The 144,179-nt window shown below is 43.6% G+C and overlaps 1 long non-coding RNA gene across 1 annotated transcript; it reads right to left on the bottom strand.

The window, feature by feature from the left end:
• Positions 1 to 32,944: 32,944 nt before the first annotated feature.
• LOC115084670 lies at positions 32,945 to 137,215 on the bottom strand. The gene is made up of 4 exons (XR_003854625.1): positions 137,119 to 137,215; positions 127,320 to 127,471; positions 126,497 to 126,627; positions 32,945 to 35,230 (listed from the first exon to the last, which is right to left on the bottom strand). It is a non-coding gene; the product is annotated as an uncharacterized LOC115084670 (long non-coding RNA).
• Positions 137,216 to 144,179: the final 6,964 nt, after the last annotated feature.

The following is a 144,179-nucleotide window of genomic DNA, read 5'->3' as shown; positions in this document are numbered from 1 at the left end:
AATGCTTTTCATATCTCCCTTCTGAAGCCACTTGTCCTGTCAAAGTTCTCCAGGAAGACTCCGGAGCCCCAACCTCTCTCTGCTGAAGAGGACATCACATATCAAGTAGAAGACATCCTTGATGTAAGAAAATACGGCAGACGATGGGAATATCATATTTCCTGGGAAGGTTTCAGTCCAGAGGAAAATAGTTGGGAGCCTGCATGTAACATCCTGGACAAGGAATTGATCCAACAGTTCAACAGGACACATCCTCGGAAGCTGAAACCCCTGGGGAGGGGCCCTAAGAAGGGGGATACAGTTTTGCCTGTTGGTCGCAGATGGCTGAAACCTCTCATACTCACCTCTTTTTTCCCTGCTCCATCAAGTCTAGGAAGAATGGCGGTGTCTGCCAGCTCACACCGACCTCTCTGGCGTTCCCGGGACAGCGTGGGCCCTGCCGGTCACCATCTTGGACCTGGAGTTACCTAAGGCACGCACGCATGCGCAAGGGCCTTATTTGAATACATCATGGTGGGAACCTCAGGGACATCCCCACCCGATGACGTCAACCCACTAGCGTATTTAATCGAACCAGCTCTTGCCATCATCGAGTTAGCAAGGAGTTCCGTCTTGCTGTGCTCTTCTCATTCAAGGACTTCCTGTTCCTGATTCAGCTTTGGCATTTGGACACTTGGAGTACCCACTCCTCGGGGGCTCCCAGGCATTCCCAGATATCTGCTCCTCGGACGGCCTTCCTGCCTGTCTGCCACTGGATCTGCTTCTCAGATCTACCCTGCTCCAGGAACCACCAGTTATGAGTACTTCTACAGACATCTTCATTTTTGCAATACACTGAGAAGCCTACACGGCGTACCCCAATCCTTGGGCCATTACCGCGTATCTTCAGTTAGAGCCTTCATCCATCCTGCTCTACAGTATTCCTGCTCACCATCTTCACAGAATCACTTCTGGGTTTGGCATTGCTACGTATAACAACTGTACAGAATTCCTTGGCAAACCCTGCTATGCGGGCCACTACCAGCTCCGTATCCTGAGGTGCCTACTCTCGCTAGAGGGTATCCACGGTGTACCCCTTCCCACGGGCCACTACCGGATCTTCTCCACTGTGTCTCATTCTTGGTAATACCCATTGCCCAGGACTGTACTTCCATATTGCTAATACTGTGGACATTGCTTTCCTTCCCATATAATATAGTCTCCTTCTTTAGCTGTGTGCCATGCCACTAAGACCACGCCTGCTGATGGTGAGGCTCACAGGGCTCCTCCCTGTGGGTGGAGTCATCACTCATCTCAGACCAGGGGTTCACCTTCTCCCTTAAACATAACTATTTCCTAGCAGGGATTTCATATAGATCCTGAGAAACTTAAGTGTATAGAAGAGTGACCATAGCCTAGTGGGTTACAAGCCCTACATTGGTTCACATCTTCATTAAGAACTACTCCAAGCTGGCAGCTGCGATTACGGCTCTGACTCGAAAAGGGCCCATTCCATGTAAACTCTGTAACAAAGTGTTAAGCTGGTCTCACGATTCCCGCGTTGCAGGCCACCCTGAATGAGCCAGGACCCTTGCATTCAGGGCCGCCATCAGGGCAGTATTCTTGGGCCTGCAGTATGGGGCCCCAGGATCTACTGCCACATATGGGGGCCCGCAGCCGCCAGGCGGCAGGTGCGCTTGGGGGATGTATTAGTTCATGGCAAAGAGGCCCACTGAGGCTCTCTCCGACAGTCTGTCGCCCAGGGGCCTACTGAAACCTGGAGCCGGCCCTGGGTGCGGGCCCCAGAGAAGGGAGAGAATCAATGCTATGCGTGTCTTTTAGACACACATAGCATTGATTTACAGAGCACCGCAGACAGAGACTCGTCCGCGCGCTCTGTCCTGCCAGCGTTCACTGTCTGACGTGGCTGTGACGTCACCGCCGCGTCAGACAGTATGGGGCCTCAAAATTCCTGATGGCGGCCCTGCTTGCATTGCTTCAGCAATTCTACTGGTGGCCTGATATGCAGAAGGATATTCTGGTTTATGTGGACTCATGTCCCATCTGTGAGCAGCAGAAACCTCTAGTGGGATAACTTGGGGGCTGTTATAGCCATTGCCAGCCCCCAAGGAACCTTGGACTCACATCTCCACCAATTTTATCATGGACCTAGCTCTTTCAAAATGAAGGGAGGAGGTAAAGAGGTTGATATACTTGCAGAGATAGTTGCCCTCTTTAGGGATTTTTATGAAAATGTTATCCCAGGTAATACCTGAAGGGTGCTAATTTGGTGCTAATTTGGTGGGATTAGACAATGAATAAGGTGGGAGATTAGATGCTCCTATTACTGATTTTCAATGCTAGAGGTTATTAAAAGCATGAAGGCAGGTAAAGAAAGCAGGCTTGATGGATTTGGCATAGGGTTTTATAAGGAATGTGGTGGGGCTTATGGCTCCTGTATTGGCTAGGGATTTCAGGTGGTTTTACATTTGGGAAATCTACTAGATTTGATGTCTGAGCCCTGCATTACTGTAATACCATATCATTATTGAATATACACAATTTGGCTTCAGAAAAAATTACAGTAAAGAAACTTTACTACTAGTACTAACAAACATAATTTTACATGGGTTTGATGCAGGTAAATCATATCTACTTATCCTGTTAGATCTGTCCACCGCATTTGATAAGGTTGACCCAGTAATTATGGCGCAGAGACTCTCAGAAATTGGCATGGATGGGCTAATATTGAAATGGTTTTCCTCCATTTTAACAAATCACCCTTTTCAGATGAGAATTGTCAATACCGCCTCAAATATAGTAAAATTGGAAACAGGAGTCCCACAGGGATCTGCACTCAGCTACGCTTTTTAATATTTACATGTTTCCTTTATGCAGACTGCTTTCTGGGCTTGGTTTAATTGACTTTATTTATGCTGATGATGTACAGTTTTTGGTAACCATTGAAATATCAATCAATCATTCGCTAAAGCTATTGATGCTTAATAAACAAAAAATGGAAATAATATTGTTAAATAGGAAAATACCTATTAATATTTCAAACTGTTTCACAATAGACTTCACACAAATAGAGTTAACCGATCAAGCATGTGACTTAGGAGTGATAACTGACACTAACCTTACTATGAAGAAGCACATTAGTAAAATATTGAAGGATGGATACATTAAACAACATATGCTACGGCGCTTAAAACAATTGTTATACCATGACAACTTTCGTACAGTATTTCAGCCCTTAATATTTGCCAATGTAGGCTATTTGTAACACTCTGTTACAAATAGATAACACATTGGACCACTACAACTATTACAAAACACAACTGCTCAAGTTGTAACAGGTAACAAAAAATATGATCATATTACTCCAATACTGATTTCCCTACATTGGTTATCCACTAAATTCAGAATACAATATAATGTATTATGTACAATATTCAAAATTATTAAGTCAAATATCTCAGACTGGTTAGGTGCATCCTCACACTTGTACATCCCACAAAGAGATCTGAGCTCATCAAACAAAGGTGTTTTAACTGTTCCATCAATTCGCACTGCGCATTTGAGCAAAATACATGAGAGAGCTAATTCCATTGTAGGGCCCAAATTGTGGAACTTGATATCCACAGAATTAAGATTAGCCAAAAATCTGAAACTATTTAAAAAGAGATCTTAAGATCTTTAACCAATTTAAACTACCCTTTGATAGCAGCAATAAAGGAGAAAAAGAAATTGAATAAGTGAGTTAAGAGAGTACAATCAGCAATGAGCTGTGTAACACCGAAGAGATTGATGACAATAATTTATAGGTAATTTTTATTTTATAGTATGTAATTGTTGTGTAATATAATTATGTTTTAACTTTGCTGTGAAATGCCACGATTGTATACAGAGTGACGATATATAAATAAATTTAAAATAAATAAAATAAATGTGCCTTTGGAGACAGCATCAGAGGTGAGTTCTATCCCACCCAGGGGTTATAGTGATATACTATCTGAGCTTTTTAGGTTGGAAAATGGTACTAGGCAGGGATGCCCGTTTTCACATTTACTATTTGTCTTAATGATTCAGCCTTTAGCCACTTATATTAGGAGGGATGCTCAGATTCAGGGAATTAAAGTAGGAGGTCTGTTTTATTGATTTTTTTTTGTTTGTTTTATTGATTTTTATATTCTGCTTTTCGGCTCTTCAAAGCAGATTACATTCAGGTACTCTAGGTATTTCCCTATCCCCAGAGGGCTTACAATCTAATTTTGTACCTGAGGCAACAGAGGGTAAACTGACTTACCCAAGGTCACAAGGAGCAACAGGAGGGATAGAGCAATGAATTGCGCTCTATGAAGATGGGCCAGTACTAGCTTTTTTGCTGCCCTGTGAGTACAATTATTGTGCTGCCTACTCCCCCCTTTCATCCAGTTTCTGTCTCAGGCCCTCCAAAAAAAGCCCAGCTCCGTCCAGTGACCTAAACTTGTCAGCACAACCCCCCCCCCCCCCCCCCCCAGCTCCTCTCCCAGAGCCCATACTTGGTGCAAGAATATTAGGTACCCTAGGCGAATGTTATACTCTTGCACTCCCCCTCCTCCTGCCCTCTCCATACACACAATTAAGAATTATGCATTTATAATAGATTTTACATGACAAAATATTCAAAGTACAGTGTTTTGAGGTAAAAAAAATCACATTGTATATATTATATTTGGATGCACTGCTGAGGTGCAACCAGAAAATCCTGTAATAAAAGACACTTGGACTCAGATGGCATTAGGGCTACTGTTATACAAATCACAACACAGAAGTCAAACCTCCTCTCCCAATATATAAATAATATAATATGGAGAGGGAAATTATATTCCCAAAAATATTAAAACAATCAATATATGTAAATAAGGAGAAAGGTATCATAAGTAAAGTGCCTACTAGTGTCAATCCACCATCTCCCACCCACATAGGGCCACAAACAGTATCAGCTCTTATGGCACCATTAGTTGTAATCACGTACCCACTCTCTTATACATATATATATTTTTTATTTTTATTTTTAATCTTTTATATTATTTTATTTATCTATGAAAGCTCTAAAATTGCTCAAATATAAAGATATTTTTCTTCCACAATTTTCCGCTACTGTATCATAAATCATAGGTTGTTCCCAATACGACCATCATGACCATCTTGCTGTCTCCAGGCTTGTTGCAATTTTACTGGTTAAATTTTCTTCCTCTGATATCACTATTTAAGGAGGATGCTTGGAGATGGGGGAAACCTGTTTGTCAGTTGATTGGGAAAGATAAATGCAATTCTTATAAACTGGTTCCCCTGAGTAGTATTTGCCTGCTTGTCCACAGAGAAAAAAATAAGTGGCTTACTTGTAACAGACATTCTCCATATAGGCAGCAGGGCAAAACAACCATACAGTCCCAACCTCCTCCCTAAAGACTTGACTATCAGCTAGTAAAGAAACTAAGGAAGCTCATGCAGGACCTGTGTGCAGGAAATCCCACCTGTCTGGATCAGTGCCATCAGTGACACCACCCACTTGTGTGGCTGTTTTGCTCTACTTTGATGGAGAACGCTTACTACAGATAAACAACTGTCTTATTTTATAAAGCGTGTGCATAAATTATTTTATCAAAACTACACACACCAAATATCAGCTGTTATTTAATGAGAACAGTTTTGACAGGATAATTTTCAAAGTTAAGGTGTGTGTGTGTGTAATTTCCATATGAAAAACAAAGTCTGCACAGACTTTACTCTGCCTGAAAACTCTCCCCTGAAAGCACTTTTTCATTTATATCAAAGCAGCATATAGTTCAGAAATAAAACTATTACATACAATATATGATGTTTAAGCTCTTTAGGGATTGTTTTGTGATTGCTGATGTTTTTAGTTGTTGTTTTATCAAGTTTTGTTTTAATTGGCATTGTTAGTCATGTATTTGGATTATTCTTTTATGGTAATTTTATTTATGATTTTATTGTTTATGTATTTTTTGTAAGTCGCCTAGAGTTCTTCTCCAGGCAACTAATAAATAAATAAATAAATAAATAAGAGAGAGATTGTAAAAGCCTTGTACGTGCAAAAATCGCCACATAGGCACATAAAGTGGGCCACATGAATTCTAAATAGCCAGGAAGGACGCATGCACAGAAAATGAGGCAGGGCATTCCAGAGGCACATAACCACTAATTTTCTTCAGCTAGCATACATAACTTTGCTACAGCTCCTCAGTAGGAGAGAGAGAGACAGAGTCAAAGTCAGAGACAGAGAGACTCTTTATAAGAGTCAGTTTGACACTCAATATATGGACTATTGTAAGGGGGATATTTTGATTCGGAATGAGTTTTCATGAGTTGCATTGGGGTTTGGTGGTAGTGTTACAGAAAGATTCAGAGGTATTCCTTGTAAAATTGACATCATTAAAGAATTTTAGACCTTATAAGTGATGAAAATTCTAACAAGAGGAGTTGATTTGTACACTGCAGTCTCTGCTAACTGCATTGTACAAATCAACTCCTTTCATCTTTTATAAGGTCTAAAATTCTTTCATGATGTCAATTTTACAAGAAATCCTTCTGATTGTTTCTGTAACACCACCACCCCCGAACTCCAACCCATCTCACAAAAACTCACCCCGAATCAAAGTGCACCCCTTACAATATATTGAGTCAGGCTCTCTCTTTCTCTCCCTCCCTCCCTCCCTCTCCCACCCTTTTCCACCCATGCATGGTCCTTTTAAAATCTATCCATTAATAAATAAATAAAATAAAATTATAATTTTAAATCAATCAGTTAATAAAATAAAGATCTTTATACTGCACTATAAAGAACACATGAGATCTGCTTGAGAGGAATGTGAGTGTGAAAGAAGAGAAGGACAGGAGAGGAAAGAAGAAGAGAATGTAGATCCAAAGCCACATTAACTGCCTTAAGTATAAGTAGACCTGCCAATGTGGGATATGGATCTATACCCAATTAGGATGGGCATTGAGGAGCTGCTGTGGGAGTTCAACAACAAGGGTCTAGAAATGTTTGCAGGACAGAACAATTGATTATCAAAATCTCCATTTAGCAACCTCTGTATGAAAAAAAAAACCAGTATACAGAGATAAAGGTGCTTTATAAATGAAGTGTATTCACCTAGCAGCCATGTATCATCATATCTGTCCTCCTTAAATTGTTGGAAGAGGATAGTGATAGAAAAAATAAAACTCATAGTAGAAACTAGGGTATCTGGCCACCAGGTTCAGAGAATTCTCAAGAGTTCATCACAAACCACATGCATATTCAGGGAATGGAATTGCTTATGACTGAGAAACATTGTTTTTCTTTCACTAAATGGTACCAGCACAATATGCAATCAATTTATTTATTTTTATTTATTTATTTTATTTAAACATTTTTGTATAACGCTTATACATGGGTAATGGTCTAGATGGTTTACATATAAAAACATACATAAATAAATCATAGCAAATAAATGATAAAACAGGCTTTAAATATAAATTATAATGACATTAAATTAAATAATATGAGGTAGAAAAAAAACTATTGTCAGAAAGTAAAACTGAAACTTAAAACATAGATTAGGAATTTTAAAATGAACATCATATGAACAGAATGGATAGTAAAAGGGAAGATGGGGCGCAATTGATAACACCTATGTAGCTTGGTCATGACCTAAAAGTCCCTTTTAATAGCCAGCAATTTTGTCCACACACAAAGAACATAAGAACATAAGAAAATGCAATACTGGATGAGACCAAGGGTCCATCAAGCCCAGCATCCTGTCTCCAACAGTGGCCAATCCAGGCCACAAGAACCTGGCAAGTACCCAAAAACTAAGTCTATTCCATGTTACCATTGCTAATGGCAGTGGCTATTCTCTAAGTGAACTTAATAGCAGGTAATGGACTTCTCTTCCAAGAACGTATCCAATCCTTTTTTAAATACCGCTATACTAACTGCACTAACCACATCCTCTAGCAACAAATTCCAGAGTTTAATTGTGCATTGAGTAAAAAAGAACTTTCTCCGATTAGTTTTAAATGTGCCCCATGCTAACTTCATGGAGTGCCCCCTAGTCTTTCTATTATCTGAAAGAGTAAATAAACAATTCACATCTACCCGTTCTAGACCTCTCATGATTTTAAACACCTCTATCATATCCCCCCTCAGCCGTCTCTTCTCCAAGCTGAAAAGTCCTAACCTCTTTAGTCTTTCCTTATAGGGGAGCTGTTCCATTCCCGTTATCATTTTGTTAGCCCTTCTCTGTACCTTCTCCATCGCAATTATATCTTTTTTGAGATGCGGCGACCAGAATTGTACACAGTATTCAAGGTGCGGTCTCAACATGGAACGATACAGAGGCATTATGACATTTTCCGTTTTATCACCATTCCCTTTCTAATAATTCCCAACGTTCTGTTTGCTTTTTTGACTGCCGCAGCACACTGAACCGACGATTTCAATGTGTTATCCACTATGACACCAAGATCTCTTTCTTGGGTTGTAGCACCTAATATGGAACCCAACATTGTGTAACTATAGCATAGGTTATTTTTCCCTATATGCATCACCTTGCACTTATCCACATTAAATTGCATCTGCCATTTGGATGCCCAATTTTCCAGTCTCACAAGGTCTTCCTGCAATTTATCACAATCTACTTGTGATTTAACTACTCTGAACAATTTTGTGTCATCTGCAAATTTGATTATCTCACTCGTTGTATTTCTTTCCAGATCATTTATAAATATATTGAAAAGTAAGGGTCCCAATACAGATCCCTGAGGCACTCCACTGTCCACTCCCTTCCACTGAGAAAATTGTCCATTTAATCCTACTCTCTGTTTCCTGTCTTTTAGCCAGTTTGCAATCCACCTATCCCACGACTTTTTACTTTTCCTAGAAGCCTCTCATGAGGAACTTTGCCAAACGCCTTCTGAAAATCCAAGTATACTACATCTACCGGTTCACCTTTATCCACATGTTTATTAACTCCTTCAAAAAAGTGAAGCAGATTTGTGAGGCAAGACTTGCCCCGGGTAAAGTCATGCTGACTTTGTTCCATTAAACCATAGAACACTTTCCACTATTTTTCCTGGCACTGAAGTCAGGCTAACCAGTCTGTAGTTTCCTGGATCGCCCTTGGAGCCCTTTTTAAATATTGGGGTTACATTTTCTATCCTCCAGTCTTCTGGTACAATGGATGATTTTAATGATAAGTTACAAATTTTTACTAATAGGTCTGAAATTTCATTTTTTAGTTCCTTCAGAACTCTGGGGTGTATACCATCCGGTTCAGGTGATTTACTACTCTTCAGTTTGTCAATCAGGCCTACCACATCTTCTAGGTTCACCGTGATTTGATTCAGTCCATCTGAATCATTACCCATGAAAACCTTCTCCATTAAGGGTACCTCCCCAATATCCTCTTCAGTAAACGCTGAAGCAAAGAAATAATTTAATCTTTCCGCGATGGCCTTATCTTCTCTAAGTGCCCCTTTAACCCCTCGATCATCTAATGGTCCAACTGACTCCCTCACAGGCTTTCTGCTTCGGATATATTTAAAAATGTTTTTACTGTGAGTTTTTGCCTCTACAGCCAACTTCTTTTCAAATTCTCTCTTAGCCTGTCTTATCAATGTCTTACATTTAACTTGCCAATGTTTATGCTTTATCCTATTTTCTTCTGTTGGATCCTTCTTCCAATTTTTGAATGAAGATCTTTTGGCTAAAAAGCTTCTTTCACCTCCCCTTTTAACCGTGCCGGTAATCGTTTTGCCTTCTTTCCACCTTTCTTAATGTGTGGAATACATCTAGACTGTGCTTCTAGAATGGTATTTTTTAACAATGACCACGCCTCTTGGACTTTTTTACTGTTGTAGCTACTCCTTTCAGTTTTTTTCTAACAATTTTTCTCATTTTATCAAAGTTTCCCTTTTGAAAGTTTAGCATGAGAGCCTTGGATTTGCACACTGTTCCTCTTCCAGTCATTAAATCAAATTTGATCATATTATGATCACTATTGCCAAGCGGCCCCACCACCGTTACCTCTCTCACCAAGTCCTGTGCTCCACTGAGAATTAGATCTAAAATTGCTCCCTCTCTCATCGGTTCCTGAACCAATTGCTCCATAAAGCTATCTTGTATTCCATCCAGGAACGTTATCTCTCTAGCGTGTCCAGATGATACATTTACCCAGACAATATTGGGGTAATTGAAGTCTAGAAATATACAGAAGCAACCCTGCACATCAGCAAGTCCAGAAAGTCAGTGGTGCAAGTAGAAGGATAAAGTCCCATTCATTAATATGAGAATTTTATTGAACAGAAGTTCATAAATCATTCATTCAATACGGCAACTCCATACGGATCGGGAGGGACCATCTGGTCCCTCCCGATGCAGCCACCGCGAAACACGGGACCGTGTCGGGGGACCCTAACCTCTTTGTTGCTATCCGTATGGAGTTGCCGTATTGAATGAATGATTTATGAACTTCTGTTCAATAAAATTCTCATATTAATGAATGGGACTTTATCCTTCTACTTGCACCACTGACTTTCTGGTAATTGAAGTCTCCCATTATTATTGCACTACCAATTTGGTTAGCTTCCCTAATTTCTCTTAACATTTCACTGTACGTCTCACCATCTTGACCAGGTGGACGGTAGTATACCTCTATCACTATAGTCTTCCCCGACACACAAGGGATTTCTACCCATAAAGATTCAATTTTGTATTTAGTCTCATGCAGGATATTTATCCTGTTGGACTCTATGCCATCCCGGACATAAAGCGCCATACCTCCTCCTGGGTGTTCCTCTCTATCATTGCGATATAATTTGTACCCCAGTATAGCACTGTCCCATTGGTTATCCTCTTTCCACCATGTCTCTGAGGTGCCAATTAAGTCTATGTCATCATTCACTGCTATACATTCTAATTCTCCCATCTTACTTCTTAGACTTCAGGCATTAGCATACAAACATTTCAAAGTTTGTTTTTTGTTTGTATTTTCATTCTGCTTTTTAATTGATAGGGATAAGTTAGAATTGTTTTAGCTCAGGTGAGTTTTTAGTTACAGGCACTTGGACTATTTTTCTAATTATTGGAACCTCACTGTCGGGATGCCCTAATTCTAATGCATCATTAGTATCCTTTGAAGATACCTCTCTCCGAACCATGCGCTGCTGAGTGACTGTCGGCTTTCCCCTTTGTTCTGGTTTAAAAGCTGCTCTATCTCCTTTTTAAAGGTTAGCGCCAGCAGTCTGGTTCCATCCTGGTTAAGGTGGAGCCCATCCCTTCGGAAGATACTCCCCCTTCCCCAAAAGGTTCCCCAGTTCCTAACAAAACTGAATCCCTCTTCCTTGCACCATCGTCTCATCCACGCATTGAGACTCCGGAGCTCTGCCTGCCTCTGGTGATCTGCGCGTGGAACAGGTAGCATTTCAGAGAATGCTACCCTGGAGGTTCTGGATTTAAGCTTTCTACCTAAGAGCCTAAATTTGGCTTCCAGAACCTCCCTCCCACATTTTCCTATGTCGTTGGTGCCCACATGTACCACGACAGCCAGCTCCTCCCCAGCACTGTCTAAAATCCTATCTAGGTGACACGTGAGGTCCGCCACCTTCGCACCAGGTAGGCATGTTACCAGGCGATCATCACGCCCACCAGCCACCCAGCTATCTACATTCCTAATAATCGAATCACCAACTATGGAAGGTCCACAAAGAAATATGGAATTCCTAGTGTATCTTTGCAAGGTGTGAGGGTGACCGAGCAAATCACCTAGGTTGGAGTAGAAAACCACACTGATTCCAGCCTCTCTCTCTAATACAAGTTCAGCTTTATTAGCATTCACAGCACTCTAACACCATAGTAGACTGCCTTAAATCTGGACAGTGTACATAACACAATAGTGGACTGCCTACCTTTGCAGCACACTTCCCAATCCTTCTGGTATGGGTCATAATAGATTTACAGGAGCTGCTTCTGCTGGAAATACGGGGGCCTCCTGAACCCAGCTGGGCTTACACACTTATCCTGCCCCAGCTGGTCCCACTCTCAAGACTCCCCTGCCCCACAGGGTTCCACCCACAGAGCTTTCTTCCCCTATGAGATTTAAGGTGGACCAGGCATTTAGCCTGGTCCTGAGTACACAAAAAGGGGGAAATAGGGTCACTCTTTCACATACCCTAACTCCTCAGCTTGATCCCATTAGTCCAAGTATTACTACTTCCCCCTGGATCCCTTTGAGGGAGGTGTCTCACACCCCACTCCCCTTCATTTGGCCTCCCACCAGCTAGACTTGGGGTCATGAATCTAGGATCAGACTTGCCCCCACATATATTAGAGTTACTCTAGACAACATTATTAGTATTCCCTTGTAGCCCTCACACAGGATGCACCCCCAGTCCTTTAATTGAGTCCACTTCTGGCACTGGGTTCCAATTCTACCCTAGTGGGACTCTTTGGACTGGTTGTGGGACTTGTAGTGAGTACTTTTCACTCTTCATTCTGATGACTTGTGCCTCTTCTGCACCGTTACGATCAGTACCCTCTGCCAATTCCACAGCACCTCTCACTGACTCCTCAGCAGCACCACGCCTTGGCTCCTCTGTGGTGCCTACTGCTGGGTTCTCTACTCTCCCTTTATCAGGAATCTCTGTAGCCCCTCCTTCTGGGCACTCCATAGCTGCTGCCTCCATCTGGCTTCTCAATAGTCGCTCTTGCTGGGGACTCCATGGTCTTTGTGGACCTTCCATCTGGCCCCTTGTTAGCACCTCTCTCAGGCTCCATCATACTGCCTTCCTCTGGCCATTCGATAATGTGTCTCACAGGCCACTCAATACTGTCCTCTTCTGGAGTCTGTTTTGCCCTCTTCAGGGATCTCTTCTGGACTTTCTGTAGTGCTGACCTCAGACCTCCCTGCAACACTCCCCTCAGACCTCTTCCTGCTGCATTTCTGGCTCTCTGTGAGACCTCTCTCAGAAGTCTCCACAGGTTCTCTCTCTTTAGGCCATTCTCTTAAGCTCCTCCATAAGCTTTTGGGTAATATAGTCTTTTGCACTGCCCTCTGCTATACCTTCTCTGTATTTCTCTCAGCATGTTGCCACAGCTCAGTCACCCCACAAAACATCTCTGCCAGTGACTCATCTCGCTCCTCTTGGAACTGGTGGTACTCCTTGTCCAGCCAATCTAGGCATTCACTCTCTTGCCTGGCCTGGACTCTTGGGAGTGGGTACTATAGCTCCATTAATGTGGTTGGTCTCTCCAGCTTCCAAACCTCAAGCCTCAGGTTCTCCCTCTTACCTGGCTCTTGAGACTGTGGAACTCCCACTACACAGAAATACATGGCTATGCATTCCTTTTAAGCCCTGTGGTTTCTCTTTCTTCTTTCATCTGCACTGCAGTAACCCATTGGATCCAGACCAAGTTTTCAATAGTACAGCACAGGCTTCTGGCAGCTGCACTTCTTGCTATAGAGTAACTTGCTTACTTCTGAAGAGATACACCCCACTTCTACACACAACACTCACAGTCAATTCTGACAGGTTTTTTTCCAGGGCCAAACCCTGTTCCAGCCACAGTGCACAACTGCTTTTCTCTCTGTTTTATTTTCTTTTTAAAGGAAAAAAAAGTTAAAAACAAGCCCTGCCTCACCAGTACTAACTACACTGTGTAGCTGTCCTAACTTCAGAGGAAGCTTTTCTTCTTAATCTGTAAAGAAAAAAGCTAATCCTGTCTCCAGGCACCATAGACCACTCTCTGGTTTAAAGGCAATATTCAGGGTTTATTCTTTTGTGCTTTTCTATAAGCCAACAAGCTTCTAACTTTTCCAGTGCTCTGCAATGCTAGCAGTACTGCCTTCTTGTCCCAGTCCCTTCTCTAGACAGGGTTAAACAAACGTTTCCTCTACTTTATTTCTGTGTGCTCCCTGAGCTATGCAAACTTTGAATACCTACTTCTTAAGCAGCGCTTTGCCTCCAACCTCTTGGCAGGCCACACAACAAACTTCATATCATGGTCTTCCCTTAGAGTCTTGGGATTTTTTCTGTGCCAAGTTTTAGAGAAAAAATCCCCGACCTGACACCATATGTGAGGATGATCGAGTAAATCACCTAGGTTGGAACAGAAAACCACACTGGCTCCAGTCTTCTCTAATACAATTTTACCTTTATTAGCATTCACAGTACTTTAACACCACAATAGACTGCCTTAAATCTGGACAGTGTACATAACACAATAGTAGACTGCCTACTTTGCAGTACACTTCCCAGTCTTTCTTGTTTGGGTCAGAATAGATTTACAGGAGTTGCCTCTCCTGGAGATGTGGAGGCATCCTGAACCCAGCTGGGCTTACATTCTTATTCTGCCCCAGCGTGTCCCACTCTAAGGACTCTCCCCTGCCCCACAGAGTCCCGCCCACAGAGTTATTTCCCTCTGTGGGATTTAAGTTGGACCAGGCTGGTCCTATATACACAAAAAAGGGGCAAATAGGATCAATCCATCACACAGGGCTTGTAGTCAGTCTGAAACACATGGGGGCTGATACAATATTTATGCGCAGAAAGCGAGCACTGAACAGTCAGTGCTTGCTCTCCTAACACACCCCCAGACGCTCTTCGAGGGTGCCATGCAATATTTAAATTAGGGGTCACATTATCAAGGAGGCACTAGGGTAGCTTGCGTACCCCTAGCACCTCCTTGATAACGGAAGCCCGAGAGCGTCGGCCATTTGCCAGTTAGGAAAACTGAAACCAAATTTATCGGCATTGGTTTTCCTAAATGGCGCACAGCTAGGGGTTAAGGAAACAGATGCTTGCCAATTGAGTGTCCGTTTCCTGCACCCGACTGCTGGTGCTTTTTTTTAAACTTTTTTTTAAATAGTATATGAAAGAGTTTTTCCTCCTACTTAATATTGCAATGATATTAAGAAGGAGGCAGTACAGAAAAGCAATTTTTTCTGCTTTTCTGTACTAGTTTCAGGAGTGCTCAGCAACTAATGCCTGCTCCGGGCACATGTTAATTTATGATCACAAAAATGTGCGTCTTAGATGCACATTTTTTTTTTTTTTTTGCATTGGGAGCGAATAGCTAATAGCCTCATTTTCATGCATTTGTATGTGATGAGTGCTATTAGTTTCACTCTGCATTGGAGTTGCAGAGGCACTAATCCCTTTATTGCAGAAACTATAAAATGTAGTGAGCTCAAAAACTTGACAAGACTAGGTGTGAGACCTAGTTATTAGAGAAATTAAGTTGTTCCTGATCTCTTCATATAAATCCATGGCATTGGACTTCAACCTGTACTTGTGGGTTGCATCATCCACAGGAAGTTCCAGAAGAGTGGTTAATAAATATTTGGTCTGTACTGTCTGCTTCCCCTCCTGTGCCCTCTCATTTCTGGCTTGATGTTCCTGGCCCTGTCTCTTTCTTTGACTTTGCCCAGTCTTTCCTCTTTTTTTCTCTGTGTCTTCCTTTCTTCTCACTTCCCTCTGTTATTACTGTCAGAACTATGGCTGTTTTCACTTTAGTGAAAAAATCCGCCTGTCAGAGGTGGCTTTTATAACTGATGCAATCTGCACTTAACTCCAGCTTCCAGATGGCACACTTTTTTCTGACATAAATCTTGTGCTATATTTATTGTACTCTTATCACAGTTTAGTAAACTCCATATGAATACATAATGAAGTCATAATTTTGCATTTGTATGGACATTTACTAAATGTTATGATATGCAAGATATCATTTACCAAGCACCACAAATGTCAATTTATCATGCACAAATAAGCATTAAACGTTAGTACAGACCATGATATTGAAACTGAAAGGTCAGTTTTCTCCACGATAAATATATTAAGCTTAGGAAGAAAGCTAAGTTCTGGTTTTTCAGCCAGGCCTTCCTCTAAGATCCACATCATCAACCCAACTTCCTAAACCTTCTATGATGGACTGTGTTATACACAACAGGGACACAACTGGGTCTTGCACCTATTCACAAATGGGATTTCCTCTATTGGATCCCATCATTAATTGCAAATTCTGATTTGATTGTAAGCTAATCTATTCCTCAGTTCATTTAAACTTACTTTAATCAACCTTGAGAGCAATTTTGGGAAAAGGTAGAATATCAAATGTTTATAAGCAAATACAATTCTTGTGGGATCATACATATATTCCATAGAGTCACTGAAAGAGCCTTAGCAAATACTTTTAGATAAATCAGAGCCATTAATGACCCAACATGAATAATTCTGGACTGTTTGACATGACTGGAATCTCCATGTTCTCCTGTTTTGGACCTTTTTGATCCAATTAGATGTAAATACTCATAGAACTGTATTTATAGTCAAAGTACTCAAAGACTTAATCTTCAAATACTTTGAATATTAGTATCTTAGAATACTTTGAACCTATGAATATTCATATAAATCCAATCCAATCCAAGTACATTTGCATTGTTTAAAACAAATTGAAATTATGTTTGAACCAGAGAAAAACTGATTCTAATTATTCAGGTAAATTCAGGTTAAAGTTTAAGATTTATACCTGGTCAGATAAGTTTGCCCTTCCCTACTAGAAATCCCTTCCCTAGTGAATGCTGGGATCTAGCTAGAATTAAATGTGGGTTATATGTGTGGCTACATTTGGCTAATGAAGCATTCAGCCATTTATGCTATATGCATATTTGAATAATGGAATTGTTGATATTCTTGGTGCTTTTGAGAATAGAAACTGGTATTCTACAAAATTCTTTCTCATAGTTCTGATAAAAAAAAAAAAAAAAAAATAGGAGCATTAGTGAACTCCAACAGTGATGGATACTAGGGATGTGAATCGTTTTTCAACGATTAAAATTATTGTCCGATAATGTTTATATCGTCTTAAATCGTTATAGAACACGATACAATAGAAATTCTAACGATTTATCGTTAAAAATCGTTAAATCGTGTTAGTGCGCACTAACTCGATTTAGTGTGCACTAACTGAAAATGATACAAATAAACACTTTCCAGGTCACTGAAGGTCAGTTAGGAATGAATATGTGTTCCTATTGGCTGGCTGCCCTCTTATCTATTGATGTTACCAAGGTTACCACTGAGGTGATGGTTGGGGGGATGGGAAATGGAACTGGAAACTAACGAACACCAACAGAAAATGAAACAAAGTGTTCACACTTCCCAGGTCAGTAAAGGTCACTTAGGAATGAATATGTATTCCTATTGGCTGGCTGTGCTCTTATCTATTGATGTTACCAAGGCTAATACTGAGGTAATGGTTGGGGGGATGTGAAATGGAAACAGTTGGAAGCTTGACAAAAAAAGTAATGTAATGATCAGCACTCACGTGACTAGAACTTGTTTGTTTATTATTTTTGTTAGCAGGCACCTGAAATGCTAGTGCATGTTGAATTTGCCAATCACTGTGCATTTTAGAAAGGTGGTCCTGGCTGGAACTGTACACAGTTCAAATATATGTAATTGATTGTTGGTAAGTGTATTTTTTAAGTAGCCACACTGGCACCAGTATGTTTACTTTTCCTCCTACTTAACTCACTAGCTCAGCTTTGTAAGAAGGGCTTCTCTGCTTGTATGTTTTTGTTTGGTGTGAGGAGAGCAGAAACATCAGATCTTTATTCAATCTACTACAGTCATCTCTTACAGTGCCCTATCCCTATTAATACCAGGAGTGTTGTGATCTTCCTGCACACAGTGCCCTAACCCTGATACCAGTCTGAGACAGCTCCCTCCCTGCATTACTAGTGAGAGGCTGGCTTCACAGACAGGGGGGAGCTGCCTGACCCTCACTCCTGACTTCCCCCATGTCCCAGCTAGTGAATGGTGTGTGGGTGAGGGGGGGGGAGGATGGTGAAGTCTGAGACAGCTCCCTCCCTGCATTACTAGTGAGAGGCTGGCTTCACAGACAGGGGGGAGCTGCCTGACCCTCACTCCTCCGGGGTATTGTGATCTTCCTGCACACAGTGCCCTATCCCTGATACCAGGGGTGTTGTGATCTTCCTGCATGCAGTGCCCTATCCCTATTAATACCAGGAGTGTTGTGATCTTCCTGCATGCAGTGCCCTATCCCTATTAATACCAGGAGTGTTGTGATCTTCCTGCATGCAGTGCCCTATCCCTGATACCGGGATGTGTGCAAGAAGATCACAACACCCCCGGTATCAGGAATAGGGCACTGTGTGCAGGAAGATCACAACACCCCTGGTATTAGGGATAGGGCACTGTGTGCAGGAAGATCACAACACTCCTGGTATTAATAGGGATAGGGCACTGTGTGCAGGAAGATCACAATACCCCTGGTATCAGGGTTAGGGCACAAGTTCTAGTCACATTGACTGATCACATTACTTGTTTTGTCAAGCTACCAACTGTTTCCATTTCCCATCCCCCATATACTGTCAGTAGGAAACTTGGTAACATGAATAAATAAGAGGGCAGCCAATAGGAATACATATTCATTCCTAAACTGACCTTAACTGACCTGAAAAGTGTCAAATTGTATCATTTTCAGTTAGTGCGCACTAACTCCCAGTTAGTGCGCACTAATCGGAAAAAACGATTTTTAACGATTTTTTAACTAAAAAATCGTGCCTAAGACGATTTTCTTGCCCTGCCACACGATTTCTATCGTTAAGACGATATGGAAAACGATTCACATCCCTAATGGATACTCATTGCTGAGATCTCTTTTTCTCCCAAATCTGGAAATGATCCTTCCTTAAAGGTCTTGAAACTAATGGCTTTAATATTAGAAAGACTGCAGTCAATGACAGATCATGATTGCAAATACTTATGCTTGTCATATATGTGATGAAAATGTCTTTGAATAATCTATTGGGAATCAGGCCTTGATATTTGAAGGGGTTCTTTTGGTAGCAGGGGACTTTAACACTTTGCTTCAAAATCATATAAATAAAAATGGCAGGAACCTGTGGCAAGATTCTGTCCTGTCTGCTAGAGCTCTTCACAGTAGTTATGAAAGACCTAGCTCTGTCAGGCACTTTAAAGGTAAGCATCTTAATGAAAGAGATTTTATTCTGCACCTCACAGCTCTTATTCTTTCATTAATTGCTGTTTTATTATAGCCAGTGATTTATATAAGATACCATAAAATTGTAGATATCTTCATCTCGGACTATATATATTTTTTTATTTGCATTTCAAATTTCACATACAAGTATAACAAAATCAAGTACCTCCTTTTTTAGAGGAAATAGGGGAGAGAACAAAAAAATATGGAGTGATTAACAACAAACAAACTTCTAGAGGAAAGTAGATTCTAGGTTCCCCTACAATAACTTCTCTATTCCCCCATATGCCCCTCAGAACAAATTTTAGGAGTGTGAATCTACAAATGCACATAATTGAGCTGTTGCAAAAAAACACCTAATTTGAATTTTGATAATTTAATAAACATTTACACGGATATTTCAGTGTAAACCTAGCACCTAGTGCTTGGAATTCAGCTCTCATTAACTTCTTGCATCTCTCTTGTGTAGTTTTCGCTATATCTGGTTACATCCAAATCTTGTGATCATGGAACAAGCAGGCCTGGTTTCGAAGAAAAATTCTTAATATCGAATTTCTTTCAGATGGAAACGCAAACATTACAAGCAGAGTCCCTCTAGTCTGAATATCCATCTCACAACATAGTTCCAAGATATCTGAAATATTTGGAGTGTTTTCTTGAACTTGATCCACTGGTACCTCTTTCAAGAAAGATGGTAAATAGAAGATCTGTTGCACTTGGAGGTAGACCCTTGTCCTTGAGCAGTAGAGAACAGCTCCTTGGTAGGGATCAGGAAGCACCTGCCCCCAGGGGGCGGAGCACAGGAGGAGACAGAGGCTAGGATGAGCTTCACCACTGGACTTAGGTTGCTTGGACTTAGGTGGGCCTTGCAGGATTTCCTGGAGAGGTAGTAGAGAGGCGTGCCCATGATCAGCAATGGAGCGCAGTCGAACTTCACACTGCTGGCCTGGAGAGGCAAGGAAGGTCCAAACAGCGTAGGTGATGACAAGGCAAGGGACAGAGCCAGAATCAGGAGACGTAATCAATGGCAGCCGAGGTCAGTCCAAGGAGTAGTCAACGAGGCAGAGATCAGGTTCTGGAGGTCAGACGAGGTCACAAGGCAGGCAGGCAGAGGTCAGGATGCAGGCAGCAGAAAGGAAGGTCAAGGAACAGGGCGAGGTCAGTACCAGAGAGACAGTCCGAGGGTACTACCTGGGAAGATGAACAGACAGATGCAGGTTCAGGAGGACGCTGGAACAGTAGGACACTGGAACAAGGTTGGAACAGTAAGATACTGGAACAAGGCTGGAACAAGATTGAAACAAGACTAGAACAAGACTGGAACAAGACTGTGAACGCGGAGGCAAACTAGCACACAATACAATGCCGACCCGATTGCCAAGGCAAGGAAGTGCAGGCAGGAACTTGCTTATATCGTTCCATCAATCAGGGCGCACCGCAGAGCTAGGACCCGCCCCTGGCCCTACAAGAGGCCGGGCGGTCCACGTGCACGCACGCATAGGGGTATGGCCAACGCCACTGGAGATGCCGTTCTCCGGTGTGAGGCCTGGTGCACAGTGGAAGGCCCGGCGACCACCGCCGCAGGACGCCGAGGCCTAGTGGAGCTCGTGGCTGCTGCTGGGGAGGCCGACACATGACCTGCAGAGAAGCTAGGAAGGTGAGCAGACTTGTGTGCGTGCCAGACGCGGACGGGGCGAGCAACAAGATTTTTGTAATTGCAGGAATTGCTTCTTTAGATAGCTTAAGGATCCTCTTAAGATAGTTGCTGATGATACCATGAGGAGGTATTAATTTCAAATAAGGAAAGTTCAGGTTCCTTAAGTTTAAACCTCTCAGTATATTTTCTAGATTTTCCAATTTCTTTAGGTGACCGGTATCGGATTATATTAGCTTCATTTGTACAGCTTCTACGGATGTAATTCTAGTGTTCAACTCTTTTATTCTTAAATCTGCCAACATTATTTGAGTTTCCACTTTCTCAGTATTCGTAGCCTTCTCCGAGGCCGCTCCGAAATTAGAGCGGCCTCGGAGGGAACTTTCCTTCTAACCCCCACACCTTCCCCTACCTAACCCATGCCCCCCCCCCCGGCCCTATCTAAACCTTCCCCCTACTTTTGTTGCTAAAGTTACGCCTGCCAGAGGCAGGTGTAACTCTGCGTGCGCCAGCGGGCTGCTGGCACGCCATCACCTGACCTGGGGGCTGGTCCGGAGGCCTCGACCACGCCCCAGGGCCAGCACCATGCCCCCAACATGCCTCCCGGAACACTCCAAAATTTGCGATGCCCACCCGACACGCCCCCCTTGCGAAGCCCCGGGACTTACGCGCATCCCGGGGCTTGCGCGCACTGCCGAGCCTATGCAAAATAGGCTTGGCGCGTGCAGGTTTTTTTTTTTAAAGGGTTACGCGCGTACCTTATGCGCGTAACCCTTTTAAAATCTGGCCCATATTGCTTTTTCCAAGGAAGTTAATGCATTCCATATCTCCTCTAAAGTGATCACTGAAGGTCAAGACAATGAGGCATGAATAATTAAACATATCTTTGGATCACCTTCTCCTCCTTCTGAGGGGCTCCCCATAGCCTTCTCTCCGCTAACCGACGAAAGCTTTTCCAAAAAGCCCTTGGAATCTCCTTACAGAGGTTCTCCGAAGTGTGTGCCAAAATGGCATCACTTCTCGGTGCTGGCACAGTTCCTTGAATTGACTCAACTTTCGTTGATAAAGGTTAACATTTCCTTGAGAATATCAGCAAAAACAGTGGAGGGGGAGGTGGGATCGCTGGGGCTCCAGGGCTTAAAGATGTTTCCTCGGCCATGAGGCCTGGCATTCACTCCCCGCCAGACACATCCGTGACCCTTCCATCCGGTAGTTGCAGAGGAGTCGCAAAAAACGCCTCAATCCATGGTTGAGAGGATACAGTTGCAGGCAACGGAGAGGAAGCTGTAGCTTCTCTTATTTTTCACTTTTCTCTTAGTATACGGCATCATTAGTATTAGGGGAAAAATAAATTGAATTCCAACAGGAATCGGAGAGAGTGTTCCTGTGTCCACCCTAGAGCGTGGCCATCTTGTATATACTCCTGACACTAGGACATAAAGACCGAATAATGCTGTTCTTATAGATATCTATATCCAAGATACATACTTGCAAACCTACTTCATTTTTTAGGTCATTATGTACTTGCAATCTATCTCATTTTTACATACATTTTGCAATGCATTACCTACATGTTCATGTTCTTTATCATTCCACCTTACAAGTAACCTATATTTTTTTAAATTTAATTTTTATTGAACTTTTCCATATTTTACAGGATAAAGTATACAGAGAAGAACATTGCATTCATACAATTCAAATTCACAAGAATAAACAATATTGTACTTCTCTTACATATCCTCTATTCATATTGCAAGGAAATTAGAGGCTTTGCAGGTCTCATTAAACAGAGCAGTTGAACAAGACATTTACATTAACACAAGAAAATAATGAATGTTAATGCTTCATCTAACTACTAATTTATCCCAATTACTGTAGAGACTTTTAAGAGTGGGAATCCAGGTATGCTTTCAGTTGTTCTGGAAAATTAAAAACATATCTAGAATTCTGATAGGTAATAAAACATCGACAGGGATATCTAAGTATAAACTTTGCTCCTCTTTCCACCACTTCTATTCTCATAGAGATAAATTTCCTCCTATGTAGTTGCATGGAGCAGGCTATGTCTGGAAAGATCTTAATAGCATGACCGTAGAAATTCTGATTTTAATTTCTAAAGAACAATTTTAATACCGAGTCCCTTTCCATCAAAAATGCAAAATGGACAATCAGAGTAGCCCTAAATGTTATATTTACCTCAAAGGATTTCTCTAAAATATCTGTTAGATTTAAATCTACATCTAGTTCTTCCTCTGGAGGTGTTTTTTTCTCTTCCTCTATTTTCTGTGGAACATAGTATATTCTAGATATAGCTGGTAAGGCTGATTCCGAGTATTTCAGAATATTCATTAAATAACTACGTAACAAATCCATCAGAGTAATTAAATGGATCCTTGGAAAATTTAAAATTCTCAGATTTTGATTTCTAACTTGATTTTCCAAGGATTCAAGTCTATCTACACACATCTTTTCTGATCTAATCAAGTTTATTTGAACTTTCTCATTTCCTCCTGTCTTCTCTTCAACCTTTCTTACTGATGATGCTAATATCTCTATTTTTTTTTCCAGACTCCAAATTCTGCTGTAAAACATCTTGTAATATTTTTAAGTTGTTAATTGATTTTTGCATCCCTATTATCATGTTACCTATTTCTTCTAGAGAGAAATTCTTTGAATTAAAAGGTGTTAACAACTTAGGAGTTATTACCTGGATTTCCCTTTCTCTTGACAGTAGCCATCCCATCTTCCTTTACTACTCCTACAATTCCTGACTCCCTGGGACTCCCTTCATGGGAGTTTTCCAGAGATACAGGAAGTATATCCATTCTACCTGATGGTGGCATAGGTCTCTCTGGGGCCCCGGGGCTCAGTGATGTCTCTAATGGCCTGGGGCTCAGCTCCTGCTCCTGAGCAATTTCCCCAGCAGCCACTCCTGGAACTAAGGGTGAAGCTCTACTGAAACACTCCTCAATTCGTGGTTGAATCATATCTGTACTTGGTGTAGAAGCAAACTTTTTAACTCGAGCCTTCCGCTTGGTATGCGGCATTGGAGAATAAATGAAACCGTTACCAACAAAAAGAGGATGTCTCAGTCAATAATCAAATACATTATTGTCTACAAATTCTCTCGGTCGCTGATATTAATATTTAGGAATTAAACTTCTTAATTGATCTGTAAATATTCAGTATTCTATGGCTTCTCTGCGCTTCTCCAGGCTAAGCCGGGCAAAGCTGCATGCCCCTTCGGAGCGTGCGGCTTAGGCGTCATGCCGGCGGCAGCGTTGCGCCACGGTCGCAGTTTTTTTATATCAACCAGACTCCTCCCACTGACCGGCAGGCCAGGAGTTGAGAATGAAATGAGAATTCAAGCAAGGCTCACCAAGGCAGCAAGTAAGGAAATTCAGCGGCACCCTCACGCTGTGGTCGCTGTTCTTTTATATCAACCAGATTCCTCCAACTGACCGGCAGGCCAGGAGTTGAGAAGGAAATGAGAATTCAAGCAAGGCTCACCAAGGCAGCAAGTAAGGAAATTCAGTGGCCACAAGTAACCTATATTTTTACATTACCTTTGTGTTCATGTTCTCATTTGACTGTAATTGGCTTTGTGATTATCTTATATTCAATTCTACCTATGGGCTCCTGTCTATCTCGAATGTTATCTGCCTTGTGATTAGTTTATATTCTACAGTACTTACATGCTCATGTCTCTATCTTGAATGTAATCTACCTTGAGCTAACTAATGTAAGGAAAGAATAACAAATGTTTATAAATAAATAAATAAATAAATAGATAAAATATTGAAGTAAGTCTCCTTACGAATAAGAAGTGAGAAACATATCTTGGAATTATGATAACAGGGAGAATAGTTATAATACTTTATGGGAGGCAGGCAAGATCCTGATGAGGGACATCCTGCTTAACTTTCCAGCAAGAAAAGCAGAAGGTCAAATCAAAGAGCTTCATAAGATTAGCTGGTTAGAATGTGCTCACAAACAAAATCCAGATAAATGATACTGAAGGACAGATCCAAGATGGCGATTTGGTGAGATGGCTGTGAACATCTCTCTTACCTGTTTTCTTCAATCCCTGAAAATGCCGCATTTAGCCCTCAAACGAAGGGCTTGGGAGCGTTTGGCTTCGGAGCCTCCCTTGTCCTTCCTGTGGTGGGTCCTATGGACACTCATGTCCACCGGGATGCAGGAACTCTGGTAGTGAGTTTGCTGGCTGCGTCTTGGGGGGAAGAGGAGCCTGAGCAAGGCTTTGAACTTTTAACATCTTTGTCACCGGAAGAGAGGTTTCCTCCTGTAAACCCAGCTGAAAGATGGGCCTACCAGCCATGAGGAGAAATGGAGGTGCTGGAGACTAGCGCCTCTGAGGAATCTCAGCCAGAGCCCGCATTGCTGGAGGAAGGAGCCTCAGCACCTCAACAGATCTGTGGGGGAATGGGAGAAGTTCCAGCTGGAGTGGACCGGCAGCAGACGGAGGAGAGCTCGGTTAAACATTTACCTATTTGATATCAAGAACTGGTAAGACCTCAAGCATTTACCCTTGAATCGATCTGGGAGGCAATTCAAATGTTAAATTCAAATATTACTATTCAAGTAACTAATATAACAAGCACAGTGAAAGATTTGGATATCTGCTTAAAGGTAGCTGAAGAGGAATTAGGCGAATGTAAACAGCAACTTCAAACTTTTAAAATTAAAGTGGAGAGTTCTATCAATATCCAACAGGCATTGATAAAAGAAAATCAATCACTTCAATCTAAAGTGGAGTATATAGAGAATCAAATGCGAGCAAAACATTTAAGGTGTATTAATTTTCTGAAACTTCCTTACGTCTCACCTAAAGACATTTGGAGAAGGTATATGATTGAAGTGTTAAAAATTACAGAGACTATTCTCCCAATAATATCAAAGGCATATTATATTCCTCCTTTGAAGAAAAGCCAAGTGGATATCAGTAATTTTTAAGTATTAACATCAAGAGACTTTCCTAAATTGGATATTTCTGCAGTCCTGGAACAGCCTGATGAGAATTCAGCAATATCTTCAGTGTTGGTGGTTACTTTTTTACTAGAGACTGATAGAGAATTGGTTTTCAAATGGTACTTTGCACATCATACAGAGTTGTTCTTGAACCATAAGATACAAATTTTTCCTGATTTATCTAGACAAATGCAGAGAAGAAGACAACAGTTTCTTCTGTTGAAGCCTAAAATAATTGAACTAGTTTCATTATTTTTACTAAAATTCCCTTGTAAATGTCTGATTAAACATCAGGGGGTTTCCTATTTGTTTTATCAACCCTCCCAATTAACATAATTTCTTTTGAACAAAATGGGAGCTCCGTTTAGCTCTTCCCCATCTGCTGGTTTGGAAGCTCCTCAAGCTGTAACTGAAAGACTTCTCACTGAATTATGTTGTATCCCATTAAAGCTATCCGCCTTTGATACTGTTACCACTCCATGCTCTTAAACCAACTATTGAACATTGGCATAACAGGCTCTGCACTGTCCTGGTTCCACTCATTCTTAAAAAATAGAGGCTTCAAGGTAAAAATACACAGCAAAGAATCTAAACGCTACCCTTCATCTCAAGGAGTTCCCCAAGGTTCATCCCTCTCACCTACCCTCTTTAACATCTACCTCCTCCCTCTCTGCCAGCTTTTAACCAATTTGAACCTTAAACACTACCTGTATGCCGACGATATCCAAATTGTAATACCAATCAAAGAATCCATTAAAAAAAACCCTCGAGCTTTGGGATTATTGTCTACAAGAAATCAACTCCCTCCTTTCCAGTATGAATTTAATCCTAAATTCCTCAAAAACGGAACTCCTTCTCATATCCTCTGAGATCTGCCACACACCCACAATTCCTCAAACTAATTTACAAACAACAAAAGTAAGAGATTTGGGCGCAATCATCGATAATAGACTTAATTTAAAAGCTTTCATAAACCAAACTACTAAAGACTGCTTTCATAAACTGCATGTTCTAAAAAGAATAAGACCACTGTTCCACAACCATGACTACAGGACTATCCTACAAGCAATAATCTTCTCCAAGTTAGACTATTGCAATTCTTTATTATTAGGTACCCCATCAGCACACACCAAACCGCTACAAATGGTTCAAAATACTGCAGCCAGAATCCTAACTAATACAAAGAGAAGAGAGCACATTTCCCCAATCCTTAAAGAATTACACTGGCTACCAATTCATTTCAGAATTCTTTATAAGTCAATCACCATAATCTACAAATCCATCCAACAAATCGCTCCTCTCAACCTACAAATCCCTTTCATAAAGCATACTTCCTCCAGACCCATAAGAGAATACTACAAAGAGTCGCTGCAAGTACCGCCTTCCAAAACTTCCCTCCACATAACTTACAGAGATAGGGCTTTCTCCACAGCAGGACCCACGCTTTGGAACTCCATACCAATGGAACTTAGACAGGAACCCTGCTTACTGACATTCAGAAAAAGACTTAAAACATGGCTTTTCAAACAAGCCTTCCCAGACGCAGATTAAAAACTATTCTATCCGATATTCAACCTCCAATCAACATCTTTTATTATTATAACCATCCTGGTATCCTACCCCTAAGCATTATTATCATCCAGAATCTTCATTACTTATGATTTCGCCTTTATTGTTAAACTACATACTTGTACTGAACAATTCATTGTAAATCTCAAACATCCATTTTTGGAAATTCCTCCATTCTACAGGTTTATACACTTTGTTAAAGTTTCTATCTTGTCTTCTTCTTGCTCCTAGTTGTATGTCTCCTTGTTTATTGTAACTGCATCTATATTATTTATAGTTCATATTATTTCGTTCTCTGTTCCGGTTATCACCCATTGTTTATTGTAAACCGGCTTGATGTGATATTATCACGAATGCCGGTATAGAAAAAATTAAAATAAATAAATAAATAAAGCCAATTTTTTCTTCTAAGAAAAATTTCCTAGGGTTGTGTATATCTTGGAACCCATATTGTGGACTACTTATATGTTTTGTAACATTGTGTTTTCACCACCTGGGATTACCAGGTGCTGTAGGCCGTTCTTGCCTTTTTTTTTTTTGGTTGTAATTATTCCTAATTATACAGATGTGTAAGATTTTCTTTATTCATTGAAAAGTGTTGCAAAATGCAAGTTTGTAAAATGAATAAATAGAAAATTTTAAAAAATGATACAGAAGAAAAGTGATTGACGCTAAGGGACAATCATGCATTATCCTTTTTGAGACTGAATTTGCTTTGAATGATTTTTCTTTTAGACAGATCAAATCAGAAGGAGCTCACCTCCTACCTGCAAATTTATCTTATGCATATTCATTGTGGATATCCTGAAAACTGGGCCTGTTTGGTTCTCTTGAGGACCAGAGTTGGCCATCCCTGTTATAGAGAATGATAATGAAGTTTATTATATCATCAATAGTATCAGTTATGAGAAATGGAATGAAATGATCAAACCATATAAAGTCATCTATTATGCTATCTTTGTGGTCACATGTGGAGTACTCAAGTTGCTGCTCTAATTTGATTTTTCTCATTGCCTGATGGAGTTCTGATGTGGAAGCAGCTGGATTGTAGGAACATTTTATCCAGGACAAACCTGCTCAGATTTCTCCTACTGCACCTTTGGCCTAAATATTAAGGAATGAAGAAGGAACCCAGTGGGTTGTCATCCTCACTCTGGTACATATTTTTACTTTAACTAAGATTTAGAAATTAGATATTCTTCCCTAGATTCATCAAAAAGTCTTAATAACGCAGTGATAATGCCCATTAGAGATGTGAATCGTGTGATCGATCGTCTTAACGATCGATTTCGGCTGGGAGGGGGAGGGAATCGGATCGTCGCCGTTTGGGTTTTTTAAATATCGTGAAAATCATGAAAATCGTGTAAATCGAAAACCGGCACACTAAAACATCCCTAAAACCCACCCCGACCCTTTAAAATAAATCCCCCACCCTCCCGAACCCCCCCCCCCAAATGCCTTAAATTACCTGGGGTCCAGAGGAAGGGTCCCGGTGTGATCTTTTACTCTCGGACCTCCGGTGCTTGTAGAAATGGCGCCGGCGCTACCTTTGCCTTGTCATATGACAGGTCAAAGGTAGCGCCAGCGCCATTTTGTTTTTTGTCCCCCGAGGTCAGGAGCGTAGGAGATCGCTCCCGGACCCCCGCTGGACCCCCAGGAACTTTTGGCCAGCTTGGGGGGGGCCTCCTGACCCCCACAAGACTTGCCAAAAGTCCAGCGGGGGTCCGGGAGCGACTTCCTGCATGCGAATCGTTTTTCCGTACGGTCATTGGTCAATGGGATCCAGGCTCCCTGACGGCCACACTGCTAAATGTTGTAAAAAGGGATATGTATATAGATTCCATGCATATCTGGGAACTCTCCAGATTTGGCACGGAGACTCCAGAACTATGAAGGAATTGCCAGGTATCCAAGCCAACACCCAAATGCTCCAATAGCCCCTCCTCTTTCCTGCCCACACAGCCCTGGAAGAAAAAGGTGCCAGAGATGCATGGGGAGGAAAGGGGAGGAACATCAGCCTATGTGAAGAAGAGAAGCAGTGTCTGTCCCTGTGGTAGGGCTGCCATGGATTCTATCTTGCAGTGGTCTGAGAAGATCAGGACTGCCGCAGAGCCCATCCTATGTGACCTGAGAAAAGGAGGTCTGGCAACAGGACTACCACAGGCCTCATCCTGCAGCGGCCTGAGAAGAGGAAGCCCAGCAGCAGAGCCTCCATGAACCTCCTTCTGCAGTGGACCATGAAGAGGAAGCCTAGAGAAGGGGGAGGCTGAGGCCCTGATAATGTATGTGTGTATGTGTGTGTGTGAGAGAGAGAATAAGGGCCTAATTTGTGAGGGAACAGCCAGCAAGACTTCCTTTTAAGCTTAAGAGATAGAGCAACAAGGGTGTTCTACAGTCCTGTCGTCCCCCCGTCCCCGTCTCCCCCCCCCCCCAAGATAGCTCAGAGGGAAGAGGAGAGGGTGAGCCTGGAGCACAGAGAAGAGAGCATTGACTCTACTTTCTAGTCCACTCCACCCTCTTGTTCTCTCTTTCCTCCACCTCTCCTCCTATACTGCAGGGAACAGAAGGGGATAGATGAAAGTGAAGTAGACACTGCAGAGTAAAGAACAGATATAAAAAGGCTTTGAATTAGCTCAGGTTTGAAACTTATAAGCAGCACTGCCAATTGTCAAGGTTTCAACTCTGGCCTATGATTAACCCTACTGCTCACAACTTTCAAACTTAAACTAATTCAACCCCTTTTTCTGTCCATTTCCAAAGGCTCAATTTCTGTCAGAACAACCCAGAAGAGCAGAGCTGGCTGGGGTAGATTTTATAATTTTGTGCGAGCGCGTACTTTTGTTCGCGCACCAGGCGTGAACAAGAGTATGCGGGATTTCAATAGACACGCGCGTAGCCGCGCATATCCATTAAAATCCGGGATCGGCGCACGCAAGGCTGCCAATTTTGGGCAGCCTGCGTGCGCCGAGCCGCACAGCCTGCCTCCGTTCCCTCCGAGGCCGCTCCGAAATCGGAGCGGCCTCGAAGGGAACTTTCTTTCGCCCTCACCTCACCTTCCCCTCCCTTCCCCTCCCTAACCCACCCCCCCCGGCCCTATCTAAAACCCCCTCCTACCTTTATTGCTGGATTTACGCCTGCCGGAGGCAGACGTAAATCTGCACGCGCCAGCAGGCTGCTGGTGCGCCATTACCCGACACGGGGGCTGTTCCGGAGGGCGCGGCCACGCCCCCGGGCTGAAACCACGCCCGCGGCGCCACCCCCGAAACATCACACCGCCCGCGCCACGCCCCCAAAATGCCGCGTCACGAACGCCATGCCCCCAACACGCCCCCCGGCACGCCTCTCCATGCAAGTCCCGGGACTTACGCGCGTCCCGGGGCTTGTGCGCGCCGCCGAGCCTATGCAAAATAGGCTCGGCGCGAGCAGGGGGGGTTTGGGGTAGGTTTTCGGGGGGTACGCGCGTATCCTACGCGCATACCCCTTTGAAAATCTACCCCATAGTGTATATCAATTTTGACTCCCCTGAGGAATCAGAGCAGAATCAGTAGCTGCATGGATTATTTATGGCCCTCCAGTCCTTGGAGTAAGCAGAGAACTGAGAGCTGCTTACCCTGAGACAAGGGCAGTCATATGGCTTTAACTTTTGTTCAATCTCCCAGCACAACTTAGGAAGCTGTGAGGAACAACAGCCAAGGTAAAAGAAAAACAAAAGATGTGGGGTGAATGCATATCAGCCTCTCTGCTACTACCACTCCTTGTTGTCTTTCTGCTCATACCACTATCATCCCAGGCCCTGCTGCCTCTGCAGCTGGTGACCACACTGGTGAGAGTGAAAAGAGATGAGAGTGAATGAGGGCAGGGGCGGCTCAAGGCAATGTGCCACCTGAGGTGGGGACCACCTCAGGTGGCTCCCTCACCCCCTGTGCCACCCCACCCCCCCAAATTTAAATAAAATCTCTCCCCCCTCCCAAGTCTCACAAAAACCCCTGGTGGTCCAGCAGGGGGCTCGGGAGCAATCTACTGCTCTCGGGCCATCGGCTGCCACTAACCAAAATGGCGCTGGTCATCCATTGCCCCTACCATGTGACAGGGGCTGGCCAATGGTGCCGGTAGTCCTTGTCACATGGTAAGGGCTAAAGGTCTCCGGCACCATTTTGGTTAGTGGCAGCCGATGGCCTGGTAGTGGCAGATCACTCCCGGTCCCCCTGCTGGACCACCAGAGGTTTTCATGAGTCTTGGGGGGGGGGGGGTTGGGAGGGTGACATGATGGGGAGGAAGGCAGGGTGAGGCAGGGTAGGGCAGAATTTTGAAGGGGCACTTTTTGCCACTACAAAATTCTGCCACCTGAAGCGACTGCCTCACCCTGCCTCATTATAGAACTGTCCCTGAATGAGAGGATGTGCGTGTGCGTGGAGTGATTAAGTGATTAGAGAGAGGAGAAGGTAAGTGATATGATGTAGGAGGGTAAAAGAGTGCATGAAGTGATGAAAGAGGGTTGTGTGAGAGGGGAAAGAGCAAGTCCAGGATCAAAGATGCTGCAGGGTGTGAGTGACGGAATCGGAAGGACTATGACATGAGTGAGATGATCGGAGTGGGGGACAGTCTATGAGTGAGATGATCGGAGGGGGTGGAGTGGTGGGGCGAGGGGAGATGGGGCAGAGAGAGTGAGAGCATGTGGCATTGCTCCCTTCCGTTCATCCTCAAGGAGGCAAAGAGCAGGTCATGCTTTTGAATTCCAGGCTTTACACCCCTGCCCAAGGAAACTGAAGTCAGCAGACAGTGCACACCAGTCTGCTCCCAAGGCACAAGTAAGCCAGCTGATTCTGGCTTGAAGAGAAAGCCCCTCTATTTTATTGTCTGAGGAGTGAGAGGAGGGTGAGAGAGTGCCGAGGAGTGAGAGGAGAGTGCAGAGGGTGATTTTCCAGGGAGAGGAAGGACTTGAGCATCACCAGGGATAGAGGGTTATATTTAAGGGCTTTAGGACCACTGGGGGAAGGAGATTATGGAGGGAAGTAGGGGCAAGGACTACTGGAGAATTAATTGGGGGGGGGGGAATGGGGATGGAGGATCAGGATCACCAGGGCAGAGAGAAAGAGAAGGTTAGAGAGAGCCCCATTCTCTCTGCTTTCTCCTCCTTACCCTAGATTTTGCATCCCTGAACCCCACCCATCAAGCATGTTTAGAGTGCAAAGAATGCAAAGAATGTGCTTGGGCATGTGTGTGTGAGAAAGAGTTATCCCTATCCCTGGGCCCACTTACCTCACCATAGTCCATATTCCACTTCTTTTTCATCTACAAATTAAGCCCTGGATAGAATGTGAGAGAGAGAGAGAGAATGAGAGAGCATGTTAGAGTGAGTGGAGAATCTGATGTGAGATGGCATGTGAGTGTGAGATCCTATATGTGTGAGATAGCCTGTGTGTGAGACAGCATATGTGAGATCCTGTGTGAGACAGCATGTAAGAGCCTGTGTAGGTGTTTAAGGGAGGAAGAGAAGAAGACAGGTGGAGAGAGGAGAAACAAAGAACAAAGATTTTGTAAAAGAAGTTAGGAAAATACTGAGAAGAGGAACATGGAAACAAAAGTCTGGAACAAAACAATTAGAAAAATAAGATCAGACAACAAAGGTAAAAAAGTAAATTTATTTTGAGTTTTTAGTGATGTGCATTGCTCAGCATTTATGCACATAGCTCAGAGACTATGGGGCTGATGCAATACTGTGCGTGAGCCTCTATGCACAGCTTAACACGTGATTAGACGCACATTTTGGATGCGCGTCCATAACCCCCAAATCTGTATGGGGATTAGTGCGTCCAAAACACGTGTCCAAATCACCGCATAGCTAATAATGCTCATCACATGTAAATTCATGTAGATGAGGCTATTAGCTAATCCCCGCAATCCAATACATTTTCCGCACAGCCAATGTGCCCTTGCAACGCAAGAAATTTTATGCCAGCCCAGGGCTGGCATAAAAGTCTGCCATGCTCAAGGGCATATTAAAAAAAAAAAGAAAAATCCTGCTTTCTGTGATTCCCCCTAATAGCATCATCACGATACGAAGTAGGAGGAACCAAAGAAAGCAGTATTTAGTTTTAAAAGAAATAGTTTTTGAAAAATAAATTCTGGGCGCCCAATATGCACACAAGATACACAGTCCAGCCGTGTATCTTGTGCATGCATATGCCGGTAGCAGGAGAAAACGGACACTCGTAGATTGAGCGTCCACTTTCCAAATCTGCTTGATAGCCCACTTGACAGCCACCACTCCTGGGGGCCAATACTGAGGAGGCGCTAGGGATGCACATTTTTCCCTAGCTCTTTCTTTTCAGAGTGACCCCTCATTTAAATATTGAATCGTGTGTCCAGGAGAGGTGACTGAGCACACCTTAGGAACACTGGTGCTCAACACTGAGTGCCCTTTTTCTGCGCACAATTATTGCATCGGTCCCTATATGTGTACACCCCTCAATGATGTACACCCTTCCAGTTCCTGACAGACACCACATCCTTCCCTAAGCTTATTATATACAGTAGCTCATCGGATTTGTAACATTATTCCTTCAGTTTTCACAATAACTTGTACCTGCTCTTGTAATGCACTTTGCTCTGACATTTTCTCGATTCCATCATGTTTTTTGCCATACAAATTGCAGTAGAATTTTTTTTGTCTACTTAAACATGTTAACAAAAGATACAGCATTTTTATGGTTCTCTGCTTCAGGCTGTAGTGCTGCATATGGTTTTCTGATCTCCTGTCTGTGACAGCCAATCCGGCCAGGGTGTGCTGCAAAAAGTAGGCAATCAGGCCTGGGGAGGGAGAGAGGGAAAATGGCCGCCGCTACTGGGAAACCCTTGCCAGCCAACAAGTAGCACCAAAGGTGAACATTGCAGGAGGCTGTCTGGGGAGAGGAGAACAGAAGCATACACTGAGAAATAAAAAGGAGAGAAAAGGACAAAAACAAAGAAAAAATACTATTTGTAACATAACATAGCATTCACTTTTATATATGGCCTCCCTCACCCGAAGGAGATCCAAGACAGTTTACAATATGAATATAAGCAAAATCCAAAAATACATCAGCATAAAAATAAAAACTTACAAAATCCCATCCCATCCATCCATTACTCTCACTGAGGGATGGACAGAATTACAGCAAACCCAAATTACATTCCAGGAGCATTACTGGTGGAGCACAGTGTACTATGGAGTTACAGGTGGAGCACATGGTTACAGCAGAGTTACAGATGGAGCAGAGGATTACAGAAGAGTATTAAGGTCAGTACAGGGTCGCTGCAGAGTTACAGATAGAGTACAAGGTTATTGCAGGGATACAGCTGGATTGCATGGCTGCAGGGTGGTGGCCAGGGACATTCATAAAACAATCAGGAGAAAGGACGCCATGTCTACCTCCAGAGCAAGATTTAGAAAGAAAGAACAGTAGAAACAAAATGCTGTTTTTGGTTTTTATCAGTTGAATGGTACAAACAAAAAATACAAAACCCTTTTATTTTTACCTCTACAAATATGTTTCAGCTTAAATGAGCTTTCTTCATTGATTTTGAAAGCTCGAGAACTACAGCATTTCTGAATTATTCCTAGATTGTCCCAATAAAAGGAGTCAGAACTCAGCAATACAAATGCATCTTTCCTATTTTGTTTGTTCCTTCTCTGCAATACAGCCTGGACCTTCTTCTTCTGGGACCGTTGTCTGTGTTAGCAACCATTGGCCAGGTAATTTTTTGCTACTTCCGCTTTCTCCAGTGCAGTGATGGGTGAGAGGTCTGTCACGTTCAGGAGATGTGCCCCTCTGGCTGCAACACAAGACACGAGCATCCAAAAAGAGTTCTCATGTCCTGTGTTGTAGCCGGAGGTATCACACTGAGTCACAGGAAATTTAGGAAGAGCCATTCATCCATCCTTGGTTTCTTTAGTCTTCAAATGCCATTTTCATGTGTGCCTAGGAGAAGAAACACATAATAGAGAGCCAAAGTGAAATGCCTGTGATGCTTCTTGGTCACAATGAATGACTAATAAATCTATCCTTTCATCGAGGGTCAGTGTGTGCTTTCATAATTCATAAAGTCCCTTCTTATGTCCAATCCATTTGAGATCCCAAGCAAAAGCTACTCAATAAGTGGCTTAACTATCATAAACTTTTATTAAATGTGCAGCATCTGCAAGTAATTCCTGTTTACTTACACACAATCAGTTTGGTATTCAGTACAACTCAAGACGAAGGGATCTTGAGAGGGAGAGGGCTAGGGAACAATCTATGAAAAGATTGTGTAAGTCAATTTCAGAGCTGTATAGTGCACAACTTTGTAATTTATCGAATGCCATTGTTCTGGGATCCAAAGGATGGAAAAACCACTATTATTTCACTTTCTCGCCCTTCCATAATGCTTTGTATTGCTTGCTGTTTTTTTCATGCCTGCATGCAATTCATCACTTTCAAGTGGCTGAGTTTTGGTTGTGCTTTGTCACTTCTTTAAGCAGACAGATATGGAACAGGTTACTAATATGCCCAATCTAATGAATCCTTAATCATTTGTCATCAGGAAAAAGAGGAAGGACAGTGGCAAGGAGAAAGGAAAGAGAGAAAGTATTATAATCACCAGAGCTGAGGACAGCCAATAATTCTGTAGCACAAGTCAAAATCTCTTCAGTTATCAAATGTGCCCTTTATGATCTGGGTTTAGCATCTCTGGAGCTGAGTTGTTTTAACTGAGCCAAATACGGATAACTCAATGTATATAAATGAATGTTGAAATCTGTGATATAGTGCTAGATAGATGGACCTATTCTTTTACTGCTGGTCTTATTTGCCATACAGGTCATTCGAAAGCTCCTCGTTCCAGAGCATGAACGCAATAATCCTATGCTATGCTGGTCATCTGCTCCCCAAGTTTCATACCTACCCTAAATACAACAAATCCGCTTTACACAGCTAAAGCTACCAAGCTTTGCTCAATCATCATGTTACTTTGTTTTCAAGAAATAAGCAGAGGTTATTGAATAAAACCTCGGATTGCTCATCCGTTATTGCTAGAACAGTAAAACCACAAACAAAAACCACATTGAAATCCTAAAATTGCAGGAGCACATTAGTTCTCTCACTTTGCACAGTTCATTTATAAGGATGCGAGATGTAATTATAGAAAGAGCTTGCTCCAAGAAGATTTCTAATTCATGGCTGTCTGCATTTCCTACTTTTATTTTATTGAGCTGGGTAACATTTTGCTCGTTGAGGGTTGGTTTTTTTTTTTTTTTAACAAAAACAACAAAGGTATCTTGAAAATGTCAGCATCACTAGCCTTTAGAAATAATTTGCTGCAAACCTGCACTTACCTAAAAAAAAAAAAACAACCCTGCCTGAATCTTGGTGTCATTGAAGATTAAATAGCAAGTAGGATGTGAGCTTTCCATTTTTTTGCTTGTTTCATACAAATGTATGAGCTTCATTATGGATGACATTTCCAAAATAGGTACTACAGAAACATTTCTTCTACTAGCATTATACTCTAAAAATTTAAAATTAGATAAGCATGAAAGGCAGAGGAAAACTTATCTTGGGGCAATTACACTAAAATTATCTCATCTAACCACATTAATTACTTACCAATAGTCTTTCTATTTGGTGGAGAAGCCCAGGTTTCCAAAGGCAAGTCCTTTTTTGCATAATATAGAAATGTATTGATTATAGTAGATGCTGGCAGATAAAAACCTGTTGGTCCATCTAGTCTGCCCAGTTAAATACTTACACTTTCTGAAACAGAATAATAAAAACAGCCCCCAGTTTACTGCATCAGCTCAGGGGTAGATTCTGAGGATGAGTTAGAAAATTCTGAAGCGAAGTTTCAGAATTCTCGTGGCATATTTGCATGCATTTGCATAGATTTCAGTATTATCATTCTAAATAAAATAAATCTTTTCCAACTTCAGAGATCAAAGCGAGTTACAATAAGCTAGAATCTATGATAGGATACATCTATTCAATAATACAGTAGGGTTAATATCTGAATAAGGCACAAATGAGGTAAAGCCATAAAGAACACAGGGATATGGGAATTAAAGTGACTAAGAGTAGTTCTACTACATGCCAGATAGTCTTTTAGAGAGTTATTTTATTATTGTGCAAATAAGGCTAAAGTCTGCATGTAAATGGCAGGATTTGAAAATTCTCAATGGTTCATTGCCTCCGAATTTTCCTAAGTAATTGGCCAGATAAAAACTGGATGTGTTTCACAGATGTTTCTGGGTGAAATTAAGCTAGCTGGATAAGTTATCCAGCTAACTCTTATCATACTGTAGAGCTGACCTAAAGATAGCCAGATAAACTTCTCCATGTAACTTTAAGATATTCAGCTATATTCAATAGTGCAGGTATGCTGGCTGGACACTAGCTGAAAATGGACATCGCAGACTTTAGCCAGCATTTTCAAAGCAAACTTATGTGCATAATTTTGCTTTGAAAATGCTTGGGTAAATGGCCAGGTATGAGCACAGATTAACTAGCATAAAGTTATGCCTCATCATTGGAGGATGCAACTTATGCGGGCTAATTTTCACACATACGTTTTATAATAAAAAAAATAATCCAAATGCTGCTTAAAAGAGTCATGTTTGCTTGTTTTCTGGATTAGCAGACTTGGAGCTAGACTGTTGTTAAGTGACAGTGAGTTCCATAGGTTTGGAATCAATAGATTTGGGCCCAATATTCAGTAAACTGGTGAGCAGACAAATTATCCAGCTACAGTTAGCTGGATAAATTGTCCTGGATGTCCCAGTGAATATCCCTGATTAAAGTTATCTGGCTAACTGTAGCCAGATAACATTAAACATAACCGGCTCCTCTTACCTCCCACCCAAGGACCAAATGCTTGGCTCTACCAGGCTGAGCTTGTAGCACCTACCCCCCAGACTCCCTTCATCTAATAATGTTAAAAATCTCAACCCCCTAGGCCAGTCTCTCTTCCTCCCTCTGCTCCCCAGTCTGGTGGAAATGATGAAACATTTCTAAATTCCGGGCAGTGATGTAGCCACAGGTGCTCAGGCCCACCCAATCAGCATTTCCCAACACTGAGAAAAGAGGTCCTGGTGTAGGGCCATTGCAAAACTAATCTCGTGCAGCTTGAGAAGAGGAGGCCTGTCACAGAGCTGTTACATAGCTCATCCCACATGGCCTGAAAAGAAGAGGCCCATCACAGCAAGGAAGCCCAGAAGAGAGGAAGAGGCCCTGATAGAGTGTGCAGGAGTGAGAAACGTGTGTGTGTGTGTGTGTGTGTGTGTGTGTGTGTATGTGAAAGAGTGAGCATGGGAGTGAGAAGCCTATGCATATGCATGAGAGAGAGCATGGGAATGAGAAGTCTATGTGTGTGTGTGTGTGTGTATGTGTGAGAGGGAGCATGGGAGTCAGAAGCCTGTGTGATTGTATAAGAGAGAGCATGGGAGTGAGAAGCCTGTTTGTGGGAATGTGATAGACAGAGCACAGGACAGAGAAGCTTGTGTGTTTGTATACATGAGAGAGAGAGAGCAAGGGATTGAGAAACTTGTTTGTGTGTATGTGGAAGAGAGAGCTTAAAGTGAAAAGCCTGTGTGTGTGTGTGTGTGTGTGTGTGTGTGTGTGTGTGTATGTGTGAAAGAGTAAGCATGGGAGTGAGAAGTCTGTGTGTATGTATAAGAGAGAGCATGGGAGTAAGAAGCCTGTGTGTGTCTGTGTGTGTGTGTGAGAGAGAGAGAGAGCACATGGGAATGAGAAGCCTGTGTGTGTATGTGTGAGAGGGAGCATGTGAGTGAGAAGCCTGTGTATGGGTATATGTGAAAGAAAGTACAGGAGAGAGAAGCTTGTGTATGTACATATGAGAGAGAGTATGGGATAGAGAAGCTTGTGTGTATCTATGTGGGGGAGAGAGAGCATGCAGTGAGAAGCCTGTGTGTGGGTATGTGTGAAAAAGAGCATGGGAGAGAGAAGCTTCTGTGTGTGTACGAGAGAGAGAGCATGGGATTGAGAAGCTTGTGTGTGTGTGTATGTGTGAGAGAGCAAGGGAATGAAAAGCCTGTTTCTGTGTGTGTGTGTGTGTATATGTATGTATGTGAGACAGCAAGGGAGTAAAATGCCTATGTATATGTATGTGTGTATGTGCGAGAGTATGAGAGTGAGAAGTCTGCGTGTGTGTGTGTGTGTGTGTGTGTGTGTATCTCTGTGTGTGAGAAACAGAGAGAGAGAGCATGGGAGTGAGAAGCCTGTGTGTATATATGTGAAAAAGCATGGGAGAAGCCTCTATGTGTGTGTGTCTGTGTGTTCCATGCACAGGTCTCCAGAGGCAGGCAGAGATCCGGAGTCTCAATACGTGGATAAGACAATGGTGTAAGAAAAAGGGATTCAGTTTTGGAGAAGAGGGAGTGTTTTCCAAAGGGATGGGCTCCACCTTCACCAGAGTGGAACCAGGCTGTTGGCATTAACCTTTAAAAAGGAGATAGAGCAGCTTGTAAACAAGAACAAAGGAGAAAGCTGACAGTCGCTCAGCAGCACACGGTTCAGAGGGAGGTATCTTTGAAGGATAATAATGAAGGAGAGTTACAGCATCCCAACAGAGAGGTTCCAATAAAAGCAAAAGTAGTCCATGTGTCTATCTAAAGAGTGCCCCCTTGTGGCAGAGACATTCTCTGCTGTCGTGGCTGAGGCTGGTATGATGCTAAAAGTTGCTGTGTTGCAAGGCCTCTAGATGGAACCTCACAAGGTGTGCTGTTCAATGCCCTTTTCCTTACTGGGTCTCCTGCACAGGAATGAAATCCAGAACCATTCTAGCAAAGTCTCCCAGGGACAGGGAGAGGAATCAGGGAGAAATTTAGGAAAAAAGGTCCTGAGAGAGGATGTTACCTGGAGTACCTTGGAAATAAACAATTGTTGATGAACAAGTTTAACAAGTTTATTTTTACCAAAAAGAAACGGATTTGAAGTAATCTTGTAGTAAACAATATAAGTATTCAAGTTCTTTAGCATGTACCTTTGGAATAATACTTCAAAAAACGTTTGTTAACCGTAGACAATTAGACAGCAATTCAAAATTGTGCTTTCCACATTTTCTTTTATGGTAGCAGTGCAAAAATAATATTAATAATTCTATTCTCTTATTTCCAAGAACCTTCTGCTGGATTCAACTCCAAGTCACATAAGTATTACTTATATTCTTATGTATTTAGGTCTTCACTTTACTCTGTGTTTAACCTTCAGATCTGTATCATAAGAAATTAAGTCTTTGTGCATACTTTTTCTCTTTTCCAGGCTCTTCTTGTGCAGAGTAGTTAAATCACAAGCAGATTGTGATAAATTGCAGGAAGACCTTGTGAGACTGGAAAATTGGGCATCCAAATGGCAGATGAAATTTAATGTGGAAAAGTGCAAGGTGATGCATATAGGGAAAAATAACCCATGCTATAATTACACGATGTTGGGTTCCATATTAGGTGCTACAACCCAAGAAAGAGATCTAGGTGTCATAGTGGATAACACATTGAAATCGTCGGTTCAGTGTGCTGCGGCAGTCAAAAAAGCAAACAGAATGTTGGGAATTATTAGAAAAGGAATGATGAATAAAACGGAAAATGTCATAATGCCTCTGTATCGCTCCATGGTGAGACCGCACCTTGAATACTGTGTACAATTCTGGTCGCCGCATCTCAAAAAAGATATAATTGCGATGGAGAAGGTACAGAGAAGGGCTACCAAAATGATAAGGGGAATGGAACAACTCCCCTATGAGGAAAGACTAAAGAGATTAGGACTTTTCAGCTTGGAGAAGAGACGACTGAGGGGGGATATGATAGAGGTGTTTAAAATCATGAGAGGTCTAGAACGGGTAGATGTGAATCGGTTATTTACTCTTTCAGATAGTAGAAGGACTAGGGGACACTCCATGAAGTTAGCATGGGGCACATTTAAAACTAATCGGAGAAAGTTCTTTTTTACTCAACGCACAATTAAACTCTGGAATTTGTTGCCAGAGAATGTGGTTCGTGCAGGTAGTATAGCTGTGTTTAAAAAAGGATTGGATAAGTTCTTGGAGGAGAAGTCCATTACCTGCTATTAGGTTCACTTAGAGAATAGCCACTGCCATTAGCAATGGTTACATGGAATAGACTTAGTTTTTGGGTACTTGCCAGGTTCTTATGGCCTGGATTGGCCACTGTTGGAAACAGGATGCTGGGCTTGATGGACCCTTGGTCTGACCCAGTATGGCATTTTCTTATGTTCTTATGTTCTTATGTTCTACAAACCAAGAATCCCTCTTATGGTAAGCATCCTCCTTTTTTCTTTTTGTCTTTTGCGTTTGCTGTTCACTTTCAGTGTTGTCTGTCCCTTTGTGTTATTTTCCTATTGAGCTCAACTGGATTCTGCTAACTTGCTAATCTGACCAGACCTAAGGTGTGATTATTTTTGTAGGTGTATGCACACACTTATCTGGGATCCAAGCTCAGTCCACTGTGATGCATTCTCTGATGCAATGGTCTCTGGCACAGCAACTGTCTCCGCTAGGTGATGTGTCCTGAGGTCGCTGGCATCTGGTCTTCCTCCATCAATGTCTGGCTCCAGATGGGTACCTACTACCTAACTATAACAACTGAAAAACAAAGACTACCTTCCTGGCACCGAGTTATTTTCCACAAGCTAAAAGTCTTTCTGTTGTGGGTGTCCAGCGGCTTGGTGAAACTTTTTTAGCTAGCTAATGAAAATAAATGATAATCAGGAAATCCCTTTCTTTAATTTTGGGGAAACATCAGTTACTTTACACACAAAAAAAAATCCAACTTCCCTCTAATTAGAACAAGCAAAAAAATGACCTCATTCTTGTTCATTTGCCTCTGCTATTAACTACTCTGTCTCTAATTTTCTTTACCTTCAGGGCACAAGAGTCTCTCTGGGATCTAGAATAAAAACTTTTTTTTCTTTCTCTCTTTCAAATCTCCCAGGGACACAGTAATTCAGTAACAGCAGTGTTACTGGATTCTGCGGCTGTTTCCCATGGGTGAAGGTTAGCTCCACCACAAATGCTTTTGGGGCTTGACAGAGCTGATGACCTCCTGATTTCTGCTCAATTCCGCATGTGGAAAATCTCTCTCCCAGAGCAAATCCTTGCTCTATTGATGTCACTATACAATAGTGCCATTTCTAAAAATCTTTACTTTCCCTGAAATTGCTACTCTCAGCCTTCCTACTGACAGGGCAGAGGTGTCAGACACTTCAATTTAATTTTCCTTATATTTTAAAATAGCTTCACTGTCCCAAAACAAGGTTTTAGGGGCTAGTAACCTTACTTTTTAGTGTTCCTACATTAGGCAAATTATTGATAAAAGCCATGAGGCTATCCCCCATGCTTTTGAGCTATATAATACATATACAGAGTACCTGCAGGAAAACCTGACTGGATTCCTGCTTAGACTGAAGTCCCAGCTCAGGGCTTTCCCTGGCCACATAAACATATCAAACCAAACTTGCACAAGTGATGGGGGCTAGCCCTGGTCACCCCAACACTGCTGTGTCGGAGGTGGACCCTTGGGCTGTGGTGGGGTTGATGCAACCCTTAGGTGAGGACCTACGGGTCCCCATCATCGGCAGCTGGAGTGGGCTGAAGGTAGAGGCTGCTGGAGCTTCACCTTTACCAGCCCTCGTTCCCTGTGGGTTGAGCCTTTGGGTGCCGGGGCCGGCAGGACTTAGGTGGGCCTCGAGATAGGTTTGTAAGAGAAGTTGGTTCAGCCCAGAGACAGCAGTCGATAGATGGCATAGTCCTACCCTGGACTGGGTATGGTACTGGAACTCGTGCGCCAATGGAACGGAGAGTAACTGGAGGCGCTCGAGCAAAGTGTTATGGCCACTGGTCGCGACGGTCCGCAACCGGGGCTGACTGTCATGGCCGCCGGCCGCGGCTGTCTGCGGCCGGGACCAAATGCTCACCCACGGCGCTGAGCTCTCGGAGGCTCCTGCTGGCGCAGGCAGCCTCCCTCAATGTTCTCCCCACGGCCTTGGCCGCTGCTGAAGACCGGCCGCATGGCCCTGCTGAGCCGGGAAGACTCCTCCTCCCCCGGGTTTGTTAGAGCTGCGTGCGCGGCTGAAGAAATTATTTAAAGGGGCCACAACAGGAAGTTGTCATGGCTCCTTCCTGAAACTCCTTCCTTGATGTTAGTATTTAAGGCAAGGTCTGCTCTTCAGACCTTACCTTGGTATTGAGGCACCTTGCTGGGTTTTTCCTGAGCTCCGTGTTCCTGGTTTTGTTCTGCTCTTCATCCTGTTTCTGCTCCTCCTCCCCGTTGGACTGATTCCTTGGCTTTTGACCTTCGGACCGGCTGTTGTAACTCTCTTGGCTTGATCCTGGACTGGCTTTGGACCCTTCTCCTGGTTTGCTCCTGGACTGGCTTCGGACCACTCTCCTGACCTGCTCCTGAACCGGCTTACAACCTTCCTCTTGAATTCGACCCTTGGACCGGCTCTTGACTATTCTTCAACTCCCACTCCTGGACTTGACTATGACCTGCTGGAGACGCCAGCCATCTGGAATCCATGACCTGCAGGAGGCGCCTGCATCCAGACCTACATTCAGTCTTCAGGGAGTCTCCTAAGTCCCAGTGGCCGGGTCCCTATGGGCTCCTCCTGGGGGGGATCGCGAGCTTCCAGGGTGAAGTCTTCATTCAATGTCTGCATCATCAGACCTTGCCCTTCGATGGTAGAGACCTAAAAGGGTTGACTCCCTTTTGGGTAGTGCTGACTCTACCTCAGAACAGGGGTCCACCTTCTGATTCGTAGCAGATTACCAAGGCCATGGACCCGGCAGAGGCTTCAGCTCGCCAGGCCATTCCTGGATTAGCCCAGAAAGTCATGGAGCAGCAATGCATATTAGAATATGGCGTCTTCCTTGGAACAACTCAAAGCCCATCTTGATTCTATAGCTGTGGCTCAGGCAGCCCCTCCACATTACCATTATCATCGATGTTGCAGAGTAATACCCGGTCCATGATTCCATTACCTAGTCCTCTACATTACGCTGGCAAACCTTGCTTGTGCCAGGGATTCCTCGACCAATGCAGCATGCACTTCCATCTTCAAGCCACCCTCTTCCTAGATGATCTTACAAAAACTACATATATCCTGTCTCTGATAGAGGGTAAAGCCCTGGCCTGGGCTTCTCCCTTCTGGCGATGGTCAGATCCAGTCCTACAAAACCTTCCTAAGTTCTTGGAATTGTTTCAAGCGGTATTTAACTATCCAGGGAAACAAGTGGTTGCTGGCATCTGAACTCAATTGGGAGGAGAACTGTTTCTGGTCCATATTTTTGGAGGGCCTGTCATCCAGAATAAAGGATGAAATGGCAGCCCGGGAGTTACCTCAATCATTGGACTCTATCATGGACTTGGTAACCCAGATAGACTGCCGGCTACAGGAAAGAGCTCGTGAGAGATCGAGCAAGAGAAGGCACATGGCGGTTACTACTCCTTCTCATTCTTTTGCTTCCATCTCTCGAAATGCATCTACCCCAGAAGGGATTGTTGAAGAACCTATGCAATTGGGTCATGGTCCTCTCTCTCCTGAGGAATGGCAAAGATGCCACAAGGCAGGCCTCTGCCTATATTGTGGAGGAGCGAGCCATCTCATTGCTTGTTGCCCAACACGTCCTGGAAACTCCCAAGCCTAGGCTCCATTGGGGGAGTAACCCTAGGCATCACTTCTCTGGCTTCCCCACTAACTCTGCATGTCACACTGTGTCTCGGAGATCACCAGTTCTCCACTCTGGCTTTAATAGATTCTGGAGCCGGAGGAAATTTCATTCTGCAAGATGAGGTAGAACAACTACACATTCCTACTCGCCTGTGTCTAAAGCCGTTAATTATATCTTCCATTCAAAGAGATCCCCTGCCGGGGAGGATAACTCATCATACAGGTCCGATGGAGTACCACATTGCACCGAACCACACTGAAAGTATCTCCTTCTATGTCATCCAGAGAGCCATCCATCTTATAGTTCTTGGAATTCCGTGGTTGCAACATCACAATCCACAATTCGACTGGACAACTTTAAAACTTATCCACTGGGGCCCAGCATGCCATGAGACCTGCATTAAAGGATCAAACTCCTCCTGTAGTTTCATCTGCACCTCCCGTTTTGAGGGACTACCATCACAGTACAATCAGTTTGCAGGTGTTTTTTCCAAAAAGGCTGCTGACACTTTGCCTCCACACCGAGAATTTGATTGCAGCATCAATCTGATTCCTGGAGCTACCCCACCTCGTGGTAGGGTCTATCCGTTATCTGCCTTGGAGACCCGTGCTATGTCTGAATATATCCAAGACAACTTACAGAAGGGATTCATTAGGCGCTCTAAATCTCCAGCCGGGGCCGGCTTCTTTGTTGGAAAAAAAGATGGGACCCTGCGTCCATGTATAGATTTCCATTGGCTTAACACCATTACTATCAAAAACCGGTACCCATTACCACTAATAGCTGAATTCTTTGACCGTTTACAGAGGGCCAAAGTGTTCTCAAAGTTGGATCTTCAAGGAGCGTATAATCTTATCAGGATTCGATAGCGTGACGAGTGGAAGACGGTTTTCAACACCAGAGATGGACATTATGAATATCTTGTCATGCCTTTCGGATTGACTAATGCTCCGGCAGTATTTCAGCATTTCATTAATGAGATATTCCGAGACTTGCTTTATGTCTGTGTTGTAGTCTATCTAGACGACATTTAGATTTTTTCTTCTAATTTACAGACGCATCAACAACACATTATTCTGGTTTTACAACGTCTAAGAGAAAATCATCTCTATGCAAAGATTGAAAAATGCATTTTCGAACAAGAGTCCTTACCATTTCTGGGGTATATGATCTCCAAACAAGTCTTTCAAATGCATCCCTCTAAATTGAAATGTATTCTAGAATGGCCTCAACCTAACAGTTTACGTGCGCTCCAGCACTTTCTTGGATTCGCTACCTACTATCGTGGTTTTATTCAGAATTTCTCCAAATTAGCTGCACCTCTCACGGCTCTTACTCGCAAAGGGGCAAACATTAAGTCCTGGCCTTTAGAGGCTGAAGAAGTGTTCCGGGCGCTCAAGAACTCTTTCCTCAAAAAACCTTGCCTTCAGCATCCTGACCCCAGTTTGTGGTAGAGGTGGATGCATCAGCTGAAGGGATAGGAGTTGTCTTAAGCCAGAATGACACCACAGGAACTTCTCATCCTTGCTCATATTTTACTAGGAAATTTTCATCAGCTGAACATAATTACTCAGTCGGCGACAAAGAGCTTCTTGCCATTAAACTGGCATTTGAAGAGTGGTGGCAGTGGCTACACCAGGTTCTTATGGTCTACACTGACCATAAGAACCTGGTGTAGTTCCAACAGGCCCAACGTCAAGCTCGGTGGGTGCTGTTTTTCACATGCTTCAATTTTGAACTGCGATATCGACCTGCTAACAAGAATATTAAGGCAGATGCCTTATCCTGATCCTTCTCTGCAGAGGATATTGATGAGTCTATTCAACATATTATAGACCCGGCTTGCATCACACTTTCTGCGACATTTACCGTCCCACCTGGTAAAACAGTGGTACCTAAGAGACTGCATAATAAAGTACTCGCCCGGGGGCACGATTTGCAGTTAGCCGGAACCCGGGAAGAGCTCGGACGCAAACACTCCTTCAACAATACTATTGGTGGCCTGAGATGCACAAGGATATTCGAGCATATGTAGCCTCTTGCCCAACCTGTGTGTAACACAAGATTCCTACTGGGAAGACTTGGGGGCTTTTACAGCCGTTACCTATACCCAAGAAACCTTGGACACATATTTCCACTGACTTTATTGTGGATCTTCCACCATCAGAGGGCAGCACAGTAATATGGGTAGTAGTGGATCGATTTTCAAAAATGGCCCACTTTATCCCTCTACCCTCCCTCCCGTCCGCTCCTTGCTAAGCCCAGCTATTCATGCTTCATATCTTCCGTCTCCATGGACTTCCTCAACACATCACATCCGATCGTGGACCTCAATTTACGGCCCATTAATGGCTCAATCTCTGTCAGATGTTTCGCATTTCTCTGGATTATACCACTGCGTTTCATCCACAAGCAACTTGCTGTTAATATATATATACATTTCCTTACCCCTTGTGGAGGACCAAGGCTGATGGAGGTGGGAGAACCTTGAAGTAATGAAATATAATGCAAAATTCTCAGGCAAAGCCACGCGCCCCTTAGGCATGCACAGCTTTGGCAGCATGTTGGCAGCATCGGCGCGCTTCTGCGAGCTGATTTTTATGGCTCTTCCTCAGTGTCATCCAGTCAACTAAGTGCACAATAAATTTGATTTGGTCGTGGTTATAATAGCTTCATTTATTTTAAATGGTGACTCCTTCTTTACATCCCACACAGATAAGACATACAGTTTAACAGCAGTCCCCGACACAGTCCCGTGTTTCGCCTGTCGGCTGCTTCGGGGGGATTCTTAGTATATCTTAGTGGTTACAATCTTACAGGTCTGCAGGAGCTGTGTCAGCCAGAAGTGACATCAGAGATACACCAATCAGATACCTGGGTCTCCGAATCATCTGGTAAATGTTCAGATAGCAGGGCGGCACCTTTTTCAGGCCAGGACTTCTCCCTCCTCCAAACACTCGGTCCCAGTCTGCGCGCCGCTGTGAGCTGATTTTTATGGCTTCTCCCCGACGTCGGCCAGAAGTGACATCCCAGATACACCGATCAGTTACCTGGGTCTCTGAATCAACTGGTAAATGTTCAGATAGCTGAGCGGCACCTCTTTCAGGCCAGGACGTCTTCCTCCTCCAAACACTCGGTCCCAGTCTGCGCGCCGCTGTGAGCTGATTTTTATGGCTTCTCCCCGACGTCGGCCAGAAGTGACATCCCAGATACACCGATCAGTTACCTGGGTCTCCGAATCAACTGGTAAATGTTCAGATAGCAGAGTGGCACCTCTTTCAGGCCAGGACTTCTTCCTCCTCCAAACACTCAGTCCCCAAAAATTATTTCTTAATGACAGGGAGGAGCAACTTTGTGAGAGGGTGGTGCTTTATGTCCAGGATGGCATAGAGTTCAACAGGATAATGGTCCTGCAAGAGAATAAATGCACAATAGAATCTTTATGGGTAGAAATCCCATGTGTGTTGGGGAAGAGTATAGCGATAGGAGTATACTACCATCCCCCTGGCCAAAATGAAATATTAATAGAAATTAGGGAAGCTAATTTCTTGATAGTGCAGTAATAATGGGAGATTTCAATTACCAAATATACACAAATGTGGAACCCAAACAAACTTCAAAAATTAGCCTATGAAGGTGTCAGCAAGCCTTGACGTTATGTGTCACTTTTCAATTAGACACTAACCGGTCTTATCGATCATTCACCTTCCTCATTTTTTTATTGCAACAATTTTTTCTTTTTTTCTTTTTCAATAGATAAAAATGTCCTCCGTTTACATTAACCAGAATGACTCTTTCAAAAATAGTTAAACAGCATTGCCCTACACGGGCCGGTGTTTCGCTGGGTAAGCTTCCTCAGTGGTCCATTGGTTCACACAATCCTTGTAATACATGTTCAGTTTGTCATTCTTCTATGACCATTCAAGAACAATTGATTGTTTCATCTGGTTACAAAATTTTTCTGCGATTTGATACTACTTGTGATTCATCCATGGTTGTATATCTAATTGAATGTCCATGTTCCTTACTGTATATTGGGAAGACGAAGCGTATTTTAAAAACACGCATGATCGAGCATCGCTCTAATATTAAAAATGCAAGAGTGAATGAACCATTAGTGTCACATTGTTTGGATAAGGGACATACTTTTGAGGACTTGCGTTTCTGTGCAATAGATCATGTTTCTTTACATTGGCGCAGTGGCGACCGTGAGCGCATTTTATTACAATCAGAGCAACGTTGGATCTATCGTTTAAAAACTGTTTCTCCATTAGGATTAAATAATGAACTGGATTTACATGCATTTTTGGGTTAATTTCAATCACCATTGACAGATTTTTCTTTGGCAGAATGACTACGTCATTAATGATGGCTGACGTCAATTCAAAATGGCGTATTTAAAGGGACGCCAGCCTCGGTCCCGGTTCCTCCGTTTTGTTTCTTCTGTAAGATGGTTGAGACGTCTGGTCCCGTTGAAAAAGGTAGCCAAGGTGGTTTAAGATAAGTACTTGTTTTCATTCCTTCCTTTATATTATTAATTGTACATTTTTATAATCTTTTTTAGATAAATGGCTCTTGTAACAATTATCTTTATATGCCCCTGAGGAAGCTTACCCAGCGAAACACCGGCCCGTGTAGGGCAATGCTGTTTAACTATTTTTGAAAGAGTCATTCTGGTTAATGTAAACGGAGGACATTTTTATCTATTAAAAAAGAAAAAATTGTTGCATTAAAAAAATGAGGAAGGTGAATGATCGATAAGACCGGTTAGTGTCTAATTGAAAAGTGACACATAACGTCAAGGCTTGCTGACACCTTCATAGGCTAATTTTTGAAGTTTGTTTGGGTTCCACATTTGTGTATATTTGTTTCTATATTGTGGTGAACCACCGACTCCTTTGTGTGAGTAAGATTTCAATTACCCCAATATTGACTGGGTAAATGTAAAAGTTAGGACATGCTAGAGAGATAAAGTTCCTGGATGGAATACATGACAGCTTTATGGAGCATTTGTTTCAGAAACCAATGAGAGAGAGAGCTATTTTAGATCTCATTTTTAGTGGAGCTCAGGATTTGGTGAGAGAGGTAACGGTGGTAGGGTCTCTTGGCAATAGTGATCATAACATGATTAAATTTGAATTAATGACTGGATGGGGGACAATAAGTGAATCCACAGCTCTAGCATTAACCTTTCAAAAGGGAAACTTTAATAAAATGAGAAAAATTGTTAGAAAAAACTGAAAGGTGCAGCCTCAAAGGTTAATAGTCTACAACAGGTGTGGAGATTGTTAAAAAAATATCATCTTAGAAGCACAGTCCAGATTTATTCCACGCATTAAGAAAGGTGGAAGGAAGGCCAAACAATTGCCAGTATGGTTAAAAGGTGAGGTGAAAGAGGCTATTTTAGCTTAAAGATCTTCCTTCAAAAATTGGAACAAGGAACCATCTGAAGAAAATAGTTAAAAGCATAAGCATTGGCAAATAAAATGAAGAATTTCATAATGCTTCTATATCACTCCATGGTGAGAACGCACCTTGAATACTGTGTGCAATTCCGATCACCGCATCTCAAATAATATTTATTTATTTATTTATTTATTTATTTGGAGACTTTTATATACTGGTATTAGTAGGGACATCATACCGGTTCACATTTGAACAGCAGGTTTGAAAGTACATATTAACAGGGAGAAAGAACTGGGAGGGGGATAACACAAGAGCAGCGTAGAAAGATATAGTTGCACTGGAGAAAGTACAGATAAGGGCAACCAAAATAATAAAGGGCATTGAATGGCTCCCCTATGAGGAAAGGCTAAAGAAGTTAGTGCTGTTCAGCTTGGAGTAGAGACATTACTTGGTTCATGAGAATTTGAAACTTCTAACGCGATATCAGTTTGAGGTTATTTTGAAGAGAGTGTTGGAGGTAATCGGTTTGGAAGTGGCATGTTTTGGCACACATTCTTTCCAAAACGGTGCTGCTACTTCAGTGGCTGTTTCGGGGCTTTCATGTAAAATAATTCAGTGGATTGTTTTATTATGTATGTAAACTTGTAAACCGTCAAGACGGTAGGGATGTGCAGAGCAAAATTTTATGTTCATATTTTTTATGTCCGAAAGGGAGTCCCACTTGCGGCCAATATGGACATAAAAAAAATCCAATGAGTTGGGTATATGTACATATGTGCAAAAAAAAAATTTAAACCCCCTCACCCTCCTTAATCCCCCCCCCAGACTTACCACAACTCCCTGGTGATCGAGCGAGGAGTGAGGACGTCATTTCTGCAATCCTTGGCGAGAAGCATGTGACGTCGGCGGCACGTCGAGTGACGCTGGCGTCACGTGATTCCCGGCTCGTTCGCGCCGGACGGCTCGTTCGGCCCAAAAAGAACTTTTGGCCAGCTTGGGGGGGCCTCCTGACCCCCCCAAGCTGGCCAAAAGTTCTTTTTGGGCCGAACGAGCCGTCCGGCGCGAACGAGCCGGGAATCACGTGACGCCAGCGTCACTCGACGTGCCGCCGACGTCACATGCTTCTCGCCAAGGATTGCAGAAATGGCGTCCTCACTCCTCGCTCCATCACCAGGGAGTTGTGGTAAGTCGGGGGGGGGGGATTAAGGAGGGTGAGGGGGTTTATATTTTTATTTTGGCTCAACAATCGCGATTTCCCACATATCGAACATATCTATGTTCGATATGTGGGAAATCCGATCGTTTATGTCGAATCAATTTTTTAAGTAAAAAAAAAATATGAGTTGCGTTTTACTAATGCGGTCAATCCGAATGCACACCCCTACAAGACGGACACGTAAGTGACCCCATGTGCGGTATATAAAAAACTTTTAAATAAAAAAAAAAAAAAATGGAATTCAGGTATTTTTCAGGTATATGTAGGGTCGGGGCAGGTTGATTCATAGATACTTTCACTGTATTATTTATTTTGTTTTTCTCAGCTTCCTCTTTTGGTAATTGCACAGTGTGGATTGTTGGGCATTCTTATCTGGCTTGGGGCATTAAGTATGCTTGTCGGCGTCTGTATGGCCCTCATCTTAGACTGGCTGTTAGAAGAGTAGTGGTACACTGGCTGGGCTGCAGAGGAATGCGTTGAAATAAGTTGCTGCCTTACCTGCGAGGGTTATTAAATTCTGAGGCCTGGCTGGATATATTGTTTGGTGGAAATGATTTGGGCCAATGGTCTTGCCGATGGTTGGTGGACACTGTGTGTAAGGATTTTGCATCATTCCAAGGTCTGCTGTGATGGATCAATTTTTATGGGGTGTTGTTGGGCTAAGGCTAACTGACAGATCGGTGCATGGTTGTGTGCGCAAGAGGGGAGGCATATTATACACATGTGTGCTTGAGATGTCTGTAAGGGCCTGATGGTGTTCACCTGTCTGACATTGGCCTTGATTTGTTTTTGAATACCTTGCAGGAGACCTTGGAGAATTTTATTTCAGGGATCATAGGCCACACCTTGTCGTAGGGTCAAGGAAAAAACTTTGGCTTTCCCATGCCTGTGGCAGGTTATCAGAAAGATTGGGTTACTTATTGGGTTGTACAGATCAAGTAGCTGGGACAGTTGGTTGGTCAGAGATGAAGTTTGCTTCTGTGCTGTGACTGGGCAATTTCTTTTGTTGTTTCTTTCAGTTACCTTTTCTCTGCAATCATTACCACAAATTTCTTGTGGTGGCAGGCAGCATCCTGCCCTCTCACCCTCTAATTAGTTTTGTTACTGTATAGGGGATGGTGATTGTTGCAGCTGGTGGGGTAGCTGGTTATCCGAGCTTGTAGAGACCAAGCAGCTGGGATAGTTGGTTGGTCAGAGATGAAGTTTGCTTCTTTGCTGTGACTGGGTTCAGTCACTCGGAGGTGGGTGGTTCCTTGCTGGTCTGTGGTGGGGACTGCTTTGGGGATGGCTGGTGCTGTCATTGAACCTACAGGCCTTGGGGCCTGGGAGTGGTTGCAGCTTGCTGTGGGTGGCAGTTGACCACTGAGGCTGTTTTTTGCGAACAAGCTTGAGTACATATATTAAGATATTGTTATATTGTTAATAAAATTGTGGCCTTTTGATCTCAAAAGTGAATTGTGTCTGTCTTCTGTTTGAGTGACATTGTTAGGAGGGTGGCGGGAAGAAGGGGACATTCTGGGTACCCATGTTATGGCCACACCACTGGTTCCAGGGCCCCCTCCTTCCCCCACCCCAACCCTTAGCAGCCTTCCACCCTTCTGGTACCTTAAATTTAGGCTTGTTATCAACCCGGATCACAGTTGTGGCTTACTGCAATATGGGCCAGTGCTTTTGCTATCACTAAGCAGCTATGATGCAAGCATACTCTTCCAGTGTAGCTCCTAGAAGTGCTACAATGGAAGACCACCCTGTCTTTTACACATATGGTCAAATATAACCTCTGCCCACCTACTTTCATACACATACCCTCACCCTTCCTATCCTCTCATTTTCATTCCCCCTGCCCACACCCTCTCTCCTTCACACACACATACTTCCAAGCAGAGCCAGTGCAAGGGTCATAGGTACCCTAGGCAGACATACAGATTTGCGCACACACACACACACACACACACACACACTTGCTCGCATCATATGCTGCAGCCCTGATGTTGCTCCCAATGCTCTATTACACTGCCTAACTACCTCATCAGATGACCATGCTGCCGTGCTTGGTGGCAGAGACTCCTACTACCTTCCAACATGCATGCTTGACTGCCAATTCTCCACCACCTTCCGGCCCCAACTACAGTTGTTTTTCTTTCATCCATCCCTTGTTGACCCCGTTTCAAAGCCAGTTTGAACACTAGGCCCCCACCCCCAAATTGCCGGCGCTCTAGGTGGCCATTGAGTCCGCCTAGTGCTTCTACCAGCCTGCTCCCAAGCCCCCCGCCTATCACCTCTTGTTTTCTCTCACACACATTCCATTGCCCACCCCTATTTCACACACAACTCTACCCTCTACCCACCTCCAACTTGTATACACACACACCCCTACTATGTCCACCTGACAGCCTTGTTTCCAACCCTTGCCATTTCTTCACCACACTCCTCCCTTTTCAAAGTGCATGTCTCCCAGCTCCTCTTCACTCTCTGCTCTGAATTTGGCTGATGTATTCCATGACAAGATTCTCAAGATTAATCTTGAGCTCTCCACAGACCCTCTCCATCTCCCCTATTTAATTCCTCATCTCTTCCTTTAGCCCCTGCCACCCATTCTTCCTTTTCTGAAATCACTGAAATGAAAATTACCCACCTTTTCTCCTCCTCCTTCAAACTCACTACTTGTTCCTCTGACTCGATTCCTACTAGGCTCCTCGGTTCTGTTTCCCTCCAGTCATCCCTTCCATCTTTCACATCCTCAGTCTATCACTTTCAACTGCAACAACTCCCATAGCTTTTAAGCACTCTGTGATCATATCCCACCTTACTGGACCCTACCTGTCCTGCTATTATTGTCCTATCTCTCTCCTCCCTATCACATTAAACCTACTTAAACATGCTATTGTTGTCAAATTGACTTTCTCCTGACCTGCCATGAGTCTAAGAAAAATTTAAAAATCCCATAGTGAGTCAACAAATATCTCTGACCACTTTCCTGCTGCATTTTCATTGAAGCTAGACCATTTCAGTACAAGAGAGGAAACAGTATTTAAATATCAGTATATTACAGGACCCAATAGTGAAAATTAAATACAGAATTAATATTTTAGTGAGAATACTATGCACAGAGGATTGTATTTTGCAAATGGTCTGGGACACGAGCCAAGCAGTGAATAGGGGTGTCATCATCTCCAAAGTTCTAGCTCTGAAGAAGAAGGATAAGGAAAATATTTTAAATTTAGAGAAGGAAATTAATGAGCAAATGTAGTTTCTATGACATGAATATCTGCAGTCTTTAATTAAAGCAAAGCATAATCTTAATAGAATTTTCTCCACAAAGGTAGAACATGTAGTTTACAGGACCCGGTGCAGTTTTTATGCATAAGGAAACAAATGTAGCAGGATGTTAGCACGTTTAATTAAATACCAAATCAGAAATAGAACTTTTTCTATATTACATAATGAGAAAAGAGAATTCATCACTGACCTTAAACTCATTAGTGAAATTTCAGCTGCTCACTGTATGAATTTATATTCAGCTGCGAAGAAAAATATTTCTTACAAGCAGAAGAATCATTATAAGGATCTACAAATTTCATGCGTCTAGGCAGACAATGGAATGCTATTTCAAAGGGATCAAACTGCCAAACTACAGAGTTAGGTGGCTAGATCAAAGCCCTTGAAAACCTACCACCACTGAGCATCTAAATTTAACTATCTACTTTCACTAAGTAGATAAATTTAGACTCACAAATTCTGGCCATTTCTGGGACAGGGTTGGGTCAAGGTAAGGAACTTAGTCATCTAGTGCTACATTTTAGCATCAGCCTGCTAAGTTAAGTAGCTATTCCTAATCTATCCCATTATCAGTGTGTTCCTGGACTTGCTGATAACCTCCACAGCTCCCAAGCCCTGATCTTGGACCAGCTGGTAACTCTCCATCCTTACATAAGAACACAAGATATGCCATACTGTGTCAGAGCAAGGGTCCATCAAGCCCAGGATCCTTTCTCCAACAGTGGCCATTCCAAGTCACAAGTACTGGCAAGTACTCAAACATTAAATAGATCCCAAGCTACTAAAGAGATTGTCCTACTGGGCATGAGCATCGTACCTGATTCCTGCTTCCGCAAGTTTAAAAAGATTTCTTTCTATTTTTCCAAGATATATTGCTCTCTGTTCTATCAGTTCTAAATCTGTTATTCTGTTGTGTGACTGTATAATTGAGTTCTGAATAGAGATCTTCTGCTCTTACTATCTGGCTAGTGTGTGGTTTTTAAGCAAAAGGGGAAAAAAGGTGGAATAATAATTGCTTGTAGTGGGAATTTGCTAGCAATTATTCTAATTTCCAAGTCTGTTATTGAATTAAACTAGGAATATTGGCTCTACTAGAAATCTGGAGACCTCTGAAAGTAATTTGAAACTAAAGTGTCCACTGTTTAATCCCGTCCTACCCTACCCCACTACCCTACTACCCACCCACCCCTAGGCTTGTTCTTCTAATATAGTCCACCTGGATAACGAATTAAAAACAAGATAATTTAGAAATTTAGCAATTCCTTAGGTGTTCTCCATCAAATTAATTGAGCAAAATGAAAGCTATCCAATCTAACAACTGTGGAGCCTTTATTTTGAAGCAAATCATCTGGAAATTTAGGGCTTGCTCTATTTGTTCAGAACTCTCTTCCATGAAAGAGGAATTGGCTCACCTTAAGGCTGAATTAGCTGCAATAAAAAAATATAAGCAATTAACAAGGAATCCACATCCACTCTACATTATAATTCAGGAATCATTTCACCATTATCAAGGAGAACGCGAAAGCCCATGAAAAAGTGCTTTATAGTGGGTACAGGTAGAACAAAACATGTGACCCAAAGACACCCATCCTTCACAAGTGTACAGCCCTCATGTTCCCCCCTCCCCTCCCCCCACTTACAAGTAGCAAACAGTAACCCAGGAACAAATGGATTACTGTGGACTCTGGGATGAGGAGACACACGCTGTCTCAAGTGACACAAATACAAAATGGCTTCTCTGTACTACACAATGAAGAAGCTAAAGTGATGGAGATTGCAGAGGCATCAGAAAAGAAGGAAGAAACCCAATGCATGCAAAAATTCCAGAATACAAACAATAACCATCAGAGCAAGCTCATTGTGCTGGGTGACTACATCATCAGAGGCACTAATTTGGGAACTCTTTTTGAGGGGAACACTATAGTTAAAAGCTTTCTGGGATCTTCGTCCAGTAGAAACGCTATTCAAATAATCAATGCGATCAAAGAAGAAAGCAAGGACTCTGAGGTTGATATTATCATCCATCTGGGAACCAACGGCCTTGCTAGAAACAGCATCCAAGTGTTACAGAGAGACTGCCAGTCTCTGGCAAAGCAGATTAATCACATGGTGAAGACTATTGCCTTTTCAGAAGTCTTACCTGTTCATGGAAAGGGAGACTAAGGGGGTAATTTACTAAAGGTTTTCTCCCATTTTGTGTCTATGGGAAAAATGCTTGGAAAATGACCCCCTAAGCCACATAGAGAACTTCAATGCATGGCTCAAAACTTGGTGCAAGGAACAACGTTTTGGATATATTGGAGGATGGGGCAATTTATGGAACAGTAAAGGACTCTTATATCTGTCTGTGGCAGGAAAAAGGATATTAAGGGATACATTCAAATCCTATGCCATAAGGCATTTAAACTAAACAACGGGGGTGGCTGGAGGACATTGGAACATCACCCCCCAACAATAACAAAAACAAAAACAAATACAAAAACAAAGGAAAAGGGTGAAGGGGATAACAAAAGTCAGCTGTATAAGGCAAAAAACAAGTCCAAGAAAAGTAGTAAACAGAATGAGAGAAACTGGAAAGCTATAAGCACAAATGCTCATAGTCTGGGCAATAAAATCCCAGACCTGCAAGCCCTAATGGTGGAGGCGGACTTGGACATTGTTGCTGTTACGGAGACATGGTTCATGGAATCTCATGATTGGGATATGGCCATACTGGGCTATAAGGAAGGACAGAGAGGACAGAAAAGGGGAGGAGTAGCTCTTTATGTCAAAAACAATATCCAGGCAACTGAACTACAAGGAATAGGGGGTAGAGAAGAAGCATTATGGGCCGACATAAAAAAAGAGGAATGTGCATCCATTTTTACTGGAGTGGTTTACAGGCCTCCAACTCAAATGGAAGAACTAGAAGAGAGCTGACTGAAGGCATCCAAAAGGTGGGAAGGAAGGGAGATGTGTTGACTGTTGGAGATTTTAATCTGCTGGACGTAGACTGGAGGATCCCTTCTGTGGAATCTAACAGAAGTAGAGAGATAATAGATGGCCTGCAAGGGGCTCTGTTCAAATAAATGGTAATGGAACTCACGAGGGAAGGAGCTATTCTCGACTTAGTGCTCAAAAACAGAGATAGCATCTCAATTGTCCGGGTGGGAGCCCACCTTAGCACCAGTGATCATCAAATGGTATTGTTTGATATTGCAAATAGGATAGGGAGAAGTCACACTAAGACCCAAGTTTTGAACTTCAAAAATACAGACTTTATTGAAATAGGAAAATTCCTGGAGATGGAACTTGAAGACTGGGAGAAAATGGGAGAAGTGGAACAACTGTGGGCCAAACTAAAAGGAGCAATTACAAAGGCAACTAATCTTTACATTAGAAAAGTAAACAAAAGCAAGAGAAATAAGAAACCTATCCAGTTCTCAAAGGAGGTGGCTGATAAAAATAAAAAGAACAGCGTTCCAGAAATATAAAGGATCCCAAAAAGAGGAACACAGGAGAGAATATTTGGTTAAACTGAGAGAAACGAAGAAAGTAATCAGGAAAGCAAAAGGTCTGGCAGAAGAAAGGATTGACAAAGAGGTAAACAGAGGTGACAAAACATTTTTCAGATACATCAGAGAAAGGAGAAAGGTCTGAAGTGGTATAGTGAAACTGAAAGGTGAAAAGGATCAATGTGTGGAAAGGGATGACGAAAAGGCGGAAATATTAAACAAATACTTCAGTTAGGTGTTCACTAAGGAAGACCCTGGAGAAAGACCATTGCTGGTTAACAAGGCTGCGGATGGGGGTGGATTTTACGAATCCCTGTTTACAGGAAGAGAATATATGGGAACAGCTAAGAAGACTGAAAGTGGACAAAGCCATGGGGCCTGAAGAGATTCATCTGAGGATACTGAGGGAGCTCAGAGATGTGCTGGGGGGATCCACTGAGTGACCTGTTCAATATATCCCTGGAAACGGGAGTTGTGTCAAGTGACTGGAGAAGAGCAGAGGTGGTCCCACTTCACAAGAGTGGGAGCAGAGAGGAGGCTGGAAATTGACAGGCTGGTTAGCCGCACCTCAGTGGTGGGAAAATTAATGGACACTCTACTGAAAGAAAGGATAATGAACTACTTACAATCTGGTGGCTTGCTCGATCCATGACAGCATGGATTCACCAGAGGAATGTCATGTCCGATGAATCTGATTGATTTCATTGATTGGGTGACTAGATAATTGGATCAAGGCAGAGCGCTCAATGTGATGTACTTGTATTTTAGTAAACCCCTTGATACAGTCCCGCATAGAAGACTCATGAACAAAATGAGAAGCTTGGGAGTGAGCGCCAAGGTGGTGGCTTAGATTACAAACCAGTTGACAGATAGAAGACAGCATGTGTTGGTAAATGGAACCTATTCTGAAGAGAGAACGGTGTTAAGTGGAGTGCCGCAGGCATCGGTGTTGGGACTGGTTCTGCTCAAAGTCTTCTATGATAAGGGATAGAAGATAAAGTTTGTCTATTTGAGGATGATACTAAGATCTGCAACAGAGTGACATGCCGGAAGGAGTGTAGAGAATGAGACATGATTTAAGGAAGCTTGAAGAGTTGTCGAAGATATGGCAACTGAGATTTAATGCCAAGAAGTGTAGAGTCATGCATCTGGGATGCGGTAATCTGAAGGAACTGTATGCGATGGGGGGGTGAAGCACTGCTGTGCACTGAACAGATCTTGGGGTGATAGTGTCTAGTGATCTAAAGATAGCGAAGCAATGTGACAAGGCGATAGCTAAAGCTAGAAGAATGCTAGGCTGCATAGAGAAAGGAATATCTAGTAAGAAAAAGGAAGTGATAATCCCCTTGTATGATAATCCCCTTGGTGAGGCCTCACCTGGAGTACTGTGTTTAGTTCTGGAGACCGTGTCTCAAAAGGAATAGAGACAGGTTGGAGTCGGTCCAGAGAAGGGCAACCAAAATGGTGGGAGGTCTCCATCAAATGACTTATGAGGAGAGGTTGAAGGACCTAAATATGTACACCCTGGAGGAAATGATGAGCAGAGGAGATATGATACAGACCTTCAAATACTTGAAAGGTTTTAATGATGCACGATCAACAACAAACCTTTTCCATAGGAAAGAGATCAGTAGATTTAGGGGCCACGAGATGGAACTCCAGGGAGGATGATTCAGAATCAATGTCAGGAAATATTTCTTCACGGAGAGGGCGATGGATGCCTGGAATGCCCTTCCAGAAGAGGTGGTGAAGACAAAAATGGTGAAAGATTTCAAAAGGGCATGGGATAAACACTGTGGATCCCTAAAGGCAAGAGGAGGGAAATGAAGTAAGAGGCATGGGAGTAGCTTGCTGGTGCAGGGATGTGAATCGTTTTTTAACGATTAAAATTATCGTCCGATAATTTTAATATCGTCTTAAATCGTTATAGAACACGATACAATAGAAATTCTAACGATTTATCGTTAAAAATCGTTAAATCGTGTTAGTGCGCACTAACTCCAAGTTAGTGCGCACTAACTCGAGTTAGTGCGCACTAACTGAAAATGATACAAATTGACACTTTCCAGGTCAGTAAAGGTCAGTTAGGAATGAATATGTGTTCCTATTGGCTGGCTGCCCTCTTATCTATTGATGTTAACCAGGTTCCCACTGAGGTGATGGTTGGGGGGATGGGAAATGGAAATGGAAACTCAGGAACACTAACAGAAAATGATACAAATTATTGACACTATCCAGGTCAGTAAAGGTCAGTTAGGAATGAATATGTATTCCTATTGGCTGGCTGCCCTCTTATCTATTGATGTTACCAAGGTTCCAACTGAGGTGATGGTTGGGGGGATGGGAAATGAAAACTGTTGGTAGTTGACAAAAAAAGTAATGTGATCAGTCAATATGACTAGAACCTGTGCCCTATTCCTGATACCAGGGGTGTTGTGATCTTCCTGCACTCAGTGCCCTATCCCTGATACCAGTCTGAGACAGCTCCCTCCCTGCATTACTAGAGAGAGGCTGGCTTCACAGACAGGGGGGAGCTGCCTGACCCTCACTCCTGACTTCCCCCATGTCCCAGCTAGTGAATGGTGTGTGGGTGAGGGGGGGGGAGGATGGTGAAGTCTGAGACAGCTCCCTCCCTGCATTACTAGTGAGAGGCTGGCTTCACAGACAGGGGGGAGCTGCCTGACCCTCACTCCTGACTTCCCCCATGTCCCAGCTAGTGAATGGTGTGTGGGTGAGGGGGGGGGGGAGGATGGTGAAGACTGAGACAGCTCCCTCCCTGCATTACTAGTGAGAGGCTGGCTTCACAGACAGGGGGGAGCTGCCTGACCCTCAGTCCTGACTTCCCCCATGTCCCAGCTAGTGAATGATGTGTGGGTGAGGGGGGGGGGGGAGGATGGTGAAGTCTGAGACAGCTCCCTCCCTGCATTACTAGTGAGAGGCTGGCTTCACAGACAGTGGGGAGCTGCCTGACCCTCACTCCTGACTTCCCCCATGTCCCAGCTAGTGAATGGTGTGTGGGTGAGGGGGGGGGGGAGGATGGTGAAGTCTGAGACAGCTCCCTCCCTGCATTACTAGTGAGAGGCTGGCTTCACAGACAGGGGGGAGCTGCCTGACCCTCACTCCTGACTTCCCCCATGTCCCAGCTAGTGAATGGTGTGTGGGGGAGGGGGGGGGGAGGATGGTGAAGTCTGAGACAGCTCCCTCCCTGCATTACTAGTGAGAGGCTGGCTTCACAGACAGGGGGGAGCTGCCTGACCCTCACTCCTGACTTCCCCCATGTCCCAGCTAGTGAATGGTGTGTGGGTGAGGGGGGGGGGGGGAGGATGGTGAAGTCTGAGACAGCTCCCTCCCTGCATTACTAGTGAGAGGCTGGCTTCACAGACAGGGGGGAGCTGCCTGACCCTCACTCCTCCGGGGTATTGTGATCTTCCTGCACACAGTGCCCTATCCCTGATACCAGGGGTGTTGTGATCTTCCTGCATGCAGTGCCCTATCCCTATTAATACCAGGAGTGTTGTGATCTTCCTGCACGCAGTGCCCTATCCCTAATACCAGGGGTGTTGTGATCTTCCTGCACACAGTGCCCTATTCCTGATACCAGGAGTGTTGTGATCTTCCTGCATGCAGTGCCCTATCCCTGATACCGGGATGTGTGCAAGAAGATCCCAACACCCCCGGTATCAGGAATAGGGCACTGTGTGCAGGAAGATCACAACACCCCTGGTATTAGGGATAGGGCACTGTGTGCAGGAAGATCACAACACTCCTGGTATTAATAGGGATAGGGCACTGTGTGCAGGAAGATCACAACACCCCTGGTGTCAGGGTTAGGGCACTGTGTGCAGGAAGATCACAACACCCCTGGTGCCAGGGTTAGGGCACTGTGTACAGGAAGATCACAACACTCCTGGTATTAATAGGGATAGGGCACTGTGTGCAGGAAGATCACAACACCCCTGGTGCCAGGGTTAGGGCACTGTGTGCAGGAAGATCACAACACTCCTGGTATTAATAGGGATAGGGCACTGTGTGCAGGAAGATCACAACAACCCTGGTGCCAGGGTTAGGGCACTGTGTGCAGGAAGATCACAACACTCCTGGTATTAATAGGGATAGGGCACTGTGCGCAGGAAGATCACAACACCCCTGGTGCCAGGGTTAGGGCACTGTGTGCAGGAAGATCACAACACTCCTGGTATTAATAGGGATAGGGCACTGTGCGCAGGAAGATCACAACACCCCTGGTGCCAGGGTTAGGGCACAGTGTGCAGGAAGATCACAACACTCCTGGTATTAATAGGGATAGGGCACTGTGTGCAGGAAGATCACAACACCCCTGGTGCCAGGGTTAGGGCACTGTGTGCAGGAAGGTCACAACACTCCTGGTATTAATAGGGATAGGGCACTGTGTGCAGGAAGATCACAACACTCCTGGTATTAATAGGGATAGGGCACTGTGTGCAGGAAGATCACAACACCCCTGGTGCCAGGGTTAGGGCACTGTGTGCAGGAAGATCACAACACTCCTGGTATTAATAGGGATAGGGCACTGTGTGCAGGAAGATCACAACACTCCTGGCATTAATAGGGATAGGGCACTGTGTGCAGGAAGATCACAACACTCCTGGTATTAATAGGGATAGGGCACTGTGTGCAGGAAGATCACAACACCCCTGGTGCCAGGGTTAGGGCACTGTGTGCAGGAAGATCACAACACTCCTGGTATTAATAGGGATAGGGCACTGTGTGCAGGAAGATCACAATACCCCTGGTATCAGGGTTAGGGCATAAGTTCTAGTCACATTGACTGATCACATTACTTGTTTTGTCAAGCTACCAACTGTTTCCATTTCCCATCCCCCATATACTGTCAGTGGGAAGCTTGGTAACATGAATAAATAAGAGGGCAGCCAATAGGAATACATATTCATTCCTAAACTGACCTTAACTGACCTGAAAAGTGTCAAATTGTATCATTTTCAGTTAGTGCGCACTAACTCCCAGTTAGTGCGCACTAACTCGAGTTAGTGCGCACTAATCGGAAAAAACGATTTTTAACGATTTTTTAACTAAAAAATCGTGCCTAACACGATTTTCTTGCCCTGCCACACGATTTCTATCGTTAAGACGATATGGAAAACGATTCACATCTCTATGCTGGTGTGGCAGTTACTACCCTTAACCAATAAGCCTTCATACTAATGATGCAACTCCATCTTTTCTCTCTGCTTCAATGGCAGGGGGTAAAGAGGAAAAGAGAAATTAGATTCAGACAACAAGCAGCAAGAACATTGAACTGTACTGTCTGTGATAACAAATAAGCATCGAGCTAACTTGCTTGATGCAGCGGTTACTACCCTTAACTTATAAGCTTGATACTACACTTCTAACATTGCTCTCTGCTTCAGTGACAGGGGATGGAGGGAAAATTTGACTCAAACGGTAACCAACAAGAGCCCTGACTTTGGCAGTCTGGGAGACTGATAAGTATGGGAGACTGATAAGTATGGGAAACTGATAAATATGAGAGCTTGCTGGACAGACTGGATGGGCAGTTTGGTCCTTTTCTGCCGTCATTTCTATGTTTCTATGTTTCCATATTCCTTATTGATTAATAGCAGTTTATGGACTTCTCCTCTAGGAACTTATCCCAACCTTTTTTAAACCTAGTCATATTAAGTGCCGTAACCACATCCTCTGATAATGGATTCCAGAGCTTAACTAATGCATTGAGTGAAAAAGAATTTTCTCTGATTTGTTTTAAATGAGCTACTTACTTCTTCCCATCCCAAAGCTGCGATCCTCTTAACCACCACCCCGGGAGCTAATGGCATCCCATCCCCCTCTCCTGAATTTGATTAACAGAAAAGCCAGCCCACCCCAGGTGTCACGATCCCCTCAACCCTCCCACCCATTTGCCTGATCATAAAAAAAAAAAAAAAAAAGAACCTCCCTTTCCACTGCCATGATCCTCTCTTTCTTCCACTTTGAAGCTCAACTAGTATAGAACTAAGCCTTCCTCCTTGCTCTGCTCTACCCAGCTCCTGTGAGTTTCCCTACCCCCTAGGCTAGGGCCAGCAAGTAACTCTCCTCCAGCCCTAAGGCCTCCGTCACACTAAGACATCCCTGAGGCCATTCAGGGCCTCCCTTCCCCTAGACCCATCCCTTATGGTGCACTGATCTTCACTGATAGATCGGTGGGCACAAGAGAAGGGCAGCTTACTACAGCAGCACCAAATTCAAAATAGCACCAGCCGAATTGCATATTGTACCAGCAAGTTGGACTGACACCATTTGAACTTGGTAAGGCTGTGGAGGAAAGGATAATATTCTCCCTCCCTGCCCTCTGGCCCATCAATGAAGATCAATGCAGGGTAAGGGATAGATTAGGGAGGTCCTGGAAGACCTTAGTGAAGTACTAGAGTGTGGGTTGACCCTAGGCCACTGACGAAGCTCATCATGGAAGAGAAGAGCACTCGCCAGCACTGAACTTTTGAAGGGGAGAGAAGCAGACCAGGAGTCTTGTTTCTGTATTAATCAAGCTTCAGGGTTCAGAAAGGAAAAGAGGATCACCACAACAAGGAATTTACTCTTTTTACTGAGTGCATTTTGGGTTGGGAGGAAGGGGAATTGTACCACCAGGGGTGGGTGTGGGGAGAGGTTTTGATAACTGGACATCCAGAACATGGAATAAGTTTTTAAAGAACTGCTGAGTGACTAGATTATAGTTTAGGTGATTTAAGGATTATTTAAAGCTAGCTGGTCTGGTTGTGGTTGAAAATGAATCTAAAAATATTTGGCTAAAAATAATCTGCTATCGTAATTAGGGATGTGAATCGTTTTCCATATCGTCTTAACGATAGAAATCGTGTGGCAGGGCAAGAAAATCGTGTTAGGCACGATTTTTTAGTTAAAAAATCGTTAAAAATCGTTTTTTCCGATTAGTGCGCATTAACTCGAGTTAGTGCGCACTAACTGGGAGTTAGTGCGCACTAACTGAAAATGATACAATTTGACACTTTTCAGGTCAGTTAAGGTCAGTTTAGGAATGAATATGTATTCCTATTGGCTGCCCTCTTATTTATTCATGTTACCAAGTTTCCCACTGACAGTATATGGGGGATGGGAAATGGAAACAGTTGGTAGCTTGACAAAACAAGTAATGTGATCAGTCAATGTGACTAGAACTTATGCCCTAACCCTGATACCAGGGGTATTGTGATCTTCCTGCACACAGTGCCCTATCCCTATTAATACCAGGAATGTTGTGATCTTCCTGCACACAGTGCCCTAACCCTGGCACCAGGGGTGTTGTGATCTTCCTGCACACAGTGCCCTATCCCTATTAATACCAGGAGTGTTGTGATCTTCTTGCACACAGTGCCCTAACCCTGGCACCAGGGGTGTTGTGATCTTCATGTACACAGTGCCCTATCCCTATTAATACCAGGAGTGTTGTGATCTTCCTGCACACAGTGCCCTATCCCTAATACCAGGGGTGTTGTGATCTTCCTGCACACAGTGCCCTATTCCTGATACCGGGGGTGTTGTGATCTTCTTGCACACATCCCGGTATCAGGGATAGGGCACTGCATGCAGGAAGATCAAAACACTCCTGGTATTAATAGGGATAGGGCACTGCATGCAGGAAGATCACAACACCCCTGGTATCAGGGATAGGGCACTGTGTGCAGGAAGATCACAATACCCCGGAGGAGTGAGGGTCAGGCAGCTCCCCCCTGTCTGTGAAGCCAGCCTCTCACTAGTAATGCAGGGAGGGAGCTGTCTCAGACTTCACCATCCTCCCCCCCCCCCCCTCACCCACACACCATTCACTAGCTGGGACATGGGGGAAGTCAGGAGTGAGGGTCAGGCAGCTCCCCCCTGTCTGTGAAGCCAGCCTCTCACTAGTAATGCAGGGAGGGAGCTGTCTCAGACTTCACCATCCACCCCCCCCCCCTCACCCACACACCATTCACTAGCTGGGACAAGGGGGAAGTCAGGAGTGAGGGTCAGGCAGCTCCCCCCTGTCTGTGAAGCCAGCCTCTCACTAGTAATGCAGGGAGGGAGCTGTCTCAGACTTCACCATTCTCCCCCCCCCCCCCCTCACCCACACACCATTCACTAGCTGGGACATGGGGGAAGTCAGGAGTGAGGGTCAGGCAGCTCCCCCCTGTCTGTGAAGCCAGCCTCTCACTAGTAATGCAGGGAGGGAGCTGTCTCAGACTTCACCATCCTCCTCCCCCCCCCCCCTCACCCACACACCATTCACTAGCTGGGACATGGGGGAAGTCAGGAGTGAGGGTCAGGCAGCTCCCCCCTGTCTGTGAAGCCAGCCTCTCACTAGTAATGCAGGGAGGGAGCTGTCTCAGACTTCACCATCCTCCCCCCCCCCCCCTCACCCACACACCATTCACTAGCTGGGACATGGGGGAAGTCAGGAGTGAGGGTCAGGCAGCTCCCCCCTGTCTGTGAAGCCAGCCTCTCACTAGTAATGCAGGGAGGGAGCTGTCTCAGACTTCACCATCCTCCTCCCCCCCCCCCCCCCTCACCCACACACCATTCACTAGCTGGGACATGGGGGAAGTCAGGAGTGAGGGTCAGGCAGCTCCCCCCTGTCTGTGAAGCCAGCCTCTCACTAGTAATGCAGGGAGGGAGCTGTCTCAGACTTCACCATCCACCCCCCCCCCCCCCTCACCCACACACCATTCACTAGCTGGGACATGGGGGAAGTCAGGAGTGAGGGTCAGGCAGCTCCCCCCTGTCTGTGAAGCCAGCCTTTCACTAGTAATGCAGGGAGGGAGCTGTCTCAGACTTCACCATCCTCCCCCCCCCCCCTCACCCACACACCATTCACTAGCTGGGACATGGGGGAAGTCAGGAGTGAGGGTCAGGCAGCTCCCCCCTGTCTGTGAAGCCAGCCTCTCACTAGTAATGCAGGGAGGGAGCTGTCTCAGACTTCACCATCCTCCCCCCCTCACCCACACACCATTCACTAGCTGGGACATGGGGGAAGTCAGGAGTGAGGGTCACGCAGCTCCCCCCTGTCTGTGAAGCCAGCCTCTCACTAGTAATGCAGGGAGGGAGCTGTCTCAGACTTCACCATCCTCCCCCCCCCCCCCCCCGCACCCACACACCATTCACTAGCTGGGACATGGGGGAAGTCAGGAGTGAGGGTCAGGCAGCTCCCCCCTGTCTGTGAAGCCAGCCTCTCACTAGTAATGCAGGGAGGGAGCTGTCTCAGACTGGTATCAGGGATAGGGCACTGAGTGCAGGAAGATCACAACACCCCTGATATCAGGAATGGGGCACAGGTTCTAGTCATATTGACTGATCACATTACTTTTTTTGTCAACTACCAACAGTTTTCATTTCCCATCCCCCCAACCATCACCTCAGTTGGAACCTTGGTAACATCAATAGATAAGAGGGCAGCCAGCCAATAGGAATACATATTCATTCCTAACTGACCTTTACTGACCTGGATAGTGTCAATAATTTGTATCATTTTCTGTTAGTGTTCCTGAGTTTCCATTTCCATTTCCCATCCCCCCAACCATCACCTCAGTGGGAACCTGGTTAACATCAATAGATAAGAGGGCAGCCAGCCAATAGGAACACATATTCATTCCTAACTGACCTTTACTGACCTGGAAAGTGTCAATTTGTATCATTTTCAGTTAGTGCGCACTAACACGATTTAACGATTTTTAACGATAAATCGTTAGAATTTCTATTGTATTGTGTTCTATAACGATTTAAGACTATATTAAAATTATCGGACGATAATTTTAATCGTTGAAAAACGATTCACATCCCTAATCGTAATTATTTGGTAGCTCTTTGAAAATGTACCCCAATGCACGTATCACTAAGATTATAAATGTGATCATAAATCTTCCTAGTTCTAAATCACAAGAAAGAATATAATTGTGGCAGGCTTTCCTGGTCTGGCCACTAGATGTCACTGTCCCTTTCCTTAGAACACAGTAAGAAGCCATCCATCCCTCTCAGTCAATCCCACCTGCAGGTTCTGGATTGGATGCCTCAATGCTATTTAGCCCAGCCATGCCATGGAGTTCAGTTTGAGAAAGCAGTCAGAGGGTAAGGATGTATTTTTTTCTACACTCTGGCATGGCCTCCCAGCTTAACCCAAAGGAATTTATTTTATAAGTGATACCTCCCAGTGCACTCACTCCCTAAGGGTCCTTCTTATAATTTACAGAGAAATAGATTTGTAAGCCTGAATCCCTTTAGGGGCAAAAGGGCTCTCATCAGGTGACAAAGACCTTAGGTAGGCAAGCACCAGTGATGGATCCTGCTGCAAAAGATAGTGAAGGCAGAAGAGATATCTGGCTTAAGATTTAAAATATTTTTTGCCCTTTTGCAGAGTGGGGAGGTTTTGGATTCCTCTTCCCCACTGGGATTTCAGAGCAGAGAGCTTGCCTGATCCCATTGATTTTTCCCCCTGAAAAGTCCCTGTAAAAAAAAGAATACACAAAGATGAAATGAAAAACTAAAATAAAGGAAGAAAAAACAAGAATCAGGAGATCCCATCTGAATTTCTTCCCAAAGAAGCAGGACAGGCTGGGTGTCAAGGAGAAGAAGATGTTCAAAGGTAGGATTTTTGCAGTAAATATGGGGACACCTCCACTAGGATTCCCATACAGCTGCTGGGAGAGTTTGCGCAGTTAAAATCACCATGGGCTCTACCCAGAGGCCTGAATTAAGGACACCAACCGACATAGGAAAAACCCATCAATCAGATGTAAAACTCACACTTCTGGATTATGAACTTTAATTTATTATTACCAATCAGTAAACTTTTGTTTAACATCCAGACCTGGTCCTGTCTGCTTTTTATAGCCTCTTACCTCATGGGAAGCACCACTACAGTACACACACACACTAGCAATCTTTTTTATCTTCTGGGCCATGAATGAGAGCTTTCCTCTGTTGCCTCTGTCAGAGCAGCACTAGAGGGGCCGGGAGCGAGGAAATCGGGGGCTCCCCCAAAACGATAGGAAAACCCCACAATATTGTTCTTAGGGGTTCTCTTATCGTTTTGGGGGAGGGCGGGAAAAACGGCACACAAAAATAACCCCTAAACCCACTCCGACCCTTTAAAACTAATCCCTTAGCTTCCCCCACCCTCCTGACCCCCCAAAAAACATTTTACAAGTATCTGGTGGTCCAGTGGGGGTCCCGGGAGCGATCTCCCGCTCCCTGGCCGTCGGCAGCCACTAATCAAAATGGCGCCGATGGCCCTTTGCCCTTACCATGTGACAGGGTATCTGTGCCATTGGCTGGCCCCTGTCACATGGTAGGAGCACTGGATGGCCCGCGCCATTTTTAAAGATGGTGCCGGCCATCCAGTGCTCCCTCCATGTGACAGGAGCCGGCCAATGGCGCGGATACCCTGTCACATGGTAAGGGCAAAGGCCATCGGCGCCATTTTTATTAGTGGCAGCCGATGGCCCGAGAGCGGGAGATCGCTCCCGGCACCCCCACTGGACCACCAGGTACCTGTAAAATGTTTTTTGGGGGGTCGGGAGGGTGGGGGAAGCTAAGGGATTAGTTTTAAAGGGTCGGGGTGGGTTTTTTGTTTATCGGCTTGGGCGCAGCCAATAAACAAAACCGCGATCGGGCCGGATGAAAAAAAAAACACGATGTGAATCGGAACCAGAATCCAAACCGATTCTGGTTCCAATTCACATCTCTAGTAATTACACACATGATGTAAAATACATGAGCATGAGTGTTGTGCATGTTTTAAAGTTATATTCTAAGAAATTTGGGTCCCTAATCTATATATAGTGACAAAACAGTTTTATTTTTCTTTTTGTTTGAAATCTTTTTATTAAACATTTTCAACACACTCCATAAGAAACATTTCTATAAAACCTTCACACGGCAATGAGGTGTTCCTGCACTCCACCGTGAGAAACTTATGTTAGCAAATACAATTAACTTTGCGCTTTAAGGAACCCCCATCCCCATTTGTATTGAACCCTCCAACCCTACCCCCCCCCCCTTTTAACCCCCATCCCAAAGAACAAACAGTCCAATGTGTCCAAACTGTTATGCTTAGGCTTGTGAACCCTTGGGCCGATGGGAGGATGGAATACCTTAGGAGTAAGATCCATAGGTTTTCCCGTCGGGTGGCAAGGCAGGAACAGAAGATATGACCAGCTGACCCTTGGCACTGGAGATAGAGGCGACTGTGGAGGCAGATGAAGAGTCGTGGCATCAAAGGAAGGAAGTGTGTCTTCGCCACTGGAAGCCCGTTGTCCCCCCAGGAGGAGCCTGTAGGGACCTGGACCGCTGGAACTTAGGTGGACCTTTGAGAGGTCAAGAAGTTTGGTGCAAGGGCTGACTGGAGCTTCACCCCTGGAAGCCCGCGCTTCCCCCGGGAGGAGCCCGTAGGAACCCGGGCCGCTGGGACTTAGGCGGGCCCTTGGAGACAACAGTCAAGAAGAAGTCCAAGGTCAAGTGCCAGAGGGTCGTCGCATACCAGTCCAAGTTCACACACCGAGGGATCACCACTTACCAGTCCGAAGTCACACATCAGAGAATCACCGCTTGCCAATCTGAAGTCAATACCAGGAATTACCGCTAGCCGATCCGAAGTCAGGAACCAGGAACACCAAGACGAAACAGGAAAAAGGATCCAAAGCACAAGAACTCACCGAAGCAAGCAGACCTGACTAACCACAGAAGTTACCAAGTCAAGGACTGAGCAGGGGAAGCCTCCTTTTATACTTCCTCTGCTCTGGATCATTGGAAGCAGCTGAGTGTAATTAAAGGGCTTAGGTCCCTTTAATTCTAGTGAGGGGGCGTGGACTCGCGCCTAAGATGGCGGCGGCCGTCTTGGATTCTGGCCGTGGGGGAGAAGCTGTAGCTAACGTGCAAGGAAAGCAGGAATGGCTCCCAGCCATGTAGACACCCCGGGGACCTGCACCGACACGCGGGAACAGCAGCACCGGACCAGAGCTCCTCACCCGGTGTTTGCCGCGGCGGGTCGCCGCCATGGTCAGGTAGGGGGGCACACTCGGAACACAACACAAACTCATCCATGGTCTAGCAAATAGTCAACACTTTACAATATATCATTTATAATCAAGCTTCAAGCTTTAGGAGATTAAAGCCTGCAAATAAGAATCCCAAACCCCCATAAATACAACTCGTTTGTTGGTTATATCTACCTTTTCTATATTTTTTCCATTATACAAATATTATGAATATTATTTTTCAACTGCATCAAAATGGGGGCTTCCAGTGTAATCCATTGCTTCAGAATTACCTTTTGGCTATTAGCAATACCTTGTGCCCCCACAGCCTTATGTGCCTGTTTTTAAAACCTATGCTTGAAATATCATCAAAGAGAAATATAGATATCTCAAGGGGCAGTCAAACCTGTGTTACTTTAAAAATAATATTGTACCTATTTCCAAAATGCCTGGAGAACAGGCATTTTGGAAATAGGTACAATATTTCCTACATCTTGTTGACATTTTATATATAATATATATATATATATAATATATATATAATATTATATATTATATATATATTATTATATTATAATATTAATATATATATTATTATATAATATATAATTATTATAATATAATATTATAATATATATAATATTATATATATATATATATAATATATAATATTATATATAAAAAAAACCAAAAACTAAATAAATAAATAATTGTGAGTGAGTAATATGAAAACTATACACTTGGTTTTGAGGACAAAAAAATGCACTAGGAACTTATACTGCATTTCTTGCAAGGAAACACTTGTTGTTAAAGATTGGATTTGAAAGAAACACCTTAGATAATCCTCATTAGACATGATTATACCCAATTCTTCTTGCCACCCGTCCAAGATATTAGAGGCCACTAATGGCAACACCATTTTCTTTGTCCTTCTACACAAGGAAAAAATTGTATTCCTCCCTGGATTTCTGGGTCAAAAATCTCAGCCAATTCCTCCCTCTTTTCATGTGCTAATTCCTTTTTGTCCAAGGATACGGCATAAGTATGCGTAAAAATGCTGATGGGGAGTATTAAAATGTTGTAGAAGATCATGAAAAGACTTTAAATTGCCCTTTTCTGTATATATATGAACAATTGTCTGTAAACTCCTCCTCCTCCTCCACTCTGCAAAAATAGCTGAACAAAACCCTGCAGAAAAAATCTGGTTCCCCACCAATGGTAAGTAGTGTGAAATTTTATAACTCAATCATAATTTCCTGCACAGCCATCGCCAAGCTCCCCGTAGAGGAGCAAACAAAAGACTTTTCTGTAAGTGCCGCAGAAGAATGTTTCCAGTAGAGTGGAGGAAGTGCTTTAGGGGCTTCAACAATTCCCTCTCCAGGGACAAAGGAGTATAATACTCCGTGTCTATAAGCCAATCCCCAACATGATGGAGTAAGCAGACTAGGTTATGTAGCCTAATATCCGATAATCCCATTCCCCCCCCCCTCCAAGATTTCCTCAGTGTTTGCAATGCAATTCTGGACTTCATCCATTTCCAGAGAAACTGACGAATGGAATGATCCAAATGAGACACTTCTTTCTTTGACAAACTAAGGGGGTCATCTTCCAAAGCGATCGCACGCGAAAAGGGACTTTTCATGTGCGATCACTTAATTGGGGCGGACTCCGCAATGACTTTGCTGATGGTGAAAAGGTAAGGGCCCTTTTCGCTGTCACTAGTGCACCCAATAGCACCACCTTTTATGATGGCGCTATTGGGTGCAAAAGTTGGCAGCGATCGCACCGCGGAGGTGCGATCGCTGCTGACTTTCGCAGGACCCCCCCCCACTTCACCCCCCCCCATTACCGCATGATTCAGGAAGCCACAGTAGCATAGAAAATCTAGTCCTAAGAGGCGATGTTTACAGCAAATATAGCCATTTGGGAAAAATCATCCTTCCTGCCAGTGAAATAGGAAAATCCATCCAACCCTGCATAATGTTTTTGTCTTAACCAACAATATCTAATAATTTATAGTCTGCAGCTTGGTAAGATGTCTGTGTAAGCATATAACCAAGATTTAAAAGAGTTGCTATACCTATGAATGTACCAGTGCTCACCCAGGAACTTTTCAATGTTATCGGTGAATTGGTTGCAAGGGGCAAGAGAAGGCAAAAGGCATAAGGAGAGAAGAAAAAGCAAAGGACCTAAGGAGAGAGAATTAAGAGACATTTTTTCTTTCATTTAAGGTACTGGTAGGGACTACTGAAGGGGAGTGGGACTCCAGCACATTAGTGATCTTGATACTTCAGGGGAGGTGCAGTGCGGTACAAGTAGTTGGTTCCAATGAGGGAAATGTGTTTGATGAATGAAGGAATAAAGATATGGAGGAGGAGGAGTGTTCTGGTATTGATCGGGGTGAGGGGGGAAGTAAGATAGGGGGAGGGATGGAGGAGAGCGGGACGCTAGGGGGATGGCAAAGTTCAAGATTTGGGCTATAACCGGCCGTGGTCTGCTCTTTTGCTGCTACCTTGCACCCAGTCGGTGCACTCACTCAAAATTGCAAATTCAGTATACATGGCAGCCATTCCAACAACTGCTCAGCTAAGTCCCTTTCAATAATATTTTCAGGAATCCCAACAAATCTCGGATTGTTCCTCCAGGATCTATTTTTCAAGTCAATTTGGAAGCTTGTTGATCCTGAACTGCTTTTAATGCCTCTACCTTCAATTCCAGCAAGACCACATGGTCATCTATTCCTGACACTCTCGATTCAACCTCTCGCAACTGCTACCCATGTGCATGAGCGCCCGATATTATATTGGCATGTGCAAGAGGGGGAATTTTCCTTGAAATGCACCGCAATGTGATAGGGCATTCCCCAGTTCCCTCCCAGTCCGCTCCAATAAAGGAGAGGACTGGGAGGGAACTTCCTTAATTCTGTATCTACCCTGCCTCCATTTTCCCCTCTCCACCCTGCCTCCTAAAACCTTTCTACCGAGCATTTTTGTTTTTGTTTTTATACTTACCTGCTCCCCCTAGCAGTAGTAAGTAGTGCACACTGGCCGGCTGCTGGCTCGCGCTGTCCTAGCCAGCCCCCACCATGCCCCCTCTCAGACCCTGCCCATGGCCCTTCCCGGTCCACCCCTTTTTACACAGCTGGCTCTTCCGCACATACCGCGAGATAGCGCATGGCCATGGGTGTTCTAAAATGTCTGGGGAATACAGCCCAACCACATGCAAATGTCACAGGTTTTATGAGCACCAGCGACTGAAAATTTACTTGATAGGTTGCACCAACTGCCCTAAAAATAGTGCATGGTAGAGCCAGAATTTCCAGAACTCACCATGATTAGTGCACCACTAAACAAACATTAACAAAGAAATTAAAAAGCTGAATTAGGAGAGTGGGGCTCCAGAGTATGACAGGAACACGCCCTGATCCTTACATCATGTCACATGACCAGTTTTATTTTTATTATTTATTATTTATTCAGTTTAATTGACTGCCTTTTGATACACTGTTATAAAAGCAGTTTGCAATATAATCCAATAAATTATATAGACAATTTAGGACACAACTAAAACACAGTGGGGCAGATTTTCAAAGGGTTATGTGCGTAACTTACGCATGTAACCCCGAAAACCTGCTCCTGCGCGCGCAAGCCCCAAGACGCGCATATGTCCCGGGGCTTTGAAAAAGGGGCGGGAAGGGGGCGGGTTCATGGGCCTGACACCGGTCCGGAGCAGTCTGGGGCAGGACCAATGCCTCTGGCACAGCGGCTGTGCCGGGGGATGGCACACTGGCAGCTGGCCGGCGCGTGCAAGATACGCCTGCCAGAGGCAGGCATAAATAACTGAAACAAGGTAGGGGGGATTTAGGTAGGGCTGGGGGGTGGATTAGACAGGGAAAGGGAGGGGAAGGTGGAGGGGAGCGGAAGAAAGGTTCCCTCCGAGGCCGCTCCGATTGTTGAGCGGCCTTGGAGGGAACGGGGAAAGCCATAGGGGCTCCCCTAGGGCTTGGTGCGCGCAAGGTGCACAAGTGTGCACCCCCTTGCGCACGCCGACCCTGGATTTTATAACATGCTCGTGGCAGCGTGCACATGTTATAAAATCGGGTGTACATTTGTGCGCGCCGGGTAGCGCACACAAATGTACCCCGCGCGCACTTCTTTTAAAATATACCCCATTATTATCAATTATGAAATTGGCATTAAATCCTAATAAAACTAAAATAATCTATTTATCTAGAAAGATAGTGATTGATCCAATGCCTAAAGTCAATCTGGCTAGTTCTATAATTAATATTACCACTGATACACAGGATCTAGGAATTATTATAGACTCCAATTTGTCAATGACGAAACATATCAACTCTATAATTAAATCTGGTTACCTCACACTTCAAGTTCTAAGGAAATTTAAATCCTTATTAGAATTGGATGGTTTTTGGACTGTTCTTCAAACACTTATTTTCACCAAAATTGATTAATGTAACTCTTTATTATTAGGACTACCTGGTAGTTCATTACGACCACTACAATTATTGCAAAATGCTGCAGCATATATCTTAACAGGTTGTAATAGATTTGATCACATCAATCTGATACATCATTCCTCATTGGCTACCAGTTCAGTTCCATGTAAAATATAAGGTCTTAACTCTGATCCATAAGATTATTAACAACAAAAGTGTAGACTGGTATAGCCTTACATTTATATGTCCCCCAAAGAACACTGAGAACATCTAATAAAGGGTTACTTAATATTCCTACCATAGACTATGCACACTTGGGTGAAATGCATGAAAGAGCTATTTTGGTTGCAGGCCCCAGATTGAAGAACTTAATGCCTGAAAAATTAAGACTTTGTCATGATTACGCAGTATTTAAGATAGAACTTAAAACATGGATATTTAAATGTACTTTTGATGCTAATTAATTGCCTGATGTCCCTGTTATATCTGAATAAGAGTATGACACATGTTGAAGAATTTATGAGTAGTCAAAGTGTATTATGTATTATTTTACTGATTTTGTTTAGTTTTACTTTTTATTTTTTATTTTATTTAAGTTTATTTTATGATTATGTATTTTTATCTTATAAGTATCTTGTTTTATTAATTTTATATATTATGAATGTAATCTATTGTAAACTGCCCTGATCTATATGCAAGGACGATAATAAATATTTGTAAATAAAAAATAAAAAAATAAAATTACATTTAAACCAAACACAATTGAAATGTAGTTTTCAAACTAATGCAACAGACTTCAAAAATATCAAAGACTAGTTAACTAAATTAATTACAACTCATAAGCTTGTGAAAAGAATAAGGCTTTTAAATGCTTGCAAACTTTTAGATAATTCTTTTCCTTTCTGATCACAGGGATGATAACTTTCAAAACTGCCCACATGCACCCATTTCCACGTGTATATATGGCACATGCAAAGTTGCTACTGTATTTTATAACTTGCATAGAAACATATGCAGAGGTTATAAAATATGAGTACATATGTGTTGCGTGCCCCGTCCATGTCCGGCCCGCGCACGGGCCTGCTCACCTCTCTGGCTCCTCTGCAGGTCCCAGGTCAGCCTCCGTAGTGGCAGCCGCGAGCTCCTCCAGGCCTCGGCGTCCCACGGCAGCGGTCGCCGGGCCTTCCACTGTGTACCAGGTCTCACGCCGGAGTTCGGCGTCTCCCGTGGCATTGGCCATGCCCCTATGCGCACGCAGACCGCCCGGCCTCTTGTAGGGCCAGGGGCGGGTCCTAGCTCTGCGGCACACCCTGATTGAAGGAACTACTTAAGGAAGTTCCTGCCTGCACTTCCTTGCCTTGGCAATCGGGTTGGCATTATATTGTGTGCTAGATTGTCACTGCGTTCTAAGCCTTGTTCCAGTCTCGTTCCAGCCTTATTCCAGGATCCTACTGTTCCTGCCTTGTTCCTGCATCCTACTGTTCCAGCGTCCCTCTGTTCCTGCATCTGTCTGTTTGCCTCCCAGGTAGTACCCTCGGACTGACTCTCTGGTACTGACCTTGGCCTGTTCCTTGACTTTCCTGTCTGCTGCCTGCATCCTGACCTCTTCCTGCCTTGTGACCTTGTCTGACCTCCGGAACCTGATCTCTGCCTTGTTGACTACTCCTCGGACTGACCCTCGGATTCTGACCTCTGCCTTGTTGACCACTCCTTGGAATGATTCTCAGATTCTGAACTCTGCCTGATTGACCATGTCTCCTGATTCTGGCTCTGTCCCTTGCTTTGTCATCGCCTACATTGCTCTGGTCCTCCTTGCTCCATCTGACCTACAGTCTCAAGTCCGGCCACGCTCCCTTGGTGTTCATGGGCACGCCTGTCTACTACCTCTCCAGGAGACCCTGCAAGGCCCACCTAAGTCCAAGCGGCCCGGGTCCCTACGGGCTCCACCCGGGGGGACTGTGGGCTTCCAGTGGTGAAGCTCATCCAAGCCTCTGTCTCATCCAGTGCTCCACCCCCTGGGGGCAGGTGCTTTCTGGTCCCTACCAGGGAGCTGTTCTCCACTGCTCCAGGACAAGGGTCAACCCCCGTGCACAACAATATGTGTGCACAAATGTTCGCATATGTAAAAGCCACAAGCTGCACAAGTTCAGACTTATCCATATAATTGTCATTTTTATCCTGCTAAGTAGCTGCACTTAGCTGGATAAGTCTGAAAAGCGCTACTTAGTAGGACAAGTAGCACTTTTCATACTTATGTGGCTAAGTAGTGCCTGCTACTAGCTAGCCAGGTAAATCAGAATATAGCCTGATAAGTGCCATTACTTATAAATTTAATTTTGTCCACCTAAGTAGTGGCAAAGGTGCTACTTAGCTGATAAGTTAGAATTTAGCAGGATAAGTGTGTGCAAATGATATAACCACGTATTTGTACTTCTAATTTTAAACGGATAGATGAGTAGATTTTAATTGTGTTAATTAAATGCTTTTAACCCGCCTGTAAGTTGGCTTTTATACACACAAGTCAGAGGATTTTCTAACATGTGCGTGTCAATGAAATAACCAATTAGTCTAGCGGTTCATCCAGTCCATCTGCAGGTCATGAAGACCCTCCTGAATCTGAAGCCTGAAGCCTCCCCATTTCATCCAGACCCCCTACCCCAATCATTTTTCACTTTTAAGATATTTATCAGCACTCACACCAGATATTGGGCAGGAGTAAACATATGCAAGTAAAAGACTTGCACGCTCCACTTTGGTAAGTTGTAAAATAGCAACTTACTTGCAGAAATTTTAGCTCCTCCCCAGAATGCTCCTAGCCTGCCCCTTTTTTTACACATACAAATTTGTTCACTGACCCTGCATGTTGTGGTTTTTAAAATAGCATGCATTCACATATATGGTATTTTATGTGCGCAAATGCTAATTTTTATGCATGCAAAGTTTGAATATTCACCTTTAATGGTATAATGTTCCATGTGGGAGGGGCTATGCAACCACAAACTGTAAGACGAGTATGTTCTAATCTAATAACAGAAGGGAAGGGAATTAGAAGCATGCCCTGTTGTGAGGACCTCGATAAATAAGCAGACTGATAAGGACACAAATGATTGAGCAGGTACTGTGATTCACCAGAGAACAGAGCTTTATGAACTAAATAGAGCTTTCAATCTGATTCTATAGCTAAACATAAGAGACTGAATCAATTTTTTTTTCCACTAAACAAATGTTTGGCCACTGTATTTTGAATTAGCTGCAACTTCCTTACCTGGCGAACCAAACAACCCTGATAAAGTGCATTACAATAATTGAACCTGGTCACGATTAGTAAATGAACTAGTTTTTCTATGTCCTTCTTGTTAAAAACAAGATCACAACTGAGAAGTATACAAAGATGATAACATCTTTTATATCCGAAACAGAAAGCCTGCGAGAGAGTCGGTTGGATTGTTAGATGATTGAGAGGTTAAAGAGGTACTTAGGGAAGAGAAGGCCATTACGGAAAGACTAAACAAATTCTTTGCTTCGGTGTTTACTAGAGATGTGAATCGGTACCAGACTCGTTTCCGGTATCGTGTTTGTAGAACCACCATGGGAAACCTTCATTTCCCACGGTTCTGAGCGCTTTTGTTTGGCTGTTCCGACCCAAAGAAAAAAAAATCCATCCCGACCCTTTAAATTTTATTATTTAGAATCCCCCCCAAAAACTTTTCTAAAGTACCTGGTGGTCCAGCAGGGGTCCCGGGAGCAATCTCCCACTCTCAGGCTGTCGGCTGCTAATAAACAAAATGGCACCGATGGCCCTTTACCCTTACCATGTGGCAGGGGCTATCTGTGCCATTGGTCAGCCCCTGTCACATGGTAGGAGCAATGGACGGCCGGTGCCATCTTATTTTCATCCGTCAGAAAAACGATTCACATCCCTAGTGTTTACTGAAGAGGACATTGGGGCAATACCCATTCTGGAGACGGTTTTCAAGGGTAACTATTCAGATGAACTGAACCAAATCTCGGTGAACCTGGAAGATGTGGTAAGCCAGACTGACAAACTGAAGAGTAGAAAATCACCTGAAATGGATTGTATACCCCCCAGAGTTCTAAAAGAACTAAAAAACAAAATTTCAGACCTATTTCAATTAATTTGTAACCTATCATTCAAATCATCTGTTGTACCTGAAGACTGGAAGATGGCCAAAGTAACACAGATATTTTAAAAAGGCTCCAGCGGTGATCCAGGAATCTATAGACCGGTGAGCCTGACTTCAATGCTGGGAAAAATCATGGAAACTGTTATAAAGAATAAAATCAGAAAACATTTAGATTGACATGGTTTAATAGGACACAGCCAGCATGGATTTACCCAAGGCATGTCTTGCCTCACAATCTCCTACATTTTTTTGAAGGTGTGAATAAACATGTGGACAAAGGTAAACCAGTAGATGTGGTGCATTTGGATTTTCACAAGGTGTTCGACAAAGTCCCACATGAGAGGCTTCTAAGAAAACAAAAAAGTCATGGGATAGGAGGCAATGTCCTTTTGTGGGTTGCAAACTGTTTAAAAGACAGGAAACAGAGAGTAGGATTAAAAGATCTGTTTTTACAGTGGAAAAAGGTAAACAGTGGAGTGCCTCAGGAAAGGGGTATGACAAGTGAGTTGATCACATTTGTGGATGACACAAAATTATGCAGAGTAGTTAAATCTCAAGCGAATTGTGACAAATTGCAGGAGGATCTTGTGAGACTGGAAGATTGGGCTTCCAAATAGCAAATGAAATTTAAAATAGGGAATAATATCACTTGCTGTAGTTACACAATGTTAGGTTCTATTTTAGGAGTTACCACCTAGGAAATAGATCTAAGTGTCATAGTGAATAATACATTGAGATTGTAGGTTCAGTATGCTATGGCTGTCTAAAAATAAAACAGAATGTTAGGAATTATTAGGAAGGAAATGGCAAATAAAATGATGGATGTCATAATGCCTCTGTATCGCTCCTTGGTGAGACCAGTCCTTGAATACTGTGTGCAATTCTGGTCACCACATCTCAAAAACGATATAGTTGCATTGGAGAAAGTTCAGAGAAAGATGACCAAGATGATAAGGGGCATGGAATGGCTCCCCTATGAGGCAAGCCTAAAGAAGTTAGGGCTGTTTAATTTGAAGAAGAGACAACTGAGGGGGATATGATAGAGATCTACAAAATCATGAAAGGACTTGAACAGGTTAATGTAAATCGGTTAATTACGCTCTCAAATAGTAGAAGGACTAGGGGCATTCCATGAAGTTAGCAAGTAGCTCATTTAAAACAAATTGAAGAAAATTATTTTTCATTCAGCACATTTAAGCTCTGGAATTTATTGTCAGTGGATGTAGTTATGGCAGTGAGTGTAACTGGGTTTAAAAAAGGTTTGGATAAGTTCCTAGAGGAAAAATCCATAAACTGTTATTAATTAATAAGCAATAGTAGCTTGATATCTATTTAATGTTTGGGTACTTGTCAGGTATTTGTGATTTGGAATGGCCACTGTTGGAACCAGGATGCTGCGCATGATGGACCCTGGGTCTGACCAGGTATGGCATATCTTATGTTCTTAAGATTTGATCATTCATGGATAGTTTGGAGTCAAAAGAAATTCTTAAAGAAGCAACTATATTTTTGGGATAAATCTTTTATATACATTAGTTCAGGAAAAGTGTCAAGGGGCTGATTTGTTCTGCTGATTCAAAGTGCTTCTGTTTTTATAGGATTTAGGTTTAAGCCTATGTTTATTTAGGCACGTGCAACTGCCAATGGGGAAGAATTAAGTGAAGACCAATCTATTGGATTGAATGAATCAGTAAAAGCAACAAGATGAATGCCATCTGCATAAATATATTCACTAAAATCATTATCCTGAATTAAAGTAACTAGAGGATCCCAAAAAAATTGCATGAAAATGGAGCCTTGGGGAACCCCATAAAAAGAGCTGATCACTAGAGACACCTTGAGCCTAGCTAAAAATGTGATTTGTTAAATAAGAATACTATTTTATTTTTTCAGTTCAACTAGAATAAAACTATTTTAAAACTATGCCAGAGCCCCAGATCTTGCAATCATCTTAACAGCAACTGATGGTTGATAGAATAAAAAGCTTCACTTATATCCGGGAGAATCAATAAGACATCCTTCTCTGAGTCAGCTTTGACCCTGATCTTGTTAGTAAATGCTACCAGGGCTGTTTCAGTGCTAAAACCCTTTATAAATCCAGATTGCCTAGGATGTATGGCATTGACCTTGGTGACAAAACTGAGTAATTGGCTGTAAACTAGCTTTTCTATGACCTTGGTTAGAAAAGGTAGATTAGAAATAGGCCTGTAATTTTGAAGACTAGTTTGGTCAAGCTTTCCACCTTTAAAAATCAAACAAGTAAGTGTTTGTTTTTTTTTAAGTGGAGGGGAAAAAAGCCTTGATTAAGGCTTCAGCTCACAATCTCAGTATGATAAGGGATCAGGTCTACTTCACAGTTCTTGACAAGTTTCGAAGGACTAGGTCAAGTAGAGGCTCTCATAGTTTTCAAAATTGTCTGTGTTTCAACCAGGCCTGGATTTGTCACTAGGCACACTAGGACGGCAAAAATCTGGGGGTGCAGCAGGCTGTTGGCTGAAGATTTGCTGCCTTCCAGCACTGCTGAATCTCACTCAGCAGAAACAACCCTCTGCTTTCTGATCCAGTTTCTCCCCTCTCAGGCAGCTTACAGGGAATAGAAGGGGAGAGGGTGAATCAGGAGCAGACATAGCATTTTGAAGATTTGCAGCCCTGGTGCTGCCTTGGAGGAAGAAGTTTTCATGATTGGAGAGCATCAACCTGGTGCAGCAGGAAAGGATCCTGTAGCAAGGACCTGCTCTCCAGGTGGTGCATTGTTCTTTTGCACCGAGGATGTGTCTCCAAGGCCTACTGCCCAGGAGGGAAGGGTCAGGTCGGCCATCATAGTCAGTGATTCGATTATTAGGAATGTAGACAGCTGGGTGGGGCCTGTGTTTTGACCAATGCGCTCTCTTTCCTTGTGCTTACTGACCTTGAAAATGGTGTTTCTGGTAGTGATATTTTCTGCACATTGAATTTCCGAGCTGTAGGCCTTGTCTTGTCAGGAACCATTCCTTCGGGTGATTCCAGGAGCAATTCAACTGCGTACTGTTCCTTCTTTCTTGCCTAAAGTGGTCTCAGATTTTCACTTGAATCAGTCCATTTCCTTGCCTTCTCTGGATAAGAAAAGAGATGCTGAGTAATATCGCTTGTTGTGTCTTTTGGATGTCAAGAGACATGTCCTGAAGTTTCTGGAGGTTTCTAAGCCTCTCCAAAAGATGGATTAACTGTTTGTCCTTCATGCTGAGCTAGTCCAGCTCTCCTTCCGGCGCCCTGGAGCCACTGCTGCCACTTCCTTCCCACATGGCAGGGAGCCGGAACTGCTGCCACCGTACCACCTACCTCAGCTCCTCTAAGGCGCGCACACGGCTCACTGTAGCATTTAAAGGGGCAATGGCAGGAAAATTTTCCATGGCCCCCGGATGTCCACATCAACTTGAGGGCCTATTTAAGGCAGCCTCTGCTGCCCAAATCTTGCCTCAGCAACAGGTCGCACTCTCCAGAGTCAGCAAGTTGCTCCATGTGTTCCAAGCTCCTGTACCTGCTTCTCTGTCTCCCCGCTCCAGCTCCTGCTCTTCCTCACCTCTCCTCCTGGTCCCACTTCCCTGTCCTGGATCCGCTCTCCTGCTCCTTGGATAGTTCTTCTGGTTTTGACCATGGTACATTTGGTTTTCGTATGTCTGCTGCCTGCCCCAACCTTTGGCTTGTTTCCTGGATTCATTTGTCTGCTGCCTGCCCCTGACCTCGGCCCATCTGGTTCTGCTTTCGTCTGTCATCCTCCTGGATTCGTCACTCAGAGACCCGCATCTAAGTCCAGCCGGCCCCAGTACCCAAGAGCTCAACCTGCAGGGAACGAGGGTTGGTAGTTGTGAAGGTCCAGTTGGGTCTCTGCACCACTCTGCTCCACCTGCTGATGACGGGGACCTGCAGAGGGGATCTTCTTCCGCTGGTAGCATCAACTCCGCCTCAGCCCAAGGGTCCATATTGCAACAGTGGGGGTAAACAGGGCAAGCTGGCTTTGCAGGCTACAATAGCTCGCTGGATTAAGGAAGTAGTCATGGCCGTGTATGTAGCATCTGAAAAGCCGCTGCTTACTCAGGTTAGGGCTCATTCCACTAGAGCTCAGGCAGTGTCATGGACAGATGTTAGATTGTTGTCTCCCATTGACATTTGCTGAGCTGTGACGTGGTCCTCCTTACACACCTTTTCCAGGTATTATTGTCTGGATGTGCAGGCCTGAGAGAACACAGCCTTTGCACAGGTGGGTTTGACTTGACCGCGGGCAGCCTCCCACCCTATTCGGGAATAGCTTTGTTACATACCACTGTCCTGAACTCATCTGTCTATGTGCTAGGAAATGAGAAATTACTACTTACCTGATCTTTTCCTTAATATAGACAGATTGGTTCAGCTTCATGCCCTTGGCTGCCATATGTTTGTGTTATAGTCCTCCTGTGTGGCTACGTGTTCTAGGGGTTACTGGTAAGTGTTATTCCAGTCCCTAGACTAGTGTTAATGTATTTCCTGTCTGAGCTCAGTGTTTCATTTTGGCTGAGTATTGAAATGGTTATCTGTTTTTAATCAAGTTTTTGTTAGTCTGTCCCTGGTTGCTTTTGAAAAGAATACTGGAAGGCTGATGATGTCACTGCAGGAGTATATATATACTGTGATGTCAGTTTGCTCCGTCTCCATCTGCTGGTAGAGATGCATAATTCACTGGTCCTGAACCCATCTGTCTCTATTAAGGAAAAGGAAATTATCAGGTAAGTAGTAATTTCTCATTTAAAAATATCTTTTCTGCCTAAACTTTCCTTCATGATTCATCAATATAATAAGATATGAAGTATTCATCTTATGCCAAAAATGGGATTTATAAAATATGATAAGCAGGAGGATCTTGAAGGACTCTTTGTATGGGAAAGAGACCTTCATTGATGTACATTATTTCTTTATATGATACTGCAGCCTGTTGGACAGAAAAATGGTTAATATTTGAAAGTATTTGTATCGATTTAATGAGAGCTGATTTCAAATTATTTATTTATTTATTTTTGGTTTTTATATACCGGAAGTTCCTGTATACAATACATATCACTCCGGTTCACATTTAACAGAAAGAACTATCGCCGGGGAGGCGGTTTACATGGAACATATCGAATATAATGAATGGATAATAGTCAAAAAATCTATTATGAAACAACTAAGATCAACTTAGAAAACAACTTGAAAACAACTTGAAACATATAACTGAAGCAATATGAACATTAGGGATGTGAATCGTGTCCTCGATCGTCTTAACGATCGATTTCGGCTGGGAGGGGGAGGGAATCGTATTGTTGCCGTTTGGGGGGGTAAAATATCGTGAAAAATCGTGAAAAATCGTGAAAAATCTAAAAATCTAAAAATCGCAAAACCGGCACATTAAAACCCCCTAAAACCCACCCCCGACCCTTTAAATTAAATCCCCCACCCTCCCGAACCCCCCCCAAATGAGTTAAATAACCTGCGGGTCCAGCGGCGGTCCGGAACGGCAGCGGTCCGGAACGGGCTCCTGCTCCTGAATCTTGTTGTCTTCAGCCGGCGCCATTTTCCAAAATGGCGCCGAAAAATGGCGGCGGCCATAGACGAACACGATTGGACGGCAGGAGGTCCTTCCGGACCCCCGCTGGACTTTTGGCAAGTCTCATGGGGGTCAGGAGGCCCCCCACAAGCTGGCCAAAAGTTCCTGGAGGTCCAGCGGGGGTCAGGGAGCGATTTCCCGCCGCGAATCGTTTTCGTACGGAAAATGGCGCCGGCAGGAGATCGACTGCAGGAGGTCGTTCAGCGAGGGTTCCGGCGCCTCGCTGAACGACCTCCTGCAGTCGATCTCCTGCCGGCGCCATTTTCCGTACGAAAACGATTCGCGGCGGGAAATCGCTCCCTGACCCCCGCTGGACCTCCAGGAACTTTTGGCCAGCTTGTGGGGGGCCTCCTGACCCCCACGAGACTTGCCAAAAGTCCAGCGGGGGTCCGGAAGGACCTCCTGCCGTCCAATCGTGTTCGTCTATGGCCGCCGCCATTTTTCGGCGCCATTTTGGAAAATGGCGCCGGCTGAAGACAACAAGATTCAGGAGCAGGAGCCCGTTCCGGACCGCTGCCGTTCCGGACCGCCGCTGGACCCGCAGGTTATTTAACTCATTTGGGGGGGGTTCGGGAGGGTGGGGGATTTAATTTAAAGGGTCGGGGGTGGGTTTTAGGGGGTTTTACTGTGCCGGCTCACGATTCTAACGATTTATAACGATAAATCGTTAGAATCTGTATTGTATTGTGTTCCATAACGGTTTAAGACGATATTAAAATTATCGGACGATAATTTTAATCGTCCTAAAACGATTCACATCCCTAATGAACATTACAATAATGCTGTGAGACAAGGCTGGAAGTTTGTTTTTCTTGCTTTTAGCTCTCTGGGAAAGCTTGATGGAAAAGCCAAGTCTTGAGTTTCACTTTGAAAGTAGTATGGCATGGTTCAAGGCGGAGGTCCGGTGGTAGTGAGTTCCAGAGAGACGGGCCTGCTGTGGAAAGAGCGCGTTTCCTAAGGGTAGATTTTGCAGGTTGGGTGATCATTCTATTCTGGTATGCCCTTCTGGTTGGTTTGTTAGAAGAGTGTAGTTGAAGCTGGAAAGTTAAGTTGAGTGGGGAGATGTTATGTAATGCCTTGTGAATCATCATAATTAATTAAAATTAATGATTGTTATTACAAAGCAATGATCCATGTTGATAAGTGGTAAGTCAACGTGAAGCACAAATGGGCGGACAATACTCAGCTGTTGAGAAGACCAATATCAAAGCAGAGATGTGATGAATGGCAGGTTTTGTACCCAGCTTGTGTCAGTGAGCTTTCGAATGATAGACACTCATGCCTTTATTTTAATTGTGGTGTTTTGAAAGTGACAGTGGTAGGTTTGGGAGTTGTCAAGAATCATTCTGTTAGATGATAGTTGCATAGTGGTACACATTTTCACCACATAAGGTGACAGTGAAGGTTTTGTATTCTTGCAGTTCTCATTATGGAAAATGGAAACAATAGACTTGGTTGAATTTGGTTGTAACCATGGGGAACATTAAGGGTGGGTAAAAGAATAAGTTGCTATTATATTCAGACAACTTGTTATTAATTTTCAAGGATCCACAAAAAGTAGCAGGGAAATTCCAAAAAATCACTGACTCTTTATAGGAATGCTTCCAGATGCAAAAATAACTGATCCAAGTCTGAATGTTTAATGCTAATGGGAAAACCTAATTCAATAAGCTTGCAAACCCTGGGTATTGCACAGAAAAAGATATGGTAGTTAATAAGTTGGATGCTATTATTGCACAAATAGTGACGACAATAGGAATCGGATGATGAAAACAAGCCCTTTATTAAAACGCCCGACTCTGGCCGAGTTTCGCTCTTTTGCACAGAGCTGCCTCAGGGGCAATTCATTTAACCAGGACTTGAATTGGTCAATGTAGAAGATATCACATTGATTTTCAGCGTAGATGATTTCACACCAAAACAAATAGACTTTCTCTTATCCACATAGCATTGCTATGTGATACCAGCATTGAAGTCAAAAGCGTTCAGTACATAACTAGTCTAGCTGAAAGACCGCTCGTTGTTTTGTATTTGTATTGTCGTCACTGTTACACAGCTCACTGGATCGGCTACCGCTTTGTTTTTTGGGTCCGTCATTATTGCACAAATTACATCCAACCTAAATAAAAGAAAATGATACAGACTTCCACTATCATTGTTAAGGAGAATTAATAAGAGAAGGATGGTCCCCCCAAGCTCAACTATACTATCTGTTCTCTTATCTGTCATCTCCTCTGTATAGTATATACCAGAAGAATATTTTGTCACAATTGAAAATTTGTATTAAACACTTTATAGAAAGGAAAGCAACCCAAACTTAATGAATATTCTTCAATTTTGCAGTGGCTGGCAAGGTTTAGACCTTTCTCATTCAAAATTATATTATTGGAACTTTCAAGCAGCCCACTTACGGAAACTGTTAGGCTCCCTGGCCGCGTGAGGCTGCGACCAGGTCCCCTCACCTTGGCAGGCAGGAAGCTCGCTCCTGCTCCATCCTCTGCCACTCCCCAACGTTGGCACTGGCCTCCGCCGCTGCAGTCTGCCCTCATGTCGTTCCCAACTCCGCTGACGCTGATGATCTCTGCAGGCCCTCTAGGTACGCGCGCATGAACCATTCTCCGGGATTTAAAGGGCCAGCAGCAGAAACGTTCCCCGCAGCCCAGGAGTATTTCCTGTATGGGCTGGATCTCCCTAAGCAAAAGTGGGTATGTCAGCACCCTAAGCTCAAACTGGAGACCACTCTGGAAGTATCGGCTGCCTTTTATGATGCCCAGGCGATGCCAGATTAACTGTGACTGTCAGAGGGCAAACTCTTACAGATCCCTGGGCACCATAGTTGAAAAACAAGACTCCCGCAGTGGGCATCAGAGCAGGACAAGTCCTATTCTTTACCTCATTCACAGCACCCAGGCCCTCCACACTGCTTTAACTGTGGAGAAAGGAGATACTTTGCCCGTGACTATCCCCACATGGGAAACAAAACTATGGATGTCAACTTGTTGACCTCACATTTCTGCAATTTTGGGAGACATTCCCTGCTTGGGATTTTCAACTTTAGTGGATTCAGTGGAGCTGGATGGCTTCCCGACCCAGGCTTTGGTGGATTTCAAAAGGATAAAAACTCTCATTCAGAATGAACTGGTCAAGAGAATACAGATCAACTTTGAAAACACAGTGACCTATCCTTGGAGACCAGCAACAATACCCGACCAGCCAGGACCTGTGAAAGACCCTAGTTGGGCAAGTTAAGATAGATGTAGGAGTTCTCCCCTGGCCCTCTGTTATCTTTTCTGCTAGGAGTTAGCAATCTGTTAGAGTTGCGCCCCCAGAGGGGAGGGGCTAGCAATGTACTCAGCTCTTGAAGTGTGAGAGATGAGCATTTTAATGTGAAATGGTGAATCTTTGGGTCGATGGCAGATGACAGCGCCCTCAGGAGGATATCATGAGAGGGATCACGGACTAGGCTGGAGTATGGAGACAGACACAGATAGTTCTTTATTATTCCAGGGACAGCTCTGAGAGAGCGATGGTAACTCACAGTTATCTATCTCTGTAATGGTTTCTTAGGCAATAGAGAATAGTTAGTATATTCAGGAACAGGAGCCTCTAGGTGAGTACTGGTTCCTATATGCAAACTGAAATAAGAACTCACAATATCTGTATATGAAATAGCTTCTGCAATCTGTATTAATAACTCACGATCTCCGTACCTGCGATAGCATCTTAGACAAAAGAGAATCTTCAGAGTTTTAGGAACATGGGCCCTCGAGGAGCGAGTACCGGTTCCTAGCTGCAATCTGTAATAATAACTCACGATCTCCGTACCTACGATAGCGTCTTAGACAAAAGAGAATCTTCAGAGTTTTAGGAACATGGGCCCTCGAGGAGCGAGTACCGGTTCCTATATGCAACTGGAATAGAAACTCACAATGTTCATGTCTGCGATCACTTCCAGGCAATAGGGAGTCTTCTGAGCATTCAGGGACATAGGCCCTTGAGGAGAGAGTACCGGATCCCGTATTAGCAATCTGAAAACAAGAAGAGAGTGAGAGGCCCCCGAGGAGCGGGTACCCCAAGTAAGTCCAAAGAGGCAGAGTAGCTTGGACGAATCCCCTTGCTAACTCAGTTTGTTGTGTTTTCAAAGACCTTTAAATATTGGAAGCAGATATCGTTATCTCAGGGGGACACCCCTGAGGTTCGCGCCCTTGCTGGTATAAGAGTTGGGATGCGTGCACGCCCTAAGCATCAGGACAAGATGGCAGATTTGCAGCGTCGAGTTGGTCCGGGGACACCGGAGGGAGACGGCATGGAGACGCCGCGGCAGCCAGCCGTCCATCAGACCCAGAGGAAGTCGCCACAGAGGTAAAGAGGGCAGAGTGAGGGTGTTGAGCAGCGACGGACGCAACACCCTCATACCCTGCTGCACCGGGATGTGATTATCCAGAGTTTGGGATTCTGTGGGGATGGCTTACGACTGGTCCAGCTGGTTTTGACAATGATGAAATGTCATTTTCAGAGGTTTTCCTGTTAGAAGACCCAAACTTATATGTTAAGAGATTCTAAAATACCTAAAGCCCATACAAAATGCTGACAAGAGAAACATAGTGATTCTCAGCACTTAGCCTTGGGTGGCAGCTCTGAGTTAGAGAAGTTTCCCTAAAATCTTTCAGGATCCCATAAAGAGAAGGAGAAAGAAACCCTAGTAACTTTAGATGGGCTCAAAGAGAAGATAAGTCACTTTAAGTTTGCCCAAGAGTATAATATACAAATGGTAGCTGGAGAGTTAGTCTCTGGGCCTAAATGCTTCAACGGCAGGGGGAATGAAGAAAAGATGTTTTATATTCAGACATATACCAACAAGGACTGAATTACATAGCCTGGTAAAACAAATAAGCATTTATTTATGTATTTATTTATTTGTGTTTTTCTATACCGGCATTCACGGAGGTTCGTATCTTGTCGGTTTACATAAAACAAGGGGTGAGCAATACATTATAATGTACATAACTATAACATGAGAGTATACATTACAAATTATAACAAGTGCACAGAAAAAGAAGTTACAATAAAACAAGGATGATTCTAACTGGGAGTGGAGGAAGAAGATGATAGAAGTTTAACATAAGTAGAACATTGCCGTGGTTGGTAATGTCTGGATCAGTTTAATGGATGATGATCAGTCTGGCTAAATTTGATGGAAGAGAATCAGTAAGGGTCCGGAAAGGCTTTCTTGAATAACCATGTTTTAAGTCTTTTTTTGAAGGTTGGAAGGCATGGTTCCTGTCGTAATTCTAGGGGGATGGAGTTCCATAGTGGGGGACCTGCTGTGGAGAAGGCCCGATCTCTCAATGTTATATGTTGGGTGGTATTGGCGTGTGGTACCTGTAGATATTCTCTGTACGCTTCTCTAATGGGTCTGGTGGAGGAGTGTTTTTTGAGAGTTATTTGTAGATGGAGTGGAGCAAGTCCATGGATATTTTTGTAGATTGTGGTGAGGGATTTATGGATTATTCTGTAGTGGATTGGCAACCAGTGAAGGTCTTTAAGGACTGGCGTAATGTGATCTCTTCTCCGCTTGTTTGTTAAGATTCTTGCTGCCGTGTTCTGTATCATTTGGAGAGGTTTAGTATGGGATGATGGGAGGCCTAATAGGATAGCGTTGCAGTAATCTATTTTAGCAAAGATTATTGCTTGGAGCACTGTTCTATAATCATGGAAATGAAATAGGGGTTTTATTCTTTTTAATACGTGTAGTTTGTGGAAGCAGTCTTTAGTTGTTTGGTTAATAAATGATTTTAGGTTTAGCCGGTTGTCTATAGAAACTCCTAGATCTCTTACTTTTGAGATTTGCAAGTTGGCTGGCGGGTTCGTAGAGATTTTGCAGTTTTCTGGAGAGATTAGCAGGAATTCGCTTTTTGATTGGTTTAGAATTAAATTTAAGCTGGAAAGGAGGCCGTTAATTTCTTGAAAACAGTTTTCCCAAAGTTCTAGAGTTTTAGTGATGGATTCTTTGAGGGGGATCACGATCTGGACATCGTCGGCAAATATAAAGTGTTTTAGGTTCAATTTGTTTAGCAGATAGCAAAGCGGGAGAAGGTATATGTTGAAAAGTGTTGGTGAGAGTGAGGAACCCTGAGGAACTCCTAGTGAAGAAGGGTATCTGAGGGATTCTTTGTTGTAGATTCTAACCTTGAAACCTCTGTTCTCTAGGAATGTCTTGAACCAGGTTAGTGCTGATCCTGTAATACCGATGTTCACCAGCTGGTTTAGTAGTATGGCGTGGTTTACAGTGTCGAATGCTGCTGATAGGTCCAATAGGATCAATAGGAAGGCCTGTCCTTTGTCGAGGCCCAAGGTGAGGTAGTCTGTCAGTGAGATGAGTAGGGATTCGGTACTTGAAGCTTTTCTGAAACCGTATTGAGTAGGGAATAGAATTTTGTGTTCTTCTATGTAGTCCGATAGTTGCGTGTTAACTAGTTTCTCCTTGGCAATGAAAGGAAGATTGGACGGTAGCTGTTAGGATCTTTGGGGTCCAAGTTAGGTTTCTTGAGAAGCGGTTTGATGGATGCTAGTTTAAGGTCGTCTGGATAGAAACCTTGGGTAAATGAGCAGTTTATGATGTCCGTCAGGGTTTTGGTGATGGTGTCCGGGATTAGAAATAGTAATTTAGACGGGATTTGGTCGAAGGGATGTGATGAAGGTTTCATTTTCTTCAGAAGTGTTTGCATCTCTGAGGATGTGGTGAGTTCAAGAGATTGGAGGGAAATGTCCTTATTGTGGTGTATGTAAGTGCTGGCTTGTGTGCCAGTATTGGGCTTTAATTGTGTTAGAAGGTTCGTGACTTTATTACTGAAGAAGAGTGCCAGCTCATCTGCTTTTGTTTGAGCTTGGTTATTTATTTATTTATTTATTTAAGGATTTTTATATACCGGGGTCCGTAAGAAACATCACCTCGGTTTACATTCATTACATTTGGTTGAATGGTATGTCAGGTGGATTGGCCTGAGTTAGATTGGAGACAAATGTGAAAAGCGCTTTGGAGTCGAAGATAAGGTCATGAATCTTATGTGCATAGAAGTCCCTTTTTGTTTTTAAGGTGGAGCTCTTGTATGAGTGGAGGGCGAGTTTGTATGCAGAAAGTGTAGCGGGGGAAGGGGCTTTACGCCATTTGCTTTCTTTCTGACGTAGACTGAGTTTGAGGTTTTTAAGTTCGTTAGTAAACCATGGCTGTCTTTTGGATGCACCTTGTTTGAATTTTTTTGTTATCAGTGGACATAGGGCCTCATTTTCCAAGCACTTTACCGCGTGCGATAAATTCGCAAATCGCGTTAACAGCTGTTAACGCGATTTGCGAATGCAAATTAGTCATTTGGTATTCAGGGGGCGGAGTCAGGGCGGAGCATATGTAAAGCGGGAACCTGTGTATCGTGTGCGGCGAAACAGCCGCAGTGTTAGCGCGGCTGCTATCGCGGCTAATAACTACAACTCCAACCTCGCGTTATGGACTGCGTTACAGGCCTGAAAAGGATTACCGCCATCCACGATAGTCCCAGACAGCCTGTTTCAGGCTCCGGGGGGGGGGGGGGGGGAGGGAGGGAGAGAGAGAGAGAGAGAGAGAGAGAGAGAGAGAGAGCGCCTTACTATAGTGCCTATGCCCTACATAGGTATTTTAACCCCTATAGGAGGGCCACCTACTAACTCGGGTGGGGATTAGGTATGAGCGTCGGGGGTTGGGGGCCACTTTCGCATTCCACATGAGACCTACGGACTGAACAGTGGTCTCTAGTGCAGATTTGCTGGCCGTCGGAGTGAGGACGCTCACTCCAAGCGGAGATTTGGCCAACATTCTCTCCACCTAGCATGTTGTTGCCCAGGTAGAGTGTCCATCAAGCTAGGTAGAGAGAACGTTGCCCAAACCACTTCTTGGAGTGAGCGTCCTCACTCCGACAGCCAGCAAATCTGCACTAGAGACCACTGTTCTGTCCGTAGGTCTCATGTGGAATGCGAAAGTGGCCCCCAACCCCCGACGCTCATACCTAATCCCCACCCCGAGTTAGTAGGTGGCCCTCCTATAGGGGTTAAAATACCTATGTAGGGCATAGGCACTATAGTAAGGCGCTCTCTCTCTCTCTCTCTCTCTCTCTCTCTCTCTCTCTCTCTCTCTCTCTCTCTCTCTCTCTCTCTCTCTCTCTCTCTCTCTCTCTCTCTCTCTCTCTGAAACAGGCTGTCTTGAACTATTGTGCACCGCGATAAAAGACTGAAAGAATCATCGTGCAGTGGGAAAACATTGCGTGTGGTGCTAATGTTTTCGCGAATGGCGAAAACATCGCCGCACACGATGTTTCCCCACTGCACGAAAGAAGCCTCATTTGCATTGGTAATGCGCCCTAATGCGTTACCAATGCGATATTGGAAAATAAGGCCCATAGTTTGTTTGCCACAGTTTCTGTTATGGCTGAATTGGGTGATGTGACGTCTATGAGTGAGAGTTCCGTGTTTAGATGATTGCTGAGATCGTCAGAGTAGCATACTTTTCTGCATAGAAATGAATGTTGAGGGGAGTGTTTGTTGCTCGTTTGGGTCATCGAAAAGGTGGTGGAGATTAATGAGTGGTCTGACCAGGGAACTAGTTTGCATGTAGGGTGTACTGAATGTGTTATACCTGAGTTCAGAAAGATAAGGTCCAGTGTGTGACCTGCCTTGTGCGTAGGTTCGTTGATTATTTGTTTGAATCCCATTGCAGACATGGCGGTAAGGAAGGTTTCGCAGCTGGTTGAGAGTGTGGGGTTGTCGACGTGTAAGTTAAAATCTCCTAGGATTATCGTTGGGGAGTCTGGTTTTAGATAAGATGCTATGATTTCTAGGATGAGTGATGCATCTACTTCTAGAAGGCCTGGAGGGGCGTATACTAGAAGGATTTGGAGAGAGTCTGATTTGAAAAGTCCTGTTTCTAGTTTCGAGTCAGATTTAATTGGGTAGTGTGAGAATCTAAGATCTTTTTTAGCTGCTAGTAGAATACCCCCACCCCTTTTCTTCTGTCGGGGGATAGAGAAAAAGTCGTAGGTCTGAGTTGGTAGTTGATTAATTAAAGCTATATCTGTAGATTTAAGCCATGTTTCTGTTATAGCACAGAGGTCCGGGTTTGCATCCAAGCATGGGTGTAGCTTGCTTGTTAAGACGGGTACTACCCCAAATCAAGCCTGATACTTCACTTAGAATACATATCCAGCGCAGCCCACTGCTTCAATGGCAGGGGGAATGAAAGCAGGATGTATATTCAAACAACTACAAAGACTGAATTCACAGGCTGGATAAACAAGCGTGGGAGAAGATGGCTTATTACAGCGGTTACGACCTCAAACCAATTAGCTGGATTCTTCACTCAGATGCAGCTCCAGCACTGCTATCTACGATGGTGGGGGTGGAAGGGAAATAGAACCAAAAAAATTATTTAAAGGGACAAGAGTAACAAAAGTATGAAAAAAAAAAAAAGTGTGAAAGCTTGCTGGGCAGACTGGATGGACCATTTGGTCTTCTTCTGCCGTCATTTCTATGTTTCTATGTAGTATCCCAACTTCCCCCTTCTTCATAGTGAAGAGGATCATATATCAAGTAACAAAAGGGAATCTAGAGGGAGAACCTTTTGAGAATCTCTTAATATCCTGGCCTTACCGCCAACAAGTGCTACAACTAGCCCACAACTGCCTCCTAGGGGGCTACCTAGGAGAGGAGAAAACTTGAGAAAAAATTCTGGCCCAGTTCTATTGGCCTGGTTTGTACTGGCAAGTACAAGACCATTGTCAGTCCTGCCCTATGTGTTAGCTAACTAAAACTGCTGAGGTTTGAGCAGCTCCCCTGGTGCCAATGGCCATTATAGAAACTCCCTTTGAAAGAATTGCTATGGACCTAGTAGGAACACTGGAAAGGTCTAGCTGAGGATATAAACATTTTAGTTATCCTGGACCATGCTACCAGGATTCCAGAGGCTGTACCCCTGATGAATATGAAGATTCAAATGGTAATGATGGCCTAGCTATAGACCTTCTCCCGGATTGGACTATCCAAGGAGATATTAACTGTGCAAAGGACCTTTTTCGTGTCCAAAGTGATGAAGCAAGTTTGATCCTTATTGGGAGTGAGAACCTTGCAGACCTCAGTTTAACTTCCACAAACTGATGGGCTGGTGGAATGCTTTAACATAAGCCTCAAGCAGATGCTGAAGACGTTTATTGTGGAAGATGGAAAGAACTTGAATTTGTTGTTGCCTTATGTATTATTTACAGTCTGGGAAGGCTTTTCACCATTCAAACTACTATATGGGAGTAGCCTGGGAGACTTGAGAGGAGGAGCCAACTACTGGACAGAACCTGGTGGACTATGTAATCCAGATGCAGGAATAGCTAAGAAGGGGCAGAAAAGCTGAATGCCTATGCCTGGAGAAGGCCCAGGATATCCAAGCTCAGGAATATAACCGCCCACTATTCAAAGGGTCTTTCAGCCTGGAGACATGTCCTTGCACTCTTACTGTCTTCGGAAAGTAAGTTATTGTACCGCTGGCAAGGTCTTTATGAGATAGTGAAGAAGATAAGTCCAGTGGACTACAAGGTGGCCAAACTGGACAAAATGAAGAAGGCCAAAATCTTCAATGACAACCTCCTAAAGAAATGGGTTACACCAACTTTCAGCCTTGTCCAGGGAGAGGATGTTGGGCTGGAAATCTCGCCAAACCCTTTTTTTTTTTAGTTTATTTTATATTCCAATTTGCACATATTTTTTTAGCATTTCAAAGCAGATTACATTCAGGTACCGTAGGTATTTCCCTATCCCCAGAGGGCTTACTATCTAAGGGGCCGATTTTAAATCCTACGCGCACGGGGTACATTTGTGCGTGCTACCTGGCGCGCACAAATGTACACCCAATTTTATAACATGCGTGCACTGCCGCATGCATGTTATAAAATCCAGGGTCAGCGCGTGCAAGGGGATGCACTCGCTGGCCTTGGAGGGAACTTTGTTTAGCTCCCCCCACCTTTCCCTCCCTTCCCCTATCTAACCCACCCCCCAGCCCTACCTAAATCCCCTCCAACTTATTTCGCCGAGTTACGCCTGCCTCTGCCGGCGCGTGAACCTCCGGCATGGGCGCTGTGCCAGAGGACTCGGGACTGCCCCTGGACTGCCGCCCCACCCCCAGACCGCCCATTTTTGAAAGCCTCGGGACATACGCGCCTCCCGGAACTTGCGTGCGACACCAAGCCTATGCAAAATAGGCTCGGTGCATGCAGGGGTAGGTTTTCGGGGTTACAGCGTAACCCTTTGAAAATCTACCCCTAAGTGTGTACCTGAGGCAATGGAGGGTAAAGTGACTTGTCCAAGGTCATAAGGTCCCCTTTTGGGGACCAACTCTCTGTCCCACAAAAAACAGATCTAGACCAGCTAGTAAGCCAGAATAAGGATGTCTTTTCCAATGTTCCAAATCAAGCTCACCTCGCATGCCATGATATCATTACCCCTCCAGGAGTGGTGGTTCCACAGTGGCCATACTGGATTCCAAGGGCCATACATCACATGGTAGAAGCTGAGGTGAAAGTGATGCTCCTACTAGGCCTAATAGAAGAGTCCAGTAGTGACTGGTTCTCACCCATTGTACTTGTTCCTAAACCAGATGGCAGCATTCAGATCTGTGTGGATTTCAGAAAAACTCAATGCCTATTTGATGCCCCATGTAGATGAATTCATTGAGTGGCTGGGAGCAACACAGTTTATTTCCATGCTGGACCTAACAAAGAGACACTGGTAGGTCCCTTTCACGCTGACAGTGAAGACAAAACAGCTCTTTCTACATCTGGAGGACACTTCCAGTTTACAATCCTTACTGTTGGATTTCATGGAGTTTCCGCTACATTGGTTGACACCACTTTTCATGTTTTATTTATTATATTTCATATTTTATCTCTATATTTATGCACTTATTTGATTGTTTTTTGTATTGTATTTTTTTTAGATTAAAAATGTAGCCCCTTAATGCAGGCATTAGCCCAAACATGGACATGTTTTTCATTTTTTTAAAATTGTATTTGCTTTCTATATAGTTTTTGGTTTTCACAATAAGCAGTAAAGACCAGTGTGATAAAACTGATCTATAATTAAATGGTCTTTTTCGTGGGATTTTTATGTGTTTGTACCACTCTGATTGTTTAGTGTGATACAAGATAAAAATAGCCAGGAACACCCAGTTGCCTTCATTAGTTGGAAACTAATGCCAAGGGAGAAATGTTATTCAATAATCGAAAAAGAAGCTTTAGAGGTCAAGTGGATTTAGAGGAGTTTATAATTAAATAAATAAATAGAAATTGTGGTAGAGGATATATGGTCTCTGGGCACATGCTCTGTATATGCCCATAAGCTTCTGTCCTTACAGTATTTCAAAGATACTTTAATTTTTTGACAGTTATTTAGGATACCTACACTAACTTGGATCTGGGATTCTGTCAGGAAAAATATACTAAGTAGTGATATAGAAGGGTTTTTCTTTTGAAGGATAATCTTGAACTGGAAAGAAATGAAATCAAACCTTTCTCAGGAATGGTATGAACTAAGGATATGCACAGAAAAAATTGTCATTTCGGTTCATTAATTTGTTTTATATAACTCCATAAAATTGTTTTGTTCATTTCAAATGAAAAAAATTATTTGTGTCATTTGTTCATTCATTTCTCATTAAAGTAAATGGGGGTTGTAATGTATTCTATTTTGCTCTCCAAAATTGGGGTTTTATATTCATTTCTAATGAAATTTGGCAGTAGACATCATCAGAAGAGGGAAGAGCACTCCAAGACATCAAGACTATGTCAAAGTGGCACAAAAAGTGGTATGAATAGCGCAAAGTATCATGAAAGTGCAAAGTAGCCCAAACAGAGGCAGCAATATCTCAAGGCACCATGAGAGAAGCAAAGCAGTAATGAGTGGTAAGAACATTACATGGCTCCAAAAGAGGCAGAAAGGGTACCAACAACAGTGATAGGAAGTCCCCAATGCACAAAAAGGATCAAAGGAATACCAACTATGGCATGAACATCCCAAGGCAAGATGAGAGGTGGAAAGTAGCATCAAAATTGGCAGGAAGGACCCCAAGGCTCCAAAAGAGGGGTAAATGGTACAGCAACATGGCATGAAAGCCCCAAGGCACAATGAGGGGGATGTGAGGGTGTTCTGGCTGTGACACCTGCTTTCCCATTGATCACTAAGATTGATTCGGTGGATATAGTAGAATTAGAAAAGATACAGAGAAGGGCAACAAAAATAGTTCCCTTAGGAAGAAAGACTAGGTTAGGGTTCTTCAGCTTGGGGATGATCGAGGAGGAATATGATTGAACTCTACAAAATCATAAGTGGAGTAGAAAAGGTAAATAGAGAATAGCTGCTGCAGGGCCTGGCATTGATGGCAGACAGAGACAAAATGCCAAGGCATCACTAAAGCCCTCCACTACCTCCTCTTTCTGGGGGATGCTCTTTGCCATGGCAGCATTGCTTTCTGCCTACTCTAATAGAGAATAGCATGCTAGCAACTAGAACCAACATACACCCCCAATTACTCCATAGCTACTAGCTACTCTATCCCCTCTGATTCTGAGAAGCACCTACATGATTCCTGTGAATCAGTAGATTCTTGCAGGATTAGCTGCAGACACTTCTCAGGAGGCATCAGGAAGGAATGATGTGCTGCTTTTTGCTGCTCTGCTCCTAGTACTGCCATTGCTCCTGCATGCCACTGCCACCCTCCATGGATTCTGCCTCCTCCTGCTCTTAGGAACAGAGTTAACAAGGCAACACATGTTCTTCCAGCCCCAGATTCTTCATGCTTGATTCTGCCTTTGCCTGTGTTTTCACCCTATAAAAAAAAATCTCTTTAGTTTGGGCAGAGGAGTGCTAGTAATATTATGAATGCTAGATGTACTAGGATTTGCATTTATAGGTGCCTTTACAGAAGCAGTAAATGCTTTTTCTCTCCTTCTGCCATTGTTACCACAGCACCTTCCTCTTCCTGCCATTTCCTATGGCATGATGGAATTCTGACAGTCATTACTAACAGTTAGAGATGTGAATCGTGTGATCGATCGTCTTAACGATCAATTTTGGCTGGGGGGGGGAGGGAATCTGATCGTCGTGGTTTTGTTTTTTGTTTTTTTAATCGTTTAAATCGTAAATCGGGGGAGGGCGGGAAAACCGGCACACTAAAACAACCCTAAAACCCACCCCGACCCTTTAAAATAAATCCCCCACCCTCCTGAACCCCCCCAAAATGTTTTAAATTACCTGGGGTCTAGTGGGGGGGTCCCAGTGTGATCTTCCACTCTCGGGCCACGGCTGCATTAATAGAAATGGCGCCGGCGCTACCTTTGCCCTGTCATATGACTTAGGGTGGGTTTTGGGGCAGCGGTGTTACATTGGTCTGCCTAGGGTGCAAGGGTCTGTAGACTTTTGTAACACTGCCTTCTCCTAAAACCCACCCTGAGTTGAAAGTGCCCCCCTTACAGTGGGATATGTAGAGAGTGTCAGACTGGCCTTTAAAAGAGGCTCTCTCTCTCTCTCTCTCACTCTCCAGCCAGTCACTTGTGAGAACACACATAAAGCTCCAACACATATGAGCGGTAGGGATATTTTAAATGGTACATGCGTGTAAGTACGCACAATATAAAATTGAGCATATTGTTTCTCTTGTGCCAATACACGTGTTTCTGAGCACACATGCACACCTTATAAAAATTACTTGTAATTTAGCCTGATAAGTAGTACTGCCTCGATCCAACCACTGCCCTCCCACTAGATATCCAGCTAACAACTTATCCCACTAAATGACAGCCACTGAATGTAGCTGGACATTCAATGGCCACCACTTAGCTAGATAAGTAGCACTGAATTGTTGCATTGGAGGTGGATTCTTGGGCTGAGGCAGAGTGGCACAAGCCATAGACAAGAGCCCACGGGTCCCCACCATCAGCAGGTGGAGTGGGCTGAAGCTAGAGGCCACTAGAGCTTCACCTATACCAGCCCACGTTCCCCTCGGGTTGAGTCTTTGGGTGCCAGGGCCGGCAGGACTTAGGTGGGCCTCGAGATAGAACAATGCTAGTAGGTAGTTCAGCTCAGAGACAGCAGCCAGCAGATGGCATAGCTCTATCTAGGACAGGTTGCGGAATGGAAACCCAGGCACCGAGGAACTGGAACAGAGTGAGGGTGCTTGAGCACAGAGGGGCCAAAGCCCTAGGAGTCCACATCCCAAGGACAGAGTCCAAAGAGTCACTGAAGAACTTGAGCTGAGGCTGGAAATCAAAGAAAGCTATAGCAGGCAACATGGAACTCGGAACATATTAGAGTCTATAGAAAGGTCATACGTAGTGTTGGTGTGGAGAAGGCAGGCGTAGCAATGGTCAAGGCAAGGAGAGGGCAAGTGTAGTTAGACGTAGCAATGGTCAAGGCACAGAGAAGGCAAGCAAGGTCAGGCAGGCAGAGGTCAGGCTTGGAGAGAGGCAACGTGGTCAGGCAGGCAGAGGACAGGCTTGGAGAGAGGCAATGTGGTCAGGCAGGCAGAGGTCAGGCTTGGAGAAGGCAGCGTAGTCAAAGCGAAGCAGAAGTCGGCACCAGAAGTCAGTCAATACGAGGAGACATACGAACACAGGAACTGGGAACCGGAGACACTGGAACAGGAACTAAGACACGACCAGGCAACGAGTGCTTGAAACCAAGGACAGGTAAACCAAGGAGACCTGTTGCAAAGGCAAAGTATTCAGAGAAAACCAGGGAATTTATACTGAGCAGGACATGACATCAACATCCAGGGTCCGCGGCCTGGTTCCTGCCACGGGCCCTTTAAATGTCACAGCATGGGGAGGTGGAGGTGAGGAAACTTACATTTTGCTGGAGGAGGTTTCCCGCGGGTGAGAACTTTGTTTCAGGCCCAGAAGGAGGCCTCTGAGATTCCAAACCGGAAGTGACGTCAGCAAGGGTGATCACTGTGAGGCCTATAAAATCGGCCCACATTTCTGCAAGAATTCAGAGGTGGATTTGAGGAAACTTACATTTTGCTGGAGGTTTCCCACCAGTGAGAACTCTGTTTCGGGCTCAGAAGGAGGCCTCTGAGATTCCAAACCGGAAGTGACGTCAGCGAGTGTGTCGCTGTGAGGCCTATAAAATCGGCCCACATTTCTGCAAGAATTTGGAGGTGGAAGTGAGGAAACTTACATTTCGCTGGAGGAGGTTTCCCGCGGGTGAGAACTCTGTTTCAGGCCCAGAAGTAGGCCTCTGAGATTCCAAACCGGAAGTTACGTCAGCGAGGGTGATCGCTGTGAGGCCTATAAAATCGGCCCACATTTCTGCAAGAATTCGGAGGTGGAAGTGAGGAAACTTACATTTCGCTGGAGGAGGTTTCCCGCAGGTGAAATCTTTGTTTCGGGCCCAGAAGGAGGCCTCTGAGATTCCAAACCGGAAGTGACGTCAGCGAGGGTGATCGCTGTGAGGCCTATAAAATCAGCATCACAGCGGCGTGTCGCCCAAGCCGCGCGCGCCTAAGGGGCGCGCGCAGCTTTGTTTAAGAATTCAACAAAACTCGGAAGGTAAATGACTAACCTCCACCTCCGGTAAGTTGTTAATTAATTGAAAAAGCTGGAAATAGATTGTCCATCTCCTCACTTTCTAAAGCCTCTCATTATAAGAGGATCCTGCAATTTGAAATCTTATATACTGTGTACACATTGAAGCTCCTGTTTCTTAAGATTTAAATTGGCATTATGCCTCACAGTGTTGGGAAATGAAGGGCAAAAGAGAAGGCTAGCCCTGGTGCCTCCCTTATCCCTGAAACATCCAGACCTATGGAAGCTCATATTGTACGAGGAGGTACAGAATCAGGAGTGCAGTCGCTGAGGCAGGGAGCATGGGGAGTATCTCAGGCTCCAGTGCCTGACTCTGACATCTCGCTTTCCCCGATATTGAGAGAAGTGCCAGTTAACCCTGCAACTCTTAGAATCCCAGGGAGGGAGCTGACCCCACTGCATGCCGAATTTGCTAGTAGTGAGGATCAGGCAGGGAATCCAGCCCTGGGTGAAGGAAGTGAAGACGTCAGGAAATTACATCCTGACGAGTTAACCGGCAGTCCATTTAGAGGTGATTCTGGAAGGGCTATTGGACAGGACTATTCAACCCCTATTAATACAAATATAACACATCTATTACAGAAGCCAGCAGAAATAACTCTGGAATCTTTATGGACTGCAATAGAAGGTTTGATGAATTTGATAAGTAATAAGATTCTTCCTGTTAATGATGTATGTAAAGATCATGAAGTGAGATTACAAATAATAGAGAACACTGTTAAAAGTGTCTCAATACAAAATATAGAAATGAAGGCTTCTGTTAATGCTAATAAGGTAACTCAAGAATTATTGGTGAAAGATAATGTAAAGTTATTAAATAAGGTGGAGAATATGGAAAATATGTTAAAGGCTAGGAGCTTAAGAATTCTCAATTTCCCTAAACTTCCACATATATCTCCAAAAGAGATGTTTAGAAAGTACTTGATAGAGATCTTAAAAGTACCTGAAGAAAGCATTCCTCCAGTGGTAAAGGTTTTCTATTTGCCACTAAGAGGAAAAGACAAGGAAGGGTTAGGAGAAGGTCAAAAAATTGACAGGATAATAACAGCTTTAAATGTAATTGAGATGTTGGAGGTTTCAGACTCTACTATAGCAGAGAAATGTACCTTGATTGTAACTTTTGCATTAGAGATAGATAGAGAGTGGATATTCAAATTGTATTTTAAATATCGATTAAATAGCTTTATGAACCTGCAGGTGAGAATATTTCTTGATGTGTCCAGAGCGACCCAAAAAAAAAGAAAACAATTTTTTGCCCAAAAAATCGGGGCTAGTTTTATACTGAGATTTTCCTGCAAATGTCATCTTAAATATAAAGGATTAATGTATCTCTATCTCCCATCACAATTAACTCAATTTTTATCTGATAAAGAAATAATTCAGGAAGTTGAAAAAGCCCAAGGTCCAAGTCCTCCCTGACCTTAATAGATGTGATTATCTCTCATCAGGAAATAGTCCTCCTCAACAGTATATATAGGTTATTATTATTCTTAAAATGATTGTGTAATTATATTGTCTTTTGTGTGATGGATCTTCTTTAATATAGTGGATCTCATTTTTTTTTTGATTGAAGTAATGGTAAATGCTACTGAGTTTGATCTTAAAATGAATATGAAGTTTTGTTTTGTTTTGTTTTATGGAGACTTCAATGTTCTAATGTCAAGAATGTTATCTTGGTATGTAACTTAAAAAGCATAATAAATATAAAATAAAAATAAATAAATAAATGTCACAGCATGGTGCGTGCCTAGAGGGAGGCGCCAGCTGATGGATGCGTCCCAGCTGGAAGGCCCGGGATGCAATGCAAGGCCCGAGGTGCTGGTGAGGGTGTTCCGGCCGGAGGGCCCGGGACGAGGTGCAGAGTCTGAAGCACTGACGAAGGTCCGCGGTCAGAGTCGGCGGCCTTCCGCCACCATGGAAGCAGAGCTGGGTCCCGCGGGCTGAACAGCAAGGTACAAGGGCTGCAACATGGGGTTGCCATGGGCGGTGAACATAACAGTAACCCCCTCCCCTTTACACCCCTTTCCTGGAGGTTTAGGTTTGCCCAGATGGGCACGATGAAAGTTTTTGAGGAGAGTTTTACCTAAGATGTTTTGCGCAGGCTCCCAAGAGTTTTCCTCGGGTCCTTACCCCTCCCAAGATAGGAGGTACCCTCAATGGCGGCCTCTGTGATGAACGCCCAGCACTTCGTGGACCTGATAGGTCGTTTCTGATTCTGCCACCAATGCAGGAGGCTCAGGGACCTTCCAGGAAGGCCAGGACAGAACCACTGGTTTCAGTGGAAGACGTGGAAGGTAATGTGTATACCCAGGGAAGGAGGTAACCGGAGCTGGTATGTTACAGGTCCAATACGTTGAAGAATCGGGAAAGGTCCGATGAACCTTTGTGGTGGTATTCGGAGTCTGATATATTTGGTGCTCAACCAGACTTTCTGGCCAGGAAGAAATTCAGGAGCTGCGCGGCGATGATTGTCAGCAGTCTTCTTGGCCCAGGAGGCGGTATGGCACAGGCGGTGATTTGTTTGTTCCCATATTGTCTTAAGGGCATCCACAGGGGACGGCATGGAGAGAGACATGGGCAATGGTGGTCGAGGTTGTTTTCCACAGCCTATGGAAAATGGTGATGTTCCGGTAGCTGAGGCCACATGAGAGTTGTGGGAGAACTCTGCCCAGGATAGGAGGTCTGACCAGTTGTCCTGTTGGTCGTTGATGTAAGCTCATAGAAACACCTTTAAGGAATGGTTCATCCGTTCGGCTTGCCCGATGGCTTGGGAATGATAGGCGGTTGTGAGACTGATATTAGTGCCAAATTTTCAGCAAAGAGAGTGCCAATATCTGGTGACAAATTGAGGACCTCGATCAGAGACGATATCTACTGGCAAGCCATGCAGTCTAAATATAAGATGAAAGAATAGTCGTGCCAACTCGGGTGCAGATGGTAGGCCCGGTAGTGGCACAAAATGGGCCATTTTTGAGAAACGGTCTATGGTGACCCATATGACGGTATTACCCCTAGAAGGAGTCAGATCCACAATGAAATCCATTGACAGGTGAGTCCACGGTTCTTCGGGTGCTGGTAGTGGTTGTAATAGTCCTCACTGTTGTCCGACTGGGAGTTTTTGTTGAGCACAAACAATACAGGATTCAACATATGCCTTGGCATTGGAGATCAAAGTAGGCCACCAAAAGAACCACTGGAGCAGTGCCATGGTTCACGCTTGTCCTGGGTGACCGGCAATCTTGGAATCGTGGGCCCAACAGAGCACCCTTTCACAAAGGCGTCGGGGCACCACGGTTCTTCCTGTAGGAACAGGATGGGTTGCTGACAAGGAGATGCAGGCTGGATTAATAATATGCTTTGGCTCTTCAGGGATATCCTCTAGTTCAAAGGATAAGGTGTCTGCACAGAGGTTCTTTTTGGCTGGGCGGTAACAGAGTTCAAAATTGAACTGAGAAAAAAATAAGGCCCACCAGGCTTGACAGGCGTTGAGACGCAGAGCTTGACTTAGGTGTTCTAGATTTTTGTGGTCCGTAAAGACAGTGAACTTATGCTGTGTGCCCTCAAGCCAAGGATGCCATTCCTACAGGGCCAACATTATGGTGAGTAGTTTACGGTCCCCAATACTGTAGTTGCGTTCTGCTGGTGAGAATTTCTGTGAAAAGAATGAACATGGGACTACAGTACCAGAAGCCATCTGCTGACTGAGGACAGCCCCAGCCCCAATGGCGGAGGCGTCCACCTCAACTTGAAAGGGATGAGTCGGGTCAGGATGACATAGGCTAGATCCCTTATGAAAGACTTCCTTTAATCAATGAAAAGCGGCTATGGCTTCAGGTTGCCAATTCTGGGTATTTTGGCCCTTCCTGGTCAAGGCCATCAAGGGGGCGGCCAGTGTGGAATAATGAGAATAAAATAATAGTTAAGGAATCCCAGGAGACGAAGTGCTTTAAGTCCCACAGGCTGTGGCCAATCCCGGATTGCTTTTAACTTGTCTGGGTCCACGGAGAATCCTAGAGGAGAAATGATATAGCCAAGAAATGGTAGACTAGACTTCTCAAATAAACATTTTTCCAGTTTTGCAAACAACTGGTTTTCTCGAAGATGTTGCAATACCATACATACGTCAGATCGTTGGATGTCAATGTCTTTAGAAAAAATGAGGATATCATCCAAGTAGACCACGACCTTGGTGTACAGTAGATCTCTAAAAATTTCGTTCATCATCCGTTGGAATATGGCAGGTTCATTGTAAAGGCCAAAATGCATCACTAACTATTCATAGTGACCGTTTCTGGTGTTAAAGGTGGTTTTCCAGATGTCATCAGGGCGGATCTTCACCAAGTCATATGCCCCACATAAATCCAACTTAGAAAAATGGTAGCACCCTGGAGACAGTCAAAAAGCTCCGAGATTTATAGCAGGGGGTATTTATCCTTGTGGGTGTTTGCATTTAGACCATGATAGTCAATGCACGGTCTAAGTGACCCATCTTTCTTGGTCACGAAAAAGAATCACGTTGCAGCAGGTAATGTAGAAGAACAAATAAACCCTTTTCCAGATTCTCTCGAATATACTCAGTCATGGCTGTTGTCTCAGGCTGAGACAATGGATATGTGCATCCATGAGGAGGCATGGTTCCAGGAAGAAGGTCGATTGGACAATCGAACCGCCGAAGCAGCGGGAGGAGGTCAGCCTTCTGTTTCAAGAATACATCCTCATAGGTGGTGTATGGAGCAGGTATGCCTGAAGAGGTGGTAACTAATGGAATCGTTGCAGATGGAGTCACCTTCTGAAGGCAGGATTGGTGACAAGCTGGGCCCCACTCTACCAACTGTAGAGAGGTCCATTTAAACTGTGGGGAGTACTTCTGTAGCTAAGGAAGTACAAGCACTATAGGATGGATTGATTTGTCCAGAACTAGTAATTCAAGTTCCTCATGGTGTAAGGCCCCTGCACATAGCTGGACAGGTTCAGTAGTTAAGGAAATATGGCCGGGTAACGGTTCTCTGTATATCGAGGCAATGCAAAGGGTAGGAACTAACGAGTGGGTCTTGATATCCAATACTTGCACGAGATCCCTAAGAATGAAATTTCCTCCCGCTCTGGAATCAACCAGAGTGATGACTGGGAATGACCGGGAGTCCCAAATTAGGGTAACTGGAACTGAAAGTTGGGGGGCCGGAGAAGTTGCATCCAAGTTCAGGACCCCTACTGAACTTGGGCTCTGGAGTTTCCCGGACGGATGGGACAATTATGTAGATGATGGTCTGGAGCCCCGCAATATAGACACAAGCTTGTTTGTCTTCGCCGGAGGTGCTCTCCTGGGATCAAACATCCTTGACCCAACTGCATAGGTTCTTCCGCCTTGACCACTCTAGTGTCACTGGATGTAGAACTAGTGACGGGAGGTAAGCGGGAGCGAACCTGCAAGGACCTCTTGGACATCCGATTCTCCTGGTGATGCTCTTGAAGACGATGATCTAATTGGCCTGTCAAATCTATAAGGTCCTCCAAGGAGGAAGGGAGCTCCCGAGAAGCCAGCTCATCTTTCAGCTGCGAGAAGAGTCCATCCAGATAAATGGCTCGAAGAATCTTCTTGCCAGGCAATCTCAGTAGCCAGAGTCCGAAACTCAATTGTGTAGTCAAAAAGACTCCATTCTCCTTGACAAAGATGAAGGAGACTGGTGCTTGCTACAGTGTACCGCCCAGGATCGTCAAAGGTCCATTTGAAGACCGCCACGAATTGAACCAATTCCCTCAACAGGGAGTCAGAGCATTCCCACAGGGGAGAAGCCCAAGCCATGGCTTTCCCTTCAAGGCGAGACAGTATAAACGTGACTTTTGTTAGGTCATCGTGGAAGATGGAGGGTTGCAGGGCAAATTGCATGTAGCATTGGTTTATGAACCTCTGCAAAGCTTGGAATCACCATTGAAACGTGGGGACGCTGGAAGCACCAGCAAGGCTCATGGCAAGGATGGAGATGGCGGCGGAGGCGGAGCCAGGTCATTAAGGAAGGCATTGACCCGGGTGTGGAGACCTGGGATGGCCTGGAGGGCACGCGGCTCCTCCGAATCCATGGCCTTTGCAATCTGTTGCGCTGGAGGTGGATTCTTGGGGTGAGGCGCAGTTGGCGCAACCCGTAGGCAAGGGCCCATAGGTCCTCATCATCAGCAGGTGGAGTGGTCTGAAGCTAGAGGCCACTGGAGCTTCACCTATACCAGACTACGTTCCCCTCGGGTTGAGTCTTTGGGTGCTGGGGCCGGCAGGACTTAGGCGGGCCTCGAGATAGAACAATGCTAGTAGGTAGTTCAGCCCAGAGACAGCAGCCAGCAGTTGGCATAGCTCTATCTAGGATGGGTTGCAGAACGGAAACCCAAGCACCAAGGAACTGTAACAGACTGAGGGTGCTTGAGCACAGAGGGGCCGAAGCCCTAGGAGTCCACATCCCAAAGATAGAGTCCAAAGAGTCACTGAAGAACTTGAGCTGAGGCTGGCAATCAAAGGAAGCTGTAGCAGGCAATGTGGAACTCGGAACATATCAGAGTCTATAGCAAGGTCATACATAGCGTTGGTCTGAGCGCAGAGAAGGCAGGCGTAGTCAGGCATAGCAATGGTCAAGGCACGGCAAGGGCAAGTGTAGTCAGGCATAGCAATGGTCAAAGCACGGAGAAGGCAAGTGAAGTCAGGCAGGCGAAGGGCAGGCTTGGAGAGAGACAACATGGTCAGGCAGGCAGAGGTCAGGCTTGGAGAGAGGCAACATGGTCAGGCAGGCAGAGGTCAGGCTTGGAGAAGGCAGCGAAGTCAAAGCGAAGCAGAAGTCGGCACCGGAAGTCGGTCAATATGAGGAGACACACGAACACAGGAACTGGGAACCAGAGACACTGGAACAAGAATGAAGACATGACGAGGCAACAAGCACTTGGAACCAAGGACAGGTAAACCAAGGAGACCTATTGCAAAGGCAAAGTCTTCAGAGAAAACCAGGGAATTTATACTGAGCAGGACATGATGTCAACATCCAGGGTCCCCGGCCTGGTTCCTGCCGCGGGCCCTTTAAAGGTCTCAGCATGGCTGGAAGGCCCGGGACGCGATGCAAGGCCCGAGGTGCTGGCAAGGGCATCCTGGCCAGAGGGCCCAGGATGAGGTGCAGAGTCAGAAGCACTGACAGAGGTCCCCGGTTGGAGTTGGCAGCCTACTGCCTCCATGGAAGCAGAACTGGGTCCTGCGGGCTGTGCAGCAAGGTACGAGCACCGGACTGCAGGGTTGCCATGGGCGGTGAGCGTAATATGAATATTGGACTCAGTGAGGTTATGGAAAACAGTACACACTAAGTGCATTTTATACACTTTCGAATTCTGGCACCTTTGTTCTGTTTCTTAGTCAGTACAAACATACCACCATGCATGTCTAGAGTTTAATAATTTCAGTTTTAGTAAACTGACTTGTATCCATTACAGAGAGCTTACTTAAAGACAAATTTTAAAAAGTTGTGCATGCAAAAATTAGAAGTTACTCATGCAAAATAGCATGTTACCTAGTTAGAGAGTCCATCAAGCTAGTTTGAGAGAACATTGTACAAATGATATCGTTGTGTGAAAGTCCTCACTCCGAAGGACATCAAATCTTTACGAGAGTGTACTGTCCTGTTCGTACGTCTCACTCTGCATGTAAAAGTGGCCCCTAACCACTACACTACTACTTAAACCTCACCTCGATTTACTTGGTGGGCCTCCTGTAGAAGCATAAAAAATAGCTAACTACTACAAAGGCCTTGTAGATAGTCTCTCTCTCTTTCTCTCTCTCTCAAGCAATTATGTAGGTATTAGTGCAAAAAGGTAATGCACTTTGTGGTAATACCTATGTGAAACTCATATAAAAAATGCCCCTTTTCCTCTCAATGCAGTTTGATAAATCTAAGAACTGGGTAAGGAGCACCTTTTTTTTTTACTTATCTGGCTTTCTGACTTAGCCAAATAAGAGGTGTTTTAAATCTTATCTGGCTAAGTAGTGACTTTGCTGCTACTTAGCTGGATAAGTGAGAACTTGTCCCGATAAGTGCCACTACTTAGCTGGCTTATCAGAATTTATACACAGAAGTACAAAAACGTATGTGTGTTTTTTCCATGCACATGCATGTTCCTGGGTACATTACACATATTTTATAACTTGCATACATTGTAAGCTTCGTGGACCCTTGGGCCGATCGGAACCGAAGGTTGGAAATGCTGTGAGGGTTCGCAGCAGTGGTCCCGACCGGGAGGCGGCAGAGGCAGACTCGAGGATGGCTGGAGGAAGGAACCACGGAAGACCCTATGCGACCAAGGGCTCAGAAGGGAGAAGAAGAGAAGGTGGGACTGGCCTGGTGGTAGAAGGTCTTCGCCCTGGAAGCTGGTACTCCCCCGAGAGGAGCTCGTAAGAGTCCGGCCGCTGGGACTTAGGAGATTCACCCTGGAAGCCGGTGTCCCCCCAGGAGGAGCCCGTAGGGACCCGGCCGCTGGGACTTAGGTGGATCCTCGGAGGCGGAGTCCTGAAGAAGTCCAAGGTCGAGAGCCGGAGGGTCGTCGCTCACCAGGCCAAGTCGTGCACCAGAGAATCATCGCTTGCCGAACCGGAGTCAGGAACCAGAGAATCACCGAAAGCCAATCCGCGTCAGGAACCAGAGAATCACCGAAAGCCAAACCGAGTCAGGAACCAGAGAATCACTGAAAGCCCATCCGAGTCAGGAACCAGAGACAGCTGAAGACGAAGCAGGAACACTGCAACTGGAAGCAGGGGAACCCTGGGAACCTCGTTGCAAGGCAATGGGTCCTGTAACTGCAGGGCTTAAGTAGCCCTGCAGCGTCTGACGTCAGCCGGAGGAGGAACCAGGCTTTCCCGCGCTGGCCCCTTTAAATTTAGAGGCGAGACGCGCGCGCGCGCGTCTAGGGGGCGGAGCCAGCCGCAGAGGGACGCCGGCTGCTCCGACGGGGCGAAAATGCGGTGGCAGAGAAGCCTGCAGGCCCAGGTGAGGTTGGCCCGCGTCGGGGGTCCCCGGAGGCCCGGGGAAGGCGGGCTGGAACCGTAGCTGCGACGGGGTAGGTGCCGGTCCCGGGGCCGACCCGGGATCGCAACATACATTGTATACATGCAGGTTATAAAATACTGGAGCACTTTTGTGCACGCCAATATATATGCATGTATGGGCACACGTGCACACATTTTAAAGTTATCTTCATTGAGTTTTCTTTCTGCTTTACTTTTGCAGTTTTACAGGAACACTGTGGTTGTGTGCTCTATCACTCCAAAGCAGACACGATTTTGAGACAGTAAAAATGTGTGTGTCTATCAAGAGGAAACAGCAGAACTAGAACCCACCTCACTTTTCACTTCCCCAAGTCCCAGCCTTTTCTCATTCTTTTCTCAACAATTTTTGTTCAACTGTCAGACCTCAAAATTCAATCATTCTTCTCCTTCTAACCAGAGACAAATGAGCTCAAAATAGAGCCTGAAATATTTTCATTCAGTTTCAGCTTGAAAAAACAAGATGAAATCACTCTTAATTCATGCAGATTTCACCTATGATAGACTAGATATAAAAATGCTTGACCTTGATTGGTTCTGCTTCCTGGCTTGTTCCCTGACCCTTTCCACTGCATTTATGCATCAAGTGACATCACTGGTTCCTAGATGCCTTCAGGAGAAAATAAACCCTGTAGTTTTGCTTTCCCCATAGAATATAATAGGAAACAAAAACAAATGAAAACAAAATTGTTAGTTGATTTTTGGGGCACTGGCCATTTATATTGATTTTCCACAAACCAAAATCAATCTTCCTAATTCAGTTCAGATTCCATATTCATTTTAAACAAATGAACCACCCCAAGTACGAACTCATGCTAAAACATCCTTGTGTGAAGAATTCATTACCATGGCACATTATAAATTAGATGCCTTTCATAAATATTAGAGCAGGTTTATTTACTTGAAGGGAATACAGAATGCTTTGTTATAGTAAAGATTGCATTTAAGAGGCTTGGCAGATTAAAGACATTAATGATTTGCATACTATAAACTATTTGACATTTGCCCCTGTGATTGATACTTATTACTTGATGGAAATAGTGCCTGACGTAAATAAAGATTAACAGGGAGTTCTGGCCTGAGAGGGAGCGCTTTAATAATTAAAACATGTTGAGAGTTTTGTTAAAGCATTTAAGTATGATCAGTAATATCAACTATGATAAATTAATGTGAGCACAAATGAATTTAAGTATTGTATTACATCAATGTACATTGTGACATGTACAAATTGTTACATTGCCATTTCCCAACAAAAATGTTTGAAACAAAAAAATATAAAACACAGTTGCGGTTAATTTCCAAAAGCATTTCAGTGAGTAAAGCACACACCCCCACACCCACACATATATATATATATATATATATATATATATATATATATGTATATCACTCATATCCCTGCTTCACCATAGGGACCTTAATTTTCAGTTTTTATTTTATTTTTCCAAGGAATTTATCAGTGTGTTTATTATTACTTACTAAACTGGAGAAAATCAGTGGAGCAAAAAAGTCATTTTTTTCCCACTGATTTTCTCTTCTTTTAGTTGGTTATAATAAACACTGATAAATTCCTGGGGAAAAATAAATAAAAACTGAAAATGAAGGCCCCCTAATCACACCACACCTAGTGATCAATATGATAGCCAAGTTTCCTGAGTCCAGCCCTGATGGCCACATGCTAAGGAAGAATACCCCGTATAAATACACGTGGTTAGAAACCTCAGGAAACAGTTCTGATGGCGTGGGCTAAGTAAGCAAAAGTGGAAGTTAGAGATTCCATAGGTATAGTGTTGTGAGGAAATGTGAAACAAGCATCGTTAATGATATATCCTTCTTTTTAGGGGATGATAGGAATACCCTCTTGCTCAAACTGTAAACTCTGCTCCTGCACTTAGCCAGTAATTCAGAAGAGTCCTACAGTATTTCTCATAAATCTACTAGGACAGCGACTGATTGCATGTTCTGCCTCCTTAACACATGATTTTGATATATGAACAAAACGGGAAGCTTTCTGGTCCTGATGCTTGCCAAAACATAACAGAAGTTACTGTTCAAAAAGGTTTGTTCAGCTAGCTTTGAATAAATGCCGGACAAGCATTGAATTGTGAATTTCCCACCTTCTCAGCAGTTAAATAATAACCGGGTAAGTCATTACTTGGTTAAAATGTAACCAGATAAAAAGGAGGCAGACTGGGGGATGCTGTATTCGAAGTTATCACCCAGATGCAATGGGGACCTGGTGCACAGACCAGTGGTGATGGGCATATTTTTAATCCAGGTATGGGGCTCTTCCCAGCTGTGCCTATTTTGTAGGAAGGGGAATCCCTGGGGCACTTGGTGGTGAGGTGCGCCCGTTTGATCTGTTTTGAGCTTTTCATTCCTTATTATAATTTATGATTTTGCTTAATTTTACTACTCAGCCCGACCTCTGCCTTGCTTGACTATGCTCTTGACTATCTCTGTGATCAGACATCAGCCTTGCTTGCCACTGCCTTTGGATTGCCGCCAGCCCTGACTCAACCCTGCCCTTGGACGCCTCTCCAACTTACTCCCTAGATGTGGTTTCTTCAGGCTTCGTCCTGCTTTGGCTCGAGCGCCCCCTGTCTGCCTTCGTTCCATTGGTGCTCGAGTTTCCAGGACATTACCCAGTCCGGAGTAAGACTGTACCATCTCTCACCTGCTGTCTCTGGGCTGAACCAACTCCTACTGCAACTACATACAGAGGCCCACCTAAGTCCTGCCCGTCCTGACCCCTGCTTGTCTTCTGGCTCCGTCTGTCTTCCACCTACCCTGACTTCTGGCCTGCTGTCTCGTCTTGCACCTCAGCTGCCTACCTTGATCCCTGGCTCTTCTCTGACCACTCCAGTCTTCAGCCTGCCTCAATTTGGACTGTCCTACAGATTCCTCCTTGCCAGGAGACCATCGCCCCAGGCACCCAAGGGCTCAATCTGCAGGGAATGTGAGCTGGTAAAGGTGAAGGTCCCGTCCAGTCTCCTGGTTCAGTACCGCCTCCCAGCTGCGTGCATCACTGCAGGCCTCCTTTCAATGAATCCTCCATACATGCTGGCCGGCCCAAGGGTCCACGTGCACAACAGCTTTTAAACTAGGACATGGGGGAAAGCTGACAGTCATCAACAGCGCATGGTTCGGAGGGTCAAGGTATTAGTGAAAATAATGGAAGATAGGTTGGCTAGGTTTTTGTCATCTCTGATTGGGAAGGAATAAGTATGTTTTGTCAAGGGAAGGAGTATGGTTTATAATGTTAGAAAGATGGTGGCTTCAATGGAACTGAGTATTAGAAGAGAATTGCTATTCTCTTATTCTTAGTTTTGATGCAGAAAAAGCAATCGACCAGGTGGATTGGACGTTTATGTTTGCAGTTCTTAAAGCAGTGGGAATAGAGGGGTACTTTATCAAGGTGATAAAAGTACTTTATAATAAACCAAAAGGCTCATTGTTAGGTAATAGGGACCAATCTGAAAGTTTTAAACTTAGAAGGGGTACTTGTCAGCTTTGCCCCTTATCCCTTGTTGTTTTTGTTAATTTTAGAACCCCTATTAAAAATGATTAGAGAAATCAAGGACACAAAAAGAGTTAGCTCTGGAAAGGGGAATGTCTCAAGTTTTAAGCTTTCAGCATTAGCAGATGATTTGATGGTCCATATTACAGATGTAGAAACATCTCTTCCATCTTTACTAGGAGAGTTTGCTAGTTATGGGCAGTTGGACAGATTAAAACTTAATTTGGACAAAACTGAGGTTTTGCCATTCAGTGCCGAAGTTAGAGATTTATGTGGATCCCACTTCCATTTCAGTTAGGCTTCAGTCTCTTTTAAATATTTAGGGATGATTTTTCATAGAGAAATGATAAAAATACAGAAGGTGAATTATAAGCAAATGATAAGTCATACTACAAAACATTTGAATACCTGGATGGAATATCCCCTCTCATTAATGGATAGAGTAAACATGTATCAGATGATGATACTTCCCAAGTGGTTATTCTTATTTCAGACAACACTGATTTGGTTGACAGGGAAGGAAATCAGGGGTATTGAGAGACAAATTAGACAATTTATTTGGCAGAAGGCTAAGCCCCAAATAGGGCTTGTAGCGTTAATGAGGAAGTGAGAACAGGGGGGACTAGGACTTGCAAATATAAAAATTTATAACAAGGCATGCAACATGATGCATGCAGGGGATTGGATTACAGGGACAAAATTTTTCACTCCCCTAGACATGGAAAAGAATTTGATATGGCCTACAGATTTACGCTATATTCTACATAAATCATTTCATGCTTTACCAAAACAATTACAGCAAAGTGTTATGATAAATCTGGTAATAAAGACTTGGCAATGGTATTGTAGTAGAGTGAAAGTGGATTACTGTATCTCTCATTTTTTTGCCAATACGATGATTTTATTCCTGGGTCACAATTGCAAAATTTTCAGGACTGGACAAACAGGGGGGCTAAAACTGGTTATGTAAGCTTTGACTGAGGAGGGGAAGATTATCCCTTTTCCAGAAGTATGTAAAAAATTCAGTATCTCCCCATGGCAAGACTTTTTAAATCTTTAGCTGAGGCACTATTTTAAATCCGTGAACCTTAAGGCCTTGCAAAGAGATCAAAAAGAGATCATGTTGGAGTTATTTGATTTGGAGGATCCTGATCATCCTTCTATTTCCTTTTGGTATAGGACATTGAGAAATATGCAAATGTAGTCTGATTATGAAAATATTGTAAGGGGTTGGAAAGAGGAATTGGGAGTAGAGATGTCTGGACAGTTTTTGTCTAGATGTCTATCAAAGGCAAAAGTTATTAAATTGAGTGCCTCTATGAGAGAGACTCAGTATAAATTTCTTCTCCACGCATTCTGCTCATAAAAACAAGCACACAGAAGTAATGTGGTGGCATCTAGTCTATGCATGAAATGTAAACAGGCGATAGGAACACTAGGTCACAACTTTTGAAGCTGTCCCTTAATAAACCTTTATTGGAAGACAATTCAGAGGTACATTTTGCATGTAACCAGGATGGCGCTTAGATTAGTTGTAAATCTATTATTTGACAATCTGAGAAACTATATAATTCCATCGGGTTATACTAGGTTGTGGTGTTGAAAGGTATTGTTGTCAAAAATGTGTATTCTGCAAAAATGGACAGTGTCAGAGTGCCCAATTTAGGGCAACTCAAAAATATGGTATTTCAAATATGTCATATGGAAAGATATGTGGAATAAATGGATGTGAATAAGAAGCATCAATTTTTCTTAAAAATCTGGGATGTATATTTACAGTATTTTTCGCCATAGGCCCAAAGTTTGATCTTAAATGACATGGGTCAACGAAACTTGGAATGGATGTGTGATGCAGGTTGGAGATTGTAAAGTACTTGGACAATCTTCAAGAGATTCTGCAAAAGCTGGAATTGGGATTCAGGATTGGATAACTTAAATAAATATGTGGTGGAGCCCAGGCTGGGAAAGAGTGCACCCGCCCAGGGTTCTTATTGGTTGTATTGTTTTGTGCATGTTAATAACAGAGATTTAAACATAAAACATAAAAAAAAGTTTGGACAAGTTCCTGGGGAAAAAGTCCATAAACTATTATTAACCTGGTATCCCCTAGGCGTAAATAACATGGAATCTATCTACTATTTGGAATCCTGCCAGGTACTTGTGACCTGGATTGGCTACTGTTGGAAAAAGGGTACTGGGCTTGATGTTTCTTTGGTCTGATCTAGTAGGGCAGGTCTTATGTTCCTATGTTGTATTCTTATGCTGATTGAAAGTGCTGTTATTAGGTAGTTGACTATGGATGTAAAATGGAGTATATGAGTAGGTGTTAAAGTTGTACAGTTGGTAATGTGCTTTTCTTGTGGTGCACTAAAATTTGGTGTCTTATCATCTAGCACTGGCCTAGGTACAGGATGACTTGCTGCTACTATGTCAGTCTAAAGTCCAACAATAGCTGATGCTGCAGTTACAGTGGACTCAGAGCTAAAGGGAGCTGTTACAGCAAGCCAGGCCTGGATTTGCCAATAAGTGCACTAGGCCTGTGCCTAGGGTGGCAAAAAATCTTAGGGAGCAGCAGGCCAGCTGAAGATTTGCTGTGTCCCAGCTTTGCTGAATCTCACTTAGCAGAGAAGAGTAGGGAAAGGGTGATGCTGGATAGGACAGAGCAAAGAAAAACTGCTCTATTCCCTATTCCAACCTCTTCTACTCTCCCCTCCCTCCTATGCAGGGAACAGGAGGTGAGGCCAGATCACACAGAAGAGAGTAAAAAAAAAAGTTAATCTGTTCCTTAATCCAGCCCCCTCTCTCCTTGTCATTCAGAGACATGAAGGGAGGAGGTGAACATGGAGCAGACAGAGCAGAGCAAAGACGATTGTGCCTTAGACCTTCTGCTCTGTTGTCCCTTGTTCAGGAAGGGCAACAGAACCACTAGTGTCTAGGAGCAGCCAAATCCTAAATCTGTCACTTCAGCAAGCCCAGGCCCAAGAGTAGCCACTGCCACTGTGGTCTGAGGCTTCTCCTATCCCACACAGAGCAAAGGCTGTAGAAGAGGGACAGAGACAATAAAGAAGCTCGATGAGGGAGTTAAACAGACAGAAGGGAAGGGACAAAAAATGAGCAGCAAAAAAAAAAAAAAAAAATTAGACAAAAGAAAAAAAATCCCCAAAACAGACAAAACAAAGCAAAAAATAAAAGTAAGCAAAAAAGTCACAAGGAAACTTTTTTTCCCTGGATCCTAATTTTTTTGCAGATTCCCATGTTATCTAAATATTCTTCCCTACCCCATTCCCCCACTGAATGTGACATTTTTTTGTTGTTGTTGTTTTCTCTGATTTCAGCATACACAAAAGCATATCCTAACTCCTAGATACCATTCTTTGTAACTTAAATATTAAAGTGTTCTTCCCACCACAGATGTTGGTGGCATCATGTGAACGACTCTGAATATCTAAAAAGTGATAATGAGGTTCATATACATTGGAGTGAAGCTGATAACATATTATACTGTTGAAAATAGAGGCCAGTATAAAAAGTCACAAGCAGAGTGTTTACACATTTTTCTGAGATAAGCAGGGACTCTTAAATTGCTTTTTTTAGACCAGGATATGATTGGTTTTATTTACTAAAGATAGTGAATAACTTTCCACTGGAAATTTTTCAAAGTCATGAACATGGATGAATCAGGCCTATTATGAAAACTGTCAGGTCTAAGGTGAATGAAGTCATGAGGGTACGCAGTCCATGAGCTTATGTCAAACTGTGCCAAAATTTATAATTGTTGGGGAAAGTAAAAACAAAAACCAGAGTCTCCAAATATTAAAAGGGCTGGTGGCTTTTAAATATAGTATAACTTCATTGAGGGTATTATGTTTGGCATAAAAAAGAGAACAAGGGAACATCTGATTATTTTAGGGGTAACTGTCAAAGCATTTACGTGCATAAAACCCACATTTATGCACTTAATAGGCTGTTCTAAAATTGACCTCGGCTCAGGGTCCTTAAAAGTGTGCACATAATCCAGTTTCATGCATACTTTTACGTGCACTGAGAAGACCCATTCTGGAGGGGTGGAGTTGGGGTAGAGTTTATTTATTTTATTTAACAGCTTTTAATATACGGGTGTTCGTGCAAGCACATCACGCCGGTTTACAATAAACTTGAGAAGGAGGAAATTACAAAAAACAGGGAGTGGGGGAATGGAGCAGGAGCGAAAAAGGGGGGGGGAGGGGGGGAGAGAGGTAAAGGAGGAAAGACAGCAGTTGAGAAAGGTACAAGGAACGTATCAGTATTTACAAAAAAGGTTGCTTAACATGGTGGATTATATTGATAACTTATTAAACAATTAAACACATATATATAAACTCATATGTATAAACTATTAGCTTATTTACTAGGGATGTGAATCGTGTCCTCGATCGTCTTAACGATCGATTTCGGCTGGGAGGGGGAGGGAATCGTATTGTTGCCGTTTGGGGGGGTAAAATATCGTGAAAAATCGTGAAAAATCGTGAAAAATCGAAAAATCGCAAAACCGGCACATTAAAACCCCCTAAAACCCACCCCCGACCCTTTAAATTAAATCCCCCACCCTCCCGAACCCCCCCCAAATGACTTAAATAACCTGCGGGTCCAGCGGCGGTCCGGAACGGCAGCGGTCCGGAACGGGCTCCTGCTCCTGAATCTTGTTGTCTTCAGCCGGCGCCATTTTCCAAAATGGCGCCGAAAAATGGCGGCGGCCATAGACGAACACGATTGGACGGCAGGAGGTCCTTCCGGACCCCCGCTGGACTTTTGGCAAGTCTCGTGGGGGTCAGGAGGCCCCCCACAAGCTGGCCAAAAGTTCCTGGAGGTCCAGCGGGGGTCAGGGAGCGATTTCCCGCCGCGAATCGTTTTCGTACGGAAAATGGCGCCGGCAGGAGATCGACTGCAGGAGGTCGTTCAGCGAGGGTTCCGGCGCCTCGCTGAACAACCTCCTGCAGTCGATCTCCTGCCGGCGCCATTTTCCGTACGAAAACGATTCGCGGCGGGAAATCGCTCCCTGACCCCCGCTGGACCTCCAGGAACTTTTGGCCAGCTTGTGGGGGGCCTCCTGACCCCCACGAGACTTGCCAAAAGTCCAGCGGGGGTCCGGAAGGACCTCCTGCCGTCCAATCGTGTTCGTCTATGGCCGCCGCCATTTTTCGGCGCCATTTTGGAAAATGGCGCCGGCTGAAGACAACAAGATTCAGGAGCAGGAGCCCGTTCCGGACCGCTGCCGTTCCGGACCGCCGCTGGACCCGCAGGTTATTTAAGTCATTGGGGGGGGTTCGGGAGGGTGGGGGATTTAATTTAAAGGGTCGGGGGTGGGTTTTAGGGGGTTTTAGTGTGCCGGCTCACGATTCTAACGATTTATAACGATAAATCGTTAGAATCTCTATTGTATTGTGTTCCATAACGGTTTAAGACGATATTAAAATTATCGGACGATAATTTAATCGTCCTAAAACGATTCACATCCCTATTATTTACAGCAGTTATAGCAAGTAGTAACGGTATCATGATTTAAACATAAAGGTTGAAAGTTTTAACTGGGGGTACAGTGGAGTTGAGAGTTAAATGTGAACTTTTTTATTTTAGAGCTTTATTTTCAAAAGCATTTCTGCACACAAAACATGGTTTTATGTGTGCAAATGGGCTTTTGAAAATTTCCCAGGAGGTGTCCGCAAAAAGCTATTCATAGAAGCAATTCCGCTGTAGTTTTGCACGCACAGAGAAAGAGGCATTTCAGGGGATAGATGTGAGGCAAGGAAGGCATTTATGCACATACTCTACATTTTCAAAAGTACACTTTGAAAATTTGGGCAAAAGTCTGAGGGTTCTTTGTGGACACAAACTTTAGCCCTCCCTGAACTGCTGAAAATTACCTTCTTAAAAAGTATGGGGTAGATTTTCAAAGTGTTGCGCGTGTAAGATACACACGCAACACCCGAAAACCCACCCCAACCTCCCCCTGCGCGCGCTGAGCCTATCTTGCATAGGCTCGGCGGCATGCGCAAACCCCAGAACACACGTAAGTCCTGGGGTTTCAAATAAGGGGCTGGCTGGGGGGCGTGGCCAGGGGCGTGGTGGCAGGCCGGGGGCAGGCCGGAGGCGTGACAGTGGTCCGGGAGCGGGGCCGAGTGCTCCGGCACAACGGCCTCTGCCGGGGCAGGGAGCCAGAGGCAGGCGTAACTCCACAAAATAAGGTGGGGGGGATTTAGTTAGGGCTGGGGGGTGGGCTAGATAGGGGAAGGGAGGGAAAGGTGGGGGGAACCAAAAAAAAGTTCCCTCCAAGGCTGCTCCAATTTTGGAGCGGCCTCGGAGGGAACGGAGGCTGGCTACTTGGCTCGGCGCGCACAGGTTGCACAATTGTGCACCCCCCTGTGCGCGCCGACTCTGGATTTTATAACATGCACGTGGCAGCGTGCGCATGTTATAAAATCGGGCGTAGATTTGTTGACGCCGGGTTGTGCGAACAAATCTACGCCCTCGTGAAAGTTTAAAGATTTGCCCCTAAGTGCATAAGTTACCCTCACAAGTTATGCTGATTTACTATGGGCCGGATTTTAAGACGTACGCATGGGCGTGCATTTGTGCGCACAACCCGGCGCGCACAAATGTACGCCCGATTTTATAACATGCGCGCAGCCACGTGCATGTTATAAAATCCGGGATCGGCGCGCACAAGGGGGAGCACATTTGTGCACCTTGCGCGTGCCGAGCCCTAGGGGAGCCCCGATGGCTTTCCCTGTTCCCTCCGCCAGCCCCACTTCCCCTCCCTTATCCTATCTAACCCGCCCCCCCAGCCCTACCTAAATCCTCCCCCCTACCTTTATTTTGTAATTTACGCCTGCTTCTGGGCAGGTGTAGGTTGCGCACGCTGGCCAAGTGCCGGCGAGCGATCCCCCAGCACCGGAGGCCTCGGTCTTGCCCCGCCCTGCCCCTTTCACAAAGCCCCGGGACATACACGCGTCCCGGGGCTTGCGCGCTTTGCCGGGCCTATGCAAAATAGACTCGGCGCACACAGGAGCAGTTATGTGCGTAAATCTTGAAGATTTATGTGCGTAACCCATTGAAAATACGCCCATATAGGTGTAAGTTTGTGAAAGGTAATTTGTACATGCACCAGGCCATTTAGCTAACCATTTTCAAAGCAAACATATGTGCATAAGTTTGCTTTGAAAATGTCAGCTAATGTCTGCATGTATGAAATAAAATTACCCCCCCAGGACAAGAAAGGAGATTCAAATCCATTCAAAAGACATGATTCTTTGCATTGAAAAGGCTGGAAGTTAAACATATTTTTTAAAATCTTCACAAGGATAGACAAGTTAGTATGCCCTCGAAAACTCATGCCTCAATAAATTGGTTAAGTCTATAAGTTGCCACCATCTCTTGACATTTTCTCAAGAGACACACATTAAGAGAAACCCTGAAATACATCAGACCCTCAGTGCCTCAATTATGGGAAAATGGGACTATGTGAGACAGTTCTATCAGTGTCAGTCAAATAAATGTTTTAACAGATTGGATGGGTTCCTAGAAGACAGTGGTTTCCTTGGGTAATCACACTCCTTGAGATTGTGATTGTTAGATGCTAACCGAGGGATTTTTTTTCCAATAGCCTTTTGTGGTCACAAAGGAATTCTTCTCTTTACCTTGAGAACATATTTGACTGAAATCCTTCTAGTTATCCCACACCTCCCAGATCACCAGAAATAAATAATATATGGGTAATTTGAAGATGGCTGATCTCATAGTAGTTTGCTGTTATGACTCTTTGCTTTTAGCCTGTGGAGACACAATTCCCAGTGCAATTATCTGGACATTAAATCTGAATTGCTGGTAGCTATCACTTGAGTAGATATGTTATGTTATCATGTTCTAGTCACATATAATTGTAAATGGGTGGAAAATTGAGCAGGTAATACATTTTTTTATGTGCCTCTAAATGGATAGTAGGCGTTTTCTTCGTAAGCAGCATTCTCCTGCTGGCAATTGCAGCATTTAACATTGTTTCCTAAATTAAATGAAGATAAAAAAATCATTTTCCACAGGCCACTTGACAGACTATTTCAAGTACTCTAATAATTTACAGCCCATTTACTATTTAATGTATTTATAGGATTTAATAGTTCTCTAGAATGTACATTTTTCTGGCTAAATTACTATCACTTCAATCTGAATTAAAATAGTTAGTTGACTGATAGAGTTGTGGGTAGCTGTAGCCCAAGGAACTTTGTCATAAAGCAACAGCATTAGCAAACAAAAATGAACTAATTTGAGCAGCAGTTCTGAAAACAAAACTATAGCTCCCCATATTCTGAGGAAATATTTATGAAGGAATATTGGTATACAATTTTATTCAAAGTTCCTTCTACTTGGTTATCACTGCCAACAGTTGATCTTTGCCAGAACCCAGGAAGGCATTAGATTGATGCATGTAGAGCATGACTAGAATAGGAACAACAGGAGAGTGGAATTAAGAAAGTTTTTATTAACAGGTATGTGTGACTATATAAAACTATGAGATCCATATTCCAAAGCCATTTAGACAGATAAACTAAATAGCAAAGAAGGCATTTTCATTAATTTATTCTGCAAAATTCTAGCCAGCTAGAATAAATTTAGCCAGTTAAATTGGAGGCATTCTAGGGGCGGACGGGAGGCATTCCGGGGAGAAGTGGAGTTAGCCAGATAAGTTATCCGGCTAACTCTGGTCATGTCGCTGACCTGTCCCAAAGTTAGCAGGATAAACGTTTCTGGCTACCTTTAAGATAGTCAAGCATATTCAGAGCCGGGTATAGAACCGTGCCACTGAATACATCCTGCTAGTCAGCCGGATAAGGTCACTAACTAGCGGAGCTGCATAGCGGCTGAAAATGGACCTCTATATGAAAGTGAAAATGAAACCTAGATGTAAGATCTAAAGAAGAAGCCACTCAGTTGAATAATGAGGAAAACTGGTATTTAGAAATGTAAGGTAGTACTGCCACTTTAACAATGCCACTATATTTAGCTGGTTATTGCAAAGGCTACATACATTATCTTACTGGTTTCAGAAGAGTTTACACAGGCATGGTTATTGGCTGGCTACAATATGTAATGTCTATAGCTACCAACCAGGGTGGAGCTGGCAGGTTGATAGTGGCCAGGTACCATCTGGCAAGGCCCACAGAAACCTAGGAATTACATGCAACAGCCTTACTAGTTTTGGAAACCATTTAGATTGTTATAAAGCTAGGTGTTAAGACATGGAGGATGGGAGAGGGATGGTGTACTATATATTCATATACCCAAGATGGGAGAGTATTAATGAGGAAGGCAATAAAAACGGATTTGGATAAGGAGTGATATCCTACGTGGCCAAACTTCTATGGCTGATAAATAAGATATATCCTTGCAGTTTGGACAGGAATAACAGGGCAGTTGATGGGCCAATTGGTCTTTCTCTGTTGTCAACTACTATGGTACTATGTATGTTGCTATTATATAATGAAATATACGCTGCTCCTTTTTTTGCCCCATTAATCAACAGTCAGAGGGAACTAAGAGAAAACTTCTCCAAAGCTGGTCTATCTCATTAAATTTTATTGTCAGAAGACATCACAAACAAAGTCTGATCCCGAAAATTTGCTAAAAGCACAGTGAGTTCTACAGTGAGCAAGAATGATGCATTTTCCCGGCCATTTATGTGTGTTTTTCATTTCAGTGTGCAATTATGTTGTGTATGCAGTCTTCTTGACCTTAGAAATTGTTTGCTTAACAGAAAACAGGTGTGCAAATGACAAAGGTAATTGTACAACTCAATTATTTGCTTGAACAAATGTGTTGCTCACTGCTCCTACCATGTGACAGGGGCCGACCAATGGCACCGGCAGCCCCTGTGACATAGTAAGGGCAAAGGCCATTTTGAATACCGGCAGCCAACGGCCCGAGTGCAGGAGATCGCTCCAGGACCCCCACTGGACCACCAGGGACTTTTGGCAAGTCTTGGGGGGGGGGTCAGGAGGGTGGGGGTTTTATTCGTTAATGATACGTTGCATTCGTGGGGGTTCGCCATACGTTTCGGAACCCCACAAATGCAACGAATAGGGACCTATATGTTGCGGATTGTGCATTCATTCAAAACAAATGCACATCCCTAATACGCATAAGTTACAACAATTTTCAAAGCAGACTTATGCTCATGAGTCCACTTTGAGAGTGATCCCACCAAATACATCCACGTGCAATTATACCTTCTAGAATGTGCACACAAATTTACAGCGAGAATTTATGTACATACTTTGGAAAATGCATAAGTATGTGTGCAAGTCCAAATCCCTCATCTAGTCCACCCCAGGGAACGTCTCTGCTCACTTCATGTAAACATACACACCGAAAGGACATATGCACATAAGTGGAACATTTTATAAAGTGCCATTCTATGAGTAAAATATGCTACACCTGCAGAAATGCCTTGGAGGTTTTACCTTTCCTAAGATTTAATATTTGATAACAAGTTTGTGAAGTTAACTGCTATATAATGATATAAAAATGCACCAATGCAATACAATAACATTTAAAAAAGAAGCACTTAAACCACACATGAAGGCTAACAAGTCTCACACATACTATAAACACTTTATAGAGACAAGTGAAAAAAGAAAATAATATATAAAAAATTATGTTCAGTAAAAATTATTCTCCAGACCATTAAACTCCAAAGGACAGTCTCTGTGAAATATTGATTAAGAGAGAAGAGAAGCAATTCACTCATCATAGGGGAAGCAACTTAATTGGCCCATCATACAGCTTAACAGTACTCTGCAACCTGAGTTGACAGGAGCTGAAATAATGGGCAACTGCCGATGCAGATGAAAGCAAAGAAGCAGCTCTGAGTGAAAGCTTTCTTTAACCAGTGCTTCCCCCTTCAAAAGACTATGCTCTCAAAAAAGGGTAATTTTCTTTCTTTTTTTTTTTAATTTATAATTTCAAATAATTATACAAGAATAATCTTCTTACAGAAATATTGAAGTTTCAAAGAACCCAAAGGTTAGGGAGCAAAATTCAATGTCCACCAGTCTATGCTGTTCACAAAATAACTTTTATTGTAGTTTCATAATAGGGCAATTCCAACAGTAAGAAGTTGATTAGCGGTCCTTCCGCTAATCGCTAATCAACTTCTTACTGTTGGAATTGCCTTATTATGAAACTACAATAAAAGTTATTTTGTGAACAGCATAGACTGGTGGGCATTGAATTTTGCTCCCTAACCTTTGGGTTCCAATTACATATTGTGGTTTGGACTTCTCCTCCTATACTATGTGCCTGAGGTTTCAAAGAAAACATAAGACTTTATGAAAAAAAATATATATATAATAAGCAAAAATGAGAAATCTCAACAATATAGCCCACAAATAAGTGCTCCAGGGGAGAAGAATAAGAAAAGATTATCAAAGGAGACTACACCAATGAAAAAGGGAAAAATACAAAGAGAAAGAGGCTGAACAATAGGTCCGGGCTATTACAAACTCTCAATTGGTCTCCATACCTATTACCTCCCCCCAGTGATAACAGAACTGCTTGGCTTCTTCGCATTTAAGAATTCCCTCAGCTGCTGTGGGAGAATAAAAACAACATAATTAATGTATGCGTATGTAAATAAACACTTGCACTGCATGGGTACCTTAGAAGAAAAGAAGCACCAAGAGCTCCAGTTTCTTGGTTCAAAGCCAAAAATAACTTTCTTGTCTGCAGGGTTGATCTTGTAACGTCAGGAAATACCAATTTACACTGACCCAAAATTTCTCGGATGCCCTTTGAAAGTAAAAACAAAACACAAGATCCATTTCATTCTTAAAAAAACAAAAGAAGCCAACAAAGTGACCCATTTGGATTCTTCAACTTCAGTTACTCCCACATCAATTAAATTTAGTTCATCCCCAGATACCGGAACAATCTCAGTCCCAGGCTGTGCAATTGTCTTCTTATAAGGCATATAAGAAGACATTTGCTTAGCACAATTTTTTGCTATAAGCAGACAATAAAAGTTTTAGTAAATAAATAATGCACCTTATTTAAAGGTGGGACCATATTAGATGGTATGGACAAAATATCAATAAAATACTTATTAAAGAGTTCCAAAGGAGTAAACAGAGATGACCTAGGAAAATTAATGAATTTCAGATTCTGCTGTCTAGTATGAATCTCTAGTTGTTCCAGATGTCTATGAACAAAGATACTGTCCTGAATCAAAGCTCTGTTTGTAGATTTAATTTCATTAATCTCTTCCTTAAGATCCCCAATTACTTTATTATAATTCTTTTTATCCTCCTCCTGTCTTTTGTCAAGAGCATGAACTGATTCTGCCTCCTTAGAGAAATCACTAGCAGGCATTGTAATGGAAGAATCCGGTCTTTCTAATACAGCTCAAATAATGTATAATATCATCACTGGAGGTTTAATTATTGGAGGCAAGGACAAAGCAGATAAAGAGCTTGGAACAGTACCTTGAAGGATATCAGCTTGCAAATTCACAGAAAAAAATGGGAACAATCCTTTCTAGCTCTTTCACTCCAGCGATTCCTCCAGCCTGCACAACAGCCGCATCGGGTCTCATTGCTTGACTCCCCCCTCCGCATCATTCTGTGGTCTGCCAGTCCTGGAATCCAGATGTGATAGGCAATAGATCAGCAATAAGAACTGGAGACCTGAAGAAAACTTCCTCTCCAGCCAAGCCATGCTCTACTAGCTGCCACCAGAGACAACATCAGAGTCTTCTCCCTCCGATTTTCACGGACCTTGCTGCAAAAATGTGTCCACTTTCTGCTGGGAAAATGAAGTAGAAGATATAGCAGATACACTCCTCAATTTGCCTTTTCTTTTTGGAGATATCCCTTTCAGCAGGAAAAATTTAGGACTCCTCCCCAAAAAGGGCAATTTCCAATGTCATTTGCCTGATAAATAATAGGGATGTGTTGTCATTCGAAATGACAGACTATATCATTGGCTATGCCGTTTCATATCATGTTTTTAAACTATTTGCAAACATTGCAACCAAATTGTCTCCAGATACCCCCTATCCCCCATCCTATGCCTGGAGGCAGCCATTTCCCCAGAAAAGGTAATATTTATATTTTAATAAACCAAGCTACAAATCTCATGCCCAATCCCTCTCATTTGTTAAAAAAATAGCCACATACACCCCCCCCACACACACACACACACACACCAGGGAGCAGGCCTTCCAAAAGCCCATTTTCCTGATCTCCCCACTGGATTCATCAAATCTCCCCTGGTAGTCTGAGGGAGCCTGAAGTGACTCCTCTGCTTTTGGAATTAGCAGCTGCAATTCTCCAATAAGGCATTGGCCAGCGATTTGCTCCGTTATGTGATGGGGTGGATATAAGCCTGGTTCTAACACTGGGACACAACCAAGGCCAGTCCCATTGCTGAGGCCGAAGCCCAAATGCAGTGGCCTGGCCAAGGCTGGGGCCTGATGCCAGGACCCAGGCCTAGGCCTAGACCAATCCCTAGACCCCAGCCCCAGCCCAATGCCAGGACCCAATTGAGGCTGGGTCCCAATACCAGGGCCTGGGCCTAGACTTAGGCTAAATACCTGGGCCATCCCCTGTCACATTACAGGAGAAATGACAGTCAGCACCATTTATTTATTAAACATGTTTATATTCCGCAGCTTCCATTAAGACATCCAATGCAAATTACACAGTATACATCCACAATATTATCACAAACACAGCAATACAGTCATATTATAAACATTCAATATAATCATATAAAACCAAATTAAAAAGCCATCTTAAAATAATGGGTCTTCACCATCTTATGAAACAGTTTTAGATCCCTTTGAGATCTAATTTCCAATGGAAGCTCATTCCATAGGCTAGGACCAATACAATAAAAAGCATGTTTATGAAAGGTCTTTAACTTATACAAGTCCACAGCTGATAAACTTATTACATATGTCCCAGTTGACCTCAAATCCTGAGCTAGTACATCCCAACTTAATCATTGAGCCAACATAAATCTCTGTTATACATATGGTAATTTATGCAAAACAACTGAGTTCTCCATCCTATTGCAACCAATGCAACGAAAAAAGAACTGGAGAAATATGATCAAAATATTCCACCCCACTTAGGGGCCGATGCAATATTAAATGCGGAAAGCAGGCGCTGACTTTTCTGCCAGTTATGAACACCGACGCCAATAAACTCAGCATCGGTTTTCATAACTGCAGTCCACCGGTTATGAAAACCGACGCTGAACATATCGGTGTCGATCTCAATGCGGCTGGCTGAGGGTTTTTTTTCTTTTTCTTTTACTTTTAAAGAAGTACAGAAAAGCAGTTTTTTCTGCTTTTCTGTACTTTTTTTCAATGTGCTCAGATATTAATGCCCACTCCTTAATTGGACTGGGAGGGAATTGGGGAAGGCCGGGATGAGTTGCCGCACAGAGATTGCATAATCCACCCCCTCTTGCACTCGTGGTTTATAAAATCTAGCGCACATGTGCACGCGGCCACCGGATTTTATAACTTGTGCGCGCCAGCGCCCGCACATGTTATAAAATCGGCGTGTCCATGTGTGCGTGCTTCTTTAAACATTTACCCCATAACTTGCAATTACACGGGCTGTTTGAGAATTGCTGTTTGCCTGTTACAGCATGCCAACTTTGTGAAACTAAGGAACAACTGGTTTGAATTGTCTTCTGTAGATAAATTACCATGTGGTATGCCAAGAGCCATTTTCATGTGGAATATAAAATACAAGAAATTGTTCATACAAAATGGATGGCTTTGATGTTTATATGGTCCCTGTGTTGGTAACAATTTTCGCCTCTGTGCAACACATAGTCTTGTCCACCTGTTCTGGTGGAACCTCACTTACTATGATGTGATGATGGGATTTGCCAATATGCAGAGACATTTTATAAGTTATTTCCACAGGTAAAACAAAGCTTTATCTGTAGAAATGGGCTTTCAGAAAATTGCTCTTCCTGTATATAGGCAATGTTACGTAAGTAGTGCCACAATGTGTAAAACTTTATCTGTAGTAGGGGATGGCATCTCTGGGGGAACGTTTGGGGAGGGGTTTGCACTTATGTGCATGCTTTTGAATTTTCAAAAATAACGTAATTTTTCTCTGGAAATCTATCCGCATAGCTCAGCAGGTGTGCATGTGTGCGTGTAGTTTCCCAGTTCATTTTTCTACTGAAAGCTCCCCCCTGATTTCACTTTGACAATTAGTGTAACATCAGCTGAGAGAAACCCACAGATGTTGCACTCGTGCAGGCAGTTACAAAATCATGCCCATGGCAATCACCATCAGAAATGGATGAGTTTCTGCAAAGGGATGAATCTCTATCAGAGTTTTACACGAAAAGGTTGTTGAACAAATTCAGCGAACCCGTAAATTTCATGCCGGCTCGGCAAACTTCTTAGTGAACTTTATGGAAAAGTTCATACATCTCTAGTAGTTACCATCTGATCCTGTTTCATCACTCTCGTTCCACACTTTTTCTTCATTCTCTTGGCCCTCTATTCCTATTTTTAATTACTGTGTAAATACATTTCTTTTATAACATATATCACCAGTGACTGTAGATTAGAAAGTGTTGACTGCAAGAACATTTCAGCTTAATCTACTGAACTGATTTTACCGTTATCATTATTGCACTGCCCAACAACCCCCTTCCAAGAGTGCTAACATATTTTAATGCTAGTACAGTCTGCACCTGTGAAAAAGCTTGAACATATATCTAGTGCTATTTTCTAGCTTAAGACATATTTGTATTAATGCTAGAGTAGATAATATATTATCAGCAAAGTGTGAGGCAGAGAGAGAGAGAGAGAGAGAAATCTAAATAAAGGCAAAGCAGACCGTAATAATGTCATTACTGAGAAGACTGCAAAGGATTTTAGGCACAGTTCAGATTCCTGGGGCTCGCATATACAGTGTCTCATACATAGGGCCTGATTTACTAACGTTTTTTCCTCAGACACACAGAACGGGAGAAAAGCCATAGTGAATCAGAGCCCCTATAGAGAGGATTTACATTCCAGAAAAGACTGACCAGGACAATTTGATTCACCAAGGCGGATTTTTCTGGGGCATGCCAAGCCAGCCCCTGGAGTTTGAAAGGGCTTCTTACATTCCAGTTGCACAGAAGATGCTGCTATATATAAATTCCAAAGAGTGGTTTTCTTATGGCTTCTTTTTTATGAGTCTTTTGAAAACATAGTTGTTTTCCATATATTCATTTCTCCGCACTGGCAAGCAGTAACCTCTAATATACCATTCTTTGTACCACATACAAAACTGAAACTAGAATACTGATAGTGAATCACATGCAATTTCTGTATCCCATCTCGTTGATATGACCATTTCTCTGGAATATGTCTGCTTAAACCACAATTAGCAAAGAGAATAAACATTATGAATTTTGGCTTTTTTTTTTTTTTTTTTTAGGCCTCTTTTTTAAAGTCTATTTCCTGTGGATGACAGTCTTTTGGGGGTAGACCAGACCTGAAAAAAATAGCTCTTGACCTGCATTTGATGCCTTCACCTTTGACTGAGGCCACCTCCCTTTGGTCAGCAGAGTCCACTAACACTGGGGTTGTTAGGGAATATAGAACACTGCTGTCAATCAGTCAACTTTGTCTTTCAGTGGACATTCTGACAGAAGCCTTTTCAATAGGGATGTGCATTTATTTAAATCAAATAAAGATTCCAAAGGGAAAAAACCCTTTTTATGTTTGTTTCATTGAAAATGAACTGAATCCTTGGTGGCACTGAAAAACCTAAAAATTTTGGATTTTTTTTGTTTTGGGAAATACTGTGCATCAGAAACAGTGCACGCTATTTCCCAGAATTAAGAAAACCTGAAAAAAAAAGCCTCCCCACAAAATAATGAAATTTGGCCAGAAAACAGAAGGAATCAAAACAAACATTTGCAGTCTGCACATTCCTACTGCTCAAATATTCATCATTTAGGCCTAGATTCATCATTTACAATAAATATAGCAAAAATAGCACGAGAGAGAGAGAGAGACAGAGACAGAGACAGAGAGACAGTGTAGAGGCTCACAAAAAGGTTCTCTCTACCTAGCTTGATTCTAGGTAGAGAGAACACAGGTAGAATCTACTCTTCTTTCACCTTTCATATCCTCCTAATCATATTAAATCTTCACTGATGGTAACTGTGCTGTTTGTACATATGACTGTGCATGTTAAAATGCTACCTAAAAACCAACTCTCCCCACAAACCTCACCCTGAGTTCATAATGCCCTCTCTTACAGTGTTATAAAAAGTTCAAAAATCAGTGGGACTCCACAGAGGTGCTCTGGCTCTCTCCCCCTCCCCTCTCAAAACAGGATTTGCCATAAATACCATTTCCGCTGTAACGCACAGCTATCGCAGACATATCGCCCAGAAAAAAGATGTAGGTATTTCCAGCATTAAATCCCACAATAGTGTGCATTACATTATCGCACACAATGTTAACCAGCCCTCATTTCCATTTACTTTTCAAGTACACATACACATTTTGCAATGCGGCGTTTATCATATGCGTTACGGCATTATCGAGGGAGTTAAGGCTGTAACGCCCACGATAACTCCATAACACAATTTGATAAATGACCCCCTTAGTTAACAAGTAACAAAAATTCTTAAAACATTATGAGGTGAATTTTCAAAGACGTGGGGTTTATGTATGTAAAATTAGGTAGTATATGCAAATGTAGTACTTGTGCAGGTCAAATGAATTTGAGTGTTGACTACACCTCAGAATGTGAGGTCCAGAGTAAAAGAGTCTGGGCTCCAAGATGGCGTCGGAGCACTAGCTGTGTGAGCGTGGGCTGATTTCCTTTGCTAATTTTCCTCAGACTCTCTTGCTTACGATGCCCCATTCGGCCAGAAAATGGCGGGCGAAGGAGAGAACCATCCCTGGGGAGCCCCCCGAGACGCCGAAAACTGGCCCTATGGACGCCCACGTCCTAAGAGGTATTTTACTTTCGGGGAGCGAGCCGCAGGCGATTGGAACTGAAATGGAGGAAGCGTGTTCCCCGCTGGACTCAGAAACCACCTTGTCCCCGATGGTGAGGGAGGCTCCGAGAAATCCGGCGTCGCTGCGTGACCCAGAGAGAGACCCGGTAGACCCCCAGGCCGAAGTAGCCGGAGGATCCGCTCGGACAGGGAGTCTTGATCTGGAAGTAACCGGCAATGAAGTACACCTTGAGGGGTTTGGCGTGGATATCAGCATTCCAGACAGAGGCCTAGAGAGTCCGAGTACGCCGGAAATTTCATCAACTCCATGACAGATAAGTCTAAAAATTCCTCCTTTTTCACTACCAAAACCTGATATGATATCGTTGGAAACAATTTGGGAGGCTATGGAGAAGCTTGGAAATTTGGTTATTGAACGAACAGAACCTATTGTTTCAACAGTACAGGACCATGAGACTCGTGTTAAAATGTTAGAGAACACGGTTAAAGTCTTGCATCAACATCATTTGGAAAAAACACCGTTATTAGAATCCATTAAGGTTAAACATGACCTAATGGTTAGAGACAATCTGGCGCTGTTAAGTAAAATCAAAAATTTGGAGAATTCCTTAAAAAAAAAAAACCTGCGCCTGGTAAATTTCCCAAAAGTTCCACATATTTTGCCCAGAGATATGTTCAACAGATATCTTCAAGATATATTAAAAGTGAGACAAGAACAGATGCCACCAGTAGTTCGTATGTTCTATATTACAGCGAAAGAAACAAGAAAAAGTGAAATCGATAGAATATCTGAGAGGGATAAGATGGAATCCTCAGGAGCAATAGGAGGAGAAAAAGAAATAGGAATTGGGCTTAACCTCACTGATTTTTTGGAAACTTCTGATCAGGCTCAGGCTGAGCCAGCAACATTGATAGTAACATTTGCTATGGAAATGGACAAAGAATGGTTATTGAAACTATTCTTTAAAAATCATTCTGAAAAATTTATGGGAATGCAAATTAGAATGTTCCCTGACGTTTCTAAAACCACCCAAAAGAAACGAAGGCAATTCCTGATATTAAGATCTCAAGTGTTACAAATAGGAGCAACATTTATGTTAAAATTTCCGTGCAAGTGTTATGTTAAATTTAAAGAAAAATCTTATTTGTTTTACACTCCCTCACAATTAACACAGTTCTTGAGTGATAAAATAGTAGTGAGTTCATGATGGAGAAACCTTATTACTCGGTAGCTATTGCCTTATTGTGCCTGAGAATGTGTCCCTCATAAACAAAATTGTTTACCTCTAAATAGCTAGTTTGCAATTTAGATTTTCCTCCTTTAATTGTTGTTGATATTATGAGCAAAGGACATTCTTGGAGTCTGTAGTGGACTTAAAATGTATACTATCTTTTTCTTTAATTTCCTGTGAATCGAGATATAAGTTGTTATATTGGTTGTATACATAAATAATATGTCGAGATGATTTCTTGATGTTAATTTTGAAAACCGAATAAAGAGATAATATAAAAAAAAAAAGAATGTGAGGTCCATGCTGATGGAACAAACAAAGTACTGGTCAGCTCCAGTCCCTATAAAACAGATGGCTTGGCGTCAAAGTGCTCCTTTTATCTCTTTTCCTCACTGCTCCGGAACATATGGTCCCAAGTTCTGTGCCCTGTCTGAGCCAGTTTCAGTGAAACACCACCCTTTCCTGAGTGGTGCCCAGTACTTCCAGGTTCACCAATGAACTCCTTTACCATCTGTTGTAACAGCAGGAGCTGCCCCAATTCTCTCTGGCACTTTCTCTGCCTTTCCTACGCTCCTTAGCTGGGTCCCTTGGCAGTGGACTCCACAGCAACACAATCCGGGCCTGTGTCTGACTCTCTCAGGCAGTGGGAGCTAAACATCAGCGCTCCTCTCTCAGGCTTCACGAGCTCTGTCTTTGCTGTGAGCCCCTTCTGAGTGCAGGCTGTGGCAAAATTTAAAAAATAAAAACAAATCCAAGCCAGCTTTCCCTATTTCCAAACCCACTCACCAGGGCCCTGAAACCACTTTCCATGAATGAGGTCATTGACAGGATGCCACCTATGCAGTGTCATTCAAGGGGCACCACCCAAATGCAAGGGTAAAAAATAAATGTATTTTCCCCCTAGTTAATGTTTAAAACAGTTATATGTCACGTATCTTAGATTCTGAGTAACTCACATATTTACATTCAGAAGAATAAAACAAAAAACAAAAAAACTTAAACAATATACACCAAAAGACACCAATGACTGCCTGCATGTCTTACAAGAAGGCCTTCTCAAATAAATAAGTTTTTTACTTTATTTTTTAAGTCTTAGAACCAGCTTCCAATCACAGGGTTCCTGCAAACTGTTCCCAGCAAGCGCATCAACAACCACGAACAGCTTTTGAGTCTGCAAGCTTAACTTGCTGCACTGTAGAAATTAGGGATGTGAATCGTTTTAGGACGATTAAAATTATCGTCCGATAATTTTAATATCGTCTTAAACCGTTATGGAACACAATACAATACAGATTCTAACGATTTATCGTTATAAATCGTTAGAATCGTGAGCCGGCACACTAAAACCCCCTAAAACCCACCCCCGACCCTTTAAATTAAATCCCCCACCCTCCCGAACCCCCCCCAAATAACTTAAATAACCTGCGGGTCCAGCGGCGGTCCGGAACGGCAGCGGTCCGGAACGGGCTCCTGCTCCTGCATCTTGTCGTCTTCGGCCGGCGCCATTTTCCAAAATGGCGCCGAAAAATGGCGGCGGCCATAGACGAAAAAGATTGGACGGCAGGAGGTCCTTCCGGACCCCCGCTGGACTTTTGGCAAGTCTCGTGGGGGTCAGGAGGCCCCCCACAAGCTGGCCAAAAGTTCCTGGAGGTCCAGCGGGGGTCAGGGAGCGATTTCCCGCCGCGAATCGTTTTCGTACGGAAAATGGCGCCGGCAGGAGATCGACTGCAGGAGGTCGTTCAGCGAGGGTTCCGACGCCTCGCTGAACGACCTCCTGCAGTCGATCTCCTGCCGGCGCCATTTTCCGTACGGAAAATGGCGCCGGCCATACGCGTATGGCCGGCACCATTTTCCGTACGAAAACGATTCGCGGCGGGAAATCGCTCCCTGACCCCCGCTGGACCTCCAGGAACTTTTGGCCAGCTTGTGGGGGGCCTCCTGACCCCCACGAGACTTGCCAAAAGTCCAGCGGGGGTCCGGAAGGACCTCCTGCCGTCCAATCTTTTTCGTCTATGGCCGCCGCCATTTTTCGGCGCCATTTTGGAAAATGGCGCCGGCCGAAGACGACAAGATGCAGGAGCAGGAGCCCGTTCCGGACCGCTGCCGTTCCGGACCGCCGCTGGACCCGCAGGTTATTTAAGTTATTTGGGGGGGGGTTCGGGAGGGTGGGGGATTTAATTTAAAGGGTCGGGGGTGGGTTTTAGGGGGTTTTAATGTGCCGGTTTTTCGATTTTTTGATTTTTCGATTTTTTAACGATTTTTCACGATTTTTCACGATATTTTACCCCCCCAAACGGCAACAATACGATTCCCTCCCCCTCCCAGCCGAAATCGATCGTTAAGACGATCGAGGACACGATTCACATCCCTAGTAGAAATGTCCAAAGGATCTTAAGCTTCTCTCAGGCCTATAAATCTTTAATAAGGAGCTTATACACCTAGGAGTTCATTGTTTAAAGCCTTATGAGTGAGGGAAAGCACCTTAAAAAGACTGGAAGACAATGCAAGGAATAAAGATTAGGAATACTATGATTATAAGACATGAACCAGTTAAAATACATGCTGTTGAGTTTTGGATTACTTGTAATGCTTGAACTGTAGTTAGAGGAAGATATAAATAAATCACATTGCAATAGTCCAGAGCTGTCAGGACTGGTGCTTGCAAGATGAATCAAAAAATCACACGGGCTTTAAAAAGGTTTAATTTTGCGTAAAATCCATAATTTGAAAAGCAAGCTCTTCACCACTGCTTTGACATGGGAGTTTAAAAGATGGCACATCATCAAAGAAGACACCTAGATTACAGACCTCATTAGAGATCCGGATTTATATAAACCCATTAAAACCAGTTCAAGTCTTACCCTTCATTAACTTTAATGCTGGCCTTTAGACGCGGTGTCAGTACAAATCCAACACCTGGAGTTAGACAGAGAGACAGCCTTCCACAGAAGTGTGACACCTAAATGGGCAGCAGTGGTTATAGCATCAGTGAAGCACATATGCACACAATTATGAAACCTCCAAGAAGTAAGCTTAGTTTACTTACCTCAGGCCTGCTCCAGATTGGCACACAGCTGCTCCGGATCGGCACACAGCTGCTCCAGCCATTTTTGCTCATGAAGCCGCAGGTGGTGTCATTATTTTTTTTTTTTTGAGGCCTTCAATCTAGAAACATAGAAAAGTAGAAACATATGTTCAGACAGCAGATACAAACCATAATACCCATCCAGTGTGGACATAACAATAGACCTCAGTTGCTGTTAGACTTTCCTTGCCTTTTTGGCATGCTTAGATCCTGTGTGCATCTCCCATGCTTTCTTGAAATTAGTTTCCATTTCTTTCTCAAGCACTTCTTTTGGTAACGCAGTTCATGTTGGCAGAAACAAACCATCTTGCTCCTCCAATCTTTTCAGTTATACTGTCTCTACTGATATGGATATTGTCCAGCTGCCTACCAGGAAGATTTCACCTTTTCCTGTACAGCCTTTTCATCTTCCTCCTTTACAATGAACCACATTAGGTAGATGAGCATACAAGTTGGCCCCGTAATTCCCACCAGCAACCACTTTTCCCATACCTACACACAGTTGCTCCTGAGCCTACATCTTTGAAGGCTCTTACTGTCGGAGGTATGAAGCCCAGCACTGGTGGAAGAGGGCCAGCAAGGCACAGCACATCCTTCCCTATTTCCTCCTGACCCCAGGGGTTAGGAACAGCTGGTCCTCATTCACCACAGTGAGTTGCACCAGCATCCTGACATCTTGGGCCCTGAAACTCATCTGGCAGGCCTACAGTACCATTTTGCTGATGCCCCCCTGCACATTCTTGGAATTGGAAACCACATACATATAGGAACGGTAACTTTCAAATGGGTGCGTGGATGCACATATACATGTGTTTGTGGGTGTGTGGCCAGAAATGCAGCAATTTTATATCCTGAGCACATACACACGCATGTTATAAAATAGCCCTGGCGCGCACATATGTGTGCTCCTAATTTTACCAGTGTGTGTGCATAGCCACATAATGACAGCTTTCAGTCCCACAAGTTAAGGGAATTTTATAGCTGGCACACATCCACGCTATAACCAATTTTACCAGTTCATAAGAACATAAGAAATTTCCATGCTGGGTCAGACCAAGGGTCCATCAAGCCCAGCATCCTGTTTCCAACAGAGGCCAAACCAGGCCACAAGAACCTGGCAATTACCCAAACACTAAGAAAATCCCATGCTACTGATGCAATTAATAACAGTGGCTATTCCCTAAGTAAACTTGATTAATAGCCATTCGTCCACTAATTTTCCCAGTCTACAGCTAGGTCCTCCAAACCGCCTTGATTCTTTAGCCTGCATTTCCCGCAGTTAACCCAGAACACTCAAACACCTCAGAGATGCCTGGAAATAATTTTATTGAGACTTGCACCTCTTCTATAGCAGAAGTAACTTTATGCTCAACTATACCTGGACACATGACCAGTACTTGCATGCATGTCTCTTGGCCCCACCTATGCCATGCCCACATTCAGCCCCTTTTTCTCAATGCAAGATATTCGCGCATCAGGACTTGTGTGTGCATGTGGTTGGTTTATAAAATTGGGTAGACACATGCATGCGCGCCCAGCTTTTAAAATTCACCTTTAAGATCTTGCATAACATTTGGACACATAAAAAGTATTTGCATACTTCTGTGCATGCACACCTAAGTTAGAGGGTGGAGATATGCATAATTTATAAATTATGTGGCTTCTGCTGCATAGTTTAGAAAACATGGATGTAACTTTGGGAACACTAACTTATGTGCTTACGTGCCATCTTAGGCACACTATTGAAAATTAACCTCAAAATTTTATGAAGAATTTTTTTTCCATATTAAAGTTTATAAAAGTAATACACTTCTTGGTAAAATGTTCTAGGAACAAAAAGAAAAGTCCTTGATTACTTTCATATCAGATGATGTGCTCATGGTTCAGTTTCCCATTGCTTTAATTGGGTCCAGAGGAAACATTTATTATATTACTTGTTCTTTCATAAAGGCTTGCTTTGTATGCACACAAAAGCATAGATGAAAGGATTTATTTAATGCTAATATGGATTTAGAATTTTTCATGCAAGCAAAATTATACTACACTTTACAATTTTAGCCCTTAGGAAACATTCATGAGTCACCTCTGGAATGGATGGCCTGGCAGCCAATTTTTAAACATCAAGATCATCTGATTATTCCTGAAAGCTGAACTGTATAATTTGAAGATTGTGATATCCATGAATGGACCAACATAAGAATTATCCAAAATTCATGTTATACATCAGATGGAATTTGAAGATGGGATCTATACAATCATGAAGGTTCATGTACAGCTTTTATTTAGTAGTTCATATTTCTAAGTCATCTTAACAAACTGTCCAAGTCAGCTTATGGTACTAGACTTACAAAAACCTATATAGTATATATTAGTAAGCAGTAAAATACATAACATATCCCCAATAAACTACAGTTTTGAAAAACATAAATTAACAGATAAACAGCCAGTAACACAGCCTACACAACAGATAAATCAATAAAACAGACAAACAGAATTTTCAGAAAACCAACCAGGGCAAGTTGTGGAAGGAGAAGGCATAGCCATTACCATCCTAGGAGCATAGTTGTACACCATGAACCACCACAAAAATATGCACATTTACATCATCATATGGCATTCATAACACTATATCATCCAATCAACAAATTACGCAAACTGTTCAAATAGAATATCAGAGCTTTGACTGATACAAATGATTCCCTTAACAAAACATCTTAGAAGTATAAAATCTCCATATCCAGAATAAAATATTACAGAATCCAAAAAATCATAGTGTAAGATTAAAATAATCATGGTGAAGACTAGGGATGTGCAATCGTTTTTCCTGAATAGGCAATGTCAACAAAATTGCCTAATTCAGAATGGTTTGGGAGAACTGAAAAACAATTGATTTTTTCCGAAATTTCAGGAAAAATTCATTTTTGAGTTAGTGCGCATTAACGGGAGTTTAGCACGCACTAACCCAAACATCGGGGCCCTTGAAAAAAAAAAACCCCAAACCATGGGAAAAATCGGAATTCCCATGGTGGGGGGGGGGGGCCCCCAAAATGAAGCCCAACACGAAATTTTTACCCAAAGCACATCTCTAGTGGAGACTGAAATGAAGAAAGGCTCTAAACTAGTTCCCTAAGTAGACAGTAGTCATTTACCTTTCTCAAGTCATTTGATAATGAGTTCCAAAGTGCAGGTACATTACAGAAGAAGGTCCTTGTAAGGAAGGTGGACCCTGATGCTATAGTTTGGTTGACACAGCCTAAGGGGCAGACCCCTAGGCCCACACTGACAGCTAGCAGATGTACCCTAAGACAGGACTGGTCAGGAGCTTCACCTTTACCAACTTCATTCCCTGCAGGTTGAGTCCTTGAGGTCCGGGGGCCAGCAGACCTTAAGCAGTGTCCCATAGGAAAATGAGAGAGAGACCGGGGCCAAGCTGGGTTTGGGCAGGTAGCGGTGCATAGTGGACCAGGTCTAGGTGGTGGCATGCAGCAGTCAAAGAATAGTCAAGGTCCAGGCAAGGGTCAGTGGCAGGCATAGCATAGTCAAGGTCCAGACAGAGGTCAATGGCAGGTGGAAGGCAAAGTATAGTCAAGGTGCAGGCAGAGTTCAGATCCAGGAACCAGTCTGAGGCAAGGGCAGAGGCAAGATAGAACAAGACAAGCTGGATGAGACAAAGTAGAACAAGGCTGGCTGGACAAGATGAAGGCAGGCTGGGCAAGATGAGGTAAGGAAACAGGAAACGCTGAGGCAACACGTAATGCACACAAGACAGGAGAGCTATTGCTGAGGCAAACTTCTAGAGACACGACTTGGTTTAAATACCCAGCAATATGACATCATCAAGAGGTCCCTAAGTAATGTTTTCCCACTTCAGGGCCCTTAAGACCTGGTGTGTTGCATGTGCACTCACCTAGCAAAGAGCTGGCGACATCCATGCCACGAAGGGTGATCAGTGGCATCGTTGACTTATAATGGCATCTTGGGGTCAGTGCGGCTGGTCATGGGGCTGTCCCACAACCAGCCAAACATAACAACCCTTCTATTGGTCTTAACAAAGCTGGCCTCAGCATGTGAAGGGATCTGAAATACGATCTCTTCTATTCAGCACAATTGTCTCTTTGGAACATAACACTGGAGAAATCTACTCAAATAAATGATAACTTTCCCATACTTAATAACTCCAATGACAGGATTTTAAAATTATTACAGAATTCAATAGAAGCAGACCTAAAGAGGATGAAATGTAATCATAATACTGTGAGTCCAAAAAAAGTCTAACTGCCTGATTTTCAATATTCTGTAATTTTAATGGTGTGCTCTTGTGTTGACCTACCAATATAAATTTATAGTAATCTAACCAGTTAACGATTAGACAGTATGTCAAGATTGCAAGGTTGCTAGTCTCTAAAACCGGTGTCAGTTGGTAAAGGTGTAAAAAACAAGTTCTACTAATGCCATGAGTATGTGATTTCATTGTCAAATTTGCATCTGTCAAAACTCCTTTTATTTTAAATTGTGACTGCAAATGTTCACCCTCCAGTTTGAAGCTATTCTTCTGCAGTCAAAAAGAAATCTTTCCCAAGCAACTGTTCTCAAGCCTTTTCTCCCTCTCTGAATCCAGCTCAGAATGGAGTGGTATATTATTAGTGTACATATTAAAATTTACTCCTGTTATTCTAAAAAAACATACAAATTAAAGAGAAGGATGGAGAGTATTAGAGTTGGCTCTAGGGCGTATGGTGACCTCTGTGAAAAATGCTTCCCCCAACTGATGGCGTCCCCTGGGCCTCTCTTTGGCTCTGGTAGGATGGCATTCACCATGGCCATGCCAGGTCTTTCCTTGGCATGGCAGGATAGGATCTGCTGCAGCCAAACCATTGCAGGATGGTGATGATGGTGGTGCCTGGGGCACCCTACAGCTCATGGAGCCCTGGGCAACCACCCAGCATGCTCTATTCAAATGCCAGCTTTGGAGAGTATAGAACCTTTCAAGACCCTGCATACCAAACTCCTTGGGGTAGAGAGGTGGTCCCCAAATGACACATGCCAAACCCATTCAGATAAGAAATATCTGAACAAGTGTAAGGCTTTGCCACTGACACCATTGGACCACAGGCATTTTAACAAAATCCCATGGTCCATGGTGTTGCAAGCGGCCGTCAAGTCCAGCAAAACAATATAATCTCTATCCTGATCCAGAGACCAGGAGAATAGCCAAAAGAGCTTTCTTTGGATAATTCTTACATAGATCCAATAAAAGAATCTGATATTGTGTGGGGCCAGTATGAATATTAGAACTATGCACCACTGAAGAGCAAAGAAGAAGAGAAATAACACAGTTATGTACATTAATAGCATGGTAAGCTGAGAAACAGAGTAAAATAAACTAATCTAATGATATACGTACTTAAAATCAGTAACAAAATCTACAAATCCCAACTCATGGGCCTGTAATCTGTCACCCAAGTAACCTATTTATTTATTTAAAACACTTGTATCCCACTCAATCCACAGTTCTCAACGGTTAAAAATGAACATAAATAATCAAATTTTACAATCAAAGACTTAAAACTAAAGAATAGTTTTCTGTCTCTTTGAAAATAGACTTGCTTTTCTGAAAACAATTTTTTTTAATTTGAGGGTCAAGGATGATATTTTGCCAGTATTGTCAATATACAGTAAGTAGAGCATATTCCCATCCTCCCTGCCACAATTTCATTAAATAATCCACACAATAGCATTTCTCTAGCTTTGTTCAAATGCTTACTACACTGGTCTATAGCCAAAATGCTTCCAAAATGAATATAATCAAACTTTGCTAAATCTGGGTCACCGAGAACAAAAATGATGCTTAAAATTGTTGATTGGCTTTAGTTTTCAAGTTATGCTACCCAGTCAGTATATACAACCTTTGATTTTGGAATTGTGGAGGATAAGTGAGTTAAGAAGAGAAAGGATTTCAAATTAAACCAGAAGTGACTAATATACATCTCTGACTGAATCTATGAATAAATCTGTGATTGGGTTTGGACAGTACTTGCTTTTTGGGCACAGCAATGAATAATGTAATCTGATGCTCAGATTGCATCATGCATGATATGAATTGGATTATGTTAAGTCATGGATGATGCAATCATTGGAGCCTGGGAGGAAAAGTGTTCAGCATCTAGCACTTGTTGAATCATGGAAGATTTTGTTACCTCTCTTTGAAGAACTTGGTCAAGGTCATGGTCAAAACTAAAGCAGCCTTCAGGTATCTCAGTGGTAAATGCCCAAGGAAATGTGAATCTAAGATAAAGGAAGGTGTCTTTGTTGGCCCTCAGATTCATGAACTTTGAGATAATGCATTTAACCATGCATTGTGTGGCAAGGAAAAGATGGCAGTTAGTGGTAACAAATTTTCTCAGTAACAACAAGGCAGATAAATACAAGGAGATGGTGGAAAACCTCCTCAAGGCATATAATAGCCTTGGGTATATCATGTCACTAAAGATACATTATTTACACTCTCATCTAGACATTTTTCCACCAAACTGTGGAGCAGTGAGAAATGAGTAAGGCGAGCAATTTCACCAGGACATTGCAGAAATGGAAAAATGGTATCAGGGCAAATGGAGCCCATCCATGCTTGCAGACTATTGCTGGACAGTGATAAGAGATGTTCCATTTAATGAATACAAGTGACAAGCCAAGAGCTGAGTAGCCACTGAATAAGAACTGAACTATGTACATATTAGGGATGTGCATTAGTTTGCAACGAAATAGGAAATAGAGACGATATTTCCTATTTCGTCATATTTTGGGAGGGAGACGAAACGATTACAAAACCCATGAAATTTCATGTGGTTTTCTTATCGATTTTTGGGGGGGGAGAAAGGGCATATAAAAAAAAAAACCCCAAACCCACCCCAACCCTTCAAATTTAATTAAATGCAATCCCCCACACTCCCGACCCCCCAAGACTTACTGAAGGTCCCTGGTGGTCCAGCGGGGTCCCAAGAGCGATCTCCCCCTCTTGGGCCGTC

Source organism: Rhinatrema bivittatum, chromosome 2, assembly GCF_901001135.1.
Source record: "Rhinatrema bivittatum chromosome 2, aRhiBiv1.1, whole genome shotgun sequence".
In the NCBI taxonomy this organism is placed as follows: domain Eukaryota; kingdom Metazoa; phylum Chordata; class Amphibia; order Gymnophiona; family Rhinatrematidae; genus Rhinatrema; species Rhinatrema bivittatum.
Note: the sequence above shows the minus strand (reverse complement) of the source record. Positions and strands in the feature narration are given on the sequence as shown.